Source organism: Silene latifolia, chromosome X, assembly GCF_048544455.1.
Source record: "Silene latifolia isolate original U9 population chromosome X, ASM4854445v1, whole genome shotgun sequence".
Taxonomy (NCBI): domain Eukaryota; kingdom Viridiplantae; phylum Streptophyta; class Magnoliopsida; order Caryophyllales; family Caryophyllaceae; genus Silene; species Silene latifolia.
Window position 1 is genome coordinate 6,311,047 of NC_133537.1, and position 134,148 is coordinate 6,445,194.

At 38.1% G+C, this 134,148-nt stretch overlaps 13 protein-coding genes and 1 long non-coding RNA gene across 14 annotated transcripts; 9 read left to right on the forward strand and 5 right to left on the reverse strand.

The window, feature by feature from the left end:
• Positions 1-365: 365 nt before the first annotated feature.
• On the reverse strand, positions 366-2,774 carry LOC141623417 (uncharacterized). The gene has a single exon (XM_074439524.1). It carries the CDS (start codon positions 2,772-2,774, stop codon positions 366-368), a length of 2,409 nt encoding a protein of 802 aa, XP_074295625.1.
• Positions 2,775-8,003: 5,229 nt separating this feature from the next.
• On the forward strand, positions 8,004-10,436 carry LOC141622569 (vignain-like). Its single transcript, XM_074438599.1, has 4 exons — positions 8,004-8,662; positions 9,128-9,363; positions 9,468-9,608; positions 9,946-10,436. Exons 1-4 carry the CDS (start codon positions 8,206-8,208, stop codon positions 10,243-10,245), a joined length of 1,134 nt encoding a protein of 377 aa, XP_074294700.1. The 5' UTR covers positions 8,004-8,205; the 3' UTR covers positions 10,246-10,436.
• A 684-nt stretch (positions 10,437-11,120) lies between these two features.
• On the forward strand, positions 11,121-13,668 carry LOC141622570 (vignain-like). Its single transcript, XM_074438600.1, has 4 exons — positions 11,121-11,707; positions 12,406-12,641; positions 12,740-12,880; positions 13,234-13,668. Exons 1-4 carry the CDS (start codon positions 11,257-11,259, stop codon positions 13,483-13,485), a joined length of 1,080 nt encoding a protein of 359 aa, XP_074294701.1. The 5' UTR covers positions 11,121-11,256; the 3' UTR covers positions 13,486-13,668.
• On the reverse strand, positions 11,500-15,636 carry LOC141622572 (uncharacterized). The gene is made up of 5 exons (XR_012533015.1): positions 15,479-15,636; positions 13,369-13,461; positions 12,783-12,875; positions 12,380-12,659; positions 11,500-11,674 (listed from the first exon to the last, which is right to left on the reverse strand). It is a non-coding gene; the product is annotated as an uncharacterized LOC141622572 (long non-coding RNA).
• A 2,344-nt stretch (positions 15,637-17,980) lies between these two features.
• LOC141622562 (BTB/POZ and TAZ domain-containing protein 2-like) lies at positions 17,981-23,416 on the reverse strand. The gene is made up of 5 exons (XM_074438592.1): positions 23,147-23,416; positions 22,837-22,973; positions 21,007-21,310; positions 20,026-20,342; positions 17,981-18,488 (listed from the first exon to the last, which is right to left on the reverse strand). The coding sequence occupies exons 1-5, from the start codon at positions 23,294-23,296 to the stop codon at positions 18,296-18,298; spliced, it is 1,101 nt and encodes a 366-aa protein (XP_074294693.1). The 5' UTR covers positions 23,297-23,416; the 3' UTR covers positions 17,981-18,295.
• A 7,552-nt stretch (positions 23,417-30,968) lies between these two features.
• On the forward strand, positions 30,969-35,183 carry LOC141622563 (pentatricopeptide repeat-containing protein At5g50280, chloroplastic-like). Its single transcript, XM_074438593.1, has 3 exons — positions 30,969-32,135; positions 33,401-34,241; positions 34,507-35,183. The coding sequence occupies exons 1-3, from the start codon at positions 31,297-31,299 to the stop codon at positions 34,972-34,974; spliced, it is 2,148 nt and encodes a 715-aa protein (XP_074294694.1). The 5' UTR covers positions 30,969-31,296; the 3' UTR covers positions 34,975-35,183.
• Positions 35,184-39,090: 3,907 nt separating this feature from the next.
• LOC141622573 (MA3 DOMAIN-CONTAINING TRANSLATION REGULATORY FACTOR 1-like) lies at positions 39,091-45,009 on the forward strand. The gene is made up of 4 exons (XM_074438601.1): positions 39,091-39,490; positions 40,165-40,460; positions 42,726-42,820; positions 42,992-45,009. The coding sequence occupies exons 2-4, from the start codon at positions 40,190-40,192 to the stop codon at positions 44,792-44,794; spliced, it is 2,169 nt and encodes a 722-aa protein (XP_074294702.1). The 5' UTR covers positions 39,091-39,490; positions 40,165-40,189; the 3' UTR covers positions 44,795-45,009.
• Positions 45,010-45,969: 960 nt separating this feature from the next.
• Positions 45,970-46,771, forward strand: LOC141622574 (uncharacterized). The gene has a single exon (XM_074438602.1). It carries the CDS (start codon positions 45,976-45,978, stop codon positions 46,663-46,665), a length of 690 nt encoding a protein of 229 aa, XP_074294703.1. The 5' UTR covers positions 45,970-45,975; the 3' UTR covers positions 46,666-46,771.
• Positions 46,772-48,252: 1,481 nt separating this feature from the next.
• LOC141622576 (uncharacterized) lies at positions 48,253-49,505 on the forward strand. Its single transcript, XM_074438604.1, has one exon. It carries the CDS (start codon positions 48,350-48,352, stop codon positions 49,091-49,093), a length of 744 nt encoding a protein of 247 aa, XP_074294705.1. The 5' UTR covers positions 48,253-48,349; the 3' UTR covers positions 49,094-49,505.
• A 183-nt stretch (positions 49,506-49,688) lies between these two features.
• LOC141622575 (CBBY-like protein) lies at positions 49,689-51,687 on the reverse strand. The gene is made up of 8 exons (XM_074438603.1): positions 51,260-51,687; positions 50,937-51,007; positions 50,670-50,828; positions 50,505-50,571; positions 50,328-50,423; positions 50,202-50,248; positions 50,012-50,092; positions 49,689-49,913 (listed from the first exon to the last, which is right to left on the reverse strand). Exons 1-8 carry the CDS (start codon positions 51,593-51,595, stop codon positions 49,793-49,795), a joined length of 978 nt encoding a protein of 325 aa, XP_074294704.1. The 5' UTR covers positions 51,596-51,687; the 3' UTR covers positions 49,689-49,792.
• A 16,309-nt stretch (positions 51,688-67,996) lies between these two features.
• On the forward strand, positions 67,997-77,926 carry LOC141622577 (lysine-specific demethylase REF6-like). The gene is made up of 8 exons (XM_074438605.1): positions 67,997-69,245; positions 71,294-71,372; positions 71,650-71,717; positions 71,822-71,966; positions 72,463-73,085; positions 74,096-74,800; positions 75,623-76,005; positions 76,099-77,926. The coding sequence occupies exons 1-8, from the start codon at positions 68,372-68,374 to the stop codon at positions 77,569-77,571; spliced, it is 4,350 nt and encodes a 1,449-aa protein (XP_074294706.1). The 5' UTR covers positions 67,997-68,371; the 3' UTR covers positions 77,572-77,926.
• A 1,751-nt stretch (positions 77,927-79,677) lies between these two features.
• On the forward strand, positions 79,678-84,438 carry LOC141622578 (zinc finger CCCH domain-containing protein 43). Its single transcript, XM_074438606.1, has 6 exons — positions 79,678-80,227; positions 81,327-81,431; positions 82,266-82,376; positions 82,609-82,881; positions 83,169-83,429; positions 83,979-84,438. Exons 1-6 carry the CDS (start codon positions 79,853-79,855, stop codon positions 84,138-84,140), a joined length of 1,287 nt encoding a protein of 428 aa, XP_074294707.1. The 5' UTR covers positions 79,678-79,852; the 3' UTR covers positions 84,141-84,438.
• A 991-nt stretch (positions 84,439-85,429) lies between these two features.
• Positions 85,430-88,404, forward strand: LOC141622580 (amidophosphoribosyltransferase, chloroplastic-like). Its single transcript, XM_074438607.1, has 2 exons — positions 85,430-86,054; positions 86,795-88,404. The coding sequence occupies exons 1-2, from the start codon at positions 85,571-85,573 to the stop codon at positions 88,027-88,029; spliced, it is 1,719 nt and encodes a 572-aa protein (XP_074294708.1). The 5' UTR covers positions 85,430-85,570; the 3' UTR covers positions 88,030-88,404.
• A 1,600-nt stretch (positions 88,405-90,004) lies between these two features.
• Positions 90,005-121,132, reverse strand: LOC141622581 (callose synthase 10-like). The gene is made up of 51 exons (XM_074438608.1): positions 120,684-121,132; positions 119,920-120,017; positions 119,651-119,814; positions 119,301-119,409; positions 118,394-118,504; positions 118,053-118,178; positions 117,334-117,423; positions 115,855-115,952; positions 115,636-115,753; positions 115,369-115,497; positions 114,368-114,444; positions 114,205-114,283; positions 113,342-113,434; positions 113,158-113,257; positions 112,942-113,065; positions 112,665-112,851; positions 112,520-112,572; positions 112,255-112,315; positions 111,952-112,033; positions 111,748-111,797; positions 110,868-110,954; positions 110,637-110,722; positions 110,342-110,369; positions 109,100-109,197; positions 108,913-108,994; positions 108,673-108,833; positions 108,445-108,565; positions 108,259-108,338; positions 108,085-108,175; positions 107,809-107,969; positions 107,611-107,720; positions 107,387-107,521; positions 107,236-107,304; positions 106,945-107,119; positions 101,067-101,181; positions 99,579-99,698; positions 99,075-99,190; positions 98,905-98,988; positions 98,353-98,465; positions 97,769-97,821; positions 97,413-97,589; positions 97,282-97,329; positions 95,671-95,829; positions 95,229-95,342; positions 95,036-95,124; positions 94,774-94,932; positions 93,735-93,837; positions 92,626-92,745; positions 91,372-91,422; positions 91,089-91,271; positions 90,005-90,491 (listed from the first exon to the last, which is right to left on the reverse strand). The coding sequence occupies exons 1-51, from the start codon at positions 120,883-120,885 to the stop codon at positions 90,255-90,257; spliced, it is 5,676 nt and encodes a 1,891-aa protein (XP_074294709.1). The 5' UTR covers positions 120,886-121,132; the 3' UTR covers positions 90,005-90,254.
• Between the last annotated feature and the right edge of the window lie 13,016 nt (positions 121,133-134,148).

Consider the following 134,148-nt stretch of genomic DNA (forward strand, 5'->3'; position numbering starts at 1 on the left):
ATGTATAAGGGTGGGTGACTCGTCTTAGGAAAGTGAGGACGCATCGAAAATGTATTTGTTTAATGGTTAATAAAATGTAATGGAGATATAGTGGATTTTAGGTACCAAGTTAGAATCAACTCGTCCATTATATATATATAAATATATTTTTTTTTTTTTTTTTTTTTGGCAACAATACAAAAAGGTTCGCAGTCTACGTCCCTCTCATGGCCTTCGTAGCAAGGTCATGAGCGGTCCTATTAAAACGCCTAGGAACAAAAGTAAAACTTAAACAATGAAACATCGGAAAGAACACACCCATATCATCTAGAATTCCCTTTGTAAGGTGGTGTATCATTTCCCTTCCGGTTATTTGGAGTAGCAGCTTAAGACAATCCGTAGAAACGTCTAAATGTCGAATCCCTTAGTCCCTTGCCCAAATCAACACATCCTTCAGACCTAGAGCTTCTGCTTTGCATCGCAGATTGTGCCTTGATTTTGATACTTTTACTGAATAGAATAGTTCCATCCTCCGCAGTCGCAACCCATCCAATAGCAGCCTCCTTAACCGATTTCCACCCCGCATCGACCATAACCTTTATAGAGGCACATGAAGAGGCCGCACCAACCACGTAAAAGGGCTGTCCATCCCCCGGTTCTATGGGCGAGCAATTCGAAGTGCCCCCAACAACCCTATCCACGCCCCTTATATTATCCCCCTCCTCCCGTGCCTTCAACACAATATCCACCGTGCTTCGCCAAATACCATAGAACATCTGAGGATGAAAAGTAGCTTCCTGAAAGACCACCCTATTTCGGACCACCCATAAACACCACAAGGTACCCAAATATTTAATCAAACTAGTAGCAGCACCCTCAGATTTACCCAAAAAAGACATCCAGTTGATAATCCAGTCTCCAATATCCATTGAGGGAGCGCAGTTAACCCGAATACCCAAATCCAAACAAGCCCAAATACGCTGAGCGACACTACAGTCCCTAAAAAGATGTGCTCTTGATTCCATGCACCCATTTTCAGTCGCACACATTCTACAGAATGGGTCAGCTTGGAAACCTCGCTTAGCCAGACTCGACCCCACAAGAAGAGAATCAGAAATGAGCCGCCATAAAAACACTTTCCACTTTTGTGGAACTTGGAGCTTCCACAAAACCTTTTGACAAAACCTGACACTATTAGCACTCATTCGTGTCTTGTCCTTATTGCTTGCATGCTTCTCCATGAAGTGAGTGAAAGCAACCCCATAGCCACTTTTCACTGAGTACTCACCATTAGTCGTGTGCTTCCAATAAATGCAATCATGAATCTGGGAAGCACAGACTGGCATTGCTAGGATATGATCCACCACTCCCTCGTGGAGTAGATACTTGATACGTTGCTCATCCCAACCCCCATTCACATGATGAATATCGCGAATCGTCAGGTCCTTTAAATCAACATTTTCCAGTTGTAGAGCCTCAGCACTCGGCTCCGGCATCTCACCATTAACCCAACGAGTGGTCCACACATTAAGACTAGAGCGTGTCCCTGGTTTCCAAGCAACGTTGTGAGCTAACAAATCCAAGCCATAACGCAGGCTTCTCATTCCCCATGACACATTCCCTGACCTTTTGTATTCCAAATCAGCATTCATCCCTTGTCTGCCAAACAATTTTGCTCTAAACACCTTACAGAACAAGGACTCCTGTCCCGACACAATTCTCCAAGCCTGTTTAGCTAGCAAGGCCTGATTCAAACATTCAATATTCCGCATACCAAGACCTCCCGCACTTTTAGGCAAACTCAAAAAATTCCTACTACACCAGTGAGTACCCTTACCCGACTTACATCCCGCCCACCAAAAATGCGATAACAAGGAATTAATCTTGTTAGCCACACTTACCGAAATTTTAAAAACCGATAGAAAGTAATTTGAGAGATTTGATAGAACCGATGAAATTAGGGTAAGTCTACCGGCCGATGATAGGAAAATGCCGTTCCACGAAGAAATCCTCTTCATCACACAATCAGTTAATGCCATGAAGAAGTCTCTCTTTGACCCCTGAAATTCTGTTGGAATCCCAAGATATTTACCAATTCCTTTATTGTTTCTAATATTAAAAACCTTAAGACACACCTGGACCTGACTCAATCTCATACTAGGACTAAACTGGACTCCCGACTTGGCATCATTAATCCTTTGGCCCGATGCTCTACAATAAGCGTCCAAAACATTTTTCAACTGTTTCGCAGAATCACCCGTGTCCTGGAGAAAGAAAACAACATCATCCGCAAAGAAAAGATGCGTCAACGGAGTTACTTGCTTGCAAAGCTGAATACCCTTAAGCAATCCACGATTTTGAGCCTGAATTACCATCCCCGATAAGACTTCCATACACAAAATAAATAAGTACGGGGACAAAGGATCTCCCTGCCGAAGACCACATTTTGGTGAAAACGTATTAAGGGGCGATCCATTCAACAAGATCTCGTACGAAACCGTCATAACACAATTCATGATCAAATTAATAAGCCTCTCTGGAAAACCAAACTTACTCATGACCTTAGCCAAAAAGCCCCAACGAATTCTATCATAGGCTTTACTCATATCGGCCTTAAAAGCAAAGCGCCCATATTTTCCACTCTTATGCCTATTAATCTCATGGACCCCCTCGTGAGCCAGCAGAATATTATCACTAATTAGCCTTCCCGGAATAAAAGCATTTTGAAACTCACCAGTCAGAGAACTCATAACCCGGGCAAGTCTATTTGCAACACACTTAGAGATAATTCTCATAAAAACGGTAAAAAGACTAATAGGGCGATAGTCATGCACAACCTCAGGATTTCCAGTCTTAGGAATAAGAGCAATAAAGGTTCAATTTGTTTCTCGCAACACACGGCCCGAATTTAACACAGATAGAGCCGCCTTGATAAAATCCTTCTTAATAAATCCCCAACATTTCTGAAAGAAAAGAGCCGAGATACCATCTGGTCCCGGTGATTTCAAGGGACCCATTTGAAAAACCGCCGCCCGAACTTCCTTAGCAGTGAAAGGCTTGGCCAGCCAATCAACATCATTATCTGCCAAGCTCTTAGTAACACCCCTAAATATCTCCTCGTCAGCCTCGAAACTCTCCGGTTCATCCATCAACCCATTAGCCCCATACAACTCCATAAAGTATCGCTGAAACATACTGCCTACCATTTTGGAATCATACGTCCAAGCCCCATCATCTCCTTTAATCCCATGAATATAGTTCCTCCCAGCCCTCCCTTTAACCCAGTTAAAGAAATACTTAGTGCAAGTATCCCCATCAATGGCCCATCGAATTTTGGTCCTTTGCTTCCAAGACATATCAGCAGCACGTGCAAAAGCCCGAACTTCCTCATCCACTTTAGAATGTTCCTCGTCCCTTCCCTCACGTATTGCTAACTCCATACCCTTTTCAAGACGAACATCAAAATCCTCCCATTTCCCTCTCCAATCTTGTCTTTTGTCAAGGGTCCAGGTTTTCACTCTATGCTTAACCAATGCTAGTTTCCTCGTGACTTGAAAGGTCGGAGAACTCTTAAACTTTGTCAACCACGCCTTTTGAACTTCCTTTATACACTCTTCATGTTCTAGAGCCCACAAATCTAACTTGTATGGCCTCCCGGACCCATTACAGATAAGATTGAAATCCAACTCAATCGGAGCATGATCAGAAATCTGAATTGGATAGTGTTTTAGCCCCGTATTTGGGAAGAAAGTGAACCAATCTTTGGACTCCATAGCTTTATCCGACCTTTCGTACACACGAGCTTGACCCTTCCGATTATTACACCATGTAAATTGAGGTCCCTTAAAAGGTATATCCACTAACTCATTTCTAATACGCCACTTATTACACATAGTAGCCTCATTTATCGTAGTAGGCTTCAATGTCCACTTATCGGAAGAGAACTCCACTTGATTAAAATCTCCAATAATTAAATACGGATATTGAAAAGATGATATTCGACATTCTAAATCACTCAAAACTGATGCCCTCATAGAAGAACTCGGTGCACCATAAAAGAGAACGAGGTACCATAAAAGTCCATTATATTTTTCGACAAGGAGAATCACAAAATGCATACAAGAGAAAACATGGCGCATCTTAGCTTCCTTACGCCACCCAACCCAAAGCCCTCCTGAAGCACCTAACGCGTCCATCCCAACAGTTTTATCAAACCCAAAATATCTAAATATAGGGCTAACACTACTAACATTACATTTGGTTTCCATAATAAAAAGAAAGTCATAATAATTATTACTAACTAGCGCTCTAATTTTAGGAATTGTAGGGGAAAGCGCATTACTTAGTCCCCTACAATTCCAAGCCAAACCCATCATGGTGAGCGAGGAGGTTGTGAAGGCCCAACCTCCGCAAAGCCATCAGCAGCATCATCATCATTGACAGAAGAACCAGTGGACTCATTCAGGTCCAAATCACCCACATTCATACGAAAACCAGTGCCAGAATAAGCTCCCTTCCCAGAATGAATACCTCTACCCACACATGGTCTCTTAGCAAGCTGGAGAAGATATTCTTTTGCCTTTACCATTGAAGCAACAGCAGTTTCAGGCACCATCTCATCTTGAACTTCAGTGCAGCACTTCCTTTTCCTTGCCCCAGCAATAGCATCCTTATGAGTCTTCAACATCTCTGGTTGATGATACAAATATGCCACTCCCATAAACCCATCAGACAGACAGCTTTTACCCTTCCTACCCATGTCCATATTTGCAATCAACTATATTATAATACTTATTTGACAGTTTCACACAATAGAAAAAGATAAATATAATAAATGACGTCGGTCACAAATATAGGACTATCTGATATACAGGAGACTAATTGTACTCCTTTTTATTCCGATTTTACATCGAGGACGGTATAATAAACCAATGTTGTAGTTCCATAGGCCGGATACTATTAATTCATAGTATGGTCCATTTTTTTGATTTGGCAATACACGGGACTTGCTATTTCCTACACAACATATTACTAAATCCTACACATTTTTACATCTTTTTCCAACTTTGCCCCTTTCATTTCTTAGCCCCACAATGAACAAACTTAAAGAGAGATAGAAAAGGTTCAACAAATTGGAGAAATAGGAACATACATCTGATGTAATACCTCAGAGCTCATTAGTTTTTAAGTTTATGTGTATTTTTTTTTAGCTTTTTAAAGTTTATAAGTTGCATTTTAATTTTTTGCCGTCAAAACTCAAATTTAGCTGAGCTTATATGTAATGTTTTTGAGTTATATTGTAATTTTTTGAGCTTAATATCTAATTGAATGAACTCAAAAACTTTATAGTAAAACTCAAAAACTTTAAAACAAAACTCGAAAATTTTATTGTAATGCTCAAAAACTGAGTAATTGGTGGTAATACATCGAATGTATAATCCACTTACTGAACAAATTGCCCCACCAACCACCCTCCAGTCGCCCCACCAGACAACCACCCCACCCCGGCTCCGGCCTTTCCTCTCCTCTCCCAAGACCGATCGACCTTCCTCTCCCTCCCCCGCCACCGTCGTCCTCTGATCCAGCCACCACACCATTTCCCGTACATCCACTCCAATAACCGTCTCAAGAGCCTATGACCGCCGTTCTACAGCCACCAGTACCACCACCACGTCGGCGACGCCCTGTTTCAACTTACCCTCCATTTTGACAACCACTACAGCCACCCCATCAACCATTCACTTCCAAACCCTAATTGTATAAAACCCCCTTTTTATTAAAAATAATAATAATAATAATAATTCAATCAATTAAAAGAGAAATATTAGTGAAATAATTAAATTGTTAATAAACGTACAAAATTACTTGTGATTATGAACAAACTATGATCTGCAATTGTCAAATTGGTATCAAATTGAATGGGTTTTGGAGGAGATGTGAAAGGGAGAAATTTTTTTTTTTTTGTTATTTTTATGAGGAGGGTATTGGTGGAAAAAAGGAGAAAAATGTGTCGAATGTAGTAAAAAGACGTGTAGGATTTAGCAATTACGTAAACTAGAAGTTTTGGTTGGTACCACATATTCAGCTTATTTAAGTTAATTGATTAATTAAGTAGGCATTATTAATTAATTATTTCCACTTTTAACCCTTCGTTCAACATTCTAAAATGTATGACATTACTATAGTAGGACAGTCTTATCCAAAGGTTTTCTGTTATTAGAAATATAACCAACTTGAATAAATTAACTTTGTCCAACCTTAGTATGGCATTCAAATATAAACATTCTAAATTTATAGCATTCATACTCAATATATATGGCATTACCATAGGTCTTGATTATCTAAATACCACGAATCCGACTGAAATTAAAACGGATAAAATGTGATCATTTTACAATAAAATGAGAAATATTTTCTGATAAAAAAAGCTACTGTGAGTTTATTGTTATTAGTTGAATTTTTTTTTCTTAACTTTTTATCATTAAATGATCACTTTTTATTATAAAATAGTGATATTTCTCGTCTTAAGTTAAGACTCATGTCTTAAGGAAGAATAATTGTCCAAATACATTAGAGTACCAAATTGAATTGTAAATTAATTTGAATGTACTTACGATCATACACTCATCAGTAGGTGGACTACACATCTGATGATGTACTATGTCAGATGGCATAATTTTTGAGCATTAAGACAAAGTTTTTGAGTTTTGTTTTAAAAATTATGAGTTGTATTATAAAGTTTCTGAATTTATTTACTTGAACCTTAAACTAAAAAAATACATATAACTCAAAAAAATCATATAAGCTCAGAAAAATTTGTGTTTTGACGTCAGAAAACAGAAATGTAATTTATAAATTTTATAAAACTAAAAAAAATACACAAAAACTCAAAAACTCAAAAACTCTTAAAGTGTGAGGTAATACATGTGATATATAATCCTTTTTTCCTACATTCATACTCAAATCAACGACTTATTAGTAACAATCGAATTACTTTTCACACTCCTACAAAGTGTTTCACATATTAAAATTCTAATCCGATCAATCTTATTCCGTAATTTATCATCTGAAATTGTTACGAAGTACAACACTCTAAAATTACAAAGGTAATTACAAAAGTAATACTTCGTATATTATAGTGTAAATTTGTAACAATTAATTATTTTTTTTTCTTCTAAAAAGTGAAATAAAAGCATCATGAATACACTCCAAAATTATATACGTTACCTTATCGTCTCACTGCAAAATAAAACCAACAATTCTCATGCATGTTGGTGAAAAAAGTAGTATGGCTATGAAAACAATACATGATCATTCTCTAAACCTAAAGTTAACTTTTCTTATGTAAGCCGCCCTTTTTCCCTTCTTTTTTGTTTCATCTATTAATTAATTCATTTTTGAAAGGTAATCTCATAACCAACTCAACAACTTATTATTATTTTTTTTTTTTCGAGTTAAGGTCCGGTTCGTTAATCAACTAATTGTTTTCAGCATAAGTAGATTATAATTGGCTGATATTTTTGAATTTGATCAATATATTAATTAGCAGAATTAGTTAAAACGTTTGGTAATTAGTAGATTCAGATTAATAAATTGTTATTTTTCTTTGTAAAATGAAATAATTTTTCTATTTTTTTTTTAAAGAAAATGTCAATCAATTATTAATCCTAAATATGCTGATTTAATATACCGTTTACTGAACACCAGAATAAACGTATTGATTGGTTAAATATGCCAAAAACCTTGAATATATGACAAGATTTTATTAACATGTCATTTACCAAGCACCCACACACCTTGATTACCTTTTTTATACACCGCCTCGTACTATTATATTTAAAATATAACATAAATTTACATTTTTTTTAATATCTACTCATTATTATTTCTACTAATACGTGTATTTTTAGGAACAAACGATTCGATACGCGAGAATGGCATATAATAAAAAATAGATTAAATACATGAACTTAAAAATTGTATGAATTCATCTTAAGTAACAACAGCTTGTCCTCAAACTTCACACACTACCTCAAATAATTCTATGTTGTTCTTACCCTTAAGCAACCTCCAATATAATTAATTAATTAATTAATTATTGCACCTATACACCAACACTCTTCTATAAATACACCTTCATTCCTTCATCAATTCCACAAATTAAATCCAACATTTCATAATAACAACAAATACAGCAAAAAAATACAAACATAACCAAAAAAAAACATGGATTACAAGAAAATCATATTACTAGTTTCCTTAGCAATGGCAATGATCATAGGCCTTTCAGAAGCATTCGATTTCGAGGAAGTCGAACTTGAGACCGAGGAGAGTCTATGGAGTTTATACGAGAGGTGGCGTAGCCACCACACCGTGTCAAGGGACCTCGACGACAAACAAAAAAGGTTTAATGTGTTCAAGGAGAATGTAAAGCATGTCCATAATGTTAACAAGTTGGACAAGCCTTACAAACTTAAGTTGAACAAGTTTGCTGACTTGACTACCCATGAGTTTCGTACTCGGTTTGCCGGGTCTAAGATCCGACACCATAGCATGCTTCAAGGTCATAGAAGTTCTGCAGGTAGTGGAAGTTTCATGTATGCTAAGGCTGATAATGTTCCTGCATCAGTTGATTGGAGACAGAAGGGTGCTGTTACACCTATTAAGAACCAAGGCCAATGTGGTAAATTTATTTTTCGTACTACAGCGTCTGTTCATTTCATTTCTATACATTTGTTCAATATATATAATATGAAAAAGTTATAAACGTATGAAAGTGAAATGAATAGATAGAACAGTACCTATGTGTTCGTTAATTTAGGTCATTAATCATAGTATTAACTTAAAATCATTATATTTTACATGTCAATATCGAATATTTGTCATTTTTTCTCGGTTTTATTGATTAATTTCGAAAAAATAATATTCTTAGTGTAAGGACAAAAAAATTATTTGCATTTGATGTGATCTCTACTATTTCAAAGTAGATATGACTCAGACGAAAAACATGGATCACAGGATGACACGCATAAATCCAGAAATGACTCATTAATTCGACTTTGAAACAGAAAATAATGAAGGAAAACATAAACTCGATATCAATTTATAAACGAGTTGTATTAATTCTGGTGAAATTTGTATAATACAGGAAGTTGTTGGGCATTCTCCACAATTGTTGCAGTAGAAGGAATCAACCAGATTAAAACAGGGAAATTAGTGTCGTTATCGGAGCAAGAGCTAGTTGACTGCGACACCAAGCAAAACCAAGGTTGTAATGGTGGACTTATGCCCGCGGCTTTTGATTTCATCAAGAAAAATGGCGGTATCACCACCGAGGATCTCTACCCTTACAGTGCCCAAGACGGAACTTGCGACTCAGCTAAGGTATATATATCTTCCTTGTATAATTGATCCAACACTTTTTTATCCTTATTGTATGTTACTAAGTTTGAACTAGTTTATATAATTCGTCTTAAAAATTGTTGTAGATGAATGCCCCCAAAGTGTCGATTGATGGACACGAGTTGGTTCCTGCAAACAGCGAGGATGCGTTGCTTAAAGCCGCTGCAAACCAGCCTATCTCTGTTGCCATTGATGCTGGTGGTCAGGATATGCAGTTTTATTCTGAGGTATTAACACCTGGGTAGCACGGACACTTCTCTTAATCAGTCATCCCGCGTCGGATACCGACACCCGTCGGACACTGGCCGAAACGTGTCGGACACCTGCAAAGCCATGGCTAACTTTCTACATTTATTAAAATATTTATTATCATCAAGTAAATATACAATTAAATTTGTTAACATTCAACGTCACAATTAATTTTCAAGTTTTTTTTTTAATTGAGAAAAAATAACAAATAAAATTGAAATGGGCCTATTGGATCAACCAGTGGGCTTTTTCATGGTGGGCTACAAAAGAGTGATCCTAAGCTGATAACAACATTTGTTCTATGATGGAAAACAGGGAGTATTCACAGGAGAATGTGGCACAGAGTTGGACCATGGTGTCGCGGTGGTAGGTTACGGAGTCACCCAGGACGGAACCAAGTACTGGATAGTCAGGAACTCATGGGGCGAAGAATGGGGTGAGAAGGGTTACATTAGAATGCAAAGAGGTGTGGCTGCTAAAGAAGGGTTGTGTGGAATTGCAATGGAGGCTTCATATCCTACCAAGAACTCGTCAAGCAATCCTTCGACTTCTGATGGAGGTGATGATGGCGGAGATGATGGTGGTTGGTGGTCGGCTAAGAAGGATGAACTCTAAACTTGATGATAGCTCTACTTTTATGGCATAATGCTTATAATGCTTAAGCATGAAAGACATTATAGATTGATTGAAAGTTCGACACATAGTTTAAATTTCGGTACTTGGTTGTTCTTACAAGGCTTGTTTAATGTTTGGTGACAATGAAATAATATAATTTGATGGCTTTAGTTTGTTTGTGTTGTGATCAATATCAATGGATGCATTCTCTACTAATTTTTTTATTTTTTTGGCAACAGTAAAATTGAATGTAGTTAGAATGACAATTTCGATCATACTGAGAAGACAAGAAAAAATTCAAAACATTTTCTCGACATTCAAAGAAAAATCTATTTACGTTTAATTGTCGTGTTGTCGTGTGGAAGCAACTTACATTGTTTGATAGCCATGTCGCAACAGAGTGATTCCATTGATCCTCCCTCTCTTCTATCCCCTTTACGCTGATCCTAGCTCGAGCCCACATGGTTCATTTACGCGTGTAGGCCGACTCTTTTGCATAATCTGTATCATTCCCTGTGGAAAACAATCAGCGTAGAAACAAATCCAGAACTTCAGAAGGACGTAACCGTCTCTCTTCAGATTAAACAGCTTCAATCCTTTACCTTACCTAAAAAGTTGACAAAAACAACCAAACTAAGGGTTGAACTCAAAAGTTGTATGGCTATCAAGTACATTCATGACCATCAGCTTATGTGGTTATGTGAGCATTTTTTCCCTATCAGTTTGTTTCATCAACCCATAAAACGACGTAAATCTCGAACTTGCTTGACATTTAGCAAAATCATTGGAAAAAAAAATCCATAATTCAAACCAAGAAAGTACATTTTGTTCTGAAACTACACATATACATACCAGCCATTTTGCCTTTACCCCTAGGACATATATTACTTCAATTTTCAGTTGCCCAACTTAGTTTTCTTACTTCCGACACCATCATAAATAGCTCGATTTAACAATAGGGAATCCGAACAATTTAAAAATTCTAAAGCAAACATTACCAAGAAAATAAACATGGGTTACAAGACTTACATATTGCTTATTTGTTTAGCCATGGCAACGGTCATTGGGCTATCCCGAGCCCTCGATTTTCATGAGAAGGACCTAGAATCTGAGGAGAGATTATGGAACTTGTACAAGAGGTGGTGTAGCCTTCACAATGTGTCGAGGAGCCTAGTCGAAAAGCAAAAGAGGTTCAATGTGTTCAAGGAGAATGTGAAGTATATACATGAGGTAAACCAGATGGACAAGCCTTACAAGCTCAAGTTGAACCAGTTTTCCGACTTGACTATCCATGAGTTTCGAACAAGTTATGCCGGGTCTAAAATCCTCCACCACAAGATGCTTAATGGTCCGAGGAACAGCACCGGGAGCTTCAAGTACGCAAATGTTGATAATGTTCCCGAATCCATTGATTGGAGAGAAAAGGGTGCTGTTACTCATATGAAGCGCCAAGGCAATTGTAGTAAGTATAGGATAACAATTACATATTTCAATAACTCTACACCAAGACCTGGCAAAATTGAGCCGTCCTCAATGACCCAGTCCGATGACCTCCTCAACCGGGGACCTAAATTAACCTGAACAGAACTTCCCCATATGACTTGCATACGAATTAATCATTTTTGACCCACACCCAACCCAAACTTTGTTAGATCCAATATTGATTCAAGGTGAAACTATCAGACCTCGAAAATGACTCAAATTGACATAAAACACAACAAACAGGGGTCGGACGTACGCAGCCTTACCCTTGTGCTAGCAACACAAAGAGGCTGTTTCCTAATGACCCAAATTCAAACAAATTGATTAATCAAAATTGCAATGATTTTTTTCTACATGAAAATAAGAAAAACATAAATAATCACATGATGGAACGACCTGATTCAGACCCAGATCTCAATTAACCTGATCCATCACTCGGAAATAAACCGAAATGGCCTGCTAATAGCACACCCAAAAATTACCCCGCCCAAAATGACCTGAATGCGTAATATTAACGTACTTGCCCCATAACTAAATTTCAAATAGTCAGTTTGCAAGGCCGACCTACACCCGTATCAAAACTTACATCGTTTGACGACCAAACCTAAATAGGAGACAATATAATTGCGATAAAGAGGGAGTAATTAATAACCTTCAGGTGTATTTGCTGTATATTAGGCAGTTGCTGGGCATTCGCAACAGTTGCAACAGTTGAAGGAATAAACCAAATTAGAGGGGGAAAGCTAGTTGCTTTATCTGAGCAAGAGCTAGTTGATTGTGACACTTCTCAGAATCAAGGTTGTGTAGGAGGCTTCATGGATTGGGCATTTGAGTTCATCATGGAGAAAGGCGGCATTACGACCGAGGAAAACTACCCATATACAGGCACTGCTGGAACTTGCAACAAGGCAAAGGTGATACAGTCATACAACCTGTAAACAAAAGCTTCATTATTCTACTCCTTGTTCTTTTCAGAAACTTAAGACTGACTCTGTTGGATATAATATTGCAGATGAACTCTCCAGCTGTGTCAATTGATGGGTATGAAAACATGCCTGACTGCGACGAGAGCCTATTGCTGAAAGCTGTTGCTAACCAGCCCGTAATCGTTGCCATTGATGGTGGTAGTGAAGATATGCAGCACTACTCTGAGGTAAAAGAAAAGTGTGATTCAGTAATTAGTAAGCATCTTAGTGTTTACGCTTATTTTGTGAATAGCACCTGGTCAGTCCAATTTACGACACAACTTTCCTAAAGCGTCATTGTAATGACATAAACAGTCTTCCTGGGTTAAACAAACACACAGGTAAGTCTAGTCCTGACAGACATTTTGGGCTACGGGCCAGTTTGGGGCCAGAAAAGATCGGGACTAGTCAGCTCAATTCAAGTTTCGAGTCATCTTTGTTTTATTCTCTTAAAGGCTAGGTTGAATCAGTTTTGTCAGGTCTAGGTAAGTCGGACATTGGATATTTTTACAGCTGTTACGTTAATAATGGTTGGTTCCAGGGGGTGTACACAGGGGAATGTGGTAGAGAGTTGAATCACGCTGTGACAGTTGTAGGCTATGGAGCAACTGTGGACGGAACAAAGTATTGGATTGTGAAGAACTCGTGGGGAGAGGATTGGGGAGAGAAAGGTTACATCAGGATGCAGCGTGATATCTCAGCTAAAGAAGGGCAGTGTGGTCTTGCAATGTACGCCTTGTATCCAATCAAGAACTGCAAAAATCCTTCACTGTCCAACAAGGATGAACTTTAGAAAATACTTCAGAAATTCTTCAATTTTTCATGGGACAACATGAAACAAAACTTATGTACAACGAATCCTCTAATTAAAAGCAAAACTGTTAACAAAATCGCCATGCATTTACAATGGCTTTCATAAATGTAGTGTGCTATCAGAATTCAGAGAAGCATTTAATCATACCAAATATTCAAATGACATTGTTGTCCAGAATGTACCAATGTTGCAGAACAACCAAAATTAAATCTTTTAGATGACAATTTATGATTCTACAATGTCATCTCTAAGACGGTTTCATTGTGAGATCAGTAGAGCAGCCACAAAACTTTTTGAATACTCCCCATTTTTTTTATTAATCATTCAATCAAAGATGTAATTGAGAGTTGGGACCCTCTCTTTGTCAATCACTCTCATATAAGATTTTGGGATGATTCTCTAGCTAGAAGACACATGTAGTATTACCCATAGCATCTTACAGGCTCATTCCATCCCTAGGAAGGAGACTATTTGGCTCCACTATCGCCACCCTTCTCCAAGTACTGCCCATGGTATTCCTCTATTCCAAAAAAAAACCTCTTAGCTGGTCGAATCTAAATTACTACTTGTCCTTCAGCTCCAATTCTTTAGCTTCCCTGGATTCCTTGGCTAAACGGGAGAGTCTCATTGTAATAGTATATCCCTAATTGAACGTGTGTTCCTAGATCACTGGCCTAATACAGCCCGATAAAGGGCATTGGTAGTAACAGATCACGTGGCTTTATAGCCTCTATTAGATAGAGCAAATGAAGAAAAAAATGCCAACTAATGGAAGTTATACTGGCAGCATAGAGCTGACTCATGAAGCACGCACAAATGCATTGCTTTAAGACTATTGCACACCCTTAATCGAGTGCCAGTGATAGAACAGGATCTTAGGGATGTTACGAGTCTAAACTAGTGCAGACTGCAGTGATACGAAACCATTATTAGAATCTCACTGTTGCAAAGATGGATGTAATGGAATACCATGGTGATCTTAGGGATACTACGAGTCTAACTAATGTAGCGATGACCTAATGGGCACAACAAATAGAATACCATGGTAAGGCTTTAATCGTTGTGAATGTTGGTGGTAGAGAGACTATAACGCCAGTGAATAATATTTGTGGTGGCGAGCCTACGACATCAATGAATAATGGTAGTGATGGAGAAACATTAATGCCATTGAGTAAACCTTTCTTTCTCATGACATTATAGTGGCACTGGTATAGCCTCAACATCAAGGGGCAACAGTGCACCACCGTCCACCACCAACATACATCGGTAGATTATTCCTGTGGTTGATTGTGACTGTATGAATGGGTTACATAAGTGAACATAGCTTAGCTGTAAATACCATAATTCACACTTATCAACTAGCTTAGCTGGCAAAGACGTCAAGGTATAACACTCGTGAACTTAGTTCAAAATGTACATGTAGCATCATCAAAAATACCCAACAAACAAAAATGGTATTAAGGGTCTTCGAAAATATATCTCATTTCGCCATATGCTAAGGAATTAGGTTACAATTTCCCTTCACAAAATTAAGCTATCAGAACCACAACACCAGACCAAAATTTTCACTTCACAGTATACCCTACATCAATTAATTTAGCCCTAGAATAACCTTACTAATGCTACGACAATCCGTCTCATTGTCGTATAATGTCCGTCTAAAGTGAGAATTTCTGATGCTCCGAAAAAAAATTACTAAATCCGTCACAATCATTTGTTGACCTTTTTCTATTACCTCCGTCACAATCATTTGTTTACCTTTTCTATTTCATACTCGTATTAAAATACAAGATTTTAATCAAGGATCATTACATCAAACATCAATATCAACCAATGTAACAAATTATCCTACAATAAATGGCAAATTAATTAACCGTCGATCTATATTGCACAGTAAATTAAATCAGTATCATCAAAATTACCGATATTCTAACAAACTTTGAATTTACAATTTCAATATAGTAACAAGTACCTGTTGAATGATGCTCTTGGAAGTTAGTGTAATTCGGGTCAAAGTAGACCCGGATTAGCTCAATATGGATGGTTCTTCAGGTGCAAACAATGTTAATCGAAACGGGTAAATTCCCTGATACTAAGAGTATCCAACTTCAGTCTTTCGGTCTTTACAAACGGCTTATTCAGTTCGGTTTAATTCGATTTAAATGAGAGAGGTTTATTTAGGTGACATTTAATTTGAATTGGATTAGATTTCAGGCCCACTTCCGTCAAGACTTTGAGCTATTTTAGGAGTTACACAAATTATTATATAAGGCGGTCTCATACCATGAGACCAGCCCATAAACATAAAAGGCCCAAAAACAGAATTAATTTTAAAAAAAAAAACACAAAGTCTCTTTACACTTCAACTACCTCTCTTAAACTCTGACCCTCTGTAATATTTCATTTCCCATCCACCCAGTTTTGCATAAAATCACGGCGAGGTTATTAAACCCTCAACCCCAAAATCAGACCAAAACCCCTCTCTATGATCATTCAGCATATCACAACCGTCTGGGTCGCTGTGAATAACGATTGCAAATCGCGCAATCCTCGCAAATATTAACCTCAAGATACTGCGTTTTTAAACTAAAATACTAAGTTATCCAACTAAAAACAAACTCCATACCTATTTATACAAATAGAGAACAATTTAAAGCACTAGATTATCAAACTAAATTTACTAGTGTTTAAACTAAAAGTCATACTTTTCAAAGCATAAAGAGCATGACAAATAAAGACTATATTCTCATCAAAACTTATGAAATTTTAAAATTAAAAATGTAAGTTTTGAAGTTTAGACTATTAGTTATCAATCTAAATGTTTGGGTCAGTTAAAAGAAACCAATTGAGTATTTAATTTAATTTAAAACCCATTGATTTCAACTTAATACTCAAAGTTTTCAAAAATGAAAAACATGAGTATGAATAAGTTTCTTGGAAATTGTGCTCTAAATCAGATTCCAAACCTGCTTGTTGAAGTCAATGTCACCGTAGTAGTGGGCGTTTTCTTGTGTGTTACTTGATTAGAAGGAGGAGACAAGGTTGGCCATATGTAAAGAGGGAGTAGGTATCGGTGTACGATGGTGATGATTGGTGAGGGCGGTGGTTACACATCTGATGGAGACTTTGCGAATAGGAACCATGAGTCAATGAGTATGAAGATTGGAGGAGGAGGAGCAGAGTTTATTTGGCAAGACTCATGAGAGCTTTAGTATGCCGCTTATTCCCAAACTTATTTTATTGGGCTAATTACTCCTGTTGGGCTCGTCCTATGATATAGGACGGTCCTATAGGAGAGTAGCTGTAGGAGTTATTATCGGATAAAAATTGAGACGATTTTGAATCAAATGAGAAATAAGTTGGACCATTATATTTGCGATTGATTTAGAAAAATCGAGTCAACAATTACTCGGTAACAAGTAGACCTGTCAAATGGGTCGGGCGGGTTGGGTGGGTCGGGTTTTGGTTAGAGTCATACGAGTCGGGTCAAAGTACGGGTCGAGTTAGGGGCAGAATACTGGTTAAGAAATAATTTCTAACGCCTTTTTTAACGATTGTTTTAATCAAAAAAATATTTTTAAAAATTTAACATATTTATAATTAATATTTTATTCATATTCAATGTTTAAATCAATTATATTGACATAATTATTAAAATAAAGTTTTTTTTTAATAATTTTTTTATTATTAGCTACTCCGTATTATAAAAGTTATATAAAATTGACTTTTAAAATGTGTTTGTAGTTTTAAGTAATAATATTTTTTAACTATTTTTCAAATATAATATATAAATATTAATATTTTAGTAAATTTCTTGATTTGCCTTTGACCCAACGGCCAATGGGTCAATCGTTATGAGTCGGGTCTCAATCCTAAAATAACGGGTCGTTTCGGGTTCAGGTTGCCGGGTCGAAATTTTTGGGTCTTGACCCTGGAAAAACGGGTCGGTCGGGTTTTCGGGTCAGGTCAGGATAATAGGTCTAGTAACAAGGTATACCTGGCCAATGGCCAGCCCGGCTAGTCTTACAGCTAGGTTGACTTTCTCTCGGCCTATGTGGGTCTGCCACAAGCCCAACGCAGGCCGTTGAAAAAGGGCCAATCCAGGGCTTCATATCCTGAACCTGATCCATTTCATGATCCGTCAAAAGCCTGCGGTGGGCCCGCTTGTGTGGCTCGGTAGTGAACCAAGCCAAGCAACTAACCGTTGGGAGTTTAACGACTCTCCTCCCTTCTGTCCGTAGGAGTCTAATGAATTTAGGTATCTATGAGAAAAATGGTATTGTAATAGTTTTATTTTAGTTCGATTCAGGTTCAACTGGTTATTAACTATTACATACAGATACACTTCAAATTACTCATTTCATATTTGTGATCGAATACCAATTCAAACATTTTTGATTGATAGTCAATTTCATGTTTATTTTATCTGAGTCAATCACACAATCAACTTGGTTTTTTTATCACAAAAGTATGATTGATTTATCCAACTCCTTCAATAAGAAGTAGCATTTGAAACATGAGATTATGTGATCAACTTTTAGTTTCACACACGGACACACCTTCTTAAGCAACTACATATTCACGATCTCTAGACTCTACTACATACATTAAAGTACAACCATACTTTAACCCCTCTCCCTATCAACTACAACTGCAGAGAGATGAACAAAGTAGAACTAGATCAACATACTCCGTATATCTCGATTATATTCTATGCTATACGGCTATATATACCCCTTCAGGAAAACAAGGCTCGCCCGAAATCTGTGCATTAAGAGCAATAAGCAATTTATGCGCCTGCATTAAAACCGTGCAAAGGCGCCTCGTCACAAGAATGCTTTGTCACTTGATGTGGTGCAGCCGCTTCGTTACGCAGGGCCAATGATGACACGGTCTTGGCTTGCAACACCTTCTTGACTAGCACCTTCCATTTTGCATCTTCCGCCTTCTTTTCCCTTTGTTGCATTTTCATCTTAAACTGCCTGATCATTTTTAAAATTATACATTAGCAACGAAACATAATAGATACGTGCTGTCGACGATTATCTAATTAATTGAAAATCACATATTTCCCGATTGCATATAGAAGTTTACACAAAAGAAACGTCATTACTCCGTATGTCAAAACTTCGCAGTACAAATACCACCATGTCCATAATCGGTCTCTCTTATTTTGCATAGATTAAGACCGATTCCTAGATATTATGTGATTGACGGTACGATTTTGATGGTTGACTAATGGTTGGTTCATAGTACCACTTTCATACATAGTAGTTCTATAATTTGATTTGTGCCAAATTAAGGGACAAAATATTGAGAAATCATGCCACTGATATCGTTGGTCGACAATCACATCTCTAAACCTATCTAGATTAAGACCATTTCATCGGTATCAACGTGCCTAATATAAACAATAGAAGTACTAGTCATAAGATCTCAATTGTTTCTTGATATTAAATTTCTGTAATGATTTGGTTAACATGCAATTAAAGATTGTGTGTGTGACCACCGAAAGTCGGAAAGAAGGATGATAAACCTTCCCCAGATATACTAATCACAGTTACAAACAGAGGGTCCTAATAATGTGTGCATTTTCGGTCCACAAATCGGAATTTGTCGAAAAATCTCAATAAAACAAGAAGAAAGATATTTTTTAATTTTTAATTGGGTCCATGATTGAAATAAAAACAAATTAAATTGGCTGTCCAAGTACAGCTTTCAAGTTGGAAAAAAAAAGCATCAAATTATCAACAACAATACATTTGTATGGACCAATATTGTCCTTCGTTATCATAACATTTGGGACTTTTAAAGAATTTATGGCATCCTCAAATCTCCCACGTTTTGTATTTTTTCGAAGTATATTCTCAATTATTGGCAGACCACTCGCCAAAAGTAAGTCTATACAAGAATGAATTTGTTTGGAAAAGTAGGTAAAAAGTTACTGAAGAAAGGGTAACTTATAACCTTTGTTGGGTGCATGCCCGGCTAAAAGAATCTCGCTAAATATTAGGCTAAACGCGGTCAATATCACCTTAAAATGTGATCGTAGTAACCAAGTGGGTTGGTGTGGTGGACCTGGTGGTTCATCTCATCCCTTAACTATGAGGTTGAGATTCGATCCCTGTCCATGGAAATAGAGCAAACTTCTAGGCCAGCCGTTTGGGAACTAACTATTTACTGTTGTAACGGCCAAGATTTAGGACATGGTAGGCTAGTACGATTATATTTACACTTTATCAATAAGGAAACTAGATTGGTCATCGCAACAAGTATCCAATCCACATCTATGTTTGGTCGGGTTTTTAGCAAACATCAATTCTTGTTTCAGACGGTCTTAAGTTAAGACATACTCCCAATCGACTTAAATAATGTTAAAATGAAAAGAGGATTCTGAGAGGTCTTAATTAAGCAAGACCAAAAGGCTTTGTTTTGTGCATATCACATGGAAGAACACTGAGAACTGAGAACAAAAACAAAACAATCAGAAACTACTAAGATAAGAACAAAAGGAAGTACCTGCAAAGAGGAACTCTGCAATGCTCATGGTGTTCACACATAGAAGCATGAAGTCTAAGAAGCTGCCACATCCTTTTACACCTGGAGCAACCGCCGTTCACCCGTTTCTTACACGTGGCGAAATGCCTTATCAGCATTTGCAAGCCGTGACACGTGGCGAATCGTTTGCATGGTTCTTTCTTCTTGTTTGGGTCCATGTCATAGGGACCTACGCTGGTGCACCCTTCTGTACATATGTGCACCAGACAGTCCATTGCTTCACTTAGCTGTAAATATTGGCGTTGTTCCTCCTTGTGCCGTTTTGTTCTTTTCTTCCTCTGCATATCATAATTCCAAATTTTAGAAACTCTGTACCATCTAGTGGCATCGTCTCATTTTTCTTCAATTGAATACGTATTAAGAATAATCGGATAAAAGTCTCATATGATCAAATCATCCCCCTAACTCACATGATTCTTTACGATTTTATTCCTTTGCAATGATTATTTTAATTAAACGTATTAATCAGTTGATTCAAAACATTTTGACGAATTAGAAAATTAATTATTCAAAGCCAGAAAAGTAATCGCTTCAGAAACATATGAGTGATTAATTAAATTAATGGTCAACTTGAACAGGCATTACATAGAGATTTGATTATTATGTTAAACAAAATGGGATTCATGCATGTTGACAAAAGGATAATATTCATATTAATAATATTGAAATTTTCAATGTAATCAAAATAAATCAGCACACAAACGGTGCAAGACATGTAAAATGTCCTATTTTGAAAGATATGGTCTTAATCCGACTTAATCAATATATCATACTTAATCCGACTTAATCCAACTGACAGTTTGCTGTATAACACGGTTTCACATGTAAGACCGACTCATATAGGCTCTTTCAAAGTACTATTAGTGGGACTCATTTTTTCACTGATCAACAATTACTCGATTAGTGAAATGAAACGAAATTGAATGATAAAACGAGATTTACCGATTCAACTTCATCGATATACTGTAGAACGTCGAGTTCAAGCCAAGGATCATTTTTTCGGACAAATCTCCATCCCTCAGTCTTCTTTACGTCCCTAAATTTACCCAACACCAGCTTCATACCCTTCAGATGAAGGTCGGGTGCATCGCAGAGTCGTGCTAATTGAAGAACATCAATAACGTTCTCAATGGTTAGGCTTATAGCTAACCCCTTGGTACATCTCTGTTTCAACTTTGGCACTGAGAACACATGAGAAAGAGCTAGTAGATGCATCCCATACTTGTCTATCTCTTCATCTGTGCAACTGCTTACAGAAACATCCCACAAATTAATAATCAGAATTCACATACAAATAATTTATAAAAGGGGTCGGAATTTACGCAGCCTTATTCAAAAAAATACGAAAACAACTAAAAATCCAAGGCCCTTAATTTTTTGAATTTTATTTTTCTAAATTAATCCATGCTTATTATTACCTTACCCCCTCGAATTTCCAATTCATGCTTGAACTGAACTTAATGGAACTGAACTAAAGTAAGGGTTAATTTGTGAAAAGAATAGTTGAACCGAATTGAATGAATTAAACTGAACTGAACTGAAATTAAGAAAGAACAGAGTCAGTCCCGTTACAAACTTTATTTATTTTTCAATAATTATTCTGTAAGACCGTCTTATAATATGACAGGCCTTTTAGGTATAAAACACTCTTTTAGTCTTTTACTAATAGCAATAAATGATTATTTAACCAATAAAAAAAGCGTTTACGATCTTATTTCGAGAAATAATGAATGAGATATATGACCAATAATGATTTCCACACCTTATCTTTCCACATCCATGCTTTATTGCACATCACAATTAAACTTCAGAAAATATATCATTTGCTAATCTGTTTACATCAACCAATTAATTGGCTGAATTAAGACATCATTAATCCTAAATCAACCATCTATGTCAAAAATAAAAATTGACATTTTCCAAAGAATTTGATTTTCAACATAAATTATGATATTGTCATAGATTAGAATATTCAACTCGTTGATATTTTTAATGAGAAAAGAAGCCTCCAGACGTAAACAGAGCAACTTAACACATAGTCAGACCGTTGAACTTCAACAAACTCTCAAACATGCAACCAACACATATAGATAAATAATTGATTAATTCGTAATCAGTTATTCTCATGTAAGACCGTTTCATACGTGATACGTATTTATAACTATTGATATCATGATTCATACAAGGTAGTTACTCAATAAAACTGTTTTACAAACCTCTTGGGCTCTTTCCGATCATTTCTTTACCTTCGATTAAACAAATCTCACAAAGAATATAAAATATAAAAGGTAAACAAATAAATAGGACGGAGTTTATGTCGACTAATTTAATTGATTTGATCTCGTAGCGTCTAAATAGATCAAAGCTTAGGCTCCGTTTGACAAGGCATTTCAGGTACCTGATTTGGTCAATGTAGCTTATTTGACCAAAATTTCAGGTACCTTGTTTTTTTGTAAGCGTTTGACAAATAGCTTATTTAATCAAATAAGGTACCTGAAATGAAATGCTACATAGAGTAGCATTTGAGATTTCAGGTACCTAATTTGGTTTAATTTTTCGTTTTTACCCTTTAAAATCTATACTAATAAATAATTATCATATCTTTTTTGTCATTTCATTAAAATCAGCTATCTTTTCACTTAGTTTGCCAAATATTTTTTTTATATAATTAACTAACTTATTAGTTCTTAATTTTCAGTTACCTTTTCATATTTCAGTTAGTTTTTCAGGTTTCAGCTACCTTAATATTACAATGGATGAGAATATATATACCTAGATGAATAAAGGAATTGAACAAAGGATGAGACCGCTTCAGACGGAACTCCAGGTATCTTAATAACTTTCTCCCCTGTTTTCGGATTCCGTTTCGCCTTCTCCATAACGTTCTCCATCACCGGCGACACCATTGCCTTTACAAAATATCATAATTTAATTAAAATTAAATAAATTCCACATTTTATCGGCCGTCCCACACACCAATTTACGTTGATTTTGTGAAACAAAAGTAAAGTAAACGTAAACTATTGACTGGATACATGAATTACGACAAGTATATGAGATTTTACGAAGAGACGATAAATACCAGAATGTGAGAATGAGCAGGAATGCGAAGGCCACTAGAGGTAACTATAACGACGTCAGATTTCGGAAGGTTTTCGGCGATTTTATCGGAAATGAGGAAGTTTCCGAGGGATTTAGCGGGACATTCGACGGAAAATTTGGTGGGACACATGATTGATCGATACAGTATCAGTTAGTTAGTCGTGTGTAAGACGGTTTAGACGATCGGTTCTCGAATTAATTGGGTTTGTGTTAAAGTTGTTTGTAGTTGGGAAAGTTTAGCGAAAATCGTGGAGGGTAATGAAGTTGTGTTGTGTGATTTATAGACAGGTAGGAGAGAGATATGTGGGGTCCATCGTTTGGTTGGATATTATTTTTTCGGCCACGTTTGTGTGAGGTGGAACGAAATGTTGTTAGACCACGGCCATATCCGTAACAAATTTGTGACGGATACCGTTTCCTCTCACAAAATATTCATTGAGAGGTGAGTGGAAAGCACATGGAGGTGCCACACCTTGTCCCCTCATCCCCTTTTGTGAGAGGTCACAAGCTTGTGACGGGATTAGCCCGTCACAAGCAAGACTAGCTGCCAACTAGGAGGGTTCAAAATAAACCTAACCGCAATAACTGAATCGGAAAATCGTACTCCCTCCTATTCATTCATTTTGTCCCCCTTCTATTTTGCACAAGAATTAAGAAAATGATTTTGGACCACACAAAACACTCTATTCCACTCTACCCCACATGTAATTAAATTTGGACCACACAAAAGTTACCAAAAAAGGAAAGAGGGACAAAAATCCGACTAGCTTCGATAAGGAAAGAGGGACAAAATGAATGAATAGGAGGGAGTATATTTTTAAAGTTTGGTGAACTGAACCATTTTGACAAAGCGGTTCGATGAATCGAATTGTTAACTTTATTATAGAAACGGTTTGGCAAAACATCGAACCTAAACCGCACCGTTTCTAACGATTATTTACGGTTCGGTTGCCGGTTAACCTATAATCGTTCTGCATATACTTTTTTTTTTTTAATTTCGTTAATTTTATCTAGTAGTTTAATTAATTTTTTTTTTTTGAGAAAAGTAGTTTAATTAAATTTTGATTATACTAAACCAAAGAACATTTTTTTTATATGATATTTTAATTTTGTGCTTACTTTTTTTTTGAAACCGTTCGGTTCGATTAACTGGTTTTCTAAAATTGCAAACTTTAACCAAACCGTTTCTTTAATAAAGTTAAAGTTTCGGTTCACCGAACCGCGTAATCGAAACGGTTCGGCTCACTGAACCTTAAAAATGCACGATTTTTCGGTTCGGTTATTGTTGTTAATCTATATGGTCAACTTCAATGGTTGAGTTACTCACTTGTAATTTCTTAAAATTGTAAGCAAGTCTCCAAGCCAAACCATTGAAAATGCTCTTATAACAACTTTAGTGGTAGGCTAAATTTACATTTTCGGAGTAATTTTAGAGTCAAGTGACGGAAAATATACAAATGTGACTTATTTGCATATTTTTCACTATTAATTAGAAATGTTTTTTTCTTTTTGCAGGCCTTTTTGGAAAATGAAAGGGATCTAAAAAAAATTTTTTTTAAAAAAAAAGAAAGGGTAGAATATTAGACTAGAGACCATTGGTAAGGAAATGTGCAAAGAGCGAATAAGAAAAGCTTAACCTATAGAACGGAATGACCTTATTGAGTTTTTGTCTTCAAAAAGGTTATATTTTGCCTAGTCAAATTCACCATGCGTTCCTCGCGAAATACTTAAATATGAAAAGGAAAAAAAGTCTAATTTCAAGAGTTAAATTGGTCCTCCAACTTTTGCGGTATAGTTATAGTCTGCAGTTAAATTCAACTTCTTGATAGCCAGTCAAATAAGTGTTACTAAGTACCTGTTTATGTGGAGTTTATCACACATAACTGAATCGACATTCGGTGTTTTAAAGGATATACATCGGATTTTTTAAATGAACAAATTTTATAATGGTGTAATCTTAAAAAAGTACTCGTAATACATTTAGTATTTTTAATTTTTATTGTTGGGCCCTCATTTCATCCATCTAGATCATAACGATGACCTTTACAATATCCCTTTTAACGTTTGCTTAGATTTTATTGCAATGTTCGTCCAAGAATAATCTTTTCAACATTTTAGTTTTTGAATTTTGGGACATACTACATGAGATTGTCCAATATGGAATAAAAAATAGGGTTAAATGTAAGGCAAGGGGGCAGATATTTGGGAACAAGTTGGGAAATTCCGACTCTTGGAATTAAGGAAAGTCGTATATGCCCAGTAAAATTACCAAGTTTATCCTACGTGTCTTTTTCAAGCTAATCCTTTTACAAGTAGGCATGCCACGTAGTATTTGTTTATTAATTATTGTGGATTATGGATAAAGCACCCAGCATCTTGGTGACACGTAGTGCTTATTACAAGCACTTAAAAAGTGCAACGAAAATATCAATAAAAAAAGTACGCAGAACGTAGTAACAGTCTAAGATCATGCCCAAGTAAGGTCACCAACTGGGTCGTGATTTTATTGGGTCGTACTAATAACGTAATTAACTAGTAAATCGATGGTGTTTAGCATGAACTTGAATTAGATAGGGGCAATTGGTGACCTTGAGTTGAAACATTGTGAATGTTGTTAACCGGTAGGTGGCGCGCCCTCTTATTGGTTAATAAATAATAATTGAAAAAATATAAGAGAGTTTTTGGTGGGGGTAAGAATGTGGAAAATGATTGAAAAGAGAAAAATGATTGGGTTGGTGACCTAGGTCGCAGACCTTTTGCTTGAAAGGGTGAAAGTGGGTCAAGATAAATAAGGAGAGATTAAGGACTAAAATGTTGGTGACCCAATTAGCGTGACCATCTGTTTGAAGATGGTCTAAGGAGCTGGAGGTTCATTGGGGCGTTTGCTTTCGCGGGCGGATAGAAATTGCAAAGTTTTAGTTGAAATTTTTGAAAAAAAATTGAGTTCTTATTATTATCCGTATCCCAACCTCGACGACCACCCTACGCCGTCGACCACGCATCTCGAGTTAGAATCATATCACAAACCGTCGGCCACCCTCATCCCTTCCCGCGCCGTTTTATCAACAATTAGGGTTTCGTTTAAGTTGGTTTGTATGGGTGGTTGTGGGGTCGTCATGCCGGAGTAGGATGGTCGGAGAGGGCGACGTCGAGTGGTAGTGTCAGGCACGTGTCGTCGATTTTTGTGGTTGCTAGATGCAGGTTATAGGCGCGGGATGAGGTTGTCGACGCGGGTATCGCAGCAAGGAGTGGTGGTTGTCGAGGGCGGGACTGTGGAGGAATGATCGACGCGAGGATAGGGTTGTGGAGGGGTGGTCGACGGCCCTAAGAGGGTGGTGGGGAGGAGTTGTCGGAGGTTGGGATTTGGGTACACGAGGGGTTTCTTTCTATTTTTCCTTTTTTCTCTCTCTTGTTTCTCTCACCGGTTGAGAAATGAGAGGGGCACACTCGGCATAACGGGAATAAATGTGCGGGATTAAGTAAAATAGTATGCGGGATTTAGCAAGTCCCTTAGAATAAGACAAAAACAAAATGTATAGAAAAATGCAAAAGATTTATGTTATATGCTCAAATGGTATGATAGTTGACCCGTTCTAATGTTAAGACAAAGAAATAGAAAAATATGGAGTATAAGAAATAGTAGCTTGTAATCTGGACACCTTCATATACTAATGGCCCAATGAGTGAATTCGTATAATTTACTTCAAAAATATATTGTAGTATGAGATCATAAAACAGATTTTAGTGCAAAGGCTTGTTAGGATTTTGCAATCAGACGGTTAAAAGGGAATAAGAAGCAGAAGTGGAAATAGAAGTAGCTATTTGCTGCTTCTATTTCTAGGGATTAAATTTGATGTTGGGGCTTAAAAAAAACACAAAATCTCATTGAAGACGGCACGTATCCGTCACTTTGGACTGACGGATACCATTTCCTCTCACAAATGACCCAAATAGAAGAGAGAGTGAAGCACATGGGGGTGACCCCACCTTGTCCCCCCTATCCATTTTGTAAGTGGCATTACCTGTCACTTGCTCCGACCCGGCTTCAGCAAGACTAATTGTAAAAAAAGTAGTTTTACTTTTTCTAAAAATTGGTGTTTGTTCTAGTTTGTGTTTATGTAGTGAAAAAACACTTTTAAAAGTGTGGCCAAACGCATACATCATTAACTTAATCGTTTTATAAGTTGTATTTAAATCGCTGTAAATTTAATTTTATATTTCATTTTTAGCCAAAATGTTGATTATCCACCCTTTTCTACACAATCATTTAATTCGCCTAACCAAATATATATACATACGGAGTACATTTTACTCCATAGCATAGCAATTCGACTCTTCAATTGAACCATATGGCGATACATCGTGAGTAGGGATGGCAATGGGTAGGGTCTGGGTAGGGTCCGCCTAGACCCGGACCCGACCCGAGATTTTCCCTTGGACCGTGCCACCTGCACTGCAAGGTCTAAAATTTGAGGACCCATACCCGACCCTATGGGTAAGGGAGGGTCTCGGGTCACCCATGGTCGAGTTTCACCACTTTAAAGAACAAGATTAACGGTATATGGGGTCTATAATATTAAAAAAATTCATACTACTTTAACATTATGAGTTTATTAATCTGCCGTTAGTTAATGGTGGTTGCTTGGCCGACTATTAGAGAGGTGGTTGTCGATCGCGTATCGCAGTCTTTGTGGTGGTGGTTTTCTTGTGTCGGTGGTGGAGTGGTGGTATTGTGGAAGAGTTTGGTTGAGTTTTATCACTTTATGGGATGAGGGAAGAAAGAGACTTTAGTTGGTTTCTACATCTGTCGTATGAATTGGAAAAGTTGTAATTTTGATTTTTTTCATTAATAAAGGGTCTAAGGGTCGGGTATGGGTCTCATAACTTAGACCGGACCTGGGACCAAATATTTTTTAAGACCCATACCCGACCCATACCCACGGCCTCGAAAAAATGAGACTATACCCGACGACACAGTGACCTCCAGTGCAGGTGGGATCCCCGACCCACTGCCATCCCTAATCGTGAGCCATATTAACTTTGCTCAAAATCACCAACTCCATGGACCATTTTGCAAGTAGGTCTACATTTCGTGTACTTTTATAGTGGAAAAGTGCATATTATGTCGTCCTTTGGGATAAGATCAAGCTTAAATAATTCAAGCCCTATAAATTAAGATCAAAAGGGCAAATTGAGAGCAACATAAATATTATATTATAGGGTAAAAGCTACTAAATTTGTTTGGTTGCTATTTTATATTTATTCTTTTTGGCAAACACATCAAAATAAATCTACAATAATAGAACTATATATCATAGGAGTAGTCACTAAGTTGATTTATTCCTCGGAAAGTTGTTTAAATAATATGTAGCACGTCCAATACTAAGAAAGACGATATCTAGTTGCTCCTAATTGTTAGTTTTAGTATTTTAGTGTCAACCAATCCATATTTTAAAAAAAATGAATGACTAGATCTTTCATTAATAAATTGTGCTTTGTGAGTAAAAAAAAAAATACTCCTTATAAATTATTTTTATCATAAGTAGGTACTAAAGACCAAGAATGTTAATATACAATAGGTCATCAGTTCATATTGTACCAATATTCGCTCCTTATTATCAATTGTATTGTTTTTATGACTTACTTTATATTCTGATTATAAATTTCAACCCTAGCTTTGTATTTTTATTGCTCATATTAGCCATCTTATAATTAGATTATAAGTTTCCAACTTGAATGTCACTAAATTTTGAGGTAAATTTACTTTTACAACTCGTAAACTTATGTGTGAAATTTTCTTTTCACTTAGATGAAAGATCATTGATGAAAAAAATTCGAAACCCGTTAAGTTATGGGCTTTATGGGGCTATGGTTAGATCACTAGATGGCTTTTTGAATGGTTAAGCTAGAAATCCAATGTTAAACCCAAGATGAGCGATATGATTTGAAGCCAGTGATCGGCCGTGGGCTGTTAAATCAAGGTCTGTCTTATACTCCCTCCGTTCATCCTGGTCAACTGTTGTCATTTGGTTATGGTTATAGGTGGCAATCGGATCAGACGGTCGGGTTTGGGTTGAATCGGGTAGGATTTGGGTCATTATCGGGTCGGGTCGGTCATTTCAGGTCAAATGATGTATCAGGTCGGGTAGGGGTTTGTGTCGGGTCATTATCGGGTCCGGTTACTTCATCACAGTACGTCAATTTTTAACAATTAAATTTAGTTTTTAACCATTATTTGGTTTAATTACTTCATTATTAAGTCAAACATATCAAACTAAATACTCCTATAAAATCATTTTCATTTTGATCAATATTAAACTTAATAATTGTTTGTTCATCAATTTTATCGGGTCAGTATCGGGTCGGGTCAATATCACTGATCATCGGGTCATGTCGGGTTACGGACTTACGGGTCAGTATCGGGTCGGGTTATGGTCACTGATCATCGGGGCATGTCGGGTTACAGATCGTCATCGGGCCGGGTCGGTTTCGGGTTGTAATATTATCTGGATCTGCCGTGTCGGGTTTGCTCGGGTTCGGGTCAGGTCAGACTTGTCATCTCTAGTTTTGGCACCGAAGGAAAAAGAGGAGAAAATCAATTATTAGATAACAAATGGACCATATTGAGTGTAAATGATCATATTGCTCATCAAATGTAATCCTAATATTGAGAGGATAACAATAGACTGAGACATCCCAAAACGAAATAGGACAACAAATAATCGGGACGAAGAGAGTTCTATATATTTGTATTCGAATCCGAATTTGGAACAACGCAATAACTACACCGAAAGATGACCGGCTTACTTTTTTTTTTTTTTTTTTTTTTTTTTTTTTTTTTCTTGTGACAAGCGGATCCACAACTGCTATTTTCGGTGCACATTGGATACACCTTAAGATATACACTAGTAAATCACACAAGAGTAACAGACTCGAAATCTATAAAACCTACTCTCAAACTATAAATACTCCAAAAAAAATTGTTCTTAAAAAATGTGAACGTGACTCTCTTGAAACACAAAATTTCATTGAAGACGGCACGTATTTCCTCTCACAAATGACCCAAATAGAGGAGAGAGGGAAGTACATGGGGTGCCCCCACCTTATCCCCCATATCCGTTTTATGAGTGGCATTACCCGTCACTTGTTCCGAGCCGTCTTCAGCAAGATTAACTGCTCTTGAAAAGTTCACCCAAATTTTAATAACTAAATTTACTTGTTACTAACCACTATTCGTCTATTCTAGATTTCTAGTACCAGTGTACGGTGTACCACTACACTTTGCAGCCAATTGTGATATAGGTAGTACGGACACTTCTCTTAATCAGCTGTCCCGTGTCCGACACCGTGTCGGACACCGACACTCCTCGGACACACGTCGAAACGTGTCGGACACCTACAAAGCCGTGTCTAACTTTCTACATTTATTCGGGCACATGTCCGACGCTTGTCCATGGTATTTCGGCCGTGTCCGACGCGTGTCCATGACATTTGGACATCATTTGGGGTGAATGATGTTCTTTAAGCGTGAAATGGTACATCGAAAGAGATAGATTAAAAGATTCGTTTGGATGGTAAATGAAAACGAGTTATAATCAAGAAAGTTTTTTTTCACTTATTTAAATTTAATATCAAATACTTTTATAAAAATAAATTGGAATGTTTATAATTATAAAATATATATTTTATTAAATTTAAATAACGCTAATAAAAATGTCCTAAATTTGAGGATCCACAGTGTCATGTTCGCGTGTTCGTGTCGTGTCCCCGTAATGCCCAATGTCTGTTTTGGTGCTACCTAGATTGTGATCACAAAATTAAACTGGCGAGCCTGTTCATGGCGACTAACCTAACTCTACGACCAAATTCGTTATCTAGTCACAGAGAGTAGCACAACACAATTACACAAACGTATTATTGAATACGAACCATTTATAGCAAGCAACCCAACAACCATTTATAGTAAGTTTCAAGTGTGTTGAGCTCTGCCCGCCAACTGTTCGACGAAATGCCTAGCTGACATTCTACGTTAAATTCTCAAACTTTGTAGCTTATGATTTTATTGGGGTTTGTTGGTATGTTCAGAAGAATCAGTTGTTCATTTCTTTGTTGAAATTTGAGTGAGATAATATGGATTTAATGAGCCAATCTCTCTCAATTCTTAGTTTTTCGACCTCCAAGTATAGTTTTAGTGTTTCTCCAAAACCTTGCTTGTTATTTGGTGGGTGTCAAAGATTTAAATTTGTATCTTTGTGCTCAAACTCTGCATCTTCGTCTTCGTCTTTGTCTTCGTCCTCTATTTTCCTCCCTTTTCTCGAAGAAGAGGAAGAAAAGGAGGAAATTGAGAGATCATTTCTTGAAAATGAGCAAGAAAAAGAGCAAATTGAGGAACTTTTTGATGACCCAATTTATAAATTCTTGAAGTCTAGGACTTCAACCCAAGACCCACCTAATGAATCCAAGTTATCTTTACAAAGAAACCGTCGGACATCGTGGCATTTGGCTGGTGGCATTGAATCTGTGGAAGAAAGTGAGGCAGAAACCGGTTTTAAGTTGAGTAGGGAGGAAATTGAGCAGAAAATTGAAGCGGGTTTGGATGAAAGTTCAGAAGCTGTAGGTATTGTGGAGGAAATTGTTGGTATTGCGAGGAATTTAGACGAGAATTCGACACTGGGAGAGCATTTAGGGAGGTATGAAGGGAGGATAGGGGAGAAGGAATGTGTAGAGGTGTTGGGATTGATGATTGGGGAGGGTATGATGATGTCTTGCTTGTATTTGTATGAATGGATGGGGTTGCAGGAACGGTCGCTTGTCACTTCTAGAGCATGTACAATGCTGTTTCCTGCATTGGGGAAAGCTAGATTGGGTGAAAAGCTAATGATTTTGTGGAAGAATTTGCCTAATACTTGGGAGTTTAAGGATGTTCATGTTTATAATGCTGCAACGTCGGGGTTACTATCCGGTGGGAGGTACGGTATTGCTTCTGTTTTCGTTACTCTTGAAACTATAACTGCAAAAATGAAATGATTAAAGCATTGGATAAGTAATTATGATGTTCTTTTGATGCGTAGTATACTAGTATATTACTCATGCTTTGTGAAGAGGATGAGTTATTATATAACCTATTAATTCATGTCTAAAAGGTTAGTGTTGCTATTAAAGAGTGATAGTCATGTAGAAATGGCGGTAGTTTAGAAGCATTTCCATTGTTACACGCGTTTTCAAGATCATAAATTCATAATTGTATTGTTTAGTCTCTTCTGAAACCTAGATCTTCACAGGAGAAGCAAGAATGCGATATCACATTTGTAAAGAAACCAGGGATTTGCATGTATTTTGGCAGAAGGATAAAAAATATCAGCTCAGCTAAAATATTTTCACCGAGTCCCAGGAGGAAAGACCATAAATGTTGTGGAGAGTCTTTCTTGTTCATCTGTTTTACTTTAGTAATCAAGTCTCCGAATTTCTTGTTGTGAGCTATGCACAATTCCTCATTCCTTACCCTCTGCTTCTGATTTAATTATGCTTATGCACAGCTGTGTTCTTGTGAGTCTACGATACTGAGTGGATTGTTCTACTTTAAAATTTAGAAACCCACCTGTACCTTAGTTTATACTTTGTACAAAACTGACACGTGAATAGATAGCTCAAGACTTTAGGTGGCTTCCATGCACAAGAAGTGTATGCTCTCTGATTCTCTTGTTATGGGTGTCGTCCTCTTTGGCATCTGTTTGGGATGGCTATTGAGGTTTCATGAAAGGATGAGTAGGCTTAGCGAGAGGATGTTAGTAAGAGACTGTCATCTCATTTTTTACGGTAACACATTGAAATGTTGTACTCAATTCACATGCCAAATGTGTAATTTGGCAAGTCTGGCAGACCATAAAACCTCCTGCGTAATCAAATGAAAATTAGCAGATATCAGTCATGTCAGTGAATATTGGTATTTATGAAGGTGGTCCAAAACTCATAAGCGTCAAAAACCGGCCTTGTGCCTCCCTTTAGCTTTACTCCAAAAGGAAAAGCAATTAGACTTGTGTGAGATGATTCTAAGCATACAATCAAGCCATTAACCCTAATATCAAATGCGGATACAATATTAAATGGCTGAGATTGTATGCATACAACCGTCTCATGTGCGTTTTTATAAGAAAATCATGACACATGCAAATAGGGGAACCAAGTGACGGGTCTCATGATCAAGCCTTCTGATGCAAATGGTGGTTTATTGAAGGTACAATGACGCTATGAAGGTGTACGAGGCCATGGAGTCGAATAATATTCTTCCAGATCGCGTGACTGGTTCTGTGATTATAACTGTCATGAGAAAACAGGGTAGAAGTGCTAAAGATGTGTGGGAGTTCTTTGAAAGAATGAATAGAAAAGGAGTCAAATGGAGTTTAGAGGTCGTAGGAGCTGTGATAAAATCATTCTGTGACGAGGGACTTCTTAAACAAGCTCTTATCATTCAAGGAGAAATGGAGAAGAAAGGGATCTCCTCGAATACTGTGATATATAACATACTTATGGATGGCTATTGTAAGACCAACCAGCTCGAAGAAGCGGAAGCCCTCTTTGTTGAGATGAAGAACAAAAGGCTTTCACCTTCTTCTGCCACCTACAACATTCTGATGGATGCATATAGTAAAAGGATGCAGCCTGATATAGTCGAGAAACTTCTCCGGGAAATGCTGGATTCCGGAATAAAGCCAAATGTTAAATCATACACGAGCCTTATAAGTGCGTATGGAAAGCAGAAGAGTAAGAGTGACTTGGCTGCTGATGCGTTCCTGAGAATGAGAAAAGCGGGCATAAAACCAACTTCTCATTCATATACCGCTCTAATCCACGCTTATTCTATTGGTGAGTGGCATGAAAAAGCATACAAAGCCTTTGAGAACATGCAGAGAGAAGAAATCAAACCCACCATAGAGACATATACGGCCCTTCTCGATGCATTTAGGCGGGCTGGAGATGCTGAGACACTGATGAAGCTTTGGAAAGCCATGATTCGGGAAAAGATTAAAGGAACTGGAGTGACTTTTACCATTCTTCTCGACGGATTTGCAAAGCAGGTATCGTATGCGTTAGAAACTTAATCCTGTTAACATTCTTTTGTGCAAATTTTGTATGGCACGGTCTTAGAATAATTTCATTGTGAGACCACTTTACTCAAAAATTCGAGTGGCCTTATTATACTCTTTTATTTCTGACAGTTAAACCTTTTAGCTATTAACCATCTTCATGATATAAATGACCATTTGGTTGCTAGCACAAATCGCTTTCCTAATATTTATTTCAGGCTTTCTTATCACAATCTCACATCATATTTTAATACAGGGACGCTACGCTGAAGCACGAGATGTGATTTTTGAATTTAGGAAACTTGGTTACGAGCCAACTGTTATGACTTATAATATGCTGATAAACGCTTATGGTAGAGGAGGGCAAGAACTGAAAATCCCACACCTGGTGAACGAGATGGCGGCTCTCAATCTAAAACCCGATTCCATTACATATAGCACAATTATATATGCCTTTGTGCGTGTTCGTGATTTCAAAAGGGCTTTTTATTACCATAAGCAAATGGTGAAGAATAAACAAGTGCCAGACCCAGAATCCTATCGAAAATTGAGAGGGATATTGGATGCCAAAGCTGCCATTAAAAACAAGAGGGACAAGAATGCCATACTTGGTATTGTTAAGAGTAAGTTTGGTTTGCCTAAAAAGAAAGGTAAGAAAGACGAGTTCTGGAAGAACAAGAAGAAGCTGGGAGTATATAACAACTCAGCTCCGGCACGGCGATGAAGTTGCTCTTGGCATGAAACCCGTCTCTCAGTTATCGGGAAGCTGCAGGGTATCCCTGAGATTTACAAATTTACAAAGTCTCTATGCTTGAAATTATTATGTCTCCATAAGTTTAGTATGGTAGGAACCTCCTTGTGGCTTGTTGTATAACTCTATGTTAAAACTTACTCTGTAATTATCAAGAGCGTAAAATTTGATGTTACACGAAATGTTTAATGCCTATTGAAGCTGTAAATTGAGTGAAAGATTAGAACACTATACAGTATAAATCATAGAGAGACAGCAGTGAGTTAGAGAGGAAGAAGTTTCTTCTCAGTTTCTCTGTTTATATAGCTCGCCTTGACTCGACTTGTCTATGTATTGACGGATATTCAGTATGATTATCGTTTTACCTATTACATACTCCGCATATTGTTCCAATAACATTTCAAGTCAAAATGCCTAGATATGGATTCTACTTTGCAAATACTAGAGGAATTTTCTGCCATTTTGACGTAAAATATTACACCGTACTTAACAATATGAATATATACTCCGTATCATTTTATTCATGATTACTAAATTTTGTCAATTTTTTTCCACCAAGAACGACCCATCCTATTAATAGACCGAACGAATTAAAATAGGGTTATGCTCAGGATTTTTTGTCAAAATTTACCTTATATTTAGGGGTATTTGTAAAAATACTACATTATATTATTTTTCTTGTTTCAGACTACCTTTGTTTTCTCATTTTTTGGTCAATAACTACCTACGCTAAGAGTTTACACATATTTGATCTGTTTTGCGGCTTTAACCTATCTCACATGACTCTTTTATGTTTTAATCTTACTTAGGCCTAATTTTGGGAAGTCCTGATGTACTTACGCTTAATTTTAGTAGATGTTTGTAGTTATTATTGAAATGTGAAATTCATAAATTTTTCTCATCTGAAGTCAAATTGTGGTTTGAATGCGATTGATCATTGTTGTTTGATGTTAACAAAGACATACGAGATAGGTTAATGTCGCTAAATCGACCAAATCTTACCATATTTTCGGCATAGGTAGTTATTGACCAAAAAATGAGAAAATAAAGGTAGTCTAAAACAAGAAAAATAACATAAGGTAATATTTTTACAAATATCTCTAAATATAAGGTAGTTTTTGACAAAAAACTCTTATGCTCATCCATGGACATGATTTACTTAATCATGGACATGAATGACCATTATACCCTTGTCATTTCTACACCTTTCCCCTCTTTTCCAATCTCTCTATTACTCACACCAATAAACCATCACCCAGACTAGCTACTACACCACCCAAATCACCGGACCACCACAATTCCTCTTCCAAACCACCGGTCAGAAGCTTTGCGACTCAACAATACATGACTTCAGTAAAATGATTTTCATGAACAAATGGAAATATGGCTATGGTCTAGGTTGCACCAAAACGGACACGGACACGACACGGACACGTGACACGGCATCCCATGAAATTTAGGACACGGGATACGTTATTTAAATTTAATAAAATATATATTTTGTAGTTATATATGTGTGATTTTATTTTTGAAAAAGTACTTGATATTAAATTTAAATAAATGAAGGTAAAATTTGACGTTAAATATAACTTAATCTCATTTCTAAAACCAAAAACTAACTTATAATCAATCTATTTCGACATCTCATTACTTGTCTAAATAACATCATCTGCCCACCAAATTCAACCATATAACAATTAACGCCATTTACCTTAAATTCAACTTTCCGTTTGAAGGTGTGTCCAAATACCATGGACACGGCTCAAAATACCATGGACACGCGTCGGACACGTGCCCAAATAAAAGATGAAAGTTAGACACGGCCTTACAGGTGTCCGACACGTTTTGACGTGTGTCCGACGAGTGTCGTGTCCGACACGGGAACACCGATTATAAGGAGTGTCCGTGCAACCTAGGCTATGGTGCGTTCAATACTGTTCTACCCAAGAAATCAATTTGGGTGGGCTTAGAGGCATAACACCAAATTTTGTACGCAGATTTTCAATTGCAAAGGAAACGATGAATACCACAAAATTTTCAATGATTTCTAGATAAAATCAAAAGGATTGACAACAGGCTTTTTAAACCCTAATTTCATTAGTTTAGATTAATTTAATTTCCCTAATTTGATATAACAAAGTTAATAATGTTAATAATCAGAATAATTACTTGATCGAGATGAAAATTAGCGTTCATAATTGAGTAATTTGACGGATTTGATTAATTTTGCGAGGAAAAGATTAGAAAGAGTTCGTTTATTTTGTTTTTTTTTTTGCTAAGGGTAAATTATGGAAAAGTAATGGAAAAAAGTCCATGAAAGAGTAATTTTCGTCCATGAAAGAGCAACTACGTTAAAATAATAACCATTAGATATAGAGGGATAATAAACTTTGGATAAAGTCATAATAAAACCGTAAAACCAAATCCAAATCCAAATCGAAATTCAAATTCAAATCCAGTTTCCCTTCCTACCCTCACCACATCGTCCAGACCTCCAAACTAGAGTTGGCCAACAGACACGGCCCGCTATATATAGCCCAAAATTCACCGGTTCTGTTAGCCCGCATGCTAGTCCAATAAAACCGCTTCCAATCGGGGCCAAAGTCTTCCAGTTTAGGTCCAAGCCCACCTTAAAAAAAAAGCTTATTTGGGTTGGGCTTTTGCCAAACATAAATGAATCCAACATCCAGCCATCCCGCGCCCTCCTTATGGTAGGACTCGGGATACTCTTATCACATTCCAATCATGGGTCGTAGCTAACCGGTTCCGCACTAGCCCGAGACAATGGACACCTCTACTCCACTATAAAGGTGGTCAAATGGACAGGTTGGGCCGGGCTTGGCTTGGCTAGGCGGATCCGGAATAGGAGTGTGGGTCGGGTCGGACCTAGTGGGAGTGGATTCGAAACCAGCCCAGGGTAGGTTTGAGATGCGGGTCGAGGCCGGGACTGGGTTGAGGTCGGGTCGGGCTACATTTTTTGGACCATGTTGTAACAGAAGTAAGAAAGAACAAATAAAAACAATAAAGACAAAACGCACAGATTTACGTGTTTCACTAACCGTGTGTTAGCTACGTCCACATGAAGGGAGAGAGTTTGATTGATATGTGAGGAGTTTTTAGATTACAGATTCAGACGGTATGACTGTTAGGTAGAGACTTAGAGAGTTTATATAATACTCTCTAAGATCTAATACAGAATGACCTAATAAAGGCTCAAGACAGACCTAGCCTAATAACAGATACGAAGACCCCCGCATAGTCGTTCGAACGGCGACTAACAGAATCAAGGCACAAACCCAACAGACCCGAAACTGACTCAGAGTAGGGGACGGGTCGAGTCGGGCTGCACACGAGTTTGAGGCCCCGGCGAAAAGTGATCCGGGGAGGTGCCGGGCTGGATCGACCCTAAGGTTTGACCAACCTACTCCACATTAGACCATCCCCAAACAAGGTCAATTGCTAGGTCATGACCTTGCATGGTCACACTAATCACCAATTAACCAAAAAATTATGGTGACCTTTGGAGAGAAAAGGTCAGTTTGTTGCCTTTGGTGGAACAAATTGACCCAACTCATGACCTATATGTGGCGATATGTGATTGGTTGACAATATTAATAATTAATAAAAAAATATATATATATATATGAAAATGTGATATAATGTAGAGAGATGTAATTGGTTGGAAAGTGAAAAATGATTGGGTTGATGACCTAGGTCGTGACCTTCTGCTTGAGAGGGTGAAATTAGGTCAAGATAAATAAAGTGGGATTAAGAGTAAAACAGGGTCGCGACCTAATTAGCGCGACCTTAGCTTGTAGATGGTCTTACCCTACCCAAAGAGGCAAACACCAATACACCAAGGACACATCCGTCAATTCACACCCCATAGGCCCATACCCTCACAGTCACCCCCACACACAGAAAGCCTAGTGTAGCAAACCCACAGGAAACACTACACTACAATCCACCACTCCAAAACAAGATCTACAAGAAAATAAACGCCACGTGGAGGTCATATCATTCAACACCCCTATCCAAAAAAAATAAAAATTACTATAAAAAACCTCTTCTATCTAATCTAAAAGACCTAATGATGACGTGTCCATGTAAAAGTCACAGCCTCCATATAAATACCCCTCATTTTCCCTTCATTTCTTTCCCCCCTTTTTTTCTCCATCCTCATCTTCAACTGTCTTTTATTTTAGTAACTATACTAAAAACAAAAAAGGAAAAATCGCAAATTAATCAGTTTTTCCCCAATTTTCTAGGGTTTCCGAATTTGCGATTTACAATCGTTTGATTTAGAGACTATACATTGAGATTCTATCTTTTTTTTTGTTGCGGTTTGCTTACTGTATTATTTTTCTGTCTTGGCTCGAGATCCGGGCCAAGTACAGAAATTATTTTGGGGATTTTATTGTTGGAGCTAGAGTTAGGGTTTTGATCTTGATTAGATTCAAGTTCGGAAATTTTCTTCGCGAAAGTTGAGGTAAAGATCGTTTCGATTTGTTGATTGTTTTAACATTTTTAGTGATTTAGCTTGATTTTTGATGTTATTGATGAGATATGATTGATTGGAAAGAATAGAAACAGTAATACTGTTACATGAATTAATAGGTGTTGCATTTTTGTCAGTAGATTTGTATCATTTCTTTCGACACAAATTATCGTGTAAGACCGTTGTATGCCGTGTAACGCCTGTGCACGTCATTAATTATTTTATCATTGGATGAGATGTACTCGTAGAATATGACCGTCTTAGAGTGTGTGAGACGGTTCTTTTATTGGTTAAACCCTCATTTATTACACATTATACCGAAGAGGTCTTAGCCTAGTGGTGAAGACGGAAGTTTTTGTGATAATAGATCACAAGTTCAAATCCCCCTACCCGGTATTGTAGTGGCCTTGTGCCTTGTTTGAAACTACATAAAAGAGTCACCAAGTTACTCAATAGGTATTCAGTATTCTATAGTTACTGTTTTTGATTTATTATGTGGATTTTTCTTGATTGTAGACTATACACGGTTAAATTGTTGTGTGTTGAATTTTAGTTTATTAAATTGGTTGATAAAAATTGAAGTAGAATAGGGAGGTTAGAGAGGTTAGTTGATTAGGGTTTTGATTGGTTTTGGTATGTGTTAATGTTAACGTCCGGTGTTTTAGGGTTGAAGTCGGTTGATTTGGAGAGATGGCGTCAAAGGAGGGATTCTTGACGGAAGAGCAAAGGGAGGTGTTGAAGATGGCAAGTCTAACTGTAGAGAACTCGGCCCCGGTTCCTTCAAAGAGTTTGTCGTCATCACCGAAAGGAACATCTATTTTGACTGGTGACAATAACCATGGTAAATGTGGCGGTGGTGGCGGTGGTGGTGGTGGTGGAGGAGGAGGAGGAGGAGGAAAGGCACCATCTGTGAAACATACACGCCGAACGCATTCGGGGAAGTCCATCAAAGTTAAGAAGGGTGAGTATCCTTTCTCATTACTTTGTGAATTACGATCTATAGGTTTGGTTGGCTAGGATTGAAGTGCACCATGTATACTTGTAGGCACTTCTATTGTGTATCAAAATGGGTCGATTTTGTATGTATTGCAGTACTTTTTCCTTAACTGAGTTTTATATTTATATTCCATCAGCCACTTAAAATTGCGGATAAGTAACAATATTAGCGTGTTTTTTGGCGAATACTTCAATTATGTGGATATACTCATATCATTCTATTGGAACATGACTTGGTAATGACTGTATGATTTTGGTTTTATCGCTACTAGGGAAATGCTCTCAAACTCTTGCTAGAAATAATTTCGGAAAAACGGTGAGTGGTGACCGTAAAGGCCTATCAAAACCAGCGACATGAGTTTAAAATATGAGCAACTGGTGAGATATTGGTAAGTAAAACAGAATAGGCACATCTAGCTGTCCCCATCATGGCTGTGAACCTGTTGTACATTGATCATTGATACCTCGGTATTATAGGTTACTAAGTAGCATTTTCCACGGTCAATACTCAATAGGAGAGATGTAATTGTCAGCTTATGGTCAGTGCATGCTTGTATGGGAATTTCTCTTCCGTAGATGTTTTCAGCATTTAAAATAAGCCGACAATATTTGAGATCTAGGTATGGTATTTGTAGCTGAAGTTAGTTTGCTTATGTTGATCTGCTCTCAACAGCTAGAAGTTACCTATTCCATGTTGTTCCATTGAAAAGAAAATGAAACAAGGAGCTGGCTTTAATGGTATCATTTGCTGCAATAAATTTTGACTCAGTTTCGACTAAGATTAGTGAATCTTTGATTCCATTGGCTCTGCAAAATAGCTTATGTTCGATGTAATTCTTGGACATAATTTTCATTGTGGTTCTCCGAAAACAGCCTTTGCTTCTGTTTGTGATGGTTACACCGCTACTATTGAAGCCCTTGAGGCACAGGGTAATGTTGTTGTTTGATGATCATATCTGGGGCTGTTAACTGATTTACTCATCTATCTGTTTAGCCAAGTATTGTTTACTGATCCTTGTGATCATCGTTTAGGAGAAGAATTTGTTCGATTATTTCAAATATGCTGGCTTTTTTTTCCTTTTTATGCTGGTGATAGATTTTACTTGCGATGATAACTAATATGATGCATTGTACATGACTCGCGCAATTTTTATGGCAAGAATGTGCATTTTACCTGCAAGATAAGGATCAGGTTTACCTATGATACAATTTCTCCTAGTAGGGAACTGGGGATGCCCCATAGGCCATAGATGATTGCATTTTTGCATTGTAGCAGATGTAGGATTTTGGCGTAGCTTATACTGATTAGAAAACTTGTTACATTTAAGTATTGAATGTAAATCTAGACATGGTTATTTGCATCATATACTGATATCCTGAGCTGAAGTAATGGTCGCCAATTCCAAATCAATCTGGAACAAGGCTATGTTGTTGCTGCTCTTTGTTGTCTGTTCCATCTGCACTTACTGAATCCCATTGTTTTTTTTGTCTCGAAAAGCTCCTAGGTCATGGTGTATCTCATTTTGTGCTATTATGTTTCATCTGCCAATACTCATAATAATGTGATCGTTTGATTTCAGTTGACAGTTGTGCAATAAAAAAATATGATGCCAAAGGGGGAAAACTAAAACATAGATGATACACGTAGAATTTTTTTTTTTTTTTTGAAAAGGATACACGTAGAATTTTGCTTATCTTGGAATGTGATTCTCTGGATTATGCTTGAAGTTATATGAGCCTTATACTTGGATCACATTTTAAATCGAAATTTTACTTTGTAAACGAAGCTAAAATCTTGTTAAACCCAGTAGTTTTCTACGTCTATTGTGTACACTGTTATGTTCTGATCTTTTGTACGATTCTGCTTCATCTGCCAATACTTGTAATAATGCAATCGTTTGATTTCAACTATGACAGTTGTGCGATAATATAATATGATTTTGAGGGGGGAAATTAATACATGGATGGTACACGTAGAATTTTGGATATCGGGAATGTGATTCTCTGGAGTGTGCCTCATACTTTATTACATTTTATTTCAATGTTCACTATGGAGTTGAAGCTAAAATCGGAAGATGCAATGTTATTTTCCTATTTCCTGTTCAGATTTTGCTTCCTATAAGTGATTGGTCCCCTAATTGTCTTTAACATGTTTTATCTTTTAGATTCTTTCTTCTCATGAGAATTTAATTTCGATTCTAAGACGGTCATTCATTTTTAATTCTGACAGAGGGAGCTGGCGGCAAGGGTACCTGGGGAAGGCTAATTGACACTGATTGTGAAGCCCACCTTGATCGTAACGATCCTAACTATGATAGTGACGAGGTGAATAATTTGCTATTTTCGTGCTCTCTTAGCATTTATAGCATATGTATCTGGTCAAGTTTAATTAGAATGCTTTAAATTGTACTTTTGGTGTTCATCCACAATTTTCATTGTTCCATATGGTATTTAGGGTTTTCCATTGTTAATACATTATTTTTATGCTTTTGGCAGGAGCCATACAAACTTGTTGCAGCAGATGTCACCGATCCTTTGGATGATTACAAAAAAGCTGTGGTTTCAATCATTGAGGAGTACTTCAGCACTGGTGTTGTGGAAGTGGCTGTATCTGATATTAGAGAACTAGGATCAAGTGAATATCATCCCTACTTCATAAAGAGGGTTGTGTCATTGGCTATGGATAGGCATGACAAGGAGAAGGAGATGGCCTCTGTTCTGCTTTCAGCCCTTTATGCGGATGTTATCAGCCCAGCTCAAATTAGTCAGGGTTTTATTTTGCTGCTTGAGTCAGCAGATGACCTCTCTGTTGATATTCCGGATGCTGTCAATGTACTTGCCTTATTTGTTGCTCGTGCTGTTGTCGATGACATACTTCCTCCGGCATTCGTTACTAGGGTTCAGAAAATTCTCCCAGCGTCTTCGAAGGGACTCCAGGCCATCCAAGTTGCTGATAAGAGCTATCTCTCGGCTCCACACCATGCAGAGCTTGTAGAGCGGAAGTGGGGTGGTAGTACTCATTTAACTGTTGAGGAAGTGAAGAAGAAGATTACCGATTTACTTAGGGAATATGCTGAAAATGGAGATACTATAGAAGCTTGTAGGTGCATTAGAGAGCTCGGGGTCTCGTTTTTCCATCACGAAGTTGTGAAGAGAGCATTAGTTCTTTCCATGGAGAAGCAATCGGCTGAACCACTCATTAGAAACCTATTGAAGGAAGCATATGATGAAGGGCTGATAAGCAGCAGTCAGATGATTAAGGGGTTCTATCGGATGGAGGAAAGTCTCGACGACCTTTGTCTTGATATTCCGTCAGCCAGATCATTGTTTCAGTCCTTGATACCTAAAGCAATTTCTGAAGGATGGCTAGACGCTTCTTTCTCAAAATCAGCCACCGAAGATGGTGCTGTCCCAAGGCAAGACAATGAGAAGGTGAAAAGATACAAGGAAGAGGTTGTGACCATGATTCATGAGTACTTCCTTTCTGATGATATTCCGGAGCTCATTCAAAGTCTCGTAGATCTCGGGGCTCCTGAATTAAACCCAATCTTCTTGAAGAGACTTGTAACTCTTGCCATGGACCGTAAAAACCGGGAGAAAGAGATGGCATCCGTCCTCCTCTCTGCACTTCATATTGAGATTTTCTCCACTGAAGACATTGTGAATGGTTTTGTCTTACTCTTGGAATCTGCTGAAGACACAGCTCTGGATATCTTGGATGCCTCTAATGAGCTGGCTCTCTTCCTTGCCAGGGCCGTAATTGACGATGTTCTGGCACCATTGAACCTGGACGAGATAGCTTGCAAGCTACCGGCAAACTGCAGTGGGAGTGAAACTGTACATATGGCCAGGTCTCTTGTTTTCTCCCGTCATGCTGGTGAGAGAATCCTGAGGTGTTGGGGAGGTGGGAGCGGATGGGCAGTAGAGGACGCGAAAGACAAGATATGGAAGCTTCTAGAAGAGTATGAGAGTGGAGGGGTGGTTGGAGAAGCATGTCGGTGCATTAGGGATCTTGGGTTACCCTTTTTTAACCACGAGGTTGTGAAGAAAGCACTGGTCATGGCTATGGAGAAGAAAAATGACAGGATGCTCGATTTGCTACAAGAGTGCTATGTTGTGGGGATCATCACAACTAACCAAATGACTAAAGGGTTTGCTCGCGTCAAGGATGATATTGATGACCTGGCGCTCGACAATCCCAATGCCAAGGAGAAATTTGAATCATATGTGGAGCGTGCCAAGAAGCAAGGTTGGATTCTTCCGTCCTTAGAATCATCGGCCTCGTTCGTTGCAGCTTGATGAAGGCGAGTCGTTGTCTTGTGGTGTTTTTACTTCTCCCATAAGTCACTGTTTACTTAAATACTCTTGCTAGTCGAGTTGCGTCCCTTTCTGTCGTCGTGGTTTTACTGTCTTCTGGTATGATCAAGAGTTTTATGTTGGTTGTAAAAAGTTGGCTTTACTAATGACATTGACTAGCTTCTTTATTAAACTCTCAATATCATTTTGCCTGAGTATATGCTTCTGTTACAATTTTGCCTCGAATTTTTTCTCTATTTGTTTGGTTGATCAGATTCAGATTTGATTGATGAGGTGCTATATCAGTGTTTTTGCTTCGTCGGTGTATTTTTTGTGCTCATTGTCCATATCACCATATGTCCCAATGAGCCGAGGGAATGCGAATTAAGATTAAGATTTAGCCTAATTGCGGAAGATCGGGTTATTTAATCGCTTGTAAGGTACGCTGATGTGTTCTCAGCTTGAATCGCGTAATGCGTTGGGTCATTTAAAACCTGCTGTTAGGGTTGGGCATCGGTCCAAAACCGGATCGGAATTGGAATCGACAAATATCATGGACTGGGACCGGACCGGATGACAAAAATTCTGGTCCGGGACCGGACCTGAAAAATTCCGGTCCAAGACTGGACCGGAATTTGTCATTTACATGCCCACTTTTACAAATTCCGGTCCATTGGACCAGAACGAACCGGATTAAAAATATAATTTTAAGAAAAAAATTACAAATATCTATAATTCCGGGAATTCCGGTCCAAACCGGACTGGACCGAAAACCGGAATCTTAGAAAATGGTGTACTGGAGACCGGACCAGAATTTTTAATTCCGGTTCCGGTCCACTAGATTCCGGTCCGGACCGTTCCATTTTTCCGGTTCGGACCGGATTATGCCCACCCCTACCTGTTGTGGCGTTGAATCGGGTTTTGTCATCAAATAGCCTTTTTTCGGGTTGGTGGTATATGATCTCCCATAATTTTACAGCAATAATATCTTGAAATCGGGTTATGTTCGGAATAATATCTTGAACTCGGTTTTGTTAGGCCCGCGGCTGCCTACTAAATGACCAGTGATGCCCCTTTTCACCCCCTCCAACTTTAACATGGGCTGTATACAATACATTGTGCATAATTGGATGACAGTGACTTGGTTGGTACACAGCATTTTGTGGATGTGATGAGATGAATAGATGATGCAACCAACCTATACCATTCACAAACCAACCTGTTTCATCCAGACACTTCACAGTTCACCCTCTGGAATTTTCTCTCCACAACTTAAAAACTCGAAAACTCATATTTCGCCACCATTTCCGGCAACAATGGCTTCAACAACATCCTCCCTATCGATCCCCGCTCCAAAAAATACTCTTATCATCACCCCGTCCACAATCTCCCTTCTCTCGAAACCCAACTCATTTCGCGTTAACTGTCACCAGTCCAATCCATCAACCAAGCCATCCCTTTCGGTGCTGAAAACAGTCGCCATACCAGGCAGCATTATTGCCACCCTGGCGTCTTCGCCATGGGCCATGGCGGCAAAGCAGATAGCTGAGTCGCCTCAAGAAGATAACCGCGGCCTGGCCTTACTGTTACCTCTTGTACCAGCTGTTGGGTGGGTCTTGTTCAACATTCTGCAACCTGCATTGAACCAGATTAATAAGATGAGGAACGAGAAGGCGGTTATATTTGGTCTTGGTGGGTTAGCTTTGTATTCTGCTTTGTATGTGCCGATTGCATCTGCTGTCGAAGAGGCTGTTGAAGGCGAGGCTGCTGCAAGTAACTCGGGTTTGCTCCCTTATATTGTGGCTGCTGCAGTCGCTTTTGAGGTGATCTTGTTGAGTACTATGCAATCCAAGTTTGAGGAGACCAAACATTGATTTGTGAATTTGTTGTTTGCTTAATTTTGATAGAATGTACCAAAAATAACCGATTTAAATTGTAATTTATAATCCGTGTTGAATTTAGTTTTATTTTTTTCCGATCTATATTTTAGTTCCGATACAGAGTCACTCCGCAAAACCAGAATACTAGATCCATATCCTACGTCATTCCGACTCTTTTGATTCCCCACATACCCGTGTCCGATACTCGACAGTCGGATACTTCATTTTAAGCCAGAATATGCATGCTTTTCGTAAAAATGTCATGTTTAATACTTGAAAACGCATCCGTATCGAATGCTTCTAAACGAGTCTGAGCAATATAGACCGAATCCTATTATACATGAATTTTAGTTGCTAATGGAATGGTGAATGATAATACGGATAAAAAGTGGAAGGACTAGAAGAAAGTAGAAAGTATTGCAGAGAATAAGTTAAAGTGGGATGATTGTGGGGACTTGTACAACTGTTGTCCAAGGGCCCTTAATTAAAGGACTATATGTATAATCTCAGTTGACCACTAACTTTAAATTATGCCAAGTTGCCAACCCAAGAACCGACGTAAAAATATCTGCTTCTTAATTGGATCCCGACTTAGTAAGAAGTTTATAAAAGTTGACCCGATTCGAACCATTCTATCCCCGTTTTGGTATAACCTGAAAATTTGGTTCATCCAAATTAACCCAATTCAACCTCATGCCAATTGAATCGCCGAATCGGGTCTAATGACCTTATGAGTTATGACTTATCATTGGATCCTATGCTGGTAAATTAACCCAATAATAACATAATCCGAACTAGATTTCAAGCTGTCCATGACTGATGACTAGAGATGGCAACGGATCCTGGACCCTATTCAGATTCGTGGATCCGGACCCTGATGGGTAGGATATGGATTCTAATTTTTCGGACACCATGGATATGGATCCACTTATTTGAAAATGGATCTGGATATGGATCTGAAAAATTTGGATCTGCCGGATATGGGTCGGATATGGATCCAACGTTGGTGTGGCGGATATGGATCTGGATCCTATCGGATCCTACCCAGATCCGGTTCATTGTCATCCCTACTGATGACCCAACCCACCAATAACTCGATAAAACTCCCCCAACCATTCCAATTTCCAAAGAATAACAACCTTAACTCGACAAAATCCGAACCAAATATAACCCAAACTCATAACCGAACCGAGTTAACTGTTACCTCATAAACACAAAATGTCATTGAAAACGGGCACTATCTGTCATAAGTTGAAGACGGATAGTGTCCCTCTCACAAGATGTAAGTGGCAATATACATGGTTGCTCCATTTTCCCTCCCACTTACCAACCCACTTGCTTTATTGTGAAAAGTCTTCAGTTTATTGTGAAAGGTCTTCAGCTTATAACAGATATTGTCCGTCACAAACAAGACACTTTGCTAAATCATAAGTCTCATAACCAACCTCTGGTTTTAGATCTCCTGCCAGAACTGACATCTTTCTTCTATACAAAAATACAAAAAATAGAAGCGCAGTTATTATTGCCTTGCCTTTATCTTGACGGCGCCTTCTTAAATTGCTGTTTATTCACAATTTCACATGTCTCACCACTTTCCTCTTTTCTTCCTCCCATCCCTCCATTAATAAAGGGATTCCACATCCATTACCACTTCCCCAAATTCTAACAACCAATTACAATGAAAATAACCGTATCCAATATTCCGAAACTACCCCTCTTACTCCTCCTCCTCCTCCTTATCTCCCTCCTCTCCCTTACCTTCCTCTTCTCCCCCCAACCCACACCCACACCCACACCCCCAACCCGAACCACAACAACCAACCCAGACCTAAAGATCCGACCCGGATACACCTCCTACGAAACCTACCTATCCAAACAACTCAACAAAACCTTAAACCCGAAGCTACGTCAGGTCTGGACAACCCGAGACTGGGACCGTAAAATACGCGTATTCACTCTATTCTTTCACAACCTAATCCAATCCAAATTCCTAACTAATTCATCGAAATCACTTTGCGTCGGAGCTAGGGTCGGACAAGAAGTCGAAGCGCTTCGACAACTCGGTATCGTCGACTCAGTCGGAATCGACCTTGTTCCACATCCGCCATTGGTAATTCAAGGAGATTTTCATTATCAACCGTTTGAGAATGAAACCTTTGATTTCGAGTTTTCGAATGTGTTTGATCATGCGCTTTATCCTGAGAAGTTTGTTTCAGAGATCGAACGTACGTTGAAGAAAGGTGGCGTGTGCGTGTTACATGTTTCGATAACGAAACGAGCTGATAAATATTCGGCGAATGATTTGTTTAGTGTTAATGGGTTGGTTGATTTGTTTACGGTTTCTAAGGTTGTTCGGGTTAGGAATATTGACGGGTTTGGGCTCGATACTGAAGTCGTCTTGAGGAAGAATGTCGATTCTTGATTTTATACTCGGGAATTTATCCAGTACGTGGAAATGTCAATAGGAAATACTCGGGAGTTTATCCAGTACGCGGAAGATTTTTAAAGAATTGTAAAAGTGTCAATAGGAGATTGTTTGTTTGATTTGATTTTTTATAATTCAAAGATTTTCCAAAGGGAAAATAAGTTTTTGTTTTAGTTTTAAGGTAGATTTGGATTCGGATTTGGATTTGGTTGGTATGAATGATAGACGAGACGAGTTATACGATTTTCCGAAATTAAGATATGATACGTTTACAGTTTACGTGAGTATATGTAATGAGATTTCTTAATTTGTGCAAAATTGTTAATTGATATATCTTTGTTAGTTTTGTAATGTAAAACCGTTGTACACAAGAATTTGAGCAAAATGAGAATGTGAGTTTATTTACAAAGAGACGGATTTTAATCGATTTATCAGGGTGACTGACAGTAAATCAGCAAGTCAGTAAAAAAGGGTGTACTGGGTTTGCTGTGACTGTGAATTGAATCCGTCATCAGTGTCGTTATGAATTTTGTGAAAATTGTGGCTATTTACGAACAGATTGACCCGTAAAGCTGTAATCAAGCAATGTTAATTGATTATGCAAGGTCTGTTTTTTTAATTGCTCATTATTTTTTGAGGAATGAACTCTGTTTATATACTTGATGCAAAGAATAAGAGTTTTAGTAGGTAGGCTAATCAAGCAAACTGCTTAGTAAGAAGGCTCCCACAGAAATCTAGGTCGAAACGTTCCTGTGGAGGGTCTCCAATGCAATCGAAAACTGCGTCTGCATTCTCAAAGTCTTCATCAGCTGTGTACCTGCAACCAAGTTCAAAGGGATAGCCTTCAGTTTTCCGAGCTGAAAAACAATTCATCTTAGCAAAAGCCAAGTTATGGATTGGGACTGAGTTACTAACCCGCTTTTGGTTACTATGCACTTCATTCCTGCAGCTTTGGCTGCTGCAAGTCCAATGGCACTGTCCTCCACAACAACGCAACTGAAAAAATATGAACTTGTGTTAACTGTTAAGCTTTATCACCGGGATATCTTAACAGTGAACGAACGCATTGCGACTCTCACAGTTCAGAAATTTGTCAATCTAGTACCTGGCTGGATCAACTCCGAGAGTTGTGGCTGCTAGATTGTAGATAGCCTGTCGAAAACAACGTCTTTGTAAGTTTTAACATCAGAAGGATTAGCATAAATATAGAGAAGGAGCCACAAGGGTTTACTGGATCAGGCTTTTTCCGAGGAACCACATCACCAGCGAAAATCTGCATCTTTGCAGCACGATCTGGACCCAGCAAGCATGAAACAATTGCGGAGACCTGAAACCATTACATTTAATATTACTGATTACAATTTCCTAATCAAACAGCAAACAGCATATTAAATTGCACACTACATACCGCCTTCTCATTAGATGTGCTGCACACAGCAACTTTAACTCCTTTGGAGTGAGCCTGATCTATCAGCCTGTGCATTATTTAAGAAACGGGTAATTCCTGAATCTGATGATACTGAGAAGCTTACGAAATAGGCGACAGTATACATCAGAAGCTAAAGTTACATACTTTGCAACGCCTGGCCGAAGAGGCAGCAGCTTTTTCTCAATAAGAACCATAAACAGCTCAGTCTTACGTTTGTGCAGAGAAGCGACAAATTCTTTTCGTTCTGCATCACTGGATGGAGCCTTTTCCGGCCATCCCGTCTGGTTAAAGTAAGCAGTCATCCTACAAAAAGTATCAGAAGCCACATTTGGTTGAGCATCCTACATACTTTTGCAACACCTGGCCGAAGAGGCGGCAGCTATTAAACATGACTGGTGAATAATAATTTACCTTTCCTTTCCACCGCCGATCTTGAGCAATTCACCATACAAATCTACATCCCATGACACACCAAGTCCCTTCTGTAGATTCATTCACATTTCAAGGTTTTTAAAATGAAGTCACAAAACTGAAACATACTCGAAAAAAACATTCAATTGCTTGATCACCATTTATCCGACTTTTACATATTTAAGGCCGCCTTACACAATAAAAAGTATTACAAATTCTTATGTAAGGCTGCGTTACACAAGAATTTGTGTAAAGCGGGTTTTTACACAATATTAATGTAAAACCGTCTTACAAGAACTAACTGTGGAAAAGAAAGAACATACTTCAGTAAAAGTATCATTGAAAGAAACCCTGTGACCATCTTTCTCAGTATCAACAAGAACACCATCACAATCAAACAAAAGAGCAGAAGGAAGTGCAGAACATGTTACGATTACACCCGACTTTTTTGTTTGTGCAAATAATCTTTGGTGTGATATTCTTAAGGTTTTACCAAAAACAAGACAAGTTCTTGAAGATGTTATAATCTTTGCATTACTATTATTATTATTGTTATGTTTAGAAAAGCAACTAAATTTTCGAAATGTTGAATGATTTGAAGATGAAATTGGTGTTGTTGTTGTTGTTGTTGATGGAGTGTAAATGATAGTGGAAGCCATTGATGATCAGAGCTTCACTATAATGGTTCAATGGTTCAGAGGAGATTATGGCTTATCTGCCAATTTCTAGTCTTTATGGTTGTCACTTGTGTTGGTCTTGTTATGGTCCACCTTTGGTTTTGATTTGGTCACAAATTCTCACTTTATACGACCACTATCCGTCTAAAGTTATACTCCCTCCATTCAACTCCACTTTACACGTTTGCTTTATCACGTTTGTCAACGCGACTTTTATGCGGTAAATATCTTTAGCTACGTATTTGCAAAAATTATAAAAGTTGGATATTTTTAATGTACTCTTAAAGACGAATCAAATAAGATCCACATGAATATATTTTAACTTATGTATCGAGAGAAAATAGAAGTTGAATATCCGCTTGTGAATAGTGTGCAAAATAGAAACCTGCAAAGTGGAGTTGAATAGAGGGAATAGACGGATAGTGTCCCTCTCACAAAATGAAAGTGGATAGTGCAAGTGGGTGGGTAATAGATACCCCACTTGTCCTCCCACTTGCATTTTGTGAGAGAGCCACTATGGGCACTATCTGTCTACAGCTTTAGACGGATAGTGTCCGTGGATTGTGATTAGGTTGGCTTTGGAGTATGGAGTTGTAATTTTGATCCAAATACTTGTGACTTGTGAGTGGGGCTACACATCGGGTTACGTCCGGCCGGACCTAGCCACTATGAGATGGGAGTCGGGACTCGGGACCGACCCATGTAGGAGGCGGTCAGGGCCGGGCTCCCTCAAGTTTGGTCCAAGTTGTCTCAGATAAACAAGTTTTGATTTTTGGGCTTTTTTAAGGGATAGGCCAGGTGGGAAACGAGTTGGGCTGGGCTAAGCAAAGAATTAGCGGGTTGTAATTTTTTTCGACCCATGAGCCTTGTTGGGCTGGCTAGCCCGCTTTTGTCCCCTTTCATTGAAAAAGGATAGATAATTGATTTCATTACCTAGAGACTTGTTTTCTTTTTAACTTTTTACCCTAAAAAAATGAGATAGTGTTACTCGGTGCATCACTTCATGGTGTGAACATACATTATACATGTGAGAGAATGACATCAAAACTAGTACCACATACTAACGTCATATCATTATTCATCCTAAAATCTTTACTTGAACCACCAACAATCACCCCTTTTCTACCCACAACTAACACCCCTCCAAAAACAAAACATGGATCATCTCCATTATTTTCTCTCCATTACGTCTCTAATATACATTATTCTGGTATATTTTCCCTCTCCATTCATTTAAACATTACTTTTATGAAATAATTACAACCATTAGATTGTCCCAAGATTTAATGCGGATCGTTCGAAAATAATGGAGGTCAATTATTTTTTAAGTAATGAAGAGAATCCGGACAGTCAAAAACAAATCACTGCTAGCCCTTTTGCTCCGACACTTGTCTAATAACTTTAATTTATAATGAGAATTTGTGCTTAGTCTAATAACTTTAATTTATTTATACTAATTTTTTGTTTAAGACGGATATATCTGTTTTAAAGAATAAGGCAAGTCAAGTAGATGAATAAGACAAAAAGCATAATGCTTAAACTTAGGAATGCCAAATTCTTATTTCATCTACCTATACAGGGTAGTATTTAGCCTGTTTTATACTTAAAAACGGTTATAATCGTATTAAGGAAGATCAATAGTTTATTTATATGGAGAAACTCTAATTAATGATGGATCCAAATATCAAATGAAAATTGTAGTACTAATGGTGTCTAAAGAACAACATGAGTTTAGGGAGAAATTCTTGCATTTTTTCGGATGACGTTCTTCCTATATTTAGAGAATAATTTTATAATATTTAATACACATTTTGGTGCTAGGACGTCCAAATTTCTCCAGTTTGGTAGTTAAGCATGCAGTTTTGCCTAGCTAGTACTCCATTTTCATCAAGAGCTTCTCCGTCAGAAAGGTTACATCATGTAACATTGGGATTTGGGCCCATTACCCGTTTGTGTAGTCGCTCGGGCCCACTGACCTAGAGGGGCCAATTTGCAATTAATTATACACAAATTGTTATATAGGACGGTCTCATACTATGACACCAGCCCATTAACTTAAAGCCCAAAAAACTTAAATAATTAAAAAATAAAATAAATACAAAATCAACTCGATGGAACTGTCATCTTCACGAGAAACCAACTGCATTCGCTTACACTACCGCCCCTAATGCACGAGACCGTTGCCTTGACCATTCATCGCCTACAAACGTCGATCACCACCATCGCTCCACCCAAAACACAAATTTTCATCTCAAAGCATTGAGTTATTAACTTAATTTGGCTAGTTATCAAATTAAAACTACTAGTAAACGACTCGACATAATATTCATACTTCATAACAAAAAAAACTCAATTCTTAAAATATGGAGTTGTCGTACTAAAACTACATGTTATTAACTAAAATTCTGCCCCTAAGCTACATAAACTATAACTCAGGCGTGGACTTTCAACCTAAATTTATGGGTTTTAAGATTAAACTCACAGAAGTTAAATAGCAAAATTGATGTAAAGTTTTTGACTCAATTTAAAATCTATTTTTAATTTAAAATCAAGGTTTTCAATATAAAAACATGAATATTCAAATTAAAACAAGTTTAGATAATCAAATTTCAAACCTATTTATTGAGTTCTTGGGCAATTTGTTGGTAGACCATAGACAGTGTTGGAGATGGCGATAAGTAATACTCCGTATATTTCTGCAATTGATTCGTGGTAGTTGGAGATGGTGATGGAGGACAAGGCGGTGATTACGGATGCGGTGGACAACTGTAGTAGAGGTGTTAGAAGGCGAAGGGGTTTACAGTAGGTAGCGTGACTGCGTGAGAGGTTGAGATTTTGGGAGGCAGTTCTTTGTTATTAACATCTCGTTTTGGTTTTAATTGCTTAGTGGGTTGATTTCTCCTATTGGGCTCGTCCTATCCTATAGGACGGTCCTATAGGAGAGTTACTGATTCCATATTTATACATGAACTTCTATGTGGAATACTACTACCTCCATTCAACTCCACTTTGCAAGTATTCCCTTTTCATCCATTAAACTTCACTTTACATGTTTCCTTATTTGGCTAAGAAAATGACTATTCTATCCTTATTGAAAATCTATATTTACAAAAAATGTCATCCATACCCCACACTAATCCACCATAAAACCCCACATTTATATTTTTAACTTCTCCATTCTCTTTCCCTATGTACTTTTAATAGTTTCTTTAATCCGCTCCTTAATACCCGTGCAAAAAGCAAACTTGCAAAGTGGAGTTGAATGGAGGGAGTATAATGTAATCTCTTTTAAAAAACACTAAAACTTAGGAGAGACGGTCTCTCACTAAGTTATTGAGAGACCAATCTTTAAAAAATATGAAATTTTTTTACGGTATTCCTTAATTTTGTTAAAATTTTTATGATACTCCTACTTTTAAGGATTTGTCTATGGTATCTTTGAGGTTCCATTTTTTTTACCCATGATACCCCTAATTTAACGGCCGTTAAATGACCGTTAAATTTTAATGATGTGGCAGTGAATTAGTAATTAAAAATTATTAATAAATACTCCCTCCATTATTTTATATATGTCATTCTCACATTTCGAGACAGTCACTTCTCTCTTCAATATTTCTCAAAATATATGAGCTAATAATATGAAATGTATACTCTTATGAAAGCAAATTTCATGACGAATCCAACGATATGATTTTTATAATTTTTTCTAGAGTATTTTTTCATAAAAATCAGAGTCAAAGGCTTACTTCGTAAAACGAAACGTCATATATAAAATAATGGAGGGAGTATGAAATAAAAATAAAAAGTAGGGGTACTATGGGAAATCTAACAAAATTAAGGGGTCCGTAATTTTTAATTAATAATTTATTGCCACAGCATCAAAACTTAACTTCCATTTAACGGCCGTTATATTAGGGGTACCACGGGCACAAAGATGGAACCTCAAGATACCCTAGACATATTCTTAAAAACAGGGGTACTATAGAGAATCTGACAAAATTGAGGGGTAACATGGAAAATTCCGAAAAAAAATATATAGGAGTACTAATTTGTTTTTACGTATTTTATTTATAAGTGTCTTATTTAAGCTTTTACTTTTTTTTCTACCATAACTTTACCTTACAAGTTACAACATTATTATATACGTCCTCCATTTCAATCACTTTTAGACATTTATTGAATACATATATAAATTATATTTTAATCAAATATATAGAATTGATTGAAGTACAAGAAGTAGCTTTTATGTATAAGTTGATCTTTAAAACATAAATAAAAGAATTATTCCAAGGACTCCGTAATATGATACGGCCATATGGGGTCGTGACTCATGAGAGCATCGACTAACGTGAGGAACTTATCTTTTCAAATACCCTCTCTTTCATTAAATGGGGATCTCACTATTGTTGGGGAGCTTCATTGTTGCATAAATGTAAATTTAAATTGGAGAAGGTGGATGGAAAAGTTATTGAAAAATGAAATAGACAAATAAAAAAAAGAGATATAAAATATGGGACACTCCACCTTTACAGAGATGCTCTAATAATGGCATCTTGTCATTAAAGAGTAACACCGAAAATTTATAGGCCATAACTAATTTAGGAGTACATTATTTCCACTAAGAATCTAATCTAATGTACTAGGAGTATTGACTAATAAAATATGATAACACATCCACTTGTCTAAGAACAAATAAAGTGATGTACTCTCCAGTCTCCTCTTGGAATCATTTACGATTAATTATTAGTATAAAATACGGTTTCATAGTAAGATAATGTGAGAAACAACTTATGCATACTACAAAATGGCAAAAAGAACAAGAAAAACTTTAAAGAAATTAAACTATGTATGAGCTTCACAAATTTTTATTTGTGACGCACTATTTTTTAGAGGTATATAATTGATTTTGAAACTCCAATTATCAGTTTAAATTTTTAATTGAATGTTTTATTGACATGGTATCATAGCCATGTGACTAAAAAGTCACAGGTTCAAATCTCACTGCCCCCATTTCTTAAGTGGATTATTAAGCACAAGGTATAAGGAGGCCTATAGTTACATCTACACTTCAAGCTCAATGACATTCATGTGAGAGAGAGTGTTAGAGATATATAATCGATCTTGGAACTCTAACCATCAGCTAAAACTTTTGGATGAGATACCCTTGTCATTTTTCATTTCCTCACTCAAATAATTTTCCTCTCTTCCCTCATCTCCCATCACCACTTCCATTCACCATTTTCGATCACCTCCACTGATCAATCGCGGGCAAACGTCGCTCCAGACAAACTAATAAAAATGCATGAACAATAATCAGGCAAAAAAAATTAAATTCATTTGTCGTATCTACAGATGGCTAGGTAATTCATCCATTTCGATAAGAAGCTCATAATCAATATCAGTACAAACGTTCAACGTCAACATCATTGTTATTGTCGTCGTCGGAGCAAACGTCGCTCTAGACAAACTAAAAACAACAACACTGGAATAATGCTGAACTCCCGTCATCTCCCTCCCCCACCACGACACGACCACCATCTCTGTCCCAGCCGACAACCAGACCAACCACTCCAGTCTCCAGCTTTTCGCACCATCCACTTCAGTCCAGCCGTACCCCCCACCAACAACCTGACGCAAACCAATTGCAGCACTCCGTATTCAAGTCGTCCTCTTTCATCACCAACGCACCACCTCCTAGCCACCGCGCCCAGAGCAACCGTCAACCACCCTAACCGCAGTGCCTTTCACCACCCATACCCTAATTAAAATAATGCTTTGCATGTTAATTTCACTAAAAATTACGTAGTTGCTCTTTTATGGACAAACATTACTCTTTTACGGACTTTTTGCCATTAATTTTCCATATTTTACCCTTTCCCTAACAAACAAATTACACAATTTCTCTCTAATTTCCTTCCTCCCAAATTAATTAAATCCATCAAAATTACTAAATTATAGACGGTATTTCTCATGCCGATTGAGTAATAATTCAAATTTATAATTAGGCTATATCAAATTAGGTAGTTTAAATTAATCTAGACCAGAAAATGAGGGTTTGAAGAACTTTCAATTGAAACACGACATTCGAGACAACAAAACAATACTCCTATTAGAGATAAATAGTATATATTAGTTTATATTGTATATCTTTAGTTATTCTATCTTATGTATATTAGGTAGTCATATCTTGTTAATTTGTTAAGTGTATCTTTTAGTTATTCTGTTACCTAGATTATAGGTTGTATCTCTAGTATTTAACCTAGCCTTTCTAATCAATAGAATCATCTTAACCATTATACAATCTTATATGGTACAAGAGCTTTTTTCGATCCACATCTAAAACCCTTCTTCCTCTTCTCGTTTTTTTTTTCCTTATGGCTGGTACTGCCTCCATTCTTCCTAACACCGGCGAACCCCTTGTTCCGTTCGTCGCTGTCAGCTTCTCAAATGTTACACAACTCACTCCGACTACCTATCGCACCTGGGCTCGTCAAATCGAAGATCTTCTCTTCGGTTATGACCTCTTCAAATACCTGGACAATTCGCACCCTTGTCCCCCTGCTACGCTCGAGGATCCCACCACCAAAGCCGTTAAGGCGAATCCGTCGTATCATACTTGGTTACGGCAGGATCGCTTGTTGAGCGGTGCTCTTCGTGGTACGATTCATCCGAGTATTACTCCTTTGCTGCTCAATGCAAAGACTTCTGAAGCCATATGGTCTCAGCTCCGATCTACCTATGCGAGCAAATCGAGAGGCCATATTCTTCAACTAAAGGAGCGTCTTCGATCCATATCTAAGGGCGACTCCTCCGCTACAGATTATAGGCAAAATATTCGTTCTTGTGTCGATGAACTTGCTCATATGGGCAAGCCGATGGATGATGAGGACATTATTGGTCAAGTTCTGGATGGGCTAAATCGGGATATTTATTACTCGATTATTGACGGTGTCAAAAACCGAGACACAACCATTTCCTTTGACGCTCTTCATGAACGTCTCCTCCAATTTGACCTCACCCTCAAACATTCTCCCCCACCCGCTACCCCTGCCTCGGCCATGGTTGCTTACAACCAGCGCCAAACCCGCTATACTCCCCGTGCTTCTCCCTCGCCTGCCCTGTTACCCACACCTTCCGCTGCCCCCATCAACCCACCTTCCACCACTACTTTCAAAGGAAAGAGCCAGTGGTGTCACGCCACTGGTCACTACCTCCAAATCTGTCCCGTCTTTCAATCCCTTCACCCTGCTGTCGTTGTACCCTCTCGTCCCTCGCCACAACACAAACAAACCCCCCCTCGTGCCCATACCGTCTCCCTTAATACCCCTCCTTCCAACGACTGGGTTCTTGATAGTGGTGCCACCCACCACATTACTCAAGACTTAGGTAACCTAGCCCTTCATGCTCCTTATGATGGTAATGACAACCTCCTTATCGGTGACGGGTCACCCCTTCCAATCGCCAATATTGGTTCATTCTCTTTCTCTCTTCCCTTCACTAAAATTGTCTTTAATGATGTTCTTCATTCATCTGCAATTTCTAAGAATTTAATTTCTATTTCACGGTTTTGTGCTGATAATGATGCCATTGCTAAATTCTCGTTTGATTCGTGTGAATTGCAGGATCGGTCGACGGGACGAGTGCTCCTTAAAGGCGTCCTAAACGCCGGTTTGTATGAGTGGCGTCCACTGGCTCCCTCGGTGCTTCTTTCTCATGGGTCGTTGAATAATACTTGGCATCACAAACTCGGTCATCCGTCTTTTCCTATTTTAAATTCTATTAGTCGTTTGAGTGGTTTGCATTTTAAAGACAATTTCAATTTGCATTGTAATTCTTGCTCTATTAACAAGAGCCACAAACTTGTTTTTTCATAATCTAGCTTACGCTCGAATAATCCCCTTGAACTTATTTTCTCCGATGTGTGGACTTCCCCTCTTTACTCTATTGATGGCTACAAATATTATGTTGTGTTTGTTGACCATTTTACTCGCTATACTTGGCTGTATCCTTTGAAGAATAAGTCCGATACCGCACCTGTTTTCAATCGTTTTAGGGCCCTTGTTGAAAAATACTTTTCTCGCCCTATCATTCAAATTTTCTCCGACAATGGCGGAGAATACATTAAACTCACACCCTCCATAACCAATGATGGCATCACGCACCTCACCTCCCCACCCCATACCCCCGAACACAATGGCCTTGCGGAGAGAAAACACCGTCACATTGTTGAAACCGGTCTCTCTCTCCTTTCTCATGCCTCCCTTCCCCCGACTTATTGGACTTATGCTTTCGTTACTGCTGTGTATTTAATTAATCGCATGCCCACACCGGTTATTAACAATGTCTCTCCCTATGCTAAACTCTTTAATCGACTTCCTAACTACACTAAATTGCGTAACTTTGGGTGCCTTTGTTATCCTTGGTTGCGCCCCTATACTAAACACAAACTTAACCCTAAATCCAAACCTTGCATTTTTGTTAGTTATTCTTCCACTCAAAGTGCTTATTACTGTCTTGACGTTGCGACTAATCGTCTCTACACTTCCCGACATGTGCAATTTATTGAACACAAGTTCCCCTTCTCTGAACTTGTCTCACCCGACATTCCCTCCACCGTTTACTCCCCTGACCAATGGTGCACCTTAGTGGTACCCCTGCTGGTCGAACCCCCTCCCGTGCCCCCACCTGTTGACCAACCGGTTAACCATCCTCCCCATGACCCTCCCTCTCCCCACACCCCCGTGCTCAGCCCTGTTTCTGCCACCCCTGCTTCCCCTTCCCATGTCGCTGCCTCTCCCTCTCCCTCCCCTTCCCCTAGTTCAGCGTCCCCTTCTCCCTCCCCGCCTTCTCCACCCCCACCTCCTCCTCCCCCACCCCGTGCCACCACTCGCCTCATGAACAATATTGTTTGTCCCAATCCCAAATACTTCAAGAAAGCTCAGCTAGCTTCCCTCTCCCCCTCGTCTCTTCCTCCCGTTACTCTTAAGGCTGCCCTTGCTGATCCAAAATGGCTCTCGGACATGGAGGATGAGCACTCGGCCTTAATTCGAAATAACACATGGACTCTCGTTCCCCCCGACCCCTCACTCAATGTTATTGGGTGCAAATGGGTCTTTCGCATCAAATATAATCCCGACAATACCATAAATAAATACAAGGCTCGTCTCGTTGCCAAGGGTTTTCATCAACGTCCCGGTGTCGATTACTCCGACACCTTTAGCCCAGTGGTGAAGCCAGTCACAGTCCGTCTCATAGTCTCTCTTGCACTCTCTCGCGGCTGGTCCCTCAAGCAACTCGACATCAACAATGCTTTTTTGCAAGGTACGTTATCTGAAACTGTGTACATGTCTCAACCTCCGGGTTTCTCAAATTCTTCTCTTCCATCTCACATTTGTAAACTCACTAAAGCTATTTACGGCCTGAAACAAGCCCCCCGAGCTTGGTTCACTGAGCTCACTACCTACCTTATTTCCTTCGGCTTTACACAATCGCTCTCTGATTCATCCCTCTTTCTTTTTCACAAAAATTCCACAATAATTTATCTCCTTGTCTATGTTGACGATATCATTGTCACCGGACCTTCTTCTCCAACTTTAGAAAATTTTCTCCTCTCTTTCTCGACCCGTTTCTCGCTTAAGGACCTTGGATTTCCATCATATTTCTTGGGCATTGAAGTTACACCCGACTCCACCGGAATTCACCTCACTCAAACCAAATATATTCACGACATTCTCACCCGTACAAAAATGCTTGACTGCAAATCCACCACCACCCCTATGTCCTCCTACCCACCTCTCACTCTTACCGGCGGCCAACCCATTACCAACCCCTCTGATTACCGTGCCTTAGTAGGCAGCCTCCAATACCTTGCCCTCACCCGTCCTGATATTGCCTACACCGTCAATAAGCTCGCTCAGTTTTTGCAATCGCCTTATGACTCTCATTGGCTTGCTTTGAAGCGGTTACTTCGTTACTTGAAAGGATCTTTGCAGGTTGGCATTCAGCTTCGTCGTCACACGCCCCTGTCTCTCCATGCCTTTTGTGATGCTGATTTTGCTAGAGACACGGACACCTATATATGTATCCACTACAGGTTATATCGTCTATCTTGGTGGTAATCTGATCTCCTGGTCTTCAAAGAAACAGCATGCCCTTGCTCTCTCCACCACCGAGGCGGAATTTCGGGCAGTTGCTGCTACTACAACGGAGCTTATGTGGATTCGCTCTCTTTTGACGGAGCTTCATATCAGTGTCGTTTCGCCCCCCGTTATTTACTGCGACAATCTTGGGGCCACGAGCTACTCGGCCAATCCGGTTTTCCACTCCCGTATGAAACATGTCGCTCTAGCTTTTCATTTTGTACGCGAACAGGTTAATAAAGGGCTTCTACGGGTTCAACATATTTCGAATGATGATCAATTGGCAGATGCTCTAACGAAACCATTGCCTCGACCGCGCCTCATTCCTATTTTGCTCAAGCTTGGTCTTTCTCTTCGATCGTCCAGCTTGCGGGAGCATATTAGAGATAAATAGTATATATTAGTTTATATTGTATATCTTTAGTTATTCTATCTTATGTATATTAGGTAGTCATATCTTGTTAATTTGTTAAGTGTATCTTTTAGTTATTCTGTTACCTAGATTATAGGTTGTATCTCTAGTATTTAACCTAGCCTTTCTAATCAATAGAATCATCTTAACCATTATACAATCTTATAACTCCCAGTTAAACGTGAATTTCAGGGGTGGTTCACTGGTTTGTCATTGAAAATCAATGATGCACTTTGAAAATCAATGATATACGTTGTTTGTTTCTATCTTTTTCTTTTTTCTTTTCTTTTTGTTAAACTTTTTCTATTTTTTTTTCTTTTTTTTTTTTAAATGGAGAGGAGAGATGTGGTGGTCCGGTCGTCTGGGTGAGGCGGCGGTGCGGGACGACCGGTGGTTTGTTGGTGGGAATTGGATTGATTCATTTGATTATGAAACAAAATGTAAAATGAAAGGTGGAAATGACAAGGGTATAATGGTCATACATATCCATGATTGAGTAAATCATGTCCATGAAAGAGCATGACCCAAAAATTAAACCTGTTAATTTCAACAAGACGTATTAATAATTGCTAAAAATGAAAAAATTTCCACTAGTCGAAGAATTATAATCCATTGTTCAAGTTTCTAGATTAATTAGATTGGATTTTAGGGAAAGTGTATACATAAGAGTTAATTTGATTACTAGTATAGATCCCGCGCAAATGCGCGGTTTTTTAGATAAGAATATTAGAGAATTTAATAATTATACTATTGGTATTTAACTCCACTTGAATTTTAATTATAAAATTTATTATTAGTAATTTTGTATTAAGAGCTAGAAAAGAGATTGTTCAAACACTTTTTAGTCCGTATAAGATTGTCAGTTTTACTAAAATTATTTTATTAACTTTTTTTTAATAAAACGTTGTTTTAATTATATCACTATATCCTGAAGGCGTTATATAAACAATTAAAAAAAAAGTAATCAAAATTTAAGTTTTCATATAGTATGGAGCAAAGATGGATATTAAGTTAAAGTGTAAAAAAAATATATCAAAAGTAAAAATATTTATATCACATTGTACATATAATTAGTGCAATTTCATATATGTAGCAAAATAAGAATATCTGTTAATATGTCTATGCAAATTAAAAGAATATTATCCCATTTTTAAATGGTATATAGAAATTATTTATTGTATGAAATTAATCAGCATGATCCAGTTATAGATATGATATTATGAAGCCCATTTATAACTTAAGTCGAAATTAATCAAGATGGCCCAATTGTAGATATGATGTTATGAAGCCCATTTATAGCCTGATTCATTTAGGCGGGAAAACTTTAGAAATTTCTTATTCTTTTAGTTTAATGGGGATGATTAGGAAAAATTGTATAATATGAAAATCTTATGAAAAAACGTTTGTAAAAGAATAAAATCCATATATAAAAAAAAAAAAGTAATTCCGTTATTTATTTTTAAAAAAAAAAACCTATAACCATATTTGACCAGAGGACTCCAGTACCTCACGTGTTCGCAACTTCGCATGACATAATGGAGTGTGTAGTGGAAAAATGAGGATTATAGGTGAGAAGTCAGGATCTTGAAGGGGGTCAACCTTATTTCTCCAATTATTTATTAGTTGACACAGCAAGAACGATAGGATTAGCAAGCTCAAAATGCTAGCCCTATTGAATTTGATCAAGAAGAAAATTGTACCATCAGTCTTTAAGTATAAAACCACTTAAATTTAACCTTAGATAGGGAATTCATTTTTGAAATAATGCTCAAAAATAAAATATTTGTTGTTTTGGGTCGGTTTTGAAAATATTTGTCGAAATGGTGTCCACGTAGGCTCTGAATTTCTGGACCTAAAACACGCCACTAACAATGACGTGTTTATAATGAGTACGGAAAGAAACTTCATTAAAAAATGGACTAAAACAAACACGCCATTTGGATTGACGGGTTTCGGAGGGGAAACACGTCACCCCTAATGGCGTGTCTTATGTAATTTTTTTTTTTTTTATAAGTTCAGTCAGTTGAGGAAAAAAATTGTTGTAAAGACACGCCACTACTAATGGCGTGTTTCCTTCACAAAACACGCCATTAGTAGTGGCGTGTTTCAGCTCTAGAAATCTCGAGTCTACGTGGACACCATTTTGACAAATATTTTCAAAACCGACCCAAAACGACAAATATTTTATTTTTGACCATTATTTCAAAAATGGACTCATATATAGGACAATATTTTTTTTTTTAGCTTTTTCAATACATTCTGCTTTTGTCCAGTTCATTCTACATGTGATTTGATTTGTCTTAAATTTAAGACATATAATGTTCGTCTTAAATAAAAATTTGTGCTTTTTGTAATACGATGGGTGTACTTTAGTTGTGTAAATTAAGGGTATGATTTGGTTACATAAAGGTTAGGATATGAAATTGAAAAGGGATTAAAATTTGGAAATTGAAAAGGGATGTGAAATTAATTGTCTTAAAGTATAAGAGAAGGTCTTTTATAATACCGTTTTACAATTTTCTTAATAAAAAACGGAAATATATTAACCTAAACGACCTCTTAAAAGTAATTGATAAACTATGATTTTCGTTTAGTTAAATCAACAACCACAACCATCTAACACTTATTTTCCCATCATTAACACACTCCGCTACCCTTGAAAACCCTTGTGAACCCCCGAGTTCCCCCTTCCTCTTCCTAACAAACACCTTATATTCTCCTACGATCAAGTAGGAGTCCAATCATTTTAGCAGTATATACCCTTAAGATATGGTTGGTAACTTCAAACTTTCGAGTTTATGGTAATTTCAAATATGTCATTATAGTGTCCTTTCGATAAAACTCACTTTAAATAGTCTCCATTTTATATATGGCTCACCCCCAAAATTAGTTCTTCTTTGGAGCTAATGGTAAAAAATACTTTAAAAAAACTACTTTTTTCAAGTTTCAAGGAAAATCAGGTCGCTAGATTAAGTTAATCAAGTCAATTTAAGTCTTTTTTTTTTTTTTTTTTTTTTTGATAAGGTAAGAAAACTAGGTTGATCCTCGGGTAGGACCAACCTAACTCATCCTTTCGAATGAGGGAGGTGAGTTGAAGCCACCGGCTATCAAACCACCTCGAAAGAGTTGGACATGAAAGTCCAATAGAAGTCATGAAGTCAGCAACCTTGTTGGCTTCACGAAATCAATGTTTAATTATCACTTCATCGAAAAAATGAAGGTCACATCCTTAATAATACTAGAAATTTCCCAAGGAATTTGCCAGGTACCTTTAATCGAGTTAATCACACATAAATTATCACCCTCCACAATAAACTTTGAGATTCCTAAATATTTAGCTGCTAAAATGCCTTCTTTTAAAGCGAGAGCTTCCGCAACAAGAATACTATTGGAGCCGCACTTTTTTGCTCCTAACAAAACGACTTTACCATTGTGATCTCTTATTGAATATCCTAAGGCAGCTTTACTACCTTCTATTCTCGATCCGTCAAAATTTAGCTTTAGGAAACCGTTTCTAGGTTTTTCCCATCCCACCAAATTTCTTCCTTCCTAGGATTGTTTCTAGCTGACTCTTCTATCTTGGGATTGTTGAGATCCTTAAATCTCGTCACATTCCAGGTCTTAATTTTATTATTACATAAAGTAATAAGTTTGCTGATATTTAAGTTAACATTATTAAAGATAATGTCATTTCTATGAAACCATGCATTCTACCAAATAAAGATAATCTTAGTGAAATCATCTCTTGAAAAAAAAAAAAAAAAAGTCAATTTAAGTCTATTAGTCAAATTTCAAAAATTTTAACCATGAATATCATTAAGTATGTAACTTTGAAAAACGAAACTTATATATATAAAATTATTGTAAAAGAAATCTTTCATAATATATTATTTTTGTAAAAAAGAGGCACCCCTATAAATGAAAAAACATACTCCCTCGTAGTCTGAGTATTGGTTCTCTTTCTTTTGGTCACCAAAATTAAGAAAATGAATTTGGACCACACAAAAACCCTACCCCACATAAAATTGAATTTGGACCACACAAAACTTACTAAAAAAGGAAAGAGGAACCAACATTCAACTAGCACGAAAATGGAAAAGGGAACCAACACTCAGACTAGGAGGGAATAGTTAAAAATTTTCTCAAAAACAAATACTCCCTCCAATTCTAGATAACCTTCCCTATTCATGGGGGGCACTAGAATTAAGGAGATGGATTAAAATAAGGTATTGTGGGGGTATTATTGTGGGCGTAGTGATTAAAATAAGTATTGTTGTGGGGTAAGTTGATTAAAATAAGTATTGTTGAGGAGTGAGATGAGTATTGTTGTAGGGTAAGGTGATTAAAATAAATATAAAACTTTACTAAATAACGAAATAGGGAAGGTATTGTGAATAGATGAAAAAAAAAAAGAGAGAAGGTTATGTAGAATAGGAGGGAGTATTACCTTTGACACAACTTACATGAAGAATTTAACTATCAATCAATCAATCAATCAATCAATACTATATATTAATTCCAGAAACCAAGGGACTTCCATGTAATTAAATAAATCTATACACATTAATTATACTATATAGTTTTAAATCGTTAGCTAGTGTGATGGACTGAACAAGGGATTTCAATGTAAATATTATATAGTTTTGGTTAAAAGTATAAATTTAGAGAATATTAGAATATGACGAGTTTCCTTAAAATAAATGGGTCCCACTTATGGTATTAATTACTATAAATCAATACTATATATTAATTTCAGAAACCAAGGGACTTCCATGTAATTAAATAAATCTATACACATTAATTATACTATATAGTTTTAAATCGTTAGCGCCGTGTGATGGACCTGAACAAGGGATTTCAATGTAAATATTATATAGTTTTGGTTAAAAGTATAAATTTAGAGAATATTAGAATATGACGAGTTTCCTTAAAATAAATGGGTCCCACTTATGGTATTAATTACTATAAATATGTTAATTATTTAACATACATAAATATAATATAAGTATTTGTTATATTTTGGAAATTATTAAAAGGTAAGTAAATCAATTCATATTTCCAAAAAATATAATATTCCATAATTCATTAAATTTATAATTTAATTAGTAAATAATAATGATTGCTCTTAAATAATATTATAATCTAATTTCAGATTTATTTAAATATATAACTCTAATACAACTAGATAATCAACTATTATGATAGTAACCTTCCATGTGAGTAGTAAAAGCAACAATAATATATACAACGTGAGTAGTGAAAGTCATACTAGCGAAAGAACGGGTAGTGAAATTAACAATAATAAATGCGGGAGTAGTGAAAGAAAAAATAATAACAGCGGGAGAAGTGAAAGTAATAGTAGTCACAACACATGTAATTAAAGTAACAGTAGGAACAACGGAAAGAGTGAAAAATTAACTAACAATTCGATTTTAAGAAAATACTCCGTATTAATTTATTTAAATATACGAGCTTGACAAAACTAACGGGTCAACCGTAAAAATAGCAGGAATAGTAAAACAAACAACAGGAACCGAAGAAGTAGTGAACGTAATAGTATTAACAGGGGATGTAGTGAAAGTAATGATATTAACGGCGGGAGAGGTGAACGTGTCTCATAATTTGTTGATTAATTTTACCTTTCATCATAATTTCAATATATAAATTGTAAATGTATGTGTTAACCAAATTTAGAGAAATCATATTTCATAGAAAATAAAATTTAAATATTAAATAAAGGTAGCCCGGACGTAGCCGGGCGCCAAACCTAATTCACCATATAACCAGATTTTATCAGCAATAAATTCGGGTTAGATCGGTTCGAGCCTCTTCGACCACTACTGGTCTACTATTCCCTAGTCCCTACTCCTTACTTCCTAGTTGGGCACTTGGGCTCTTGCCTCTTTCCCAAAACCCCCCCAAACTCCAAGTATCCCCCACTCAACCCACTCTCTGCTTTACCCTTTTTCACAATCCCCTGTTTTTATCAATTCCATCCATCTAACCTCTCCCTTTACTATCTCCCTTTCTCTCTCTGTTAAAAAAAAATAAAACAGAGAAGAGGCAGAGCAATTAAATAACCCCCAAATCAATTAATAACTTAAACCTAGAATCATTTTCCCCCAAATCTGATCACTACCCATTTCATTATCTTATTCAATGTACAAAACCCAGAAATAATTTCCCTAAATTCCATCAATTTCATACATGGGTAATTCTTCAGAACAACACTCTACTTCTGAAGTATTTTCATGGTTGAAAACCCTACCTGTTGCTCCTGAATATCATCCTTCTATTCAAGAATTTCAAGATCCAATTTCTTATATTTTTAAGATTGAAAATGAAGCTTCAAAGTTTGGTATTTGTAAGATTGTTCCTCCTGTTCCTCCCCCTTCTAAGAAATCTGTAATTTCCAATTTCAATAAATCAATTTCTTTACTTAATTGTAATGATAATTCAATTTCTGAAGGAAACCCTAGAAATAATGTGCCAACATTTACTACTAGGCAGCAACAAGTAGGGTTTTGTCCAAGAAAACAGAGACCAATTCAGAAATCTGTGTGGCAAAGTGGTGAGAATTATACCCTTCAGCAATTTGAAACAAAAGCTAAAAACTTTGAAAAAAATTACTTGAAAAATCATGTTAAAGGTGGTAAAAAGACTATTTTACCCTTGGAAATTGAGACTTTATATTGGAGAGCAAATGGGGATAGACCATTTTCAGTGGAGTATGCAAATGACATGCCTGGTTCAGCATTTGCACCAATGAAGGAGAAAAGGGCAGGTGATGTTGTGAGTAATGTGGGTGAAAGTGCTTGGAATATGAGAGGTGTTGCAAGGGCAAATGGGTCATTACTTAGGTTTATGAAGGAGGAAATACCTGGTGTTACTTCTCCTATGGTTTATGCTGCTATGATGTTTAGTTGGTTTGCTTGGCATGTTGAAGATCATGATTTGCATAGTTTGAATTATTTGCATTTGGGTAATGGTAAGACTTGGTATGGTGTTCCTCGTGACGCGGCTTTGGCTTTTGAAGAGGTTATTAGGGTTCATGGCTTTGGTGAAGAGATCAATCCTCTTGGTTAGTCAATTTGTTGTTTTGTTTTTAGGTTTATTACTTCCATTTGCATGCATATTACTCCCTTTGTCCCAGTCAGTTATTAATGTTTGAGTAAAAAACCCGTCACAATGAATATAAAAAGTAAATAAATGACTTGACGGAAATATGAGGTAGTATAGGTATGACTGGCACTTTGGTTATATTAATGGGATATGAGACGACTTTGTATTTGAGTGAAGAGATTAACACTATTGGTTGGTGAATTGTTGTTTACTTTGTAGGTTTCATACTTGAAATTGCATATATAGTAAATGTGATATATCCATGGCCAGTTGGTGTATTTTAAGATGGCATATCCGTCTTAGGATAAAACGGGTGAAATAACGCGCCATTTAGATAGCTGACGGGACTAGTTTTTTGCTATTCGCTAGGGATTATGCTTTTGTGTCATCTATCATATTCAGACCATTTTAAGTTTAAAAAAGGATATGCCCTTCTTAAACAAGAATTTCTGATTCATGGCACTGTTATGAGATGATTTGGTATTTGATTGAAACCAATTTGGGTGTGTAGGTATGCTTTAGTTACTTTGTCTAGGTTGGGAATTTGTGATCATATGTTACTGTCCTGATTTGGGATAGGCTAGGGAACTTGCTGGAGGCATATGTTACAAGATTTTCCTGTCGTGCTGGATGTAAATACTGTATACTACTGTCCCCGTGTTCTGTTTTGTAATGAACAAGCTGTAGCTCTGATTGGCACCAAGCTAAGTTATTTTTAGTATGCCTTGCACATTAGGTGTTCAGTACTTGAAATTGCATGCATAGTACTTCCTCCGTCCCATTCAGTTGTTTACCTTTTATTAAATTACCCCTCGCAATGAATATAGAAGGTAGACAAACGACTTAGACGGAAAGAGTAAATGTTACATATTCATGGCACATTGGCACTGTTTGTGAGGTAATGTAGATATGACTGGCACTTTGGTTATATTAATGGGACATGAGATGACTTTGAATTTGAGTGAGTTAGGCTTGCAAGGTGTATTTGTATGTCACTGTCCTTAATTCGGTCAGGCTAGGGAACTTGGTCTGAGGCATGTGTTGAAGTCTTGCCTGTCACGCCGGATGTAAACACTGTATACAACTGTTGGCTGTCCTGTGTTCTGTTTTATAATGAACTAACCGTAGCTCTGATTGACACCAAGCTAAGTTATTTATAGTATAGGCTTGCACATTAAATGTTTGGTAGGAGGGTGTCATTGGGCTAGTTTGATACAGTACTTTTTTTTTTTCGCTAAAAACTGAGCACGTGCGTCAGTGTTGTATTTCTTTTACTTATGTAGTTCACGCGCTTCTTGATTTTCTGTGGTTCTGATGTGAAACTTCTCCCGTGTATCGGTCAAAACTTTTTGATTGTCTGCAACTCTGCATATGATATTATCATGTTGCTGTGTCTCTGTCAGAATAGTTCTTGGGCTTTACACTTGTTATGCAAACAATGGGTGCCAAGTGTATTTATAGATGATCAAGATTGAAAATGTTGTTAGCCTTTTAAATTTACCCAATTCTTTCCTTAATTGCCAAGTACGTATGATGTTGATGATAGTGTTTAGTGGCAATTGAAGAGGTTCTGACACACTGATAGTGTGTTAATCTGCCATGATTTTTTTGGTTTCAGAGCATGCATCACCTCAGGAAGGGGACATTAGATGCGGCATGCCTGCACCGATGCTGTGTTATTAGTATAAGCTGAAGTAAACTGCTTAAGTTGCAGTCCTCTGTACTCTGATGATTAATGGTTGAGAAATACTGTTTCTCTGCGTTAAAAAATTGTTTCCCCTAATTTCTAAATTTCTTTTTCATCATGAAACGCTGTGAACCTTTTGATACGTCTGGATCATTTATATTTCTTGACTTAAGATCTGAATGCGTGATTTCCATTTTACGAATGAGTATTACTCCGTATTTGAGAGTGTGTCATGGGTCTATTCATAAATTTCCGCTGTGCTCTTGCTATGCTTGGTGAAAAGACTACAATCTGACTCTGAATTTTATCTTGTTTAACAGTTACTTTTGCAACACTTGGTGAAAAGACTACAGTAATGTCTCCTGAAGTACTCATGAATGCAGGAGTGCCTTGTTGCAGGTGATGTAACAGTTACTTGTGTAGCCTTATCTTCTAATCGCTAGTCCATCAAACCTCGAGCAAAGCTATGAATCGTTATAAATAAGAGTATAAGACTTCCGCATATTTGGACCGTCTAACTATCTAATACTGAAAAAATTACTTATAAAGTTATAAAGTTATAATAGGCATTGATAAATGGACGAATAGTTGTTTCTACAACGTTTTTTTCATTTGTATCTTAGACTCTTTGTCGAATATGATCATCCTTGTCTGACGTTCCCTTACGCCTGGTCAGGTTGGTGCAAAATGCAGGGGAGTTTGTTGTCACATTTCCTCGGGCTTATCATTCTGGCTTCAGTCATGGTAAAGAAGTACTGAGTATTTTTGTTCTTGTTTGTTTCTCTTACTCTGGATGTCTTTAGATGCTAAAAATATACCCGATTTAAAGATTCACTTCTTTGACGTAGGATTCAATTGTGGAGAAGCATCTAATATTGCCACCCCGGAATGGTTGAGATTTGCAAAAGAAGCTGCAATTCGTAGAGCCGCCATAAATTATCCACCAATGGTTTCCCATTTCCAGTTACTTTATGATCTTGCATTAGCAATACGGTATTTGTCCTTTCGAGGGTTAAATTTCTTTCAATCACACGTGTCTTTAAATGAAAGTAGGCAGAATGCAAATAGTGGCGGATCGATGAAGTTTGGCTTAGAGGGGTAAAATGTAAATTTAAGAAGTTGCGGGGCAAAAATGAAAAAAAGATACTCTTATGTTTAAACTCTCTTGGGTAATGTTGTCTAGATACTCTATGCCTGTCTATGCTTAAAATTTTGTTGCTTCTTTCTGGGGTTACCTTCTTTACTCTCTGAAATAAAGATGGCTGATGATGAATACTCGCACAAAACATTCGTGCTCATCCAAATGGATGATAAACATTTGCGCTGCAACGTTTAGTTTTTAGCACTTAAAATCTCTCATATGTAAGAGATAATGTTCAGTATGTTCCGCTCCTTGTTCAATGTTGTTTATAGTTTTATCCAATACAATTGAGATTTGCAATTTAAATATAATTGATGTCTCAAACCACCTCTTTTTTTGGCCTGTTAGGATGCCAGCAGGTAGCAGTGCCGAGCCTCGAAGTTCTAGACTTAAAGATAAGAAAAAGGGTGAAGGGGAATTGCTGATCAAACAGATGTTTGTGCAGGATGTGATGCATAATAATGAGCTTCTGTATACTCTTGGACAAGGATCTGAAGTTGTACTTCTCCCTCATAACTCTTCGGAAAAATTTGTCTGGTCCAATTTGCGTTTTGGATTAAAGTATAAGGTGAAACCTGGGTTGCCTATTAGCTTACATAGTTCAGAAGAGTCTACCAAAGCTTATGATGATATCATGTTAGCTAGAGATATCAAACAACATAAAGCCTTTTATCCCGTCAAAGCCAAACTCAATTCCACGAGCTGTGAGGCACAGCACTCGGAAACTGAAACAAGAGAAGCGGCTACTGCAGATGGCTTATCAGATCGTGGACTATTCTCGTGTGTTAAATGTGGGATTTGGACATTTGCTTGTGTTGCCATTGTCCAACCTACAGAAACAGCGGCACAATACCTGATGTCGGCAGATGCTAGCTTCTTTAAGGACTGGGTAGCTGGCTCTGAATCTCTTAATCATGACATAGATGTTATTAATGGTGATGCAAATCGATCAGAGCCAGAATCACTTTCAGGTGAGCCATTTTTTTTCTTCTGTTTTGCCTACTAATGACTCATGACTGCACTTCTTCTTATTGTGAAATAGCCGTCATTCGATTGGAGACGCAATTTGGTTTATGGGTCATCCAAAAACAACCTCTTGGTTGTAAACGAGCATTGACTCTCCCCAATAGGTATAAGTCATTTATGTGTAGAGTTATGATTTTGAGTATACTAGAAGAATTATGATTTTCAGTATACTCCTGGACCCAAACAAATACCAGCTGTATAGCATCTCATTCCTCCTCCTGTCAGTTCTAGGATTCAAATGCATTTTTCGTTGTCCAAGTAAAGAAAACCCTTAATAAGTTTGTTATCATCCTGTGGCCTGTTGTGAAGATTGGCCTATCTACTCCTCCGTTTATTCACCGCAAAGAAGGCCATGATTATGGAGAAAGACAGGCATGTCAATAGTAAAGGGGTTGATAATTATAATGCTGTACTACGGAAGTTCTTCGTTCTATTTCAGGATAGACGTATCTTCAAGGCTGTTTTTTTTGCAACTCTAGCCCTTGTTTTGTTGATTGATGAGACCGTCTTTGCTGTCTGTTATTTTACTTATTACTTGCAATACATTTCTTGTAAGATACTCTTGTAGTTTCCTAGTTTCATTTACGATGTAGCGAAAGAGACCCTGTTTTTGGTGCTCGATTAATGTTACATAGCAAAATGCCTCACTAAATTGGGTGCTTTTGTTTTACTGCAAAGTAGAAGTCAATGCAACTCTGGACATTCTTTTTAAAAATCAGGTCTCATGTAAACAGCCTCTGATGATATTAACCCAAGGGTAAGATTCCATTCACCCGCTCCCTGTTACCCGGCCATTAGCAAGAGCCTTTAAGGAGTGGGGTATTGTTATTTGTTTTTTAGTTTTCTGTATGTAACCTATGCGTTGATGATGGTTATTAGGTTGCTTGTTATTAACATTCTGTGTATTTTCTCTTTTTGTTTATGAATGATTGAATAGCTGCTCTTCAAATTCCAGGGTTCATGAAAAAGAATGCCCCTGGTGGGTTGTATGATGTTCGTTCCAAGTCTGCTGAATATCACGTTCAAAGCATGGAGTTCAGCCCTACAATCAAGTCAGATATTGCTAAAACTCCCGAGGAAGGTATTCATATTGAGTCCAAAGAGGTCTCATCTGCTCTCGGGTTGTTAGCTATGACATATGGAAATTCTTCCGATTCCGAGGAAGATGATGTTCTACCCTCTCGTCCTGTTATTTCCGAGGATAATTTATCAGGAGATGATTCATGGGACATTAAACTGCACCCAGATAAAGCAAAATCACCAAATTCTGAGCAAGAATATGGTAGTGGTATGGAAAGGAGTCCGACCGTTCTTTCTCCACGGGCGGAGTTTGACGATGAAGGTTCTCCCCGCAAATCTGATTTGTATGAGCAGTGCGAGGATAGAAGAACTAATAGTGGTGATAGCGAATATGAAGCTCACAATCGCTCAGAAGAAGATAACTTGACCACAGAACAAAATTACCCCCTTGCTGGAGGAGAAGATTCTGCAAATTTTTGCAGAGGTCTGGACCTAATGGCCAAGACAAGTGTTTCCTTCACTCACGGATGCGATGAAGATTCATCTAGAATGCATGTTTTTTGTCTTGAGCATGCTGCGGAGGTTGAAAAACAACTCCAACCTATTGGTGGGGTCCATGTCGTACTTCTTTGTCACCCAGGTGTGTTTGGACTTATCCTATGCTGGATTTTAGATAACTAAAACGTCTTATGGTCATATAGAAATTAGTTGAGATTTTCTTCTAATCGACTGGGGTGTTTTGCGCTAAGTACCAGGAAGAAAAACAAATCCACTTAGGCCAAAGCCCATAAATGCCCAGATTTGCTTAGTGATTGAGATGTTCCTTTTTGGCTTACTACTATGTAGTCATGTTATTAGCCTAATTTAGGTTAAGATGTCGAAATAATTTAGTGAAAAGAGTTGCAGCATTTTTATGCAGATGGCCATATTTGGAAAATTTGATAGTTTCGGGATTGTTTGTTGGGCGACTATGGTCCTTGTCACAATTCTTTGCAAAATTCGAAATGGGTTTCTGATCTTAGCAGAATTATATGCTGCAGATTTAACAAGTCCCCGGTCATAGTAAAAAAGTATAAGATGCATGTGAATAGGTCTTCCATTATATATATGGCGCAGTGTGTTAATTGAGTGTACTGAACTACTGATTGATTACTCTTTAAAACATCTAACATAACATAGGGAGCGGAAATTTTTGGATTTTGTGAGTCATTCAGTGTGAAAAAGGTTATTAAGCATAATAGAAAAGCATTTTTTCCGTTAGGTTGTCTTGACATCATAAGTAGTAGACATACGTCCCTATTTTAGTCTGTATGATTCTCGAATTCTTTTTACTATTCCTATAATCTCCTCACAGAATTTGAGTAGTCGTAAGAAATCAGAGAACCAGAGGGAGTATCTCATCCCGCTGTGTTTGATTCTTTAGTTTAACATTCTAGCTGTTTGCCTGTTGTTGCATTTTCAGATTATCCAAATGTCCAGTTCGAAGCAATGAAGGTGGCTGAAGAGATGGAAATTGAGTATGAGTGGAAAGACATTACATTTTCTGAAGCAACCAAAGTTGACGAAGAGCGGATTCAGTTGGCTTTGCAAAGTGAAGAAGCGACTCCGAAGAACGGAGATTGGGCTGTAAAACTTGGCATTAATCTTTTTTATAGTGCCATCCTTAGCCGCTCCCCTCTTTACAGTAAGCAAATGCCCTACAACTCTGTCATATATGACGCTTTTGGCTGCACGTCTCCATCCAAGTCCTCTCCAAAAGGTAAGTCTCATCTCAAAGGATACGCCAGGCAGCGAAAAATTGTTGTGGCTGGTAAATGGTGTGGAAAAGTTTGGATGTCGAATCAGGTTCGTCTTTCATTTTTGTTTTTCTTGATAAAAAAATGATTTTTTTTGTTAAAGGCCAATAAGCATTAAACTATACCAATTTCGTTGAATCAGGTTCATCCTTTATTATTGCAAAGAGATCTATATGAAGAAGAAAAAGCTCCCAGTTTTTGTTTGGCATCAGCTGAGAAATCGGGGAGAAAACCAGATACTATCAATAAAGTACAGGCTACCTCCTCTGATAGGAAACTTGGAAAGAAGAGAAAGTTGACTGTCACGAGTAGGGCAGCTAAGAAGATGAAATTCGCAGGCAGTGATCCCGAAGATTCACTTGATGAGAGAATAACTGAGTTTTTGCCTAGAAGAAGTATTCGGAAACCAAAAATACATCATAGATTAATCCAGATAGAAAAGCATCATGAAGAAGAATCTCTAGATAGCCTATCTGATGACAAATCTGAGTCCTTATCTAGGAGAAGTGCAAGAAAACCCAAAAAAACACCGAGTAGATCAAGCCAGAGAGTTAGGCATCATGAAGTCGAAGAATCTCAGGATAGCCTATCAGAAGATTCCCCTGATGATGAACATTTACCTAATCAGGGACCTCTGAGAAGAGGAGGAAGTAAACCCGCCTCGAAAATGAAAGGTCGACAGAAGGTATCTCGGGATGTGTTTTCTGATGATTCCCTGGATGATATAAACGGTGGAAGTAAACCTGCCGCAAAAACAAAAAGTCGACAGAGAGTATCTCGAGATGTGTTTTCTGATGATTCCGTGGATGCTATATCTCATCACCGTGAGCTGAGGAGCTGCGGTAGTAGAGTAAAGGTAGTAGGCAAACCAACCAGACAGGCGGAAGCCCAAGCGAAAGATACCGAGGATAGTGATTCTGAAGGCCCACTTTCTGATGAATCTCTTCAAGAACATACACCTGTTAGGAGCCCAGGGTTTGAGCCCATTAGTGAAGAAGATGAGATGGAAGGCGGGCCCAGCTCTCGACTGCGAAAACGAATTTCAAAGCCTTCAGCCCGGATTCTAGAAACCAAGGCAGCACTAAAAGGCCAAGTAAAGAATCCGCGGGTAAAGAAATTCCCGGCTACAAAGAATGTGCCCGAAAGGAAGGGTCCCAAGATGAGGCTTCCAGCCATGAAGGGTCCCAAGATGAGGCTTCCAGTACAAATAAATAGTCCCACTGTCACCAGTGATGAAGCTTCGGATAATGACGACGAAACTGAATTTCGGTGCGATATCGAGGGATGTACCATGAGTTTCGAGTCAAATCAAGAGCTTTTATTGCATAAAAGAAACGTTTGCCCGGTCAAGGAATGTGGTAAGAAGTTTTTCTCACACAAGTACTTGGTTCAGCATCGACGTGTTCATATGGACGACAGACCACTCAAGTGTCCCTGGAAGGGGTGTAAGATGACTTTCAAATGGGCCTGGGCTCGTACTGAGCACATCAGGGTCCACACAGGTGCTCGTCCATACGTCTGCAATGAGCCCGATTGTGGTCAGACATTCAGATTTGTGTCAGATTTCAGTCGTCACAAGCGTAAGACAGGTCACTCGAAGAAAGTTAAGAAATGACGTTTTGAGGCGGAAATCGGTATGTAAACAACATAAGTTAACATTGCTTGTCTGAGAATTGGTGTTTAATTCCAATTGATTGGCATAGGTTTACTTCAATTTCTAGTTTTTAGGGTTTCATCTTGTTAACTGCCATTGGTTGACATTTGATTCAGTTGGTGGTCTTTAGAAGGGTCTTCATTGGACTCATTCTTTAGCTAAATGGATAAAATGTAATGGTTAAAATGATATTTAACCTTCCCTTCCCTTCCCTTCCCTTGTCGCAACGACCGCAAACCTTTTCTTCTGCCTTCTCCTCTTATGAATTGTCATCATACTCTTGAAAACGATTCGATGGAATGAAGGGTATTAGTGTACACGCCTTTTCTCAATGAATATTTTACATATACTTTATTTTGGGAGGAGAAAATAAAGCAAACGTAAATTCTTGACTACGACAGGGAAAGTACCGTTTAACTCCGTTCATTTCAAATGGGGTAATGTAGAAGACGAATGTTACGAGAGTGTGTAGAACTCATAACCCGCAAAGTTTATTCCTTCCTTTGCTATGCTATAATGCTATTCTTGCTTCAGACGGCCTTTTTGGTCTGAAATAATAAGACGGGATTTTATAACTATTTTACAGTTAAATGTAACCACTATTGAAAAACCAGTTACTATAAGCTGTAACACTGTCTATACACTGTGGTTAAATTTAACTATAAAATGGTCAAATATACTAGTCTGAAAAATAAGACGAAAGGTATCCGTCTGAAACAAGAATCAATTCAGTTTAGTTTGGATAGAAGTCGAGATTGATTACTTAAATCGGTAAAACTTGTGCTCCTGAATAGCATTATAGCATTATAGTAACAAGAATCGGAGTAAGGTCGGACGGAGTAGGTTTTCGAAGGGAGGTGAAGGGGAGGGAGAATGAATGAAAATTATCTGGGTGAGGAGGGAAAAAAATGAGAAGGGTAAATTTGTAAAAGTCGTATGTGAAAGAGTAAAATCCGTATGTGAAAAAGCACAACCCTTTATGAAAATATTTTTAATACGATAACTTTTAGAATTAAACAGAAGTAGAAATGATTCTTCTTATAGTAGCGCGGCTACTTGTCATAATAATCACTTAAATTTGATGCTAAATATATCTTGTTTAAAAGAATTTATTCCCCTCTAGCTTTAGGCATATATAAGAGAAGCATATATTTAAATAAGCACGAGGTACAATTATTCTTAAATATAATATCGTCAAAAATATTCGCAAGCTATCCCTATTCTGAGTTATCTTTCTAAAAGGGGTTTGATTCGCAACGTGTTGAGATGTTATATTAGGAATCAGGACGAGGAGGTATGTGGTTGAAACTTAATTTCTAATGCCAAAAATATAATTCAACAAAAAAGTTATTGTATAACCGTTAACATAATATAGAAAGTTTTGTACAAAATTGAATACATAATGTAAATTTTTAAGAAAATTCCATTTTAACAACTTGATTATAAGTAACGCCACATTTGATTAAATATTAATCCTTCTGTTTTTTCTATATGTCTTCTTTTTTTCAAGATCTTTCAAAATATGTATGAGTAATGTTACTCCTGACAACTTTTCAAAATACGAAAATTGTACAATTTAAAACATAATTAGATCTTAAAAATAAAAAAATACTCCCTTTGGCTTTTAATTTTCTTTCCGTTTCTCTAATATATGTGAGGAGTATTATAATTAAATGGGAAGAAAACAGCAAGCCGGAGGGAGTAATTGTTTTAAAATTATCATAATATCATTAATAGTAAGTCTCATGAGAAACTGTCAAATATTACAAAAAAAATTATTTCATTAACAGCGGAAGCATGCTAAATTGTTAATATACTTATAATAGATTTTTTTTTTTGTAAAATTTTAATTTAAATTTAATAATATAATCTTTAGAATTTAAAGAAAAACGAAAACGTAATTAAAGAAAATCGGAAAAAGTATTTATTATTCGGCACTGGTACAGTTAAGAGATATGAGTCAAATCCTTAAGTTGACTCGGATACTCGTTTGGTCCCCACCGACCCCACATTTGTTTCACCGTGTCTCATTTAAGACCGCCTTAACTTAAGACGGTTCTCATACCCGATTAAAATAAAGAATGAAATAACTGAACGTGTTTACTTTCTTTACTCTTTAATTGACTCTTGCCACTCTCCAATTCCAATTCCAATTCTAGGGTTTCATTATTTATCCCCAAATGTTGTTCATCACTTAACAATCAAATCACTCTACTCCTTCTTCAACAATCAACGATCAACAATGGCGGACACTCCAATCACAGATTCCCCTAATCCACCTCCTAATTCCATCGAAGATGACCTCGCTTCTCTTAACATCGCCGGCAATGACGAAACCGCCGATGCTCCGGCATCGGATACACCGGAGATAGCGGTTGAGGAAACGCCGGAACCGGCGGCGGAGGAGACGGTGGAGGAGAGTGTGAGAGAGGAGAAGGAAGAAAAAGACGAAAATACCCCTGATGATGAAGAAATGATGAAAAAGAGTAAGACAGTTATGGTTACGTATCCGGTACGACCTGGAGCAGAGGTTTGTTCGTTTTATATGAAAACAGGGAATTGTAAATTTGGTACTAGTTGCAAGTTTAATCACCCTCCTCTCCGTAAATTTCCTCAGGTTAATTTAATTTTAGTTCTTTTGATTTTGATTTTGGGTTTATGCTTGATCTTATCTGCTTATTTGTAAATGTGTCGTTATCGTTATCGTTATCGATGATCAGTGATTCGGAGTGATAAATGGAAGAATAGTTTGCTGGTAGATTATTAATATTAAGCTAAAGTTGGTTCTTTCTTAAATTGTACTCCATTGTAATTGGTGGGATTGTGTAGTTATTCTGATCATATATATTCCCTTTGTCTCGGTCGGTCATTTGTTTACATTTTATACTGTTTGAGAGGAGTATTTTAATCAAAGTTAAACAAATAACTGGAAGACGAAGTATATAAATTTGTGTGTTTGATTGCTTTAGTTGGATTTTGTTTAGTCCGATCTATGACTATTTCTTGATTAACTTAATTCGGTCTGATCATTTGTTTAACTTCTCTTACATTAAAACACCCTTTACCGAACACTAAAAAGGTAAACAATTGAATTGACGGGGATAGAGGGAGTACTCGTAACAAACTTCGATGCGATAACTATATTAGCTAAAGTTGGCATTTTTTGGGTCTAAGTATGGTAATTCATCAAGCATATTGGTTGGTTGATCCTAGTATATATAGGACAAATGCGTGGTCCTATATGAAGCTAACTTTTTTTTTTTTTTTTTTTGGTGTTTTATCTGTCTTAATTTGTTTTAGATTCATTTTTTTGGGTGTAATGCACTAATGCGGTAATTAGCTTTATCATGCATGTTGTTTGCTTCAAATAGAGGACCGATGTCCAGTTCAATATTTTGCAAGTTTTTTTTTTTCGGTGTTTCACGTCTATTCGGGAAATTCCTTGATGCATTTAAAAGGGTTGACATTTTGTTATAGACTGCGCACTACTCCCTCTAATTCTTTGAATTTGCACCATTTTCCACATATTGTGACAAAAAGGTACAAATCCAGCGCATTTAGGTTGCACTGTACAATGGTATAGCAAATATTAACATGAAGGTGCTCTTTTTCTTTGATGTACCTTATATAATGTGTGTCTGCTTGTAGAACAGAAAGCATGATAGATATTCAAGTTGCATTAATCTGATATTTCTTTTGTTCCCGCATGTATGAAGGGTGGTAAGGCGAAAGGAAAAGACGAGTCTTTTGAAACTGCTACTCAAAATGTGAAGGAAAATGATGATTATTCATTCGAGAGAGAAGTCCGAGTTAATTGCAAAGTATGCATCTCCTCTTCCTCTCTGCATGCACTCTGAAAAATAAAATCCTCTTTTTTCTAAGCAAATAAATTGATTCATTCGGTTTGCATCCTGGCATATGGTGAGGCAAATAAATTTTCCATGTAATAGAAGTACTCCCTATATAAGCAACTTGCTATAAATGCCTCAATCTTTTGGTTAGGCCCGTCTCATTATGAATCTTTTGTAGCTTATTAGATTAGGTATTCTTCAACTGTGCTCTAATATCCTTTGTTTTGATACTTAATAAATTTGAATGCAAGCTCAAGGACTATTAGTTACATCATTACTATGCTTTGTATCGAGTCATTATCTTCCAAGAGTTCCAACCAGCCAAGTATTGAACTGTAGGTTAATTATTCAGTCATACTGCATGGTACCATACCTTGCATCGCGTGGTTTTGTTTGCATGAATAGGTTGGTTTCTTCCCTGATCAAATTCTTGTCTTTGATAGTAGTATCTTTTCTATGGAGGATACAACTATCCACGAAATGCCAAATGCTTCTGTTTCTGCTATGGTGGCATTAAATGTTGACCGTGTCTTTTCTGATGGCATTAAATGGCTTTTATAGTTCTACTACGTAATTATCTGGGGCGGGTTTAGATTTTTTTTTTTTGGTCTTTGATCTTGTCTTCTCTTGGAACGATACTAATAACCCCGAAATGTCGACTGTTTCTCTTTCTGTTATGATGACATTTATTGTGGATTTTTGTAATTGATTTGGGGTGTGGGGTTTGGGCTGGTTTTGTTCTTTAAAAAGTCTTTTGTTTTATCGTTTATTAACTCTTTTGTCTGTATTCTTTTCTTCATGCAGTACTTTGATCGGCCTGGTGGGTGTAAATTTGGGAAAGCCTGTAAATTCAACCACAGCAAGAAAGCTTCACCTGCATCAGAGCTTAATTTTATGGGTTTGCCTATTCGTCCGGTATTTTACCTCTCATAAAATTAAATCTCACCTCCTTGAGCAATCTTGTTTTCGCTACTTGGATTTCGATTACTGATGCATTGTGATTATTCTAACCTTCTCTCGCCCCAGTGGTGTAGTGTTGTGTAAATGCATTGTGATTGTTGGTTGAATAATTCTATACCTCTAGGTGGCATGACCTATGTTTCTGAAGAGATAGTTTATAATCTTCACCGAGGTTCTTTCTTGACAGGGGGAAAAAGAGTGCCCTTATTACATGCGTAATGGCTCATGCAAATTTGGAGCGCACTGTAGGTTTAACCATCCTGAACCTACATCTGGTGGAGGGCATGACGATTTGCCCAGCTATGGCAATGGAGAACCTATATCATCACCTGATGCTTCACGGTCCACTCCAAAATCCTGGTCTCCTCCTGCACCTGTAAATGAAAATCCTGCATATCTACCTTTGATGTTTGCTCGAACTCAAGCTCGTCCTGCTCAACCTGAATGGACTGCTTATCAGGTATCATTCTATTAAAAAAATATTTCTAATGTCTTGGGACATTTGTATTGGAGGAACAAATGAAGTATTGGCAAAATAAACTAGTGTTTGCTTCAAGTTAAAGAGTACTTGCCTTATATTACGCCTTTAAAATCCACGGAATACGGAAAGGAATAACAAGAAATCGGGAATCTAGGAATAGGTATGGTGGTATTATGGTGATCTGGGTTTCCTGTGTTTTCTTTGTGTCGTCACTTGTCATAGATTAGCATATTCTAATTATTTTTATGTGCGATGACATTGAGAAGGCTCCTATTTATTCACCTGGAACTATTCCCATGGCACCAACGTATGCAATGTACAACCAGCCATCAGAAAGAAACATTTTTTCACATCAGGGTGAACCGATTGATGAGTTTCCTGAAAGACCTGGACAACCTGAATGTAGTTTCTTCTTGAAAACTGGCAACTGTAAATACAAATCTTCATGCAAATTTCACCATCCAAAAAATGTATTGGAGAAGTCATCTGCATGTTCTCTCAGCGAGTTGGGCCTTCCTTTAAGACCTGTAAGTTATCTATCTTATCCGTGTGAAGAATTATATCACCTTTTAAGTAAGAATTTTCAATTGTTCCAATAGGTAAAAGATTATTCGATTGATGCAACTTGAGAAATCATCATTTTCTGGCCGTTTATTATGTCCGATGAAGTTGTAACTAGATTATAGTGTGTACCAAATTACCATTTTAAAGAAATTTTAAATTACCATTTTAAAGGAATTTTAAATACCATTTTACCTTTTAAGTGACAACTAGCCAAAACATGAGTACTAAATTATCATTTTAGCGGAATTAATAGCCAGTATCAGCTATAGGTGGTAAAGTCATTAAAATATGGTACTCATGGCCTGCTGAGAACACACAAGCATCAATTGCTGCTCTTGCGGCTCTCTCAAATTTCTTTCAGGGAATTGAACTCCCTAGTAAGTTCCTACATGGAATTAAATGATTCATGTTTATTAGAAAACAATCAAGTTGGATTTTGTTTCTGATTTGGCCGTGTGATCTTCATTACGCTTGTGTCTAATGCCAAATAATTACTCAAATTGGACATCCAGGGTGAAAACATATGTAGCTATTACAGCCGATATGGAATTTGCAAGTATGGACCTGCATGTAAATATGATCATCCAATAAATCATGCTCCTTCATCAGTAGATATTACACCGGGTTTTGGCAACCCTATGATCAACAATCATGTTATGGCAGCTGGTAGCTAAGCGGATGCAAGAATCAACCTACATTCTCGATTGCTTTGCAGTGATGATTCAGGTCTAGGCTTTTTTCTGATCACTAGAAAGCTGTTGAAGCTAAGGGTGGCAAGTGTTGAATTTCTCTAGCAGTTTGTAAATTATGTTCGGAACTAAGTACACTATGTAACTTATGACCATGTCGTAATACAACTTGTTTCAAAATTTGCTCCGTATTTGAAGTGAGAGGTCACAAGCTTGTGACCGTCACAAATGAGAATTTGTGTTTATGCAGAAGCTATTAATGATAGATTCCTCATTTAATTTAGGGTTAATGGCTAATAGTTCGTACCAAACCATCTACACAAGGCTCCGGTGCCAAGTCTAAGTTGACTGAAGTAAAACTAGATTGTTTGTACCCTTGGGTTAACTAGAAAGGGGACAATAATTTTGGGATGAATTTTGCGGGGGAAGGGATAATAAAATTGAAATAAAGGGAAACCATGACAAGAAAGCTACTGGTGCAAAAGATAAGCACACCCATGGCAGCATCATATTTGCGATCCTCAGTGCGTCTTGCTTCAGACCATTGCTTTTGGTCTGAAATAAGACGGACAACATGTTATCATTTGACAGTAAAATGTTTGTATTTTTCGATAACATGTTACCATTATTTTTCCCACTATTTTCAGGGTAAAAAGTGATACCTCTAGTGATAACATTTTGTAGATTCAATGCTTACATTTTACTAAAAAATGACAATATTTTGTCGGTCTTATTTCAGACGGGAAAAGTGCCCGTCTGAAATAAGATTTTGCGATCCTAAATAAACTCCCGGACAGAGTCCCACAATCCTATAGTTCTCACTTGGGGGAAGCACACCACCTTTTCCCATGTAATTGCAAGCTAGAACAAAAAACGTACCAATAAGTCTTTCTTAAAAGTCCTAGACCTAGAAAACGGGTCAAGGCGGGTTGACTGGGTTGGGTTGGGTTTGGTTCAGGTGAATTTTGGGTCTGTAGACTTCGGGTTAGGCAGGGTTGTTTTAAGTTTGGGTGATTTTCGGGTATAATATCAAGTTATTTGTGGATAATAATTAGCGTGCTGAAGGGGAGTGGAGGACACACGATGACACGATTATTCGGATTATCATAGAAGTCTCATTTAGGTCGAGTATTTCGAGTTCGAGTCATTTTCGGGTAAGTTATTATCAAGTTGTTTGTAGATAAATAATCATTTTGCAACTGTCAAAATTCAGGTCGAGTTACACTGAGTCAGGTCAATTCAGATTTGGATCTTGATTTCGAATATTGAGTCGAATTATTCAAATCCGGTCATTCAAATGGGGTCAAGTTTGCCAGGTCTATAATCCCCTTATTATCCCTCTCTCTCCAATTCTCCAAAAAAACAAAAACCCTAACTCGCCCGCCATAACCAACTTTCTCTCTTTCTGTCCTTCAATGGCTTCCACCGCCCTGACACTCCGCTCCGCCGCACCAACCCACCACCACCACCACCACCTCATCTCACCACCACGCCGCCACCACACCACCTTCCTTCTTAAACCCAAATTCAACCTCCCTTCTCAATCCCTCAAATGCCGCTCACATACTCCTCCTATTTCAACCTTCTTTTCATCATCATCAACAACTCATATAGACCAAGACGCAGCCGAATACGATCAAATAGATGATGATAAGCCTCGGGAGGAGTGCGGTGTCGTTGGTATCTACGGTGACCCTGAAGCTTCTCGTCTTTGTTACTTATCCCTACATGCTCTTCAACACCGCGGTCAAGAAGGTGCCGGTATTGTTACTGTTAATGACGACGGTGTTTTACAATCCATCACCGGCGTCGGTCTTGTTTCCGACGTTTTCAATCAATCTAAACTTAACCAGCTCCCTGGCAACTCCGCCATCGGCCATGTCCGTTACTCCACTGCTGGTATGCTATTATTTTCGATAAATTAGGTTTTAATGGTGTTGTCTTTACCTTTCATTTTGAATACGGAGTATATGAATGTATGGATGAAAATGAATGTCCAAAAAGGTAAACCTCAATATTCCGCTGAGATGGGGTAAGTATTGTTCGAATTCGGTTCAAAGGTCGAGATTAACCCAAAAAATCGAGTCGAACAGAATCGTATACCATCCATTTTGAAATGAAATACTCCCTCCTATTCACCATTTTTTTTCCCTTTCCGTTTTGCACAAGAAATAAGAACTACCCCACGTGCTATTGAATTTGGACCGCACAAATCAACCCAAAAAAAGGAAATAGGGAAGATAACCTGAATAATTCGTTTAAGGAAAAAATGAAGAAAATGTTGAATAGGAGGACGGAAATTTTGTCTTTGGGGTGTGACATTTTGAGTTAACGGCAGCTAACTAGAAAACGGAAATAATAGTAGAGAGGAATATATAGGAAGACAGAACTTTTTTGTCTTTGGGGTGTGACATTTTGAGTTAATGGCAGCTAACTAGAAAACGGAAATAGTAATCTCAGGTCCTTAAGGCGATTGTTCCCCATAATTGAGGACGGAACTTTTATTGTTTACTCGGACTAGTGGAGAATTTTTAATCAACGCTAAATAAATACAGTAATTCATTTGTGTATCAGTATATGTATGTGAGTATGCTTTATGTAATGATGTGTTTTATGTCGTTGCTAAATTTATTCCTCAGGATCGTCTATGCTGAAGAATGTACAGCCCTTCGTGGCAGGGTATAGATACGGCTCAGTTGGAGTCGCCCACAATGGTAACCTTGTTAATTACCAAAAACTACGCCACAGTTTAGAGGACAGCGGCAGTATTTTCAACACTAGTAGTGATACCGAGGTTGTCCTTCATTTGATTGCTATCTCCCAGAAACGCCCTTTCTTCCTTCGCATTATTGAGGCGTGCCAGCAACTGGAGGGAGCCTACTCCATGGTCTTCTTGACCGAGGACAAGCTGGTCGCTGTGCGGGACCCACACGGCTTCCGCCCCCTCGTGATGGGCAGGAGGAGCAATGGGGCCATCGTTTTTGCGTCTGAGACGTGTGCGCTTGATTTAATTGAGGCTACTTATGAGCGTGAAGTTTGTCCGGGTGAGATGGTGGTTGTAGACAAGGACGGAGTTCGGACTTCTTGCCTAATGCCTCACCCTGAGCCAAAGCAATGTATTTTTGAGCATATCTACTTTGCTCTTCCTAATTCAATTGTTTTTGGGAAGTCTGTGTATGAGTCGAGGCATGCCTTTGGGAAGATTTTAGCGACGGAGGCGCCTGTTGAGTGTGATGTGGTTATAGCTGTGCCTGACTCTGGTGTGGTCGCGGCCCTAGGGTATGCGGAACAGGCGGGTGTGCCCTTCCAACAAGGGTTGATTAGGTCTCATTATGTCGGTAGGACGTTTATTGAGCCCTCGCAAAAGATTAGGGACTTCGGTGTTAAGCTGAAGTTGGCACCAGTTAAGGCAGTTTTGGAGGGTAAGAGGGTGGTTGTTGTGGATGATTCCATTGTTAGGGGTACAACATCCTCAAAAATTGTTAGGTTACTCAAGGAGGCGGGTGCTAAGGAGGTGCATATGAGGATTGCTAGCCCACCTATCATTGGTTCTTGCTATTATGGAGTGGATACTCCTAGCTCCGAGGAGCTTATTTCAAATAGGATGAATGTGGATGAGATTAGGGATTTCATTGGGTGTGATTCACTCGCTTTTTTACCTATTGATAGTTTGAGGAATTTGTTGGGTGAGGAATCTCGAAATTTCTGCTACGCTTGTTTTTCAGGGAAATACCCGATTGAGCCTACGGAGTTAAAGGTCAAAAGGGTTGGGGATTTTGTGGATGATGGTTTAACTGGAGGTCCTGATTCTATTGATGGGGGTTGGGTTCAAGCGCCTAGAGTCCCCAAAGTAGAGCAAGTTAGTGGTCATTAGTAGGCAGGCGGTGGCGATTTGCCGTTTGCCCATGATGATGACGACGACAATGAGAATCAAGTTCATTAGGCTGCTGAGTACACAGAGGGCTCAACCATGGAGTGAGGTGACATGAATGATGGACTCGAGAATGCAAAGGGCTTAATCTGTGATAAGCTATGTCTCCGTATAAAAAGTTATGATTTTTTATTAGTATGTTGATTTTACATTACTGCTACTGCTAATTTCTGCATTCTACCTGTTTCACTTTTCATTTCTGTGCTTTTGTGGTTGTGATCTTCTGCTTTGACAGTACACATGAGCTTATTATGTTTTCAGTTCATTCTCTTTGTACAAGCTTGAGCCGAGATTTTACAGAGCTGAGATTTTAAAATACTTCACAATGTTTTATCAAATTGAACAAGAATGTTGTTGCAGCTGGTAGCTAAGTGGATGTAAGAATCAACGTACATTCTCGATTGCTTTGCAGTGATGATTCAGGTCTAGGTTTTTTTCTGATCACTGGAAAGCTGTTGAAGCCAAGGGTGGCAAGTGCTGAATTTCTCGAGCAGCTTGTAGATTATGTTCCGAACTAAGTACACTATGTAAGCTATAACTATGTCGGAGTACAACTTGTTTCAAATTACCCAAAATTTGCTCCGTATTTGAAATGGTTTTATGGAGAATCATTTAATGATAAATTCCTCATTTAATTTACGGTTAATTGCTAATTGTTCGTATGAAACCATCTGCACAAGATTCAGATTGCAAGTTTAAGTTGATTGTAGTAAAACTTATTGTACACCTTTGTGATGCGAATTTTGATAAATGTATGTCATTCAATGGAACCGAAGAAGTAAAAGCAAGGTTATCATTTTCACAATGTGCTATCGAATTATAAACAGGCTTATATTTGAAATCTCGTGAGGCTAACGTGAAAAACATTGAAATATTATCATACGAATATTTTTTAAACAATTAGTCTCACTTTAAGATGGGTATATCCGTTAAAGTATAGACGGGTCAAATATGTCATCACTTACATAATAAGATAAAGTGGTGACATCCCACCTGTTGTTTGTCTTATGATGAGAGTGGTGTGATATTTATCCCGACTACAACTTTAGACGGATAGTGTCCGTCTAAAGTGAGAATTTGTGGTTTTTAAATTGTTTTCGTGCCCACTCAGAAAAATTAATGAGAGAAATTGATGATATAAATAAAGGGACGTGCTAAATCCCGCACATCATTTTGCTTAATCCCGCACACTTTTCCCTCTTATTCCGAATATATCCTTCTCATTTCTCAACCCCTAGCAAGAGTGAAACCAGAGAGAGAAACAAGAGAACTGTTACCCTAATAAATCAATTGCACAGGCACACTCTCCCACCAGAGTCCCTGCTCCGGCATCCTCCCTCACCACCCTCCAACGCCCGCGACTACCCCTCCTCATACCCATGCCCGCGCCGACCCGTGTGCCTGTGACACTAACGGTCGACACTAGCACTACCCTCCGTGCAAGCGACACCGCCACAACCCTTCCCTGCACAAGGACGACGCACTCAACCCTTCCCTACACTAGGACGCCGCCACTCAAGCCGCCCCACCAGAAAACCGACGACGATTTAGAGGAAGGTCAACGACGACAGTAAGGGGTTGGGTAGACGGCGACGGTTAAGGGGTTGAGGTGATGGTGGTCGTGGGTGATGAGCGGGGAAGAGCTTGAATTGACGGCGGATATAGGGGTAGACGGCACGGTGGTGGTGGAGTTGGTCGGCGCTTGGGTGGGCAGAGAGTAGTCGGAGTAGTCGGGGTTGGGATTTGGGGCATTTGGGGATTTTTTAATTTTTTTTTATTTATTTTGTATTCTTTAATTTTTTTTAAAGTGAAGGGTAATATGGGAAAAAAGAGGCAAAATGTGTAGGATTAAGTAAATTAGTGTGTAGGATTTAGCATATACGTAAATAAAACGCGTTCAGATTACCTCTGCAATAAATGCACCAAAAACCAGTCCCTAGTAAACGAAGTATGCTACATATATTTACATTAGACACCGAATGGTGTTACAAAATACTCTGGCACGAGCCGAAGTTGAAAAGAATAAGCTCCGAATCAAAACTCCAACGAGCTGAAGTTGCAAAGAATAAGCTCCGAATCAAAACTTCCAACAAAATTTACAATACAAACTTTCATGCAAAAGATTACAAAATATAGAAAACAAAATAGTGTCATAGATGAGTCGTTCTTCACATTTGAACATTGGCTTTGTTCCCCGCCAAGATCTTTGAAATCTCAAGACCTCGACTGAAAGCTTGGTTGAAGAGAAGCCGAGATTGGAATGTTGAAATAAAGGGGAACCATGACAAGAATGCCACTGGTGCAAAGATAATCACACCCATGGCAGCATCATATATCCTAGCAAACTCCCGGACCGAATCCCATAATCCTATAGTTCTTACCACCTTCCTCCATGTAATCGCAAGCTAGAACCCAAAATGAAAAGAATGTACAGGGTTAAAAATGGGAAGTGCCATACGAGCGTCAGTGCCAAGACGTGGGATATGCCATATGGCAGCTCCACATCTATCTCGTGAAATAGATGCATTAACAAATTCAAAAGTTGGGAGAGGAACCAAATGCACACTGGTTACAAACTAATTTGGATCAGACCCGATTCAAATGACCTGAAGTGACCAATTTAAAGCAAGTTAAGTTAATCTACATTAAAGATAACGAAAATCCTAGTCACGACTCGAAATAACCTGACTCATAATCATTGACCCGATTGTGACCTAGCATGTGTGATCTGAATGACCCATTTGTTAGGTTTGATTACAAACCCATCTACTTGCAAGGGCACCCTACTGGACAAGCATACTGAAATTCGACAGGGTTTAATATGTTTATACATGCGTAAATGCAGCATTAGCATTTCAGCAGTGCATGTGTGCAAAAGCCTTGTATACAATGGCAATCGCTTAACAAAAAGGGCCTTGTATACAATGTCAATTGCCAATAGATTTTTGTTGTAGGACACCAGAAAAGCAAAGACAAAATACTTTAAGCTTGCATTAACTTACACTAAGTAGTCCCCATCCAGTGGCAGTGAATGCAAGGAAAATTGCAAACAAGTCTGGAAAAGTCAATTGAGTGAGGACAGTGACAAGAACAACACCCGCCAAAACTGCTAAGCCAGTGAGCCCCTGAAAAAATCGCAGCCAGAGCTGGAAGCGATCATACTTCTTTGGACTGAAACTGAATATCTGCCAAACAGAAACATAAGTTCATCAGAAAATTCATGAACAAGTGAACAACCACCCAGGTAATAGGAAGGAATAAGCAAAAAACCGTATGGAGGCAGACCTTGAAAATAATGACAGTGACTACCAAAACAATCCAGGACACGCCATATACCTGAAAAGTAGCAGGTGATAGGAAGGAATAAATAAAAAACCGTATGCAGAATTTACTAAGCTCCACGAACAACTTGTGTAGTACATGCATAATCTCAACTAACCTACAAAAATCATTTAATTATATACTAGGAATCTACCCTTGTCACGTCATACATGATAGAGTCAGAAACTCAATCACATCTTCTGGGAATATAAGGACTTTTATCTTGCAGAAAAAATAGAGAAGAGAAACAGTATGGTAACTTAATTGAGATCATTGCAAGCTCCAAAAGCTTGAGAGTAGATCGATCGATCATCCCTCACAAAGACATCCAGTCAAGCACCCATTTCACACAATCATACTCATTGATTTGTGCCGTGTTTCATTGAGAATCATTCAATTCATGACTACATTTCTATTTAAAGGATGATGAGCATTTGTAAAAATAACCAGCGATTCTTCAAATATCTATATTTTTGGAAGATTCATCATTTTCTAAGGAACAGATTACTTCTAGCGTTTACCTATATCATAACATGAAATAAGTACAGCAATAACATCAAATAATTCAGGAACCTCAGCAATGTAAAATCTAAGCCCATTATGAAATACTACAAATCCTACAACTAATTGATTTGAAGATCTGCAGATCTACATCCTTATTCCGTAGTATCAGAAAGTCTGCAGTACAGAGATACAACCCATCATCTTTACAGCCAACAACAATAACATTGACCAATCATATTTTCTTTGCGTCGAAAAGCATAGAGAGGGTTGTTTCCGGATGGCCCATAGATAATCCCATCAGGACTAATTGCTACACCGCAATATATGACGGGATAAAGCATTGAGTAAGTCATTTTTCTCTATCTCATCATATCACAAAGTCAAAGAATAGTGAATCTTTATATTGTCTCCGTAGACTGAAAACGGAAGAATTTCTTTCCACCCACAAAAAAAATTGAGAGGGAAAAAGGTGACATAGAGAAGCAAAATCTGAAACAAAAATCCCAAATTACAATGACATCCTGCTATAGAATGTCCCTCCAAACTCAGACACAACTCACACAAGGGATTTCTGCTTGTGACGTGAACAGGAAAAAACAAGGATACTCTACACGAGACCAAAGTAACAGTAACCTAATTTCACAGAGGGAGCAGAAAGACTAGTGAGGTCGAGAAGGAAAATACAATATCTCCAATGAAGAGCAAGAAACGCACCGCAAGTGATCTACTTGATGCCACGATATGGAGCTTAAAGACAATACCATACTGAAACATGAAAAACCTCAAGCTCAAAATTGTTTCCAGAATCCGGCTTCTCCAAGTACGGATATGTGCCTGTAAGAAAAATTTGTGATTAGGCTAATAGGAATAATTATAATAGTTGGGCTGAGATGGTTCATCAATCATGGTATCAGAGCCAGTGTGACCATAGGTCACGAGTTCGAATCCTGGCAACCTCAAAACTCCTCAAAAACTCTCGAAGTGGAATTCCAGCACACGGTACGGGGGAGCCGGTGCACAACTAACCACTGTTCAAGCCCAACGGGCATTTGAGTGAGGGAGCGTAATAGGAATAATTATAATAGTTGGGCCTCAACCATCACCTAAGGTGATGGTTGAGATGGTTCATCTATCATAGGCAAGTGTACTGTGTACATCAATGAAAAAGTAGAGAACTTTCAATATAACTTTGTCAAACAATTTAGAAACCAAGTATCAGATTCCATTTTAAGGGATTATGGATTTATGGAACCACACACAATGTCGAGCACACTGTTTTTTTAAGACCATGTCTAAATAATGTTTCTCATGGGATCAATGAATGCATATAAATGGGAATTTCCTAGGGGTCACTAGGAATATAAGAGAATATTAAAAAAAAAAATAAGTCCACAACAAACATGCAAAATGTTTGATAGTTCCATCTCATGAATTGAACTCTAACACATTGTTTGGAATATGGAGGGAGAGATTGAGAGGGAAAGGGAGGGGAACATTTTCCTTTGGATAGCATGCTAGATTGGATGGGAACAGGGGGATGAAATGGAGGGCTCTATTCTGCTCCTACAATTTGAAATTCTGCCAGCATTGTTAGGATTTGAAAGGAAAGCATCGCGCTTCATTCTCTCGCCCTTCCCCCTCCCTCTCTTTCTCTTTCCTTCATACTCCACCCCTCCCTTTCCCTCAAACTTTTAATCTTTCTTCTGCATTACTCAGAGAGTAATAACATTTCAAACAATATAAACATTCTGCCCAAAACATGGATACATGATCACATCAGGCTCGTAATACATTAAAGAAGTCGCCACATGTTGGAAACTAACCTGTTCTTCTTCCCACCAGGACTCCCAGCTCTTTTCTCCTTTAATACCAACCCCACCTTTGTATAGAAGCCAGTTGACCCAGTCATCAAAATCATCAACCGTCCTGATGGTTACAAAAGACTATTAATTTGAATCACAGAGTAGTTCAACATTTAATATAAATAGGGACGTGCAAGAAGAAACAAACAAGAGAAGATTTAATGAAAATCGGAATTTCTGTCACCAAAGTACTGTGACTGAAAATGGTATTCTACGCACAAACCAGAACAATGTCAGACATTTTTCTTGTTCCTTGTTACTTTTCAAAAGATATACAGAGTATATATTTCAGTTTCTTAGTTCTTCATTGTCCTCTCTTCGGCAATGGGATAGCAATTCATCAACAAGAAGGGTGCTGCCTTGTTAATATCGCAGCAAATTGGGCATAACCAATAGCATTGACTCAATTTAGACAAGTGCAGCTAACATGACAGACCCAGCAATAGAATATTAAGCTTCTGGAACCAAGTAAAACAAATCTATTTATATATATTCTAATCCGAGTAACGGAGAAACTTGGGTCGGGTTATTAAGTATATTAAGAACTTTGGATCGGATTATTAGGTACATAAGTACATTGAGAACTTTGGTTGGAGTTGAGCTGATCAAGTCTGAATCAGGCCATCTTGTGTGGTGTCTAACTGTCAATTAATGCTAATGCCGTTTGCTATGTAAATAAGCTTAATCGTGATTTCAAATGGAGCATTTCGAGTCTATTTAAATGGTTTTGGGTCGGTCATTATCAAGGTCAGGTGGTTTTGAACCCGGTTAATATCAGGACCATCAAGGTGAGAGCAAGTACGGGTCAGATCAGGTAGGTTTCAGGATGGCTTATTCAAGTCGAGTCAATTTTGCCGAGTATAGTTAACAGAGAAACAAGTTAATTATTTATAAAGCCCGTTTAGAATTTTATTTAATAAAAAAAAAGAAAATATAACAGAGAAAAGTGAGTGTTAAAAAGGATATTAAACAAACCGAGGATTGAAAAAACTAAGCTTACTTTTGCCACTCAAAGCCTGAGGGATTAAATATGTACGGAGCAAAGAGCCATGAAATAACAAGGAACCAACTGCTAAGAGTCAGCAATACGAAAGAAACAGCGCCACCTTTTGAATAGCCATATGCAATGTACACAGTGAGTAGCAAAGCTACTTCAAATCTGCACAAGAAATGTGCATGTTTCAGGCTCTCATATAATGAATGCGAGTTCACATTGTATAAAATAAAGCAACAACCATCCACTATAAGAAAGAAACACTCACGCCTTGATGAAATGACTTCTAGAGTAAAGCCTATAGTTCTCAGCAAACTTAATGTGCTGTACAACAAATCCTCTGCCGGTGGCTCTATACTGTGAATTATAATATTTGAAAATAAGCTGTCTTTAACGTAGAACAAACAACAAACAAAAGTTGTAATCAAAGAGACTGCATAAAACAAAGAACAGAAGCCTACTTTGGCACCTCCATGCAGGATAGTACGTCCAAAGTAATGGGTCCTTGTTCCTAATGAGAATGTAAAGAACACTGAGCACAACTGCAGCTGCATGATAAGAAAACTGAAGACAGCCTGCAAGCACAAAATCACAGATGAAGTCCCTAGTTGTTTAGAGAGGTTGATTGACTTAGTTCAGAAAACACCCAACAGGCTACAACACAAAATACGGTGAGAGCACAGTAGAAGGAATTGCGTAAACAGAAAGCCAGTGCCAAAAAGAATATTCAAACAAGTAGTCTCATTGGCACAGGTAGTACTTGAGACATTGGAACCAGTAATTGGTATTTTCTCATTTTGAAAGGATCCTTATCCTACGTTCACATTTCGGTCTTTTAATATAAATACGTCTTCTCATATTAAATAACAAATGTCACTTGAAGAGAAGCATGCGAAGTCAAACCTGAAGCAATCCAAGTTCTAGTATGAAACCCATAATCATAGGTATAGCTGTAAATATTCCTATTTGAACCAAGAACTGCGGTGTTAAAACTGCATTTAAAGACGTATTTCCAAGCAATCTTCCCGCCTTTTCTATTTCTGCATCAAGTCCAGATAAGGCCTGAAAAGTATATTAGCTTGCGGTGTCAGACTAATTCAACTTCACTCCTGAGTCTGTTAGAATATGAGCCAGCACATTTCTTTATTCATGGTTTGGGTAATTCAAGGGCAAAGGTGCTTTACCAATTTACTAAGATCATCACCAACAATCAACTTTTATAAGGTGGCAGCTACTAGAAACACTAACAACATTTATTGACCATGTCCTGTAACTAGGCAAGCACAAGTCTAACAAGGAAAGGAGCAAAGACTACCGCAAATAATGAAGAAAGTGGTTTAATGATGATTTACTCAAGACTTATATCTTTTGTCGACCTGACAAAATTTGACCCAGCCCACAAACCAACCCGATCAGACCCATAATTTGTAGGGTCAAGACTCGTAAATCTTGACCCCTGACCCAAACCTGAAAAACCCGTTAATTAAAAGTCGAAACCCGACATGACCCGTTCGACCCGAGGGGTCAAAAGTAAGTTTGATTAAATGTGAATATAAGCCATAAATATTTTTAAAAAATTACTACTCAATATTTATTGTATATATGAAATATGAAAAAAAAAAATTTAACTTCAGTACTTTAAATTATTAAAGTGATTTAAAAAACCATTTTATATAACTTTCATTTCGCTGAACAATAAAATAATAATTAAAATAACTTAAAAGTTTTATAATTATTTCGATAATAAGTACGGTAAATAATGAATATGATTAAAATATTAATATTAAATATAATCCCTCTTTTAAAAATTATTTGTTTTTGATTTTAAAAATGGAAAGAAAAAGGTGTCATATAAACTTCTCTTTGACCTGTTGACCCGGCCCGACCCATAACCCCTGTTTGACACGGCCCATAGTTTGACTTGGGATCTGACCCGTTTGACAGGTCTACTTAACACACATATTACTATCACATAGCGCAATAATACAGAAAAAAAGGTTTCAAAATCTCCTTTATCTGGAAATCTATAGGCATATTAGTAAGCACACATGCATTTGTAGGTGCAGTCAGTGTCATTCTCTTCAATTTAGGAAATATTTAAATTAATTATCTTCCAAATTTTCAAAAAAGCCAAAGACTCAATATTCTTTGAGTCTAGATAATGATGAAATAAAAGTAAACACTGCATTGGCGCACTTCTATTTATTGCAAAGTACACAGACATTTGCTCCGAGCAACTCTGAGCAATATTGATTATGGGTTCAGCGGAAACGTATATATTGATTATGGGTCCTGCAGAAACTTAGATATTGATTATGGGTCATCCGACTGCATTGACACAATATTCTTACCATAATTACTTAAGTAGGCAAGACTACATATTTCTGATCCCCCTTACACTGCCATTTGCGGGAGCCATTGAGGCACTTAGGTAATGTTATTGCAATGGTGGCTATTAATTGAAACTTAGATCTGCCGAAAAAAAGTAGAAAAAGCAACTACATTTTCACTTACCATGTACACCCGTCCATACAGGAAAATATATACGGTTAGAACAACCATCTGCAGTAAAAAAAAATATCAGACCAAGAATCCAAGATAAAGAAGAGGAACTGACAACGTATAGATATACAAAGACCACTTACCATTGTGCACACATAGAAACCTACAGTTGTATAGTAGAAAGACAGCATCCTGAAAAAGTCAAGAAGCTGTCCAAGCCTGTACACATCTCTGCTCAGGACCTGCTCTCCATTGCCACCAGCAACCTTTCCCTCAAAAACAGCAATTTGATTCAGTCCAACATCTCTTCCTTTTCCAACCTACAAATACACAGTTTCGAACTTTAGTAGCCAGCTCCACGAAGAGTAATTAATTAGTCTATTCCAAAAGCCAAGTAGTGGATATTTGATTCCTACTGAAATAGCCTAGAACACTAAATTTTTTTAGTTTCTGTAAAGAGAGAAGAAAGGCAGTATACATACTATCAACAAAACCTAACCTGTATGTACTCATGGTGTGTGATATTTCCCTGCCGTAAGGTTGAGTTAAAACCTACCACAAACAGTAGAAGGCAAACAATTTAATTATATTTCACGAGTGCAATGCCGTGTTCCTCAGACTTGCTAACACGTGTCGGATGTGACACGGTGTCGAATGTGTGACACTTCATTCTAAAATTTGAGCGACATGCGTACAATTAAACAAAAAACCTTAACTAATTATGTATATATAGGCTACTTGTTGTAAAATAATAAAACTACACCAAAACAAAAATATCTCTAGCATTTCCTGTAAAGAACAAAATTGTTTTTATCATCCAGTACAGACCATATTGATACATAAGCTAGTGATCTAATTTGCACGAGGAAGGGAAAAATGCCCCCTGCCCTCTTCCTCCATTCCTAGTTGGTCACACCATTCAATTCTACACGTCTGGCCAAATAAATTAGCCTACAGTAGAAAGAATTGTAAGGAAACCATTTATATTCCCCTTACATGCGCTGTTTACCCAAATCTACTTTTTTTCCCTTCTTTCTGTTACATGTTGGTTGTAAGAACAAGAAGGATGAATAGTACATATACCAGCAAAAATATCCTCGCTGATGTTGATGACGCGTGATGCCTTACTTATACCACCACGAGTTATGTGAAAAATACGGTCAAATACATCTGGATGTCCATAATGCATACGCACTCTGCCAAAAAAATAGCAACAATATTTCAGACTAGTTGTCTGCGACTGATCGTCACAGGAAAAACAGTCAATGAACATCCCAAGTTGCGCAGACTCTTCATTTTTTCACAGATACTAGTTTCAGACTCTTGAGACAGACACATGGATGATGTCTGCAGAGCGTTTAGCACAACATTTTAAGTCAAATAATTGAAAATTATCATGAGAAATAGCTATACCTAACTCCCAAACACATGCCCATGTTGCAAACTTATAACCAAGTCGGAGTAACACAGTGAAACACTGATGAAAAACAAGAGTATGCACCAAGAAGCTACATATTACATCTTTGAGTTCTCCATGCAACTCACACGGAGCTTTCCGTTTTACAACTTTTAGCCTAGCTTATCACAGACGGTCATTTATCGCGAAAAACATTTAACAAAACAGGGGTAACTCACTTGAGAGGTTTTGCCAGAACTCGCTGACCTAACGTTACAAAGCTTGTCTCCTGGTTGGACATAAACCAAGCAAGAGAAGAAACACTGCATAACAATATTATATTCTGTAAATATGAAAGGTGTAGTCAAGACCAACATAGGGTTACACTGCCAGGATGTTAGCTTCAAACCTTCCCGTGAAGACATGCTCCCTTACACCAAGAATTGTAGGAGGGCGGATGCCATGCTTTTCATGAAATTCTTGAAGGAGATTTCTCATTTTCATTGCCTCCTCAAGGTAATTATCCTATAGCATGAAGTGAAAAAATTATATTGGCACTTATATGAACACCACCTTGGCACTCTATGAGAAAGTAACGGTGAATATAAAAGCTTTTACAAAAATGTTAATGTGTATGTAATAAAACGATGGGCCTTCTTCTACAACCTCATCATCCTTAGTTATTTTCAAGACATAAATGTCCGGAGCCAGAAATTTTTCATTACCCACAGCCAAATCCACGTCTCAAAACATTAACGAACAAAACAAAATAAATGCTCCAAATTCCAAAAACACTGGGATAAGCAACTAAAAAATCGGTACAAAAAATAGTGCATCACCGTAGAACACCCAAAGTAAAACAAGTCAACAATTAGGCATTACAAGTAGCCATGTCGAAAATGTGAAAAATTACTTGATTCATATCAATCGTTTGAATGGCTTCCCCGCGAGTGAAGACAATTGCATGATTTTGGTTTTCAGGCTTCCCTTCACCAAGTTTTGGATCTCCGGGTAGCTTAATGGAATATATTTCCTGAAAACAAAAAATCACAAACAAATTTAACTGCCTGGAAAGATATCTACCAACAAAGAAAAAGACTGAGCCTAGTTTTGCTTTAAAAAAACAAAAAGCAAATCAGCCATCCAAATAGCAAGCACTTTCAATAACGTACATAATGTTTTAGCTTATTTTGTGACCCGATGCAAAAGTGAAAATGATAACCAAGGTGGACAAGTAAACATAACATATTTTTGTAAAACTACATCAGCTATTCAGCTTCCAACTTCTAGCGCCCTGAAAGGTCAAGTAGAGTGCCACCAGGAGCAAAACTAGGACATCTTTTGCAGCTATTACTCTATTAGTGCGAACTGGTTCAAGTAATCGAGGATAATCGTGATAGAGGCCAGTGAATCTTGATCTTGCCTACATTTTAAAATAGAATATCTTAACTTTGAGCGGACGGGGGTTCTGAGTTGTAACAAAAGAACTTGAGGAAGGATATGACCATGCCACGGGCTCGACAAATTGGACAGCAATTATGATAACAAAGCATACAGAAGATAAAAAAATTACTAGAAGTATATATACTAATTTAATTTATTCATAAACAACATTACCCATTGCTGCAATGGCTCCCGCAAATTGCGGGGTAAGGGGGTGGGAAGTGCGCAGATTCACACATACCAAGCATCTCTAAAGTCTTCAGCTTTAAAGGTCCATAACATCCTCACAACATCAACATGTCAATGAGAATACTCTTGTAAGCCTAGCAACTAAGACACTGATAGATGAACCATCTCAACCAAAACCTTAAGGTGATGGTTGAGGCCCAACTATTATATCCTATTAAACACAGATGGAACACTTTTACCACCACTAAGCTGTGCAAAATACCTATGACAAGTTAGTTCTGTTACAACTCCTGCATAATACATCATAACATCTAGTCCTAATTGGTTAATGTCAAGATTGATTGAGTACTTTCTTCAAATAAGGTCATCTGAAAGTATGCAAAATATAAGTTTCCATTTTGTATCAGGTATCAGGCCAAAACCCATTTTCCCTCTTGGACTTAACAGAGGTATCAGATCCCCGTATTTCAGTCCGCTGATTCAGGTTGGGTTGTTCTACCAGTTCTACAAGTTAACGCAAATTTTAACTGCAAAGCACTCATAAAGAAGATCATACATAAATGACAAACATCCTTATAGTAGCAATTGAAAAAGATGCATTTTTCAAATGCAGCAGCCTGTACACCACCTAAACAGCTATATTTATTACAGTGGTCGGGCTTTCCAGAAAAAAAACGACAGCTCATCAAAGAGCTAATATTCATCGAGTTAACATTCCTGAAGTATTGATAAATTCATAACTTTTGAACTTCCATACTTAAAGCAATACCTGATCTTTTCCCTGCACATCAGCTTTGACGAGCTTGGAGTAATAATTTAGAACTTTCCCATCAGCTGCAGCACTTTCTTCAAGATGAATAAAAGCAACTCGAAGGGCCTCATTCCTGACAAAGTAAAATATTTTCTTATAAAGGAAGTTGAGCATAGCGCAAAGAATACATACAAGAGTCACGAATTGTTAACCACTTTAAGAAAATCTCGTTCAACAAGATAAATGCCAAAAGAGTTAAATTTCAGAAACCCTAAAAATGGGATTCATATAGTGTACACTGTACAGGTGTCTTCTTGTATAGGGTTATCATACATTGGTCACTTTTTATGAATATGCTCTCTTTGAAAAGGTATGTAAAAGGGTACATAATCTTGTGAAATAGTGAATAGTGGGCAAAGTTTAGCATAAAAGAGAGAGTCAACAACGAATCTAATACACATAGTTTTAGAATAGAGAATAAATACAATTAGATGATACTTGTCAAAAAAGAATTGGAGAACATAATCCCACCGACCAGCAAAGTCACAAATAGGTCACAAATAGACAGGTAACCTTGATTAAAACCACGCTAGCACCCACGAATTGCATTATACCTAGATATAACCTAACATATCGCCGTCTAGCGCGCCTTCCTTTAGTTTCTACCATTTGACAGGCGTGGCATTAACTCGAAATATAGGATCCGATGGCAGTTTAGTTAAAAGAGCGCACTTCTAAGGAGCTTCAGCTCAAGGCTCAACAATGCACTAGCCAAAACTCCTTAGGCGGCTTAGGTGTGCCTTTTAGATTAAGCAATGACGATTTCCCTATGAAGACTTGTTTTCGCTACGATTCGGGTGGGTTTCATTCACTAAGCCAATGCCTGAGTCGCCGGCTCAATACATGATTTTCAGGATTCCAGGGTCTCATGTTCGTAAATCTCATGGACGCTTTGTCGGGTTATATAAAGCGGCCACACAAATTTTGAGAAGGAATAGAGGACGTTTAAGGGTGCATGTATGAGATAAACGAGCCTCGTGCGAAAATCGGATAATTAAGAAAAATGGTACAAAAAGAAATGTGACCCAGAGGAACCTCCCGAACGACTTGAATACACGATTTTTAGGATTGCGGGATCCGAGAAAGAAAATGTACAATCATACAGATGATTCCTAGGGTTAGATAAAGGGTCACAAAAATTTTGAGAAGCAACAGAGGACGTTCGAGAGTGCGAAGAGTGTGAGTATGAGATAAAGGAGCCTCGTTTTTTTGGGACTCCAGGTTACCAGGTCACATAAGGTGGCCTTCAAGAAGCAATAGACGACGTTTGAGAATACGCCGAGATGAGATAAATGAGTTTCGTGTGAATATCGTATAATTAGGTTACGCGCCCAAGTCATCACTTAACGCCTAAAACTGAGTTTAATTGACGGAAAATAAAGTTTAGGGGTGCACTTAGTGATAATGACAACAATTAGGGGTACCATGTATGTTTTAAAAAGTGTAGGGGTACCACGTAGAAAGTTGAAAAGTTGAGGGGTACCATGTAGAATATCCCTTAAGAAAAAATGGATTAAAAGTTGTTATTTTGGGCTGAAATCGAATAGGCTAAAGCCTGGAGTGACTGAGCGCACGTGGTAGAAAAAACTAGGAGACAAAGAAACGTGACCCGGATCGACCTCCCGACGACCCAATTTCAAGTGTATAGTATACGATTTTCGGGATTCGAAGCTCCCGGGAAAAAATGTACGTAAACCATACAGATGATTCTTAGGGTCAATTAAAGCGGTCACACAAATTTCGAGAAGACAAGGAGGACGCTTGGGAGTGCCGTTATGAGATAAACTAGCCTTCTGTAAAATCGGATAATTAGGAATAATGAACTGATTTAGGGATGAAATTGAATATGGTAACTCCTCCAAGTGAGGATACGTGGCAGAGGGTTAAAAAAAACTATAATTGGGGCGACCTCCTTATCGGCTCAAATTGAAGTTGAAGTGGATAATACATGATCTTCAAGATTCGATTCGAGCATCTCGGAACAAAAATGTCTATAAATCCTACGAACAGTTTATCGTGTCATATAAAGTGCGTACACAAATTTTGAGGAGCAACGGAAAACGTTTGAGGGTACCGGTACGAGATAAACAAGACTCATGCAAAAATCGAATAATTAAGAAAAATTGATGAAAAGTAGTTATTTAGGGTTGAAATCGAATAGGGTAACTCCTAAAGTGACCAAGGATACGTGGTAGAAAAATTGGGAAAAAAAGAAATGTGTCCCAGAACGACCTCCGAAGTGGCTCAATTGAATAGTAATACACGATTTTCGTGATTATGGAGTCTCCGAACAAAAAATGTTCATAAATTAAAGGAACGGTTTCTCGGGTCAAGTAAAGTGGCCACACAAATTTCGAGAAGTTACAGATGACGTTTAAGGGGTGTTGATATGAGATAAATGAGACTCGTGCAAAAATCGGATAATTAGGAACAATCCATTGCTATTTTTTATTTGGGGCTAAAATCAAATAGACTAAATCACGGAGAGACCCGGGGCACGTGGTAGTAAAACTGAATATGGTAACTCCTGAAGTGACCCTCCGGAACGACTTAATTTTAGTTTGTAATACACGTTTTTCGGGATGTAACTCATACGGATGATTCCTATGATCAATTAAAGGGGTCACACAAATTTCAAGAAGCAGCCCAGGACCAGTATGAAATACGAAAATTGGATAATTAAGAAAAATGGATTAGTAGTTGTTATTTTGGGTCTGAAATTGAATAGGGTAAGACCTGAAGTGACCGAGGACATGTGGTAGAAAAGCTGGGAGAAAAAAAAAAAAAAAAAAAGTAACTCAGGACGAAGGACGACCTCCCTAACGGCTCAAATTGAAGTATATATAATATATGATTTTTGGGGTTTCAGAGTTTCTCGGGTCATATAAACTGGCCACGCCAATTTTGAGAAGCAGAAGAGGACGTTTTTGTCAGTATGAGATAAACGAGCCTCTTGTGAAAATCGGATAATTAGGAATAATGGATTAGAAGTTGTTCTTTTGGGGATAAAACCGACTAGGCTAAATCCTAGAGTAACCGAGCGCACGTGGTAGAAAAATCAGGAGAAATATAAACGTGACCAAGATCGACCTCTTCAGCGACTTAATTTCGAGAAGAAAAAGAGGACGCTTGAGAGTGCCGGTATGAGATAAACGAGGCTTGTGTGAAAATCGGATAATTAGGAATAATGGATTAATAATTGTTATTTGGGCTGAAATTCAAATGGTAACTTCTCAAGTGACCCATGACACGTAGAAAAGCCACCCATGACACGTAGAAAAGCAAGGTGGAAAAAAAAAAAAAAAAAAAAACGTGACCAGGGCGACTTACTTAATGGCTCAAATTGAAGTGTATAACACCATTGTCGGGATTCAAGTGTCTTGGAACAAAAATGTCCGTAAATCCCATAACGGTTTACCATGTCATATAAGGCGACCACACAAATTTTGAGAAGTAAGAGAAGACGTTTGAGGGTGGCTGTATGAAATAAAAAAGACTTGTGCGAATATCGGATAATTAATAAAAATGTATTAGAAGTTGCTATTTTTGGGGCTGAAATCGAATAAGGTAACTTCTGAAGTGACCAAGGACACGTTGTAGAAAAATTGGAAAAGAAAAAAACGTTACCCGGAGCATCCTCCGGAGCGGCTCAATTTGAATTATAATATAGGGTTTTTGATATTCCGAGGTCCGGAACAAAAATATTCATAAATTACAGAAACTATTTCTCGGGTCAATTAAAGTGGTCACGCAAATTTCGAGAAGCAGCCGAGAATGTTTGAGGGTGCTGATATGAGATAAACGAGCCTCATGTGAAAATAGGATAATTAGGATTAATGGATTAATAAGACGTTATTTGAGGCTAAAATCAAATAGGCTAAATCTTCGAGTGACCTAGGGCACGTGGTAGTAAAACCGGGAGAAAAAGAAACGTGACCGGGAGCGACCTCCCGAGCGACTTAATTTGAAGTTTATAAATACACGATTTGCAGGATTTTGGGTCACGGAACAAAATGTCCGCCGAAATCATACGGAGGATTGCTAGAAATCAGTTAAAGTGGTCACATAAATTTCGAGAAGCAACAAAGGACGTTTAAGAATGCCGGTATAAGATAAACGAGGCTCGTGGAGAAATCAGATAATTAAGAAAAGAAAACTGGATTGAAATCGAATACGACACGTTGACCCATTGACCAGGACGACCTCCCTAACGGCTCAAATTGAAGTGTATAATACACGACTTTCCAGATTTAAGGGTCTTGGAACAAAAATGTCTGTAAACTGTTTCACGTGTCATATAAAGCGGTCGCGCTAATTTTGAGAAGCAACAGGGTACGTTTGAGTTTGCGGGTATGAGATAAACGAGCCTCTTCCGAAAATTGGATAATTAGGAATTATGGATTAATAATCCCTCCAAGCCTCTCATTTATTCCTTTTTCTTTTGTGCACAAAAAGTAAGGAAATGGATTTGGACCACACAAAACACACAATCATATATTGCAATTGCAATTGAAGTTGAACCACACAAAACACACTAAAAAAGGGAAGAGGGATGAAAATGTGACTTGAATGAAAAAGGAAAGAGAGAAGAAATGAGAGACTCGGAGGGAGTAGTTGCTATTTAGAGCAAAAATCGAATAGGCTAAATCCTAGAGTGACCATGGCACATGGTAGAAAAACCGGGAGAAAATGAAACGTGACCGAGAGCAACCTTCCGAGTGGCTCAATCAGAATTGTATAATACATAGTTTTTGGGATTACGGGACTCCAAAACAAAAACGTCCGTAAACTACGTCAACGGTTTCTCAGGTTAATTAAAGTGGCCACAAAAATTTCGAGAAGCAACAGAGGATGTTTGATGGTGCCGATATGAGATGAACGAGCCTCGTGTGAAAATCGGAATTACAAACAATGGATTAATAGTTGTTATTTGGGGATGAAATCGAATAGGCTAAATCCTAGAGTGACCCAGGGCACGTGGTATAAAAACCGGGAGAAAAAGAAACGTGACGATCATTATGATAAAAAAAAAGAAGTAAAAAAACAAGTATTGTTACATAAACCAGGCATTACGTGTTGTGCATGAGGCAATTACCTTCACCTCACGACTTGTACCTCATTATGGTGGTCACCTCGAGCTTTTTGAAACTAAGGATAGCAGTAACAATCGTGAATTATGGTTGCTTACTATGACATGAAGGTGTGTTAACGTAGCAGTTTGTTGAAGCTTGTTTTTAAATCACTTATGCAAGTCTTATCAGTATTATGGCTTGTATTATCCTTGTAACGGTCATTGTCGAGCAAGTATTGGTCATGTCAGTCATATAAACCTCATCATTCAAATTTCCCCCTCCATTAAAAAGGAGAAAGAGAGGATGGGTTTGGGGGGATTACAGCGAATAGCTCACTGCACTAAGCTGATGGTGCCTCCTTTATTAAATTGTACCCATCATTCAATGCAATTCTCGCGGCAATTTTGGTCATAGGTAAGGTCATCTAAAAACAGCCTCTCCAAGGGTAGGACCGCGTACATTCAACCAACCACCCCTTTTGTAGGCCAAAACATGATTTGTTTTTCAATATAACCGCATAGTATCACTCAGACACTCACACCCACATTCGACACTTCCAGCCAGTAACAGTACAAGTTCTCCGCTCAAACATTGCAGAATTATGGATTTTTAAAGATTTACTTTTTTTAGAACTAAATTTACTAAAAATTGTGAAATGTACAGGACAAGAGCAAGCAGATGTCACTCTTCCACCTAAACTTCCAAACAAATTGGCGAGTGATAGAGGAAATCATAGACTGTCGGAAGAAAATATACTCGCATACCTCTGTAGCAATAGACCAATGTCTGCTGCCTGCGGAGTTTTATTCTGCTTTTGCTGTCCATAGATTTGACATGAGACGATATATGTAAACTTCAGATCCGCTTGTGCTCGTGCCTCACTTGACAATTCAAATCCATGACTGGACATAGGATTTGCTTGGGACTTTTCGTCATTTCCTGGCAGACGAACCATTACTAGTAAGTACACGCGTCTTTCTCTTCAAAATTATGCATCTACACTTAAATGACGAATTGATTGTGCATCAAAATCTATATGACAAGCAACCAGCTACCTATCAATCCTCTTCTCTCTAGAAAACTCTGAAGCATCAATGCTCGTCTGTAATACATCATCCCACGCACTGCATTTAAAGCAAGTCAAAAATTAACGTGTGAGTGTGTAACAAAGCAAAGCCAGCCTGCCTTTGAATGGCTAATTCTAACCTGTCCTAGCCAGGGTTTGTCCACGATAAGATACCCAAAACCGTAGCTCTAAGTTATCACTGGAATCTTCTGCAAAATCTACTTCTCCAGAAGACTCGCCTTTTTTGATCCGTTCCAAAAAATTCACCCATTCATCTTCATATAAAAAAAAGGAAATTTTCAACTTTTAGGCTTTTCTTATATTGGACCCATGAACATAAAGCGATACTGCAGAAAAAGAGCACCTGGGAAAATCTTCTGAAGATAGAACAGTGTAGATACTCCATCTTCGTTTTCTTCTCGAAGCTCCTTGGAACTATACAGCACAGTTTCACTGTAATAAGGAGTGAATACACTGATAGAGGAAAGAGGCGTGTTAGATTTAAAGCATAGATTGCATAGCCCTGAAAATCAAGCAAAATAATCATTTGGAATTCATATACCAGAAAGGCATCATTTCACACACTGGTTTCGCAAGAGGCATGTCCATAAATAATGAATTCGTAAAGAATTCCAATCTCCTCCTTGCTTCCAGATTTTTTGGTATATTAGCTGGTGTATCCTTCACAGTAAGTAGCAGATGAAGTCTCTTCACTAGCTCCTCCTATAGACAAAAAGGCAGCATAAAGTAGGGGAAATATCATATTATCACTGTAAGGAAATACATTAAACACACAATAAGCCAGAGATAAATAACTAGCAACTTAGCATATGCTTACGATTTCAGGGTCCTTCTGCCAATCATTCTTACAACCTAATACCCTTGTATTTCTAGCTTCAGCAAGTATATTCCATGTATCAATTTGCTCCCTGCACGACAACAAAGTCATTTGATGCATATAAACCATTAATAGCTATTTATATAAGAACCAAAGAATGATTATTGGTATTACCTCAAATCAGTTGATAACAAATCGTGCGTCACCACGTCATAGAAATCATATAGGGCTTTCCCAGAAGTTTCATTATTTGTCTGTGGTCAAGTAAATTGATAGAAGTTAGTTTCAAGTGACAGAAACAGCAACATACAGAGATCTAAGATTCGAAACAATAAATATTCTGCGTATTCAGCAATATACCAATAGTCCAGTCAATGCCGTAAATCTTGACTGCACCAAGCGGAGCTTTTTAAGGGACAGTGTTAAATGAAGTGAACCTTCTATTATGCTATTATTGATTTCCCGATAGACTCTCTCAACCCTACAATTAGCAATGGTGCACATTGAGAAATGAAAATTTCTGTCATGAAAAGGAGAAAAAGTGGCTCCTCTCTTAGAGGATGTTAGAAACTTAGTGGGGTTCCATACCAGCGACTGCCTTTGTCATCAAGTACCGCATGTAAGATCTTCTCTATACTGTAATAGCACTCTTGAACTGCATAAGCCATGTAATCATCTCTGCATATTCTATTCCACAAATCTGCTTGTGTGTCTTTGCAGTCTAAAGCCAGGTCAGTAGCCATCACAATCTGCAATATTAATCATAGAATGAAGAAATACAAGAAAATGAAGTCAGAACAACATTGAGAAAACGATAACGAATCATACCTTATTACTGAGAAGAAAAAGAGGCCATTGAACAAGAGGGAGAGTGCCAGCATTGCTGGGCATGGAGAGCAATTGTTCTTCCCTGATGCAAAATCTCATTAGAACCTCCACCATAATTGTTAGGGAAAAGCCTAAATAAACTATACAGATTGCAGCTAGTTTTCTTGAAAAAGTGAAGATTTCTGACCTGTTTCCAATGTAGTCTTCTTCACGCAAACTTTTGATGATCTCGTTCCAGAAAGGAGCAAACATGGAGGCATAACTCTTGTTAGTCTCTTGAGCGTTCTGTACGTTATGAGAACACAGATATAAAAATAATATCATAGAAAAGATATAAGCTAAATTTTTTTACAAAATGTCCTTTCCATTATATATATCATCAAACTCACCAAACAGCAATAATCAATTGCACGGTCGAAAATTCAACACGCGCGAATTATGAACCATTTGGATTAAAATAATGGGTATTGCTCATTCATGTACATGATTTACTCATTCATGTACATGATTTACTATTTTACCCCTTCCATTTCCAACCCTAGTTTTTTAACAAGTTTCTCCCTTTCAACTCTCCCTCCACTCCCAAACCAGGCAACCACCACCCCTGCCGCCAACCACCACCCCTCTCCCACCCCTTCCCGCCATAACAGTTTCCCCAAGCCTAGCATCGTTATCTACCTCTCTAATAGCATTCTCACCTCAATTTCTATATCATGAAATGGACGAGCGTGACACTGGCAAGATGAGTGTCAAGCGCTAATCATTCTAACAGGTTCCAATTTCCAAGTAGAACAATTATCAATGTCATATATGGGCAGTGGGACACTAAAAAAATGGCGGACAATACCTATGATTCATACACCTCTACCATCAGTACTAATTCTCATTCAAATGTTTTCCAGATCGAATTTTCAAGTGTTACGTAATGATTATCGGATTTTCGATCTTCTAACTGAATTTCCAGATCAAATTTCCAAGTGCAGTCTAGTTGTATTAAGTACCCTTAGTTTAATTTATATGTTATCAAATTGATGCTCAAAGATTGAAAAAGGAATTATTACTTAAATCAATATGTGAAATAAAATTTGTAATTGTTGAATTTGCTAAGAATTTGATCATTTTTTTGGATGCAAGGGAAAAGGGAGAACATTCTTCTATTTTTTAGAATAAGGGTAGGTGATGGAAAAATTATGAAAAAAAGTCCGTGAAAGAGTAAAACTTGTACATGAAAGAGCAATTACGAAAATAATTTGTAGCATAGACATGTGATGTGACATGCGGTCAAGGTACAACAGAAGCAACATAGTCACACTCAGACAAAATAAAAATAGAGAATACAAGTAAAGAATTCAGCCTCAGGGCCTCAGCTTGCCCTATACATTGACACAATGAGCTGTACTGCAACGAAATAAATAAGAGACAGAAGTACCTGAGAGTTTTCTGGATCAATAGGCATCCTGCAAAGAACATCAGAAGAGATGCTTAACAGACAGAACTCTTTACTGGAAAGGAGTTAAGAAACAGTAAAAAGTCATGCTGCTAATATTAATTTCAGATATAGACACCCCCAGGAGAAAAACTCAGAATTCATTACTATAGTGAATTACAATACCTTTTTTGTCAGCTCCTCCACTAAAAATTTTCTTAGACATAAGAACTGATTTGAATTAAAAAAATTCTCTCATATATCAGTATATCTTGGTTAAGTGGGACTCTGAGAGTACCTTTTCATTCTTGGAGATGACATATTCTTCACAAAAGCTTCTGGGAAGCTTTCAAAACGTTCATGCACCATTTCGATTGAACGTATCTGTAAAACAGGTCGTTGAAATTGGGGAGTCAAAAATAAAGTGTTAAATAAATAAATAATAAAAAAAAAGGACAATGTCCACAGTCACGGTCATGTGTTAAAAATATCCACATAAGATTGATAGATATCAATCATGACGAAATACCTCGCCTAGTCTCTGCCGAGCACCCATCACACCGCCAATAAGGGCTGATAGAAGTGTGTACCATATGTGCATATCCATTATATATATCTGCGTAAGTATAAGTTATAACACATTAGAACAGGTAGAATGCTAAATTGGCAGGGTAGGGCTCGTGTCAGAAAAGGAAATTAAAATTAACAAGCCAGTGGGTCTAAACAATCCAAGAAAACCAAAAAAACTCGATTTCATCTACTATGTAAAATGTATATCCAACTTTGTTAACAAGTGTGCTTAATAAGCAGAGATTTCCTACTGCCTTTCCTTTTAACGTATCAAGCCACAGGATATGAGCAGTTCCTGTGTTTCCACTCATTTACCCCCACCGACAGGACAGAAAGGGTAGGAAAAAGGCTTCCTTTACTGCTTTGGTGTAGTATCTTTAGCATTTCTCCTAATAATTTTTGTCTTAATTGGTAAGACCATAGATGTTTACAGAAGATGCAAGATTGTTTCATTTGGCCATTTGAAGCTGCAGGATGTGTTGCTAGATACAAAAGACCAACAAAATTTTAAGAAATGTGAGCATTAAAAGATCAAATTACACTTTTTGAAGTAGCTACCAGCAGTAGAAGATAGTTACAATCTGGTCATCTTTTCTCAGATTTAACTTTTTAGATAAAATCACATTACATGATGCTGTGAGCCATTCTGTAATGTTTGGCTGTCATGTTTTACATAGGGCGCAATTAGCGATATATACTTTTTAACTCCAAAAGTTGAAGTCACAAAGGATGCTTTCAACAGCAAGAAGCTCAGAAGTCGATTAGTTTGCACCTACCCAGATAAAGCCTACAAAAGAAAACACCAATAGAAGGAAATGAGGATTCCAAAATAAACTTACGGCAACAACTGGAGCCCACAAACTTGCTATAGTTAATGCATTATAATTGCCTGAAAATAGTATCACAGAAGCACAACATCGTCAGTATGAAGTGAAGGTTACAACATGCTACGAAGCCAATATAGAAAGATTGTTTCTCTAAACTTTAAAAAGGCGCGAAAAGAGAAAGGGAATAAACAGAAAATAGTGAGTACTAGCACTTACGCTTCGAGACAAAACTATGCCAAGAATAGCGAACATCTTTAATGTTAACAATAATTTTGGTAGGCCTTACTAACGGCCTAATCTGCAGAAATACATTTAAACATTAATACATGAAATGTCCAAAAAAAGCAGTAGAGGCAACTGAAGAAATAAAATCACCATATAAATCATTACAGTACATGTTACAAATGAAATACCGATTAGATAAAGTAGAAAAAAATGAGGAAATGAGAGAAAACAAAAGAGCAAGATATACAATGGGGAAACAAGACGAGAGAAAGAAAGACGTGAAATGCGCTTCACCTGTAAATAGTAAGCAAAAGTAAACTTGAATGCGAAGATGACCAACCAGAAGAGTGCATATCTGCAATAGAAAATGTCTTTGATCAAGATACAGGAGTTCCCAACAAATTAACAATACACACGCGCACAGATCTAAACCAACCTTCCTAAATCAGACCAAGTCCTTAATCATGATGATACAATGCCCTAGAAAGTAGTGGCTTACATTGATCATTATAATCAAAAGCATCTAAAAAAAAAGTATCCAAGGAGAACATGAATGAACCTTGCATAGTCGAGCGGCTTTTCAAAGAGACCGCGGCCAACAAAGTATCGCTCCTGAAAAAATATAAAAAAGAAATATGCACAATAAAGAAAGATGAGCCAACTTCAATTTAATAATATTGAACTCGGTGTTGAGAAACAATTACCTGATAAAGCCATTTAAAGAATTGAAAGAATGCCTGATCGGACCTTTGAGAGAAAGCATGGCAAGCAGGGATCGTAAATATTAAAGCAAATAGCACACGCGAGCCAGCATAAGCACCCAGAATTAGCATGTATATTCGAAAGGATAATGAATTACTCTGATGCTTGTTCCAATCCTGTAGCACTCTCCTGATATTTAACAGGCAAAATCAGAAAGGTAGTCGATAATATACTCAACAATTAAAAGTAGGAAGTTACAACTGAAGGAACTAAACTCACAGATAAAAATAGATAACAGCAATAGAGTATAGACACCACCAAAAGAACCTAAGAACTAGCCTAGAAATAGCCATGCCTCTTGACTTTGTATATGCCCCAAACATAAGCAGAATATCCAAGCTGCCTAGTATCACAATATCAAATATTACAGCGAAGGAAAAAGAAGATCTTGAGAAAGGCTAGAGATGGATGAAATAGAGAAGAGACTGTACTCACTTTCCGCAAAATTCATGATAGCAAATGTTGGCCCAACGCTCAATAGGATCTTAAATGTATTCATATTGAGCTTACCACTAAAAGCTATGATGGTTAACCCCTATAAGAAATAGAAAGCATACTTTCACCGACAAGTTCAAATGATTGTAGTGGGTTCAGAAAGCTTGAAGAATATAAAATGAACCTGGAACATAATGAATAGAAAGATCCACATGCGATGAAAACTGCGATACAGGTGAACAAATGTCCGATGCTCAACAAAACTGCTTTTAGCTGTCTGAAAAGGAACACGATGCAAGTTAAAAGCACCAAAACAAGTTCTGCAATCACAGGTAACAGAAGACCCAATAAATTTATATAAGCCTTATGCTATCCTTTTAAATAAAAATTCTTCACATAAGACGATAGATCAAACAAAGCATAGGCAACCTATATAATCAACCATGTATATGTCTGCCATATAGCATTCTAAACCCCACATAAAATGTCGTTCATCTCAAAGCACCATATCTGAAATCTGGATCAACTCCCTCCACCATGTGATAACTCATAAATACAGTAATTTTCTTATTAACAACAGACAAAGAGCAGTAACATCATCAACATAATGATTGGTTAAATTACAATTTTAATTTATATTAACCATAAGGCCATGTACGAATGAAAGAAAAAGGTAGCATCTGAAGAAGGCTAGGCCCTTCATAGTTCATAGATCAATAGATGTACATACAAAACACAATCATCCTTTCTTGATTCCAAATGGTATATCCTACAATTCTATGTTGCATATTCATGAAGTTCACAACAACTGAGTATCAATGGCCATTCCACACATACCCTTTTAAGATTCTTGAAACAGTTATCATATGATGATACAGTGTCAGCGAATTTCCATTCACATTAAACAGAATTAATGAACAATTATCTGTCTAAACTACTCACTTTGAGGAAACAGTACTAGTTACTACCGCAAAAATTTCAAATTCAAATTTTGTAGAACCTCATAGAAACTGATGAAATGAATCGAAATTAACATGTCGACTTTACCCTTTTCCACTTTTTTGGCTTTCTCAAAAATGCTGAGTCCCTCTTCATTGGCCATCCCAACTTAAAGCAAGCAGGAGACCTACACAGACAGAGATGATATTCAGCACAAGACCACTCACAAATCACAATAGAAGAGACAACATTCAACTTCAAGATAACAAACCAGAAATATTCATTAAAATCATCATAGTTCCTCCAGGATGAATGTGCAGCTTTCCCATTGTCATTTCTCGAACTTTCCTACAATCAAGTTAAACAAAAATGCAAGTTCGTTAAACAGCTCCTGAAGCGCATTATAAATAGCTTTATGCTAACACTGAGCCAAGTCTGGCAAGGCCAATGCGAGCATCAGCCTGGAAATGCAGACAAACAAATCAGAAAAAGGTGAAATTAAAAAAAATATATATTAATTTTAAAAAAAACACCTAGCTGCTAAGAAAGCCTTCAAGCAGTTTAGCCTATTTTGCCCATACAAAAATTAACTTGAAAAGGCTCAAGCATATGACAAGTGAAATATCACAGATTCATCGATCATGGAAATAATCAGCGCATGTTTTCATCCATCAAGAAGGACACCTCTTAGCTATAGCATTACACAATGTGCACATCCTTTATAACTAACTCAACTAAGGTAATTGGCACACCCGTGAAAGCACATGCTGCTTTCACCTGTTAAAAAGCTAAAATTACAGCCCAGCCCAGCCCCCAAGTAAACTCAAAAGATTTACAACTCGAAAAAAGAACGTGCATTCAGCTTTAACCAGATGCCCCACAATACCACCAGTCTAACATTACAGCATAATAGCACATTTCCACATTACCTTCCCATGTTTCCTGCTGCAAAGGCATAGAAAACTAATCTGAAGGAAATCGAAAGCTACAAGTAAACCAGAACACACCACCACTCCTCAAAATAGCAAAACATGAATGTATTTTTTGAAAATAAAGTGTAAGAGATAGATGCTTGGAGTTGCGGTTCTCGGACACGGTTTTTCTAGGGAACTACCTTTAAAACAAGACTAGATACTTAGATTACTAACAACCTGCCCTCACTCGTAAAGTTTGAAATCTTATGAAATATAAACAAGTTCCACCAAAATTTACAAGAGGACACAAAGACGGTGACACTCGTATACAAATATCAAATTGACAGGGCTTTCTCACCGCAGCCAGTATCTCATAAATGGGACATATAACTTGCTCGAGATAAGAGACTGCATCGTGTTCAGTTTTACAGCTTCCAGCAAAATTAGCTTCTCGGTTGTTCAGGATTGAATCTAACTCCATCCCCATCTGCAAACAGCAACTTAATTTTATGCACCGCATACGTCCATGAAAAACAAAGTAACCTACTATATTACATCAAAGAACTGCTTCTAATTAGACAAAAACAAAAGAGTAACTTCAGAGTTCAGAGTCAAGGAACCATACATTGTGGAATATGTAGCAGATGCATTCAGGGAGAAAACGAACATTTGCAGCCTCCCCCCAAATAAGGAAGTACAGAGAAATCATAAAAAGTTTCCTCTCCCGAGTGATTGCATCAGAGCTGGAAGAAAAGAAAGTCAATCAGTAATATGGAGAAAACCTCATCATTTAAAGAATTTCAGTTCTTTTATAAGGGGAAGAGATGTTAGCAAGTTTGAATACCTGTTCCATGCCACCCGTATACGCAAGTACTTGCACCATTTAATATAATTGTCTAGCACCTTATTGAAAACCTCATCGATAGCATTTTCGTCTATTTTCTGCAAATTCCCAAGGAAAACATCAAAAGGCTGAGCTGAACCCTGAAAGGCTAAAATATGCCCAAAAATTATTTTTTTTTTTAAAAAAAAAAAATTGCCATGGACTGACAAAACATAGATACAACCAACAATGGCTAACAGACACACCAATATCGCAATTAGTACTCGCACGTGGTTGACAACTTAAGCAGGATGTCATGGTAGATTTTGGTGTCATAGACTCATAGAGGGGTCAAAGTGAGAAAGGATTAAGTTCATGCTACTCGTCTTCAATTTGCCAATAATACAGTTTTATTTCTTTTTAGGGAGATAAGTATTTTTCAGTGTGCCTTAGTTGTCTCGTGCATGGAAATTCAAACGGCAAACTGTATGCTTGCAGCAATTCGTGTGGAGAAAACTACTACTGAGAAGGTGTAATCTTTTGTCGGTTTCAGTTTTTTTTTAGTAGCTACTAACTCATCTTCATCTTCCTTTGGGGTAACCCAGGTACAGTTATCTTTTTGAAATCAGGTTGTTGCTAGAATGGTGAGGAGGCTGGACCACTGGATGAGTAGAAACTTGAAATAACCTATTTTTAGATTGTTACAATGCTAGAATATATCTCGTGCTCTGCACGATCCCATTGTTGCTAGAGAGGAAAATTGTTGATAGAAAGGATAGATGACCCGATCAACATGAGTCATGTTTGAGCTGGGCTGGAACATCGAAATCAACTTTGGCCAGTAGGCTAGGCTGGTTCAGGCACTTGGGTCAAACATATGCTCTATTTGGTCAGTCCAAGCCTGTCCCGCCTTGGCTTATTTAGGTTTATGGACCAAAAGCATCATTGTTTGTTTGCAACGTAATATACCAACATGCACTTAAATAGTCTAAGTCAGGCAAGATGATGTTTAACATTTTCCGTTGCAAACATTTAAATGTTAATATGTTTAGATAAGTACAAGATGATTATTTTGTTTACATTTGTGTTTGTGGATAAATCCAGGCTGGATTTCGAGTCAAAAGCTCAACCCATATATCACACCTTTATGGGCCAAGCCAAATCATAGGCCTTAACCTAAAAAACAGTTGAGTTGGCAGATTTTGGCAATGTGATCACCTCTAACTCTCTAAGTTAGTTAGCTATGAGGTACCATATTATAATAATTTACTTTTTGGGTTACAATTAGAATTGTGTCGTACATGATGATGAAGAAAAATTATTACAAAATGTTACACTAGTCATCGAGTAGACGAATACTAATCGAGAAAACAAGTGAAATTTTCTATTTTGCAAAGAAAATGGACTACCATATGAGATTGTAACTTGTAAGAGCTAAAAATTTGTGAGAAAGGAAGAGCAATAACATGTAGCTATTGAAAACTGAGAGATGTTACTCACAGGATCACGGTCATCTGGAACACCAAGGCGGGATTGTGCATTAGCAATAGCAAGAATGACATTTTCGCGTTGATTTCTTACATTATCCCTCTGAAAAAGATTTACAAGAATAAATTCTCACAAACAGCAGGTCGAAGGTTAGGGATTTCACAAGTCACATACCAGGGCGGAGGTTTATCACCTTCCCTGTATATTTTTGTCAATAAAGCAAAATTCAACTTCGAAATTTTTTTAAAGTTTTCTCCCTTAAATTAAGAAACTATAAATATCAAGTCATCAGCAAACTGACAATTTATAGAAAAACATGCATAACTGCCTACCAGTTTCACCCAAGACGAGATTATTGTAAAAGAAGCTTCTGAAACCATACTACCTTATCAAGCAAATTTTGTACCCTGATTAGACGCGAATAAAAAGGTTCATGATTCAACCAGCAGGAATACCACTACAGGCACGCTAAGAGTAGCTGTCAGATAAGTTACATAAGCTTCAGAGATACCCCTTACTAGAGTTACATATCTGTCGAGGAAGTGTACTGGAAAGTCCAAACTCCAATAATGAAAGAAAGGAATAAATACTACACAGAATGATGTAGGAAAACAATGAATGCAAGTAAAAGTGAAACAAAAGTTACCATTACAGAATTTACAGCCATAAACACAACATTACATAAGCGAAAATCAAATATACAGAAGACATATATAAAGGTCCAGACAAACCTGGAAACCGAAGACATATTCCAGAAGATCAAACATGTCTGCATTCCGCTTGCCAGAAATTTTGAAAGAAACGGGAAGTCTAGGAAAGTTTTCGGCATACATAATAGCAGATATAGCACCTCTAACCTGATTAAAACAGCCAGGGTAAGCAGGCTTGGGATTTATATTATCAGAACATATTAAAGTATAAAAGATGCAAAGACGCAAACAGAAGAACTACGAATATAGCAAAAAGCAACACAGACCCTAGAGAATGCAAAATTTGATTAGAAGTCCCAAGAGTAAGATAAAGCAAGTGGAGAAAGAACAGATTTATTCAAAGACAAGTCGTGGTTTCTTGCCTCTGGGAAAACACCGATGGCATTGGTCAAAGATGGAGCTTCCAGCGGAATGATGTTGTAAGGTGTCATCGCCCCAGACAAAGTAGCATCTGATAGTTCAACTCCCCTCAACTAGTAAAGAAACGAAACAATATAACACAAATGAAATATAAATCAAAACTGTGTACATGTGAGAAAACACACACAAGGTGGCAAATAAAAATTACATATACAAGGCTTAACCAGGCTTAAGTTCTAAAATGAATTTTGCCAGAGCCAGAAAACTAAACGAATTCCGCGGAAAAGAAATTCAGAAAGCTAAATTGACCTTTTACAAACACAAGAGCACGAAACTTTACTACTTCTCTCATGAAAGGGAAGCATACGGCATCAAAATCTTGCAACATATAATCGGTGTATATTATAGAAATCAGATTACTCTGGAAAGAAAAAGAATTACAGAAAATGTTGGCACACTATCCTAAATATCATTTAAAGTCATTCTAGAAGTAATATGTTGTGTACGCAGGAACATAGCTCCATCCAACAAAACTGCCAGCCAAAAATTTCTCTCCAAAAGTTACTAGTGTTTACTAAATCTGTTTCGGCAAGAACACTTAATTCCCACAGCAGCTTTTATCCTAATATTCTTAGTATTGATGTAGCACCTATAAATTGTCCCTGTAAAGTATATCAAAAGATCCAACTGACATTTTTCTCCTTCTTTTTCGTTATTATTCATTATTGATGGTTTTTAATGACGATTCATGTTAACCGAACCCAAGTCATTTTGGGATCAAAGCAAGTTCAACACTATCAGGAGGAAACATAACATCTTACACTATCCTAAATTATTCCTAATATCAACACACAAACTAAAATAGGCTTCAAACTAAAATATCGTATGGCAGAGAGAAAGGACTCTTACTTCCTCCGAAATTAATTGTCTCATTTCAGGAGATGCATCATTGCTCAAAGCCTTCATCACCTCGACCAAGGCCCTTAATGTAGCAAATACTTTCCTCCTTTCACCCAACCTGCAACAGCGTAACACCAAAATTTAGCTTGTCATGATATTAATGTGCGACAAACAGCAACAATTTCATTTTCGACTTAATTAACGATTTCAAAGTACAAATAGCTGTCATCAAACTAAACTAGCTTAAGAAACAAAACAAAGGTTAGAAAGAAAAAAAAAAGAAAAAAAGAAAAAAAAAGGAGAGAGAGAGAGAGAGAGAGAGAGAGAGGGAGGGAGAGAGAGAGAAGAATGGCTATTACTCTCCAACATTGGTACTAAACACTCCTGTCTCAAGCGATTTTTGCTCTTCACGTCGAATATCATCAACTCTATTTCTTTGCTTGTATCTCTGGTAAAACTTCCATAACCGTTCAACATCACGACTACGATCAATTTGAGCTCCATCTCTTTTTGAAAGTTTTTGCTGAAACACAACACACACGCACAAGCTTCTAAAACTCCGCAACACAATTATCAAACATGACGTAAAAACGTTACAAAATCTAATTGTAGAAATTCAATTCAATACCTTAATGACGGACATTAAACCAGTCTTGAACTGAAGAACACCTCTACCATCACTACTCGGATCTAAATCTTGCGCCATAGAATACGCCTGCTCACACACTAAAATCACACATATAACAATTCAATTACCGCTTAAAAATAAACAAAAGCAAGAAGGCGTCAATGAAGTGAAGAGCACCTCTACCATCTCTTTATGAATGTGAGTGACAGTAAAATCAAACACATAAGAATTCAATTAACATATCAAAATCAAACAACAACAGAAGACATTTATAAACATGTAGTTCAAATTGCGATGAGCATACGAATGAGAAACACATACAATTCAACTAACACATCAAAATTAAACAGCAACAACAACAGAAGACATTAATGAGCATGTAACTTAAATTCATGTATTGTAAGGAGCATACAAATGCGAGCGATAGTAAAATCAAACACATACAATTCAATTAACACATCAAAATCTAACAACAGCAAGAAGACATTGATGAACATGTAATTCGAATTGAAAAGGCGTACGAATGCGAGCGACGGTAAAATCAACCACGTAACATTCAACTATTCAATTAATAACACATCAAAATCAAACAACAGGAAGAAAACATTGATAAACATATAGTATAAATTTGTAAGGAGCTTACGAATGCGAGCGACAATAAAATTAAACAGACAGAATTCAATTAACACATCAAAACCAAACAACAGCAACAACAACACATTAATGAACATATAATTTGAATTCACGAATAGTAAGCAACGTACGAATGCGAGCAATGGTAGGATCATAGTCTTGAATTTCATCAGCAGCTTGTAAAATAGCATCAATATTAGAGGAGTGACCGAGTGAAATCGGTACAGCAGCAGCGAGTGAACTCGGACGGCGATCATCGCCATAGACGGCGGTGGAGTTGCGACGGCTCGCAGCGCGAACGAGGCGTTCCCAATTATCTTCGACTGTCGCCATTGTTGTAGTTGAAGCAAACCCTAGTTTGGTCGTCGCATTAACTGTTCGATTGATTGATTAGTTGAATTGTTAAAAATTGGGGAGGAAATTGGTAAGAAATGTTGAGTGTGTCAGAGGAAGTGGTAATAAGTCAACGCGGAAAAGGAGACTTTTTCAAATTAGATCGCGGGAATTGTCGTCTAGCTTAGTGGTTACGAAATAGACGAATAGTTTAGTTACTTGCACGATGATGCTTTGTAAGATGTTCATCAATTGAGACTTTTAGTCCTTGTTTTTATTGGATTTTATTTTCGTTTGTATAAGTTCACTTCACCTCGTTCCTTGATTGAGTTCAAGTTTGTAGATTTAATTCAGTCCTTAGATTTAATTAGTATAATACATTGTTTATATTGATATTGTCGAGTTTGTAGGTTTTTACATAAATATTTTAGGATATTATTTTTTGGGGTTGGTTTGAGCTGATGAGAGAGTGGAAGAAGCTTGTGATGAAGGGGACGTGTGAGAGAGAGTGTGTGGAATTCATGATGGGGGTGATGGGTTACACGATAGAGGCGAAATAGGGGTATTTTTGAAGACAAAGAGTGGCAATAAGATTGGATGGTTCAAAAGGTTTAGGAGCTTCTTTGGGAGGTGACTGGTGAGGGAGTTGAAGGGAGTTCATGGATATGCGTGGACCGATAAGGGGGGATTCTACACGATAGTGCAAGGATGAGAGAAGCTTAATACAGCGCAGTGAAAACTAATGTGGGCGGGGAATCGTAGGAGGCGTATGGACCATGTAAGGTGAGGTGTGAAATGAGGTATAAGTAATTGAGCCCAAAGTGGCAGAGGAATGACGATTCTACATGGCATTTCAGGAGCAGAGCAAGTTGGGGAACGGAACGTGATATTGGGAACTTGGGAAGCAATTGTCTGGTAGTGGTTGATGAATTAAAGAATAAAGAGTAACCGGGCAATTGACTAATTGACATATCAGACCATATTTATCAATTGTTCCTACAACACTACTTAGATTTAGTTTCTACGTTAAAATACGAATATATACCTCTTAACCTACTTATAAGACCTACTAGTTCTTACATTAAAATACTAATATATACTCCCTCCATTTCTTTATATATGACGTTTTGCATTTACGAGGTAAGCCTTTGACTTTAATATTTACCAAAATATATTTATTTAAAAAATATAAAAAATGGTACTATTAAATTGCCTACGAAAAACTCTTTCATATGAGTATACATATCATAATATTTAATTCTATATTTTAAGAGATATTGAAGAGAAAAATAAGTGTATCGAAATATGAAAACGTCATATACAAAAAAACAGAGGGTGTACCTCTTAACCTACTTACAAGACCTAATTCTTTATTTTGTTGTTTTATTAGTTGTTCATGTAATGCAACTCTCCTTTAACCTACTTAACATCACATATTTTTATTATATCATTACATCATAATTTTATTTTGATAATGGTTATTGATGGGGCATATTCTGCACCGCTGACCAAGTCAACATATTGAACAAGGTCAAAGATATCCACAGCAAGTCAATGACTTAGACAGCCTGGCCGATGCAGCCCATCGGCCTGTTAGCCTGGGTCTCGGCGTGACAACCTGCCAGCCGGGACACATACCCGCGTACTCATATCCAAGACCCCCCTCGGCGGTGAGTCAACATGGGCCGCCGGCCTACCATAGGTCCCTCGGCCGAGGGGTAGATCAGTCTTTCCACCTGCTAGCCACTTGGCCACTACGTGACAAAAGGTGAAAGCCTATAAATACTCCTCAACCTTCATTGAGGAAAGGATCCCACAACTTAACCTAAATACACTATTCATCTGGTAATATCTTCTTTATCTCTCTACAATACATACCCAACCAAGTAACACGACTTAATCCTTTAAGTTTACTGACTTGAGCGTCGGAGTGAGTACGCTTGGCTGATAGTAGGAAATTTGTCGTCTACTTCCTATACCAAAACTATTTGTAAAACCCGAAAAAGCGTAGTATTTAGTCGGGGTCGAACTCAAGGACGGCGGGGGTTGCTACAAAGTTCGATTAAGAGTCAAGTTTAATCAAAATTAAAAGTAAAGGTTTTGGTTATAATCACTAGAGCAAAAGACAAACAAGATGATGATAATGAATACGGTTAATTAAAAGCTAGGGCTTTCGGGGTCGTCAATATGGTCTAGGGGCAAACATGAAGATCAAAAAGGGTCAATGGTGAGAGATTAACATAAGATGAAGAACCAATGTCTTGGGTATCTTAAGGGTGGCTACTAATTTTCATTAAGTATCCCTCCTCTCCTAACATACATCAAGACTCCCAAAAACTTTCATTCTAAGGGAGAATTAAGCAAAAAATGAAGAAAGGCAAAAGCTTTCACTTGAGCAAATCAACAAACACCTTGAGTGCAATGAATAGGAAAGTTAAACAATTTCACCAAAGACCAAAATATTCAAAGAATCATGCCCATAAATCCCATAAAGAGTCACCCTAAACCCTAGAAGGGATCTACTCACTCATGTTAAGGGAAATTATGCTAAATAGAGAAGAAAAGCAAACAACACAAGGAGGAGACATAATGAAGGTTGTAACAAAATCAAAAGACAAGGAAAATGTAAACAAATGATAAACAAGTAAAAGAAAGGAGAGAAATTATACCAACAAAAGAAAAGATGGAAGCTTGATTGATTAATAGGAAGGAAAATCCTTCAAAATCCCCAATACAAACTTCAACAAACAAGTGTAAACAATTGACTATTACTAGAACTAACTAATTCTTGCTAAATATTAATAATAATTATTGAAAGATTAGTGCTTGATTAAGGAGGTATTACAATAAATATGGAATGTTTTTCAGATCTAGGGTTATGTGCAAAAGGGTTTAAGGAGGGGGTATTTATAGGCTATCATTGGATTAAGGGAGGAAAGAGTGGAAAAGCCCATTTGCGTGTAAAGTGTTCCTGTGCCGGCGGGCCGGCTGCCGGCCTCCTCTGCCGGCAGCGCGTTCTTTCAAAAACGAGAAAAATGAAGGTTGGGTAATCCCTAGGTGGGCCGGTGGGCCGCCTCGGCCCGCAGAGAATTTCTCTTCTTGGGATTTTCTCTCAATTCTTCATGTCGTGCCTTCACGGGGGGCGGGCCGCCGGCCACTCTGTCGTGTTTTAGCGCATTGCTTGAACTTTGGCCAAAAACTTCTTCAAAATTTGACTAAGTATGGGGATTGTGTCCCCTGCGGTGGTGGGCATTGCCGGCCCGCCGCAGAGAACACTCTCTTAGCTGGTTTCCTCTTTTTCTCCATATAGCTAATCCTCTGCCGGTGGGCCGGCTGCCGGCCTGCCGGCAGAGGATTTCTTCTTCAAAATCCTTCATCTCCCATTTCTTCATGTAAAGGCATTAGGATGCCTTTTCTTGCCCCAATTCCTCCATACTCGACTCGGTTCCTACAAAAGGACACACAAAATGACAAGTACGGGGATCGGGCACAAATGCAAGGAAAGGCACACGAAACCGACTCGTTATGAGCCGGAATGCGTGAAAGAAAGAGGGAAATAAGGTGCAAATAATTCATATATCAACCTCCCCACACTTAAACCTTACTCGTCCTCGAGTAAGTCCAAAATCAATGCACAAGTCCCTACTAAAATAGGTACGGAGAGTGAGTGCACAATATAAGCATCACTCAACTAAACTACTACTTAAGCCGATCGAGTATTAGCGCACTCAACGCCCCTTCAACTCACAATTTGACACTCATGAGGGAAGAGTGCCCTATTGCAAGGCAAGTTGGGTCTTGCTACAAAATTTTTGATGCAATCCTTCAATTAAGCACAAATCGACAAGTATGACGCATCACAAAAATCAAACCGCTTTCCTCATCTAAGCGGCCGTTTTACTTTGAACGATTAAAGGTTTTGGTCGGGAGATACCGTCTCATAGTCTCGGCGGGGTGTCAATGCCCTAATGGTGGCTCAAGCAACCGCAATTTGACAACCAAATGCCTAGGAAACAAATTCAAAGGCGGGAAAGGGGGAAACAAAGCCTAACCTTCGAGAATCACATGACACACTCGAGATTCAACCAAATTGACCCATGACTAAGGGGACCAAGACTACCGACTTCCTCACGGTTTTCACTAATCTCTCATTTCGTTTTTGGAACGGGTGATTTTTGTGCAAAAAGTAACCAAAATCACTCATCTACTCGACTCGTGAGACATGCCCGCAATCTAACATGGAATCTTCTCCTACAAGACCACTAATGAGACGCAAAAAAGGAAAATATGCATAAAAGAAACAAGGGTTGTAATGGGGTTAGGCGATGGGTCGAAACGGGATTTGGTGCAAGCACCGTTATGGGTTATTTGGAGTTTAAGATCAAGTTGTTGTCAAAATTTCCCTTCCTTCCCAACTTATCACAACAAATGAATGAATCAAAAAGAACATGATATTAGTTGCCTAAATCACACAAAAATTCGAAAATCCGACTCATTTGGAAAAACATCATTTCCCCTTTATTTTTGCAACGCCTTTTTCTACTCCTTTGATGAAGGAGTGTTGCTTGCCTTTTTCTCATCAACAAAGTAATAGTGCAAATTTTTTCTTTTTTTTCATTACATTTTTCTCTTTTTTTTTTTTTTTTTTTTTTTTTTTTTTTCTTATTTCAAAAACCTCTTTATTCAAAGCATACCAAACTAAACCATCATTCCGACTCAAATGGATTGTGCACATCCACTAAACTAAGATTCAAATCCCCTTGCTTCATACTACCCAAACTCATAGACAACTTTCTTGATCAAGGTCGGTTGTTTTTGGGTTGTAGTTAGTATTGTAGGTATCAAATGAAAGGTCAAGGCTCAAAAGGGGTAAACAAAATCGGTCCTAGTCTAAAGGGTCGAAAAATTAGGCTTATTTGGCAATGTGAGGCTCAAAAATTGAAATGCAACTTGTTGTTTCAAAATATGCATACAAATGAACATCTCATGGTCTAAAAGGAAAGGACGCCATGCTTGTGCGTCGTGATGTGACATGCCACGCGAGGAGCCTACTGATACCTGTCGAAGTGAGTATCAAAAATAATATTTATAAATTCCGAACTACTACTAGCAAGCGGTAGTAAGGGTCGATCCGCAGGGAGGTAGGGAGATAATAGTTGTTTCTATTTTAGTCTAAGGGTAGCAAATGTGGGGGTTTTGATGAGAGTTATAACTAATTCTAATAACATAAACTAAATAAACAAGTAAAAGTAAATAAGAACGGTAGACAATGATAAAAAGAATGCTAAGACGGTCGGTTCACTATAGCTGCGATGGCACTAAATCCTAGGTAACTTCGAAATACGGTCGCGAAGGATGGGGAAAACAAGTCCTCTCGGTCCATGTTAAATAGTAACTACCTCTCGGCCTATGCTACTAATCCCTAAGTCTCATTAATACTAACTCTCGTTCTTGATTAATGATTCCTAATGCAAACTAAATTACATTATCTCTCGATCTTAGCAATTTAGTCGTTTTAATTCGTTAATTATTGTCCATTCCTATCTCTCGATCTACGGGATGGTCAAGTTTAAGCATCTATCAAATCTCCTCTCGGTCTCATTGAAAGATAAAGTACTTAACGAAACAAACAAAGCAAAACCAGACGCGAAGTCAGTCGATCGACCAGCTATCCCAGTCGATCGACCAACCATTTCGATCGACCGTTGGTTAAGCCGATCGATCGACCAAGCCCTAATGCGAGGTCACCTATTCTAATGCCATCTACGCCATAGATCCCCTACATCCTAGCAAGGGGTGATTAGCTAGACATCTTGATGATAACAGCAATAATACTAACAACTAAAGCTATTGAATTCATAATTAAATTAACCAAGTAAATAACTAACATGAAATTATAATTTGGCTTTGGGATTCTATCTAGCAAGAACTGAAACTAGAGAAACGAATAAAACAATGCTGTGATTAAAGGACTAGAATTACCGAAATAAAGAGCAAGCGATGAATCCGAAAGCAAAGTACGAACTTTATTGAAGGAAATTATTCTAAGCTAATGAACCCTAAAATTTGATGATGAAAACTGAATAATTAAAACTTGATGTCAGGTTACGTTATATAGCAATCTCACGTAACATTATTCCTAAACCTAATATATATTGGGCTTCCTTATTCTCGATCTTTTATTTTTGCGTCAGACCCGTTGTTCAGTCGATCGACCATAAGCATCAGTCGATCGACTAAGTAGCAGCGAACAGTAGCTACTGGAACCCATTGGGGTGGTCGATCGACCACTTGGACCAGTCGATCGACCAAGAGTCTTTGTCTGAATAGCATTTCGACGATTCCGCAGCGCGCACCGATCTTAAAACAGCTGCCATTTCTTCGTTACTTGGTCAAATCAAGCGTTCTACGCGGCGTTGGGAAGCTAAGAGGATAAGCTTTCACCTCCAATTGGAATCACTCGATTATCAGGTCTAGAACTCGAGATATAGCCATCTGAATCAGGCTGCAATGTCGAGAAGCACTTCTTTGCTTCTTAAACTCGTACGCATCCTGGCTTTTGCTATCTTTAGGCCTTGAAACGCGCACCAAGCTCATTCCTCGAGTCAATACTCCATGTCAAATGCAATGCTAAGTACTCAGGGACGGATTCGGCTTATTTCCCACTGAAATCTTCACATTCCTACAAAATCACAAGAAAAGGAAGAAATACACGAAACAAGGGAAATAGCAGCATAAACTACTAAATTGAGCTCTGAAATGCGTGTAAAATAGGGTGTAAAACATCATATAAATGACACGCATCACCTACTCACACCTAAAAGGGGGACCGGGTATGGATGTACCGGTCCCAAGGAGGCTCTAATCCTCACATTTGAGTAGCTAGGTCGAAATCTAGGTCTAGTCTACGGTCTATGGTCTCACAAGGTGGTCAAAACTCTCCGGTCTAGCCTCATTTCCCGTATATAACGAGGATGTCACAAGGTGCAAGCCAATAGGAGGGGAAAGACGTGGCCAAGACAATATCATCATTGAGGTATCATACTCCCTTCCTAGACCAAATTTGTTCAAAAATTTATGTACAAACTCGATGCAAAATGTAAATAAAGCAACAAACACGTATTCACAAGGTACGAAATGCATTTCTAAGTACTAGCAACCTAAATAAACATGCAACAATTGTCTAAACCTAGCAGCACGTAAGCAACACACACCAAGTTCCAAAATGGAACATCCTCATCAACATAGCCCATCCTCCTCCATACATACAATAATTGTAAAAGAAAAGGAATGGAAAAGGAGAAAGAGATAAGAAAGATTGAACCGAGCGGTCTTCTAGTCTCCTAATGCCTCAAATGTCCCGTATGTGCCTGCACCACTTGTTAGACAAACATATATATACAATGCAATTTTTTTTGAATTTTTGAAATTTTTCAATTTTTAGGCATTTTTTGAATTTTTATCAAATTTAAAGGTGCAAACAAATATTCACAAAGTGGATATTTCCCTCCCCACACTTGAAATTTACATTGTCCTCAATGGAACAAAGTATAGGGAGAGAATAGGAAAAATAAACAACATATTTTTGGTGGTTTTTTAATTTTTGAAAATAAAAATAACATATTTTTGGTATTTTTGATTTTTGGAAATTAAAATGCATGTTTTTGGTTTTTTTTTTTGGGCCCTCCCCACACTTATTCATTTACATGGGAGGGCAATTGAGTGAAATAAAATAACATGTTTTTGGTGGTTTTAGTCGTTTTTGAATTTTTTAGTTGGTTTTTATTTTGGAAATGCAATGCATGCTCTATTCTATATGCAAAATTTAAATGACAATGCAATCTATACTAAGTGAATGCAATTACTAAATGTGACAATATATTACAAATTGAAATCTAATGCAATTCTATATGAATGCAACTATATGAATTTCTAACTAAATGCATACAAAATTTAAATATGAATGAGAAGTTTGGATTGTTGGGTACATACTTGACATTTGGATTGAATAGGGAGGAAAAATAGGCCAAAGTCGAGGCCGCCTAAGACTCAAAGTCCCCGTCATCATCATCATCATTGTTATCATTATCATCATCATTGCCATCTCCTTCCACCGCTCCAAACGCGGACTTGCTAAGGAAGTCGTCGGTGTTCATGGGTTCGCTGAAATTTCCGCCGGAAGAAAGGAAGCCGCCGGATGCCGCCCCGGAGCTACTCCCAACCTCGGGGCGGGAGAAAATGGAGGGGGCGCCCTCGAACCATTGAGCATCATGCCCCTCCTCTTGAGAAGCGGGAGGGGGAAACACGGGTGGGGTAAAATAATCCGGCCGGATATTGATGTCGGCGTAGACAAACCGGTTATCCTTGTGGTAACCACCATCCGGCTCAAGGTAGTAGGAGGGGTGAAGTTGTTGAGGGTGCTCGTAGTTCCTCCTCATGTAGTCATCATACATCGGAAATTGACCCACGGAGGTGTCATAGTAAATCCGATCCAACCTTTGTTCAATACCCCGCCTTTCACTAGCGGCGGTTTCCAAACCCAACCGCATGTCACTCATGAATTTGACCAAGTCGGCATGCATAGGAGGCGGGGGAGGAGGGATGTTGCTAGAGGTGCCTTCACCAAAGTTACCCCCTCAAGGTTGAGGTTGGAAGGTGGAGGGTGGTCGGAAGGAGGGCATGGAGTAGTGGAGGGAGGATGGAGTTTCCCTCCGGTTGTCACGACCATAGGTGATGGGGTTGGTCGGGGGAGGTCGGGTCTCATCGGGCTCTTCCTCAATCTCAAGGAGGTAGGACTCCTCCCCGGGTTTGATTATGAATTTGGAGGCATTGGGAATTGGGACGGAATTTTTCTTTTGAATTTGCCAATACTCGATTCCATCAAAAGGATTGACCTTGATCCACTCTAGGCTTTTCGTTAACCATTGCTTGGTGATGTAGGTCTCCCCCCGGATCCACCTCAAGTTGTTCAAGTTCACCGGGCGGTCAAGGCTTTTAGCAATTCGGGTTATTATCCCACCCACATGAAGAGGGACTTTTTGCCCCGGTGATTTGGAAAGTGATTGCAAGTGGAGGGCCAAATGGTGACCCACATTGATTTCATAGGTGGCCGGGGTGGTGAGCAAGTAAGACCCCAAAATTTCCAATTCGGTAACCCGAAAAACCCATGGCTCATGGGTCGCAAAAATAGAACCTCCCACAAATCGATGCCAAATGCGAATGGGGGCATTGTGGCACGCAATTTCCAGCCTCTTCACGCCGGTTTGGTCATCTAAGCCCGAAATGGCTTTCCACACCCGAGAAAAGTGAGCGGTCTCGGGTGCCTTGAATTTTGGGGGGTTGTTAAGGCCGAAAATTCGGCAAAGCCTTCCTAGGGACATGGAATGATCACGGTTCATTAACCGAAAGTGAATTTGCTCGACCATACGGGTTTGTCGGTGCTTATCAAGACGGAAACTACTAAGGAATTCCCAAGTGAGGCGGGGATAAGTTTCCTCATGCAAATCATATAAGCCCTTCATACCAACACCCTTAAACAACTCGAAGGTTTCGTTGTCTAGTCCCATATTTCTCATAGCCGGTCTACAAATAAATTTTGTCGGGGTTAAGGGGCGATTTTTGAACAAGATAAATTTACCTTTTTGCTCTTGCGTGACGAACTCAACGTCCGGGTAGTCGGGATCCGGGTTAGTGTCACTCGCCGCCGCCTCGACCAAAAGCCGTTGAGCTTCCGCCATTTCCGACCTAGTTCTCTTGTTTGCCATGGTTGAAGGAGGAAATAAAGACAAGAAGGGAGGGAGGATGAGGGGAATGAAGGAGGGTGAGGTGAGGAAGTTGATTAATGGTGGTTTGGGTGAGTTAAGGTTAATGGAGGTGAGGGATGAGGGAGATGAGTGAAGAAGGAAAAAGAAAGGAAATTGAGAATATGGGGTGCTAAGGCTGATTTCGTGCGTTTTATAGATCCCCTGCCGGTTTGGCGAACCGGCAGCCGGCCTGCCGGTAGGGGGTTTGATATTCTTCAGGAAAAATTCAACGCGCTGCCGGTGGAAGGCACCGGCTGCCGGTCCACCGGCAGAGAATTCCCCAATACTCTCTTTTGATGCTCAGTGGTTCCCCTACCGGTGAGCCGGCTGCCGGCCTGCCGGTAGGGGATTCCTTCCTCTTCAATTTCCCAAATTTCACCATAGTAAGAGGTCCTCTACCGGTGGGCACTGCCGCCGCCGCCGGTAGGGAATCCTCCTCTCCTTGCTTCCTTCATATTTGGCACAAGCAGCGCTCCTCTACCGGTGAGCTTGCCGCCTGCCGGTAGAGGATTCTCCTCCTTCAACTTATCAAAGTTTTCAACAAGTACGGATCTCCTGCCGGTGGGCGGCTGCCGTCTCCGGTAGGGGATTCTCTTCACCTTAATTCTTTCAAATTTTTCACAAAAAATTTCAACGCGCTACCGGTGGAGGGCACCGGCTGCCGGTCCACCGGCAGAGAGTTACATCTCTTTGTTTTCAACTTGTTTTTTTCCCAATGCTCACAAATAAACTTCCAAGTCCTAATCTTGCCCATTTTTCGAGTTTTCAACTTTCAAACCGACGACTCGTGTCGGGATCTCGGGCGAGGCTAGGGGTCCCACCCCCAAATTCAACTTTGTCAAGAATGTCCAATCCAAACTATCTCACACTCTATCTACATGCATGCTATTTACAAATGGTGGTTCTTGTGGAACTCCACCAAACCAATTCATTTTCAAGAGTTTCAACTTTCCCTCTCCTCGGGGAGGGGTTCCCCGAGATAGAGTACTTCAATTGGGCCTTTGTTGTCGCCGTCGTAGTAACGCTTTACTCTTTGACCATTCACCCGAAAGGTACCTCCCTCCTCGCTCCAAAGCTCAAAGGCGCCATAGGGGAATACCTTCATCACTTTGAAGGGTCCGGACCACCTTGACTTGAGCTTGCCCGGGAACACCTTTATCTTGGAATTGAAAAGGAGAACGAGGTCTCCAACACTTACCTCTTTTTTCAGGATCTTGGCATCATGCCATTTCTTCGTTTGATCTTTGTAGATTTTGGAGCTCTCATAAGCCTCCAATCTCAACTCCTCAAGCTCATTCATTTGGAGAAAGCGTACTTCTCCGGCGGCATCAAAGTCAAAATTCATTTCTTTGAGAGCCCACCAAGCCTTGTGCTCCAACTCCACGGGCAAATGGCAAGCTTTTCCGTACACAAGCTTATACGGGGTGGTGCCAAGTGGTGTCTTGAAGGCGGTTCTCAATGCCCACAAGACATCCGGGAGCTTTTGAGACCAATCTTTCCGGCTCTTGTTGGCTACTTTCTCCAAAATGACTTTGATTTGGCGGTTAGAAACCTCCACTTGCCCACTAGTTTGAGGGTGGTAGGCAAGTGCGGTCTTGTGCCGCATACCATGTGATTCAAGAAGAGCCTTGAAGGTACTTTTGCGGAAATGAGATCCGCCATCACTTATAACTACCCTTGGAGTTCCGAATCTTGGGAAAATCGTGCCTTTAAAAAGTTTCATCACAACTTTGCTATCATTGGTGGGAGAGGCAACCGCTTCAATCCATTTGGATACATAGTCCACCGCAACCAAGATGTATTCATTTCCACAAGAGTTGGGAAAGGGTCCCATGAAGTCTATGCCCCAACAATCGAAAAGCTCAATCTCCAATATGTTAGTCAAGGGCATCTCACTTCTCTTTCCAATGTTCCCGACTCTTTGGCAAGCATCACACGATTTAACCAAGTGGTGAATGTCTTTGAACATGGAGGGCCAATAAAACCCACCTTGGAGGATCTTGGCAATTGTTCTAGAAGTGGCCAAGTGTCCCCTGTAGGCGGAATTGTGAACCCGGTCAACAATTTCTAAGCCTTCCTCTCTAGACACGCATCTCCGGAACATACCATCCCCACACTTGCGAAACAAATGTGGGTCATTCCAAAAGTATCTTCTAGCATCATTTCTCAACTTCCGCCTTTCTCTTGGCTCCATTTCATCCGGCAAGAAACCGCTTACAATGTAATTTGCAAGATCCGCAAACCAAGGAGTTTTGGCGGTAACTTCCATGAGTCCATCATCCCGCAACCACTCATTGATGGGTCCACTCTTGTCTTGTATCCCATGGTCTTCAATGGTCAATCTAGATAAGTGGTCGGCCACAACATTTTCCGAACTGGCCTTATCTTTAATCTCTAAATCAAATTCTTGAAGAAGAAGGACCCATCTCAAGAGCCGGGGCTTTGCATCTTTTTTCACCATCAATTGTCTCAAGGCGGTGTGATCGGAGTAAACCACCACCTTAGACCCAACAAGGTATTGCCGAAATTTCTCCACGGCATGAACAATTGCCAACATTTCCTTTTCGGTAGTAGCATATCCACATTGAGTTTGATCAAGAGTCTTGCTTGTGTAATATATCACATGATGCTTCTTATCCACAACTTGCCCGAGTACCGCACCAACCGCGAAGTCCGAAGCATCACACATTATCTCAAAGGGAAGATTCCAATCCGGAGACCGGATTATCGGTGCCGTGACCAATGCTCTCTTCAACCTATTAAAAGCTTCAAGACAAGAATCATCAAACACAAAGGGGGAATCCTTAAGGAGTAATGAGGTTAGGGGCTTTGCTATTTTTGAAAAATCCTTGATAAAACGCCGATAAAACCCGGCATGGCCTAGAAAACTTCTCACTCCCTTAACATTGGAAGGGGGTGACAAGTTCTCTATAACGGCAACCTTAGCACCATCAACCTCAATACCCCTACTAGAGACAATGTGACCGAGTACAACCCCTTCCTCTACCATAAAATGGTATTTTTCCCAATTGAGGACGAGGTTGTGCTCCTCACATCTCTTCAACACACTAGTCAAGTTCTCTAGACCATGATCAAATGAGTCTCCATGGACACTAAAGTCGTCCATGAAGACTTCCATGCTCTTCTCTAGAAAGTCCGAAAAGATTGCCATCATGCACCTTTGAAAGGTACCGGGCGCATTACAAAGCCCGAATGGCATCCTACGGTAGGCATAAACTCCTATTGGACAAGTGAAGGTCGTCTTCTCTTGGTCATCCGGGTGGATGGGAATTTGGAAAAACCCGGAATAACCGTCTAAGAAGCAATAATATGCATGGCCCGCGAGCCTTTCTAGCATCTGGTCAATGAAGGGAATTGGGAAGTGGTCTTTGAGGGTGGCGGCATTGAGCTTGCGGTAGTCAATACACATTCGCCACCCGGTCACGGGTCTAGTGGGTAA

Excerpts from the sequence above, each read along its gene's own strand:
- LOC141622570 (XM_074438600.1), top strand. The coding sequence starts at position 11,257 with ATGGGTTACAAGACTTACATATTGCTTATTTGTTTAGCCATGGCAACG. Across the intron at positions 12,642-12,739 it reads GAACTTGCAACAAGGCAAAG|ATGAACTCTCCAGCTGTGTC; the intron begins GTGATACAGTCA and ends ATAATATTGCAG. Across the intron at positions 12,881-13,233 it reads ATATGCAGCACTACTCTGAG|GGGGTGTACACAGGGGAATG; the intron begins GTAAAAGAAAAG and ends GGTTGGTTCCAG.
- LOC141622569 (XM_074438599.1), top strand. The coding sequence starts at position 8,206 with ATGGATTACAAGAAAATCATATTACTAGTTTCCTTAGCAATGGCAATG. Across the intron at positions 9,364-9,467 it reads GAACTTGCGACTCAGCTAAG|ATGAATGCCCCCAAAGTGTC; the intron begins GTATATATATCT and ends AAATTGTTGTAG. Across the intron at positions 9,609-9,945 it reads ATATGCAGTTTTATTCTGAG|GGAGTATTCACAGGAGAATG; the intron begins GTATTAACACCT and ends GATGGAAAACAG.
- LOC141622562 (XM_074438592.1), bottom strand. The coding sequence starts at position 23,296 with ATGTGTCCCACCAAATTTTCCGTCGAATGTCCCGCTAAATCCCTCGGA. Across the intron at positions 20,343-21,006 it reads ATATCGATGAAGTTGAATCG|AGGAAGAAAAGAACAAAACG; the intron begins GTAAATCTCGTT and ends TATGATATGCAG. Across the intron at positions 18,489-20,025 it reads TGCAGAGTTCCTCTTTGCAG|GCAGTTTAAGATGAAAATGC; the intron begins GTACTTCCTTTT and ends AAAAATGATCAG.
- LOC141622580 (XM_074438607.1), top strand. The coding sequence starts at position 85,571 with ATGGCTTCCACCGCCCTGACACTCCGCTCCGCCGCACCAACCCACCAC. Across the intron at positions 86,055-86,794 it reads TGTCCGTTACTCCACTGCTG|GATCGTCTATGCTGAAGAAT; the intron begins GTATGCTATTAT and ends TTTATTCCTCAG.
- LOC141622563 (XM_074438593.1), top strand. The coding sequence starts at position 31,297 with ATGGATTTAATGAGCCAATCTCTCTCAATTCTTAGTTTTTCGACCTCC. Across the intron at positions 32,136-33,400 it reads GGGTTACTATCCGGTGGGAG|GTACAATGACGCTATGAAGG; the intron begins GTACGGTATTGC and ends GGTTTATTGAAG. Across the intron at positions 34,242-34,506 it reads TCGACGGATTTGCAAAGCAG|GGACGCTACGCTGAAGCACG; the intron begins GTATCGTATGCG and ends ATTTTAATACAG.
- LOC141622575 (XM_074438603.1), bottom strand. The coding sequence starts at position 51,595 with ATGGCTTCCACTATCATTTACACTCCATCAACAACAACAACAACAACA. Across the intron at positions 51,008-51,259 it reads TCAATGATACTTTTACTGAA|AAGGGACTTGGTGTGTCATG; the intron begins GTATGTTCTTTC and ends ATGAATCTACAG. Across the intron at positions 50,093-50,201 it reads CTCGGAGTTGATCCAGCCAG|TTGCGTTGTTGTGGAGGACA; the intron begins GTACTAGATTGA and ends ATATTTTTTCAG.
- LOC141623417 (XM_074439524.1), bottom strand. The coding sequence starts at position 2,774 with ATGAGAATTATCTCTAAGTGTGTTGCAAATAGACTTGCCCGGGTTATG.
- LOC141622573 (XM_074438601.1), top strand. The coding sequence starts at position 40,190 with ATGGCGTCAAAGGAGGGATTCTTGACGGAAGAGCAAAGGGAGGTGTTG. Across the intron at positions 40,461-42,725 it reads GTCCATCAAAGTTAAGAAGG|AGGGAGCTGGCGGCAAGGGT; the intron begins GTGAGTATCCTT and ends TAATTCTGACAG. Across the intron at positions 42,821-42,991 it reads CTAACTATGATAGTGACGAG|GAGCCATACAAACTTGTTGC; the intron begins GTGAATAATTTG and ends TGCTTTTGGCAG.
- LOC141622577 (XM_074438605.1), top strand. The coding sequence starts at position 68,372 with ATGGGTAATTCTTCAGAACAACACTCTACTTCTGAAGTATTTTCATGG. Across the intron at positions 71,967-72,462 it reads GATCTTGCATTAGCAATACG|GATGCCAGCAGGTAGCAGTG; the intron begins GTATTTGTCCTT and ends TTGGCCTGTTAG. Across the intron at positions 73,086-74,095 it reads AGAGCCAGAATCACTTTCAG|GGTTCATGAAAAAGAATGCC; the intron begins GTGAGCCATTTT and ends TTCAAATTCCAG.
- LOC141622574 (XM_074438602.1), top strand. The coding sequence starts at position 45,976 with ATGATGCAACCAACCTATACCATTCACAAACCAACCTGTTTCATCCAG.
- LOC141622578 (XM_074438606.1), top strand. The coding sequence starts at position 79,853 with ATGGCGGACACTCCAATCACAGATTCCCCTAATCCACCTCCTAATTCC. Across the intron at positions 81,432-82,265 it reads AAGTCCGAGTTAATTGCAAA|TACTTTGATCGGCCTGGTGG; the intron begins GTATGCATCTCC and ends TTCTTCATGCAG. Across the intron at positions 82,377-82,608 it reads TGGGTTTGCCTATTCGTCCG|GGGGAAAAAGAGTGCCCTTA; the intron begins GTATTTTACCTC and ends CTTTCTTGACAG.
- LOC141622576 (XM_074438604.1), top strand. The coding sequence starts at position 48,350 with ATGAAAATAACCGTATCCAATATTCCGAAACTACCCCTCTTACTCCTC.
- LOC141622581 (XM_074438608.1), bottom strand. The coding sequence starts at position 120,885 with ATGGCGACAGTCGAAGATAATTGGGAACGCCTCGTTCGCGCTGCGAGC. Across the intron at positions 108,834-108,912 it reads TTTTTCTTCTCAGTAATAAG|ATTGTGATGGCTACTGACCT; the intron begins GTATGATTCGTT and ends TTAATATTGCAG. Across the intron at positions 98,466-98,904 it reads GTTCTGGCAAAACCTCTCAA|AGTGCGTATGCATTATGGAC; the intron begins GTGAGTTACCCC and ends TTTTTTTGGCAG.